This window comes from Ranitomeya variabilis, chromosome 1, assembly GCF_051348905.1.
Source record: "Ranitomeya variabilis isolate aRanVar5 chromosome 1, aRanVar5.hap1, whole genome shotgun sequence".
NCBI classification, from domain to species: Eukaryota; Metazoa; Chordata; class Amphibia; order Anura; family Dendrobatidae; genus Ranitomeya; species Ranitomeya variabilis.
The window spans coordinates 748,818,790-748,940,685 of NC_135232.1; the positions used below are offsets into that span (position 1 = coordinate 748,818,790).

Below are 121,896 nucleotides of genomic sequence, written 5' to 3' on the forward strand. Positions count from 1 at the left end.
GGAGCGAGATCGCTGTATTTGACACGCAGCAGCGATCAGAATCCCGCTGTGAAATTGCTGGTCGCTGCTAGAAGGTCTGCACATTATTTGGTCGCTAGGTCGCCGTGTATCGCCGTGTTTGACGGCAAAAGCAACCATACCAGCGATATTTTACACTGGTAACCAGGGTAAACATCGGGTTACTAAGCGCAGGGCCGCGCTTAGTAACCCGATGTTTACCCTGGTTACCAGCGTAAAATGTAAAAAAAAACAAACAGTACATACTCACATGCTTCCCCCGGCGTCCGCTTCCCACACTGACTGAGCGCCGCAAATTGAAAGTGAAACCACAGCACAGCGGTGACGTCACCGCTGTGCCCTGCTACTGCCGGCGCTCAGTCATTACAGGAAGCGGACGCCGGGGGACGCATGTAAGTATGTACTTACATTTTACGCTGGTAACCAGGGTAAACACCGGATTACTAAGCGCGGCCCTGCGCTTAGCAACCCGATGTTTACCCTGGTTACCCGGGGACCTCGGCATCGTTGGTCGCTGGAGAGCGGTCTGTGTGACAGCTCTCCAGCGACCACACAGCGACGCTGCAGCGATCGGCATTGCTGTCGCTATCGCTGCAGCGTCGCTTAGTGTGACGGTACCCTTAGAGTCAAATAGCACTCCATCCCTCCTGAGCTTCGCAGTGTGCCTAAGCAGTACTGTACAGACATATGGAGTATTGCCATGTTCAGCAGAAACTGTGTGACACATTTAAGTGCCATTTTTACAGATTTCCCAGTGTGAAAATGTAAAATCTGGGGTTCAAACAAGATTTTGGCAGTAATAATGTGATTTTATTCTTCATTGCACAATGGTATAAGGTTCTGACACACCTGTGCTGTCAATATGATCACTGCACCTTTAGATGAGTTTATAGTTGTAGTTTCTAAAATGGAATCACTTATGTTGGAATTCTGCTTTCCTGGCACCTCAAGGGGTTTGCCAATGTGACATGGCACCCACAAACCATGAGGGTATGTGCACACATTGCAGATTTGCCTGTGGAATTTTCTGCACAGATTCTGCATCTCTTGGCAGAAAACACAGGTAAAAATCCACGAGGATTTGATGCATTTTTGATGTGAATTTTCATATGTTTTTTTCATGTGGATTTGTATGCGTTTTTGAAAGCTAAATAAAGATCTATTATTGAACAAAAAAAAAAAGAATTGTGATGTCATTTCTTGTCCAACCTCTTCATTTACATTCTCCTTTGAAGAATAATGTTTACACACATACAGTGGGGCAAAAAAGTATTTAGTCAGTCAGCAATAGTGCAAGTTCCACCACTTAAAAAGATGAGAGGCGTCTGTAATTTACATCATAGGTAGACCTCAACTATGGGAGACAAACTGAGACAAAAAAATCCAGAAAATCACATTGTCTGTTTTTTTATCATTTTATTTGCATATTATGGTGGAAAATAAGTATTTGGTCAGAAACAAAATTTCATCTCAATACTTTGTAATAAATCCTTTGTTGGCAATGACAGAGGTCAAACGTTTTCTGTAAGTCTTCACAAGGTTGCCACACACTGTTGTTGGTATGTTGGCCCATTCCTCCATGCAGATCTCCTCTAGAGCAGTGATGTTTTTGGCTTTTCGCTTGGCAACATGGACTTTCAACTCCCTCCAAAGGTTTTCTATAGGGTTGAGATCTGGAGACTGGCTAGGCCACTCCAGGACCTTGAAATGCTTCTTACGAAGCCACTCCTTCGTTGCCCTGGCGGTGTGCTTTGGATCATTGTCATGTTGAAAGACCCAGCCACGTTTCATCTTCAATGCCCTTGCTGATGGAAGGAGGTTTGCACTCAAAATCTCACGATACATGGCCCCATTCATTCTTTCATGTACCCGGATCAGTCGTCCTGGCCCCTTTGCAGAGAAACAGCCCCAAAGCATGATGTTTCCACCACCATGCTTTACAGTAGGTATGGTGTTTGATGGATGCAACTCAGTATTCTTTTTCATCCAAACACGACAAGTTGTGTTTCTACCAAACAGTTCCAGTTTGGTTTCATCAGACCATAGGACATTCTCCCAAAACTCCTCTGGATCATCCAAATGCTCTCTAGCAAACTTCAGACGGGCCCGGACATGTACTGGCTTAAGCAGTGGGACACATCTGGCACTGCAGGATCTGAGTCCATGGTGGCGTAGTGTGTTACTTATGGTAGGCCTTGTTACATTGGTCCCAGCTCTCTGCAGTTCATTCACTAGGTCCCCCCGCGTGGTTCTGGGATTTTTGCTCACCGTTCTTGTGATCATTCTGACCCCACGGGGTGGGATTTTGCGTGGAGCCCCAGATCGAGGGAGATTATCAGTGGTCTTGAATGTCTTCCATTTTCTAATTATTGCTCCCACTGTTGATTTCTTCACTCCAAGCTGGTTGGCTATTGCAGATTCAGTCTTCCCAGCCTGGTGCAGGGCTACAATTTTATTTCTGGTGTCCTTTGACAGCTCTTTGGTCTTCACCATAGTGGAGTTTGGAGTCAGACTGTTTGAGGGTGTGCACAGGTGTCTTTTTATACTGATAACAAGTTTAAACAGGTGCCATTACTACAGGTAATGAGTGGAGGAAAGAGGAGACTCTTAAAGAAGAAGTTACAGGTCTGTGAGAGCCAGAAATCTTGATTGTTTGTTTCTGACCAAATACTTATTTTCCACCATAATATGCAAATAAAATGATAAAAAAACAGACAATGTGATTTTCTGGATTTTTTTTTCTCAGTTTGTCTCCCATAGTTGAGGTCTACCTATGATGTAAATTACAGACGCCTCTCATCTTTTTAAGTGGTGGAACTTGCACTATTGCTGACTGACTAAATACTTTTTTGCCCCACTGTATATATATATATATATATATATATATGTGTGTGTGTGTGTGTGTGTGTGTGAATGATATATATATATATATATATATATATATATATATATATATATATATATATATATACCAACAATATTATTATTATTATAGCGTCATTTATTCCATGGCACTGTACATGTGAGGAGGGGTGTACATAATAGAAACAGGTACAATAATCTTGAACATCCAAGCAGCCACAATTGGTACAGGTGGAGAGAGGACCCTGTCCGCGAGGGCTCACAATCTACAAGGGATGGGTGAGGATACAGTAGGTGAGGATAGAGCTGGTCGTGCAGTGTCTTGGTCGATCGGTGGTTACTGCAGGTTGTAGGCTTGCTGGAAGAGGTAGGTCTTCAGGTTCTCTTTGAAGATTTCAATGGTAGGTGAGAGTCTGATATGTTGTGGTAGAGAGTTCCAGAGTAGGGGTGATGTGCGAGAGAAATCTTGTATGCGATTGTGGGAAGAGAAGATAAGAGGGGAGTAGAGAAGGAGATCTTGTGAGGATCGGAGGTTGCGTGCAGGAAAGTATCGGGAGACGAGGTCATAGATGTATGGAGGAGACAGGTTGTGGATGGCTTTGTATGTCATGGTTTGGCTTTTGTACTGGAGTCTCTGGGTAATGGGGAGCCAGGGAAGGGATTGACAGAGGGGAGAGGCCGAGGAATAGCGGGGGGACAGGTGGATTAGTCAGGCAGCTGAGTTAAGAATGGATTGGAGGGGTGAGAGAGTGTTAGAGGGCAGGCCACAGAGCAGGAGGTTACAGTAGTCGACGCGGGAGATAATGAGGGCATGGACTATGGTTTTTGCAGGTACTTGGTTTAGGAATGTACGGATCCGTGAAATATTTTTGAGTTGAAGGCGGCAGGAAGTGGAAAGGGCTTGGATATGCGGTTTGAAGGAGAGATCAGTGTCAAGGATTACCCCGAGACGGCAAGCTTGTGGGACTGGGGAGAGTGGACAGCCGTTTACTGTAATGGATAGGTTCGTTGGGGGGGTCGCGTGAGATGGGGGAAAGACAATGAATTCTGTTTTGTCCATGTTAAGTTTTAGAAATCTAGCAGAGAAGAAAGATGAAATAGCGGATAGACATTGAGGGATTCTGGTTAGTAGGGTGGTGATACCTGGTCCAGAGATGTAGATCTGTGTGTCGTCAGCATAGAGATAATACTGAAAACCGTGAGATTCTATGAGCTGTCCCAGGCCAAAAGTGTAAATGGAGAAGAGCAGGGGCCCTAGAACTGAACCTTGCGGGACTCTGACAGATAGGGGGCGAGGTGAGGAGGTGGTGTGTGAATGGGAGACGCTGAATGTTCGGTCAGTTAGGTATGACGAGATCCAGGATAGGGCCAAGTCTGTGATGCCAAGGGATGAGAGGGTCTGTAGTAATAGGGAATGGTCCACTGTGTCAAAGGCAGAGGACAGGTCCAGAAGGAGGAGGATAGAGTAGTGTCGCTTGCTCTTGGCGGTTAATAGGTCATTGGTGACCTTAGTTAGGGCAGTTTCAGTGGAGTGGTGTGACCGGAAGTCTGATTGTAAGCGGTCGAAAAGGGAGCAGGAAGATAGATGGGAGGACAGTTCAAGATGGAAGTGTTGTTCCTGTAGTTTTGAGGCATAGGGGAGAAGTGATATAGGGCGATAGCTAGATACAGAGGATGGGTCAAGAGAGGGCTTTTTCAGGATAGGTGTGATTGAGGCATGTTTAAAGCTTGAGGGGAAAACACCAGTTGTTAGTGATAGGTTGAAGAGATGGGTTAGAGTTGGGATGAAGACTGTGGCGAGGTTTGGGAAGAAGTGGGATGGGATCGGGTCAAGTGCACAGGTGGTAAGATGCGATCTTGAGAGTAGAGTGGAGAGTCGAACTTCTGTAATGGTGGAGAAGTTGGTTTATATGTGTATATATCTATTCTATCCTATTGTAACCTGTCAGTGTGATTTTACTGTACACCGCACTGAAATGCCGGCTTTTCTATAGAACACCGGTGCATATTTCTCACAAGTCACACTGATTGTCCTTGTGGTGTGCGAGTTTTTCTAGCACCCATAGACTTGCATTGGCGTATTTCGGGCGTAATACGGTGACAATCGCAGCATGCTGTGATTTCGTGCGCACGTATAATATGGCAGAGAAAACAATGGATGATAGGAGCTGCCCCATAGATTAACATTGATCCGAGTGCTATGTGATTTTTTTTATCGCATAGCACTCGTCCGTATTACGCTCTAGTGTGACTCCGGCTTTAACCTCTTACTGGCTTTCTGTTCTACTGACCTGAGCTTGACCTCTGCATAGAAATACATTACCCTGTCATGCTCAGACTAGGAGAGGTGGTGGGTCAGTCTGTACAGTGTGATGCAATCTTCGCACGAGTTATACAGCAGTCTGTCTGTCTCTGCTCTTAGAGTCAAATAGCACTCCATCCCTCCTGAGCTTCGCAGTGTGCCTAAGCAGTACTGTACAGACATATGGAGTATTGCCATGTTCAGCAGAAACTGTGTGACACATTTAAGTGCCATTTTTACAGATTTCCCAGTGTGAAAATGTAAAATCTGGGGTTCAAACAAGATTTTGGCAGTAATAATGTGATTTTATTCTTCATTGCACAATGGTATAAGGTTCTGACACACCTGTGCTGTCAATATGATCACTGCACCTTTAGATGAGTTTATAGTTGTAGTTTCTAAAATGGAATCACTTATGTTGGAATTCTGCTTTCCTGGCACCTCAAGGGGTTTGCCAATGTGACATGGCACCCACAAACCATGAGGGTATGTGCACACATTGCAGATTTGCCTGTGGAATTTTCTGCACAGATTCTGCATCTCTTGGCAGAAAACACAGGTAAAAATCCACGAGGATTTGATGCATTTTTGATGTGAATTTTCATATGTTTTTTTCATGTGGATTTGTATGCGTTTTTGAAAGCTAAATAAAGATCTATTATTGAACAAAAAAAAAAAGAATTGTGATGTCATTTCTTGTCCAACCTCTTCATTTACATTCTCCTTTGAAGAATAATGTTTACACACATACAGTGGGGCAAAAAAGTATTTAGTCAGTCAGCAATAGTGCAAGTTCCACCACTTAAAAAGATGAGAGGCGTCTGTAATTTACATCATAGGTAGACCTCAACTATGGGAGACAAACTGAGACAAAAAAATCCAGAAAATCACATTCTCTGTTTTTTTATCATTTTATTTGCATATTATGGTGGAAAATAAGTATTTGGTCAGAAACAAAATTTCATCTCAATACTTTGTAATAAATCCTTTGTTGGCAATGACAGAGGTCAAACGTTTTCTGTAAGTCTTCACAAGGTTGCCACACACTGTTGTTGGTATGTTGGCCCATTCCTCCATGCAGATCTCCTCTAGAGCAGTGATGTTTTTGGCTTTTCGCTTGGCAACATGGACTTTCAACTCCCTCCAAAGGTTTTCTATAGGGTTGAGATCTGGAGACTGGCTAGGCCACTCCAGGACCTTGAAATGCTTCTTACGAAGCCACTCCTTCGTTGCCCTGGCGGTGTGCTTTGGATCATTGTCATGTTGAAAGACCCAGCCACGTTTCATCTTCAATGCCCTTGCTGATGGAAGGAGGTTTGCACTCAAAATCTCACGATACATGGCCCCATTCATTCTTTCATGTACCCGGATCAGTCGTCCTGGCCCCTTTGCAGAGAAACAGCCCCAAAGCATGATGTTTCCACCACCATGCTTTACAGTAGGTATGGTGTTTGATGGATGCAACTCAGTATTCTTTTTCATCCAAACACGACAAGTTGTGTTTCTACCAAACAGTTCCAGTTTGGTTTCATCAGACCATAGGACATTCTCCCAAAACTCCTCTGGATCATCCAAATGCTCTCTAGCAAACTTCAGACGGGCCCGGACATGTACTGGCTTAAGCAGTGGGACACATCTGGCACTGCAGGATCTGAGTCCATGGTGGCGTAGTGTGTTACTTATGGTAGGCCTTGTTACATTGGTCCCAGCTCTCTGCAGTTCATTCACTAGGTCCCCCCGCGTGGTTCTGGGATTTTTGCTCACCGTTCTTGTGATCATTCTGACCCCACGGGGTGGGATTTTGCGTGGAGCCCCAGATCGAGGGAGATTATCAGTGGTCTTGAATGTCTTCCATTTTCTAATTATTGCTCCCACTGTTGATTTCTTCACTCCAAGCTGGTTGGCTATTGCAGATTCAGTCTTCCCAGCCTGGTGCAGGGCTACAATTTTGTTTCTGGTGTCCTTTGACAGCTCTTTGGTCTTCACCATAGTGGAGTTTGGAGTCAGACTGTTTGAGGGTGTGCACAGGTGTCTTTTTATACTGATAACAAGTTTAAACAGGTGCCATTACTACAGGTAATGAGTGGAGGAAAGAGGAGACTCTTAAAGAAGAAGTTACAGGTCTGTGAGAGCCAGAAATCTTGATTGTTTGTTTCTGACCAAATACTTATTTTCCACCATAATATGCAAATAAAATGATAAAAAAACAGACAATGTGATTTTCTGGATTTTTTTTTCTCAGTTTGTCTCCCATAGTTGAGGTCTACCTATGATGTAAATTACAGACGCCTCTCATCTTTTTAAGTGGTGGAACTTGCACTATTGCTGACTGACTAAATACTTTTTTGCCCCACTGTAGATAGGTAGATAGATAGATAGATAGATAGATAGATAGATAGGTAGATAGATAATAGATAGATCTATAGATAGATATATCCATAGATTTATAGATCTATCTATCCATCCATCCATCTATCGATATACATCTATCCATCTATCTATAGATATATCTATCTATAGATCTATCTATTGTGAGATAGCGCTTACTGCTTATGTTGGCGGACACTCTCTTAGCAACGGGATTCAGTCACACAGGCACGTTTTACTCACAAAAGCAGTCCATGTAGTTTATTATGCAGTCATAAACCGGGTTATGCACAGTTCATTATATACTTCATAGAACTCAATAGGCACCAACAGATGACATTAAGTTGCAGTCTCTAAACATACTGGACCTTACTCCGTCCAGTTACCATGGGTGGCCGCATAGTTCATTAACTGACCTCCTGTCAGTGCACACAGTTCCCCATACTCTGGGTTACCTTCCTGGAGCTCCTCCTCCACATGCTGACTCCTCGTGAGTCCTTGTTCCCAGGGAAGCTGCCAAACTGGAATCACCGTCTAGAACGATGCCTTGCTCACCAGGCCACCTGACAGTCTCAGACCCACAGAAGGATGGTAGCTTCCCCAACGCAGTGCCTTCACCGACTCTGCACATTCAGCCTTTCCATGCACTCTTCAGGACGTCCGTCCCCACTTAGGACCATCCAACACACAGGCCACTGCGTGTGCTGTTCAGGACGTCCGTCCCACCTGGGACCGTCCCACACACAGGCCTCTCAGTGCGCTATTCAGGGATCCGATCCTACTCCCAGGATCTCCCAACACACTCAGCCTTCAGATCCACGGCCTCTCAGTACACTATTCAGGGATCCTGTCCACACACAGTACCTCCCAACACACAAGCCGTCCAGGATCTACACACTCTCCATCACGGAGACCATGTGACCACACCATGGTCACATTATGTACCTGTAACCACTCCCATAAGTGGGAGGTGTGTGTGGTTAGCCGACCTGCCCAGCTCTCAAACTAACCCTGTAAGCTTCCCTTTACAACTATACAAATACTTGTGGGACTACAGGTCCCAGAACAACATTACTGGCTTACAGCACAGACTCGCTCTGCGACACACACTGGCCATTTACAATCCTGCCGATCACTGTTTCACCATCATAATCACAGATACGCCTCCATGCGCATCCTGAGGATCACCTACAGTGCCCCCTAGCTGTAACAGGGGTCACTGCATCACACTATCTATAGATAGATAGATAATACCAAGCCCAATGTTTAGTAATAGACATAATAAAATGGTACATAAAGAGTTAGGCCGGGGTCACACTTGTCAGAAACTCACACAAGTCTCTCGCATCAATACTCGAGACTGCCGCTGGCACTCGGGACTGGAGCGTGCGGCTGCATGTATTTCTATGTAGCTGCACGCTCCGGTCCCGAATGCCGACGGCAGTGCCGGGTATTAATGCAAGAGACTTGTGCGAGTTTCTCACAAGTGTGACCCCTGCCTTAAATGCAATAACTGTCTAATTTATAAAAAAAAAAATTAAAAAATGGCTTGTGCTCCCATGCAATTTTCTGCACCAGAGAGGGAAAGTCAGAGACTAGAGGCCAATGTTTATAGCCTGGGAAGGGGTTAATACCCATGGATCTTCCCAGGATATGAATATCAGCCCACAGCTGTATATTTAGCCTTTACTGGCTATTAAAATAGGGGGAACGCCCCAAAATAGGACGCGGGGTCCCCCTATAATTAATAGCCAGAAAAGGCTATGCAGACAGCTGCGGGCTGATATAGATAGCCTAGGAAGGGACCATTGATATTGCCCCCCATCTCCTGGCTACAAACACCAGCACATAACCACCCCAGAAATGGCACACCTGTAAGATGCGCCAATTCCGGCACTTAGCCTCTCTCTTCCCACTGCCCTGTAGCAGTGGCATATGGGGTAACAAGGGGTTAATGTCACCTTTGAATTGTAAGATGACATCAAGCCGGCTTAGGGCTGTCCCACACGTCCAGATAATTCCGGTACCGGAATAAATCGGTACCGGAGTTATCCGTGTCCGTGTGCCTGGGAACTCACGGAGGCCATACCTGCGGCACACGTGTGCCGCCCGTATGGCGAGTGGGTACCACACGGAGCGTGTGGTACCCACTCTGCATGGTGCTGAAGCTGCGATTCATATCCTCTCTGCAGTAACGTTTGCTGCAGAGAAAATATGAAGAATAGTGTTAAAAATAAAGATTTAGGTGTCCGCCGCCCCCCCACCCCCTGTGCGCCCCCCCGCTGGTCAGAAAATACTTACCCGGGTCCCCCGTCGGCTGTCGCTCCTTCTTGGTCTTGCCGCGGCTTCTCCTGCATGCGGTCACGTGGGCCCGATCATTTACACTCATGAATATGTGGCTCCACCTCCCATAGGGGCGGAGCCGACTATTCATGATTGTAATTGATCGGCCCCACGTGACCGCATACAGTAGGAGGCGCGGCCAGACCAGGAAGGAGCGACAGCCGACGGGGGACCCGGATAAGTATTTTCTGACCAGCGGGGGGGCGCACAGGGGGTGGGGGGGCGGCGGACACCTAAATCTTTATTTTTAACACTATTATTCATATTTTCTCTATAGCAAACGCTGCTACAGGGAAGATATGAATGGCGGCTTCAGCACCATGTGGGGGGGACAGCGCTTACTGTAGCGCTGTCTCCGGCACGCCACACGGACCCCAGACGGAGAATGTCCGTGTGAGGTCCGTGTTTTACGCGGACCCATTGACTCTATTGGGTCCGTGTAAAACGTGCGCTCCCACGAACACTGACATGTCTCCGTGTTTGGCACACGGAGACACGGTCCGCACACGGTCCGCAAAAAATCAATGACATCTGAACAGATGCATTGATTTTTATGGGTCTACGTGTGTCAGTGTCTCCGGTACGTGAGGAAACTGTCACCTCACGTACCGGAGCCACTGACGTGTGAAACCGGCCTTAGTAATGAAGAGGCGTTAATAAGACACCTATCCATTACTAATCCTATAGTTGTTAATGGGTTAAATAAACACACACATGCAGAATAAAGTATTTTAATGAAATAAAACACCACACAGTTTTGCCTTCTTTATTGTTCTGCCAATCCATGCAACACCCTCTATCTCCTGGAAAAAAATAAAAAATAATAAACCAACACAAATACTCCCTGGTCTGATGCAGTCCATTTAATAACGAGTGTCCCACGATGATCTCCCCTATACAGCCCAATAGGCCTCCAGTGATGCACTGACAGGAGACAATGGCTCCTACAGTGTTATCACTGAGGGTTCAATGGCCTCTCACATTACAGCACTGCTGCGTGAGAATTTTCCCACGCAGCGGTGCCGCAAGTGACAGTATGAAGTATTGAAGCCCCTGGAGAGCGGTCGCATCTGCCGATGTGACAGCTCTCCACGGTAGATCGTCGTGGGACACTCATTATTAAATGGATTACATCGGATCAGGGAGTATACTGTCGGTTTGTTTTTTTTTATTTTTTTTACAGGCGATTGAGGGCTTCGGGGATTAGCTGTATGGTTAGTATGTACTGTATGTTGTATGTATTGTATGTACTGTGTGTACTGTATGTCTATATGTATGTACTGTATATGTGTATGTGTAATGTATATGTTTTTTTACACTTCAACATAGTAGCCGGATGATGGGACTACTACTGTCTCATCATCCGGCTAGCTGTCACTGTAGCAGGCATAGCTGGATGGGACTAGTAGTCCCATCGGACGATGCCTGCCTACACACACACACAAACACACACAGCCTGCACACACACACAGCCCCACAAACACCCGCAGACCCACACACAGCCCGGCACACACACACACAGCCCCGCAGACACACACAGGCACCCGCACAGACACACACATCTTCTCCACACAGTCTCCGCCCACACACACAGTATCCGCCCACACACATAGTCTCCGCCCACATACTCTTCCCCCTCCCGATCTGCAGCGTTTCTTGCAGGCACGTCCGCAGCAAAACCGCAGATCTTTTGTAAACCTGCGGTTTTGCTGCGGATTGGCCTGACACAATGGAGACACTGCAGATCCTCAAAAATAATTGACATGTTGCGGAAAATAAAACGCTGCAAATCCGTGCGTTTTTTTCCATAGCATGTGCACAAACATTCTCAATTTCCCATTGACTAATATTGCTTGTGTACTCCACTGCAGATTTGATGCAATTCTGCTCATCCAAAAACGCTGCGGATCCGCATCTAAATCCACAACGTGTGCACGTAGACTAACAGCAAAATCTGCACTACAATATGGAGCTCCTTCCATTCTATGCTTTGTACTTTTACTACTTTGTAAAAGTAGTTTTTGACCACACATGAAGTATTGGCATACACAGGAAAAATTGTGCAACAAATTGTACCATATGTTTTCTCCTGTTTACCCTTGTGAAAATGAAAAATTTTGGGCTAAAGCAACATTTTTTGTGGCAAATATGTAATTTTTTTTACTTTCAACGTTATAGAATTCTGTGAAGCACCTGTGGATTCAAGGCGCTCAACACATCTCTAGATAAATACCTTAAGGAGTTTAGTTTCCAAAATGTGGTCACTTATTGGGGGGTTTCTAATGTTAAGGCACATGAGGGCCTCTACAAATGTGGCATGATGTCCGCTAATGATTACAGCTAATTTTGTGCTCCAAATAGTAGTTTTCCACCACATATGTGCTATCGGTGTACTCAGGAAAAATAGCACTGCAAATTTTGGAGTCCATTTTCTCCTGTTACCCTCGTGAAAATGAAAAAATTGGGGCTAAAGCAATATTTTTCTGTGAAAATGTTTAATTCTGGTGTATCACCTGCACTTTGAGGGGTGCAGTTTTTAATTTGGTGTCACTTTGGGGTATTTTCTGTCACATAGGACCCTCAAAGTGATGTGGTCCCTAAGAAAAAATGGTTTTGTAAATTTTGTTGGAACAATTAGAAATTGATGATAAAATTTTAACCCTTATAACTTCCTAATAAAAAATATGTTAAAAAAATGATCAAGATGTAAAGTAGACATGTGGTAAATGTTACCTACTTTGTTTGACTTTTTGACATCTGATATAATAATCCGTTCATGTGCACTGAGCCTATTTGACCAGTGACGGATTATTATGTCATCTCGATCGCCCACCCACACAGGTGGTGAGTGGGCGATCGCCGCCGAGTGGCAGCTGATTCTGACAGCTGACACCCGGCACTAAGTGGCAGGAATGGTCACGCACCGCTCGCAGCACTTTAACCCCCTGAATGCATCGATTGAACACAATCGTAGCATTCCGGGAGCTGGCAGAGGGATGACAGCCCCTCTGCCTTTGGATTGGAAACCCTACGGCGTGATGCGAGATCCCGTTCGTTGCCATGGTGACCCACATCTGGGTCACCAGAGCTAGGAAAGTTGCTTGATCTTGCGCAGTGCATGACCAACAACTTTTTCTGTCAGTGATGAAAGTTTGCATAGAAAGCGATCAACCTCCAAAAATAGTTTCAAAATGGGACAAAGTAAAAAAGTAAAAAAAAATGTTTTTAACTCCTTTCTGGCATCGGACGTAATATTCCATCCATGTACCCTGGGCCTATTTGACCAGGGACAGAATATTACGTCATTTTTTTAATGCGATGATTGCATTAAAAGTCCGGGGCCATCTTACCTCTGTGTAGATGGCTAGACAAGTAAAGAAAATTGGCGCGCACTCAGGGTAAATAAGGGAGCGAGGTGCAGGTGTAGTGGGCTATGGAAGCCCCACGTACATAGAAAATATAGTACACCGCACACGCTGTGTATATATTGCAAAGGTGAAAATTTATTTACAAAATGACTATGTGATATGAAAGTGACCAGAGGCAGTTATGACGTTTCGGCCCTACCAGAGCCTTAATCATATAGTCGCTTAGTTATGCAAAAGAGAGAGGATTTGAGATCCTTGAGGATGAAGGCATACACTTGAATGCCTAGATGCTGTGGGTATAGAGTTGCAGAGGTAGGTAGGTAGGTAGAGGTAGGTGTGTAGCGTGACCGGTGGCGTTGTGGCTTAAATGCGCGCATTTAAGCCACAACGCCGCCGGTCACGCTACACACTGGCAGCAGGGCGCGGGAGCGCCGCTCATTAATCTGACATCTAAGACCTCACAGCAGGGCTACCTCTGCAACTCTATGCCCACAGCATCTAGGCATTCAAGTGTATGCCTTCATCCTCAAGGATCTCAAATCCTCTCTCTTTTGCATAACTAAGCGACTATATGATTAAGGCTCTGGTAGGGCCGAAACGTCATAACTGCCTCTGGTTGCTTTCATATCACATAGTCATTTTGTAAATAAATTTTCACCTTTGCAATATATACACAGAGTGTGCGGTGTACTATATTTTCTATCTGTGTAGATGGCGTCGTCATCCTGGGGGTTGTCGCCACTCTCACGCAACCACGATCGCTGTGATTGGCCGTTCAATACTGAACAGTCAATCAAAGCATTTCTCAGTTTTTCAGGCAATCAGATTGCCTAAAACCAGTAGCGTAGCTACCAGGGGGGCAGAGGGGCCATCGCCCCGGGTCCCGCGCTCTGAGGGGGTCCACCTGGAGCTACGCCACTGTAACTATCGGTGTGCACACAGCAGCGCAGGAACCAGGAAAAAGAGAGGTGAGTATTATGGAGGCTGCCTTATACTACAGAATCTGCCTATGGGTGTCTGCCTTATACTACAGAGTCTGTCTATGGGGGGTCTGCTTTATACTACAGAGTCTGCCTATGGGTTCTGCCTTATACTACAGAGTCTGCCTATGTGCCTATGGGGGGCTGCCTTATACTACAGAGTCCGCTTATGGGGGGGCTGCCTTATTACAGAGTCTGCTTATGGGGGGCTGCCTTATACTACAGAGTCTGCCTATGGGGGGGCTGCCTTATTACAGAGTCTGCCTATGGAGGGGTCTGCCATATACTACAGAGTCTGCCTATGGGGGTCTGCCTTATACTACAGAGTCTGCCTAAGGGGGGTCTGCCTTATACTACAGAGTCTGCCTATGGGGGCTGCCTTATGCTATAGATTCTGCCTATGGGGTGAATTATACAATATAGAGTAGGCCTATGGGGAGTGCATTTTACTATATGAAGGCCTATGGGGAGTGCATAATACTCTATTGAGGACTATCTGGTGCATTATACTATTATACTATATGGAGGCTATCTAGGGGGCCATCATACAGTGTGGAGCTTACAGTGAGGGGGTCATCATACAGTGTTGAAGCCATCAAACAGTTTGGGGGCTACTAAGTGGTCAGTATACTATGTGGGTGGTACTATACAGTGAGGGGGCATTATACTGTGTATAGGGGAGCTGTACAGTGGGGAGACTCGGGACATTATTAAATGTAAAGTGGGCACTTATTGTTATAGGGGAACATTATTACTTTCTAGGGGGGCAAAATATGGGCACTGTTTTCTAGGGCACTTGCACCTGGCATTACTATATTATAGAGGGGTGCTTTAGAATGTAGAAGGCACAGAGAACCACACAGTAGGTGCAGTAATAGGGACACATACGGCAGCGGCGGCTCAGTACTGATGTATCAGCAGGATGAGGAGTTTGTGCAGGTTGGGAATAGATGGTGATGGGACTGGAATATGAGAAGTGAAATATGTCTTTGTTGTATTCTCTGCAGCCGAGTCTTGGCTGGAAGAAGTTGTCTATGCATCACCGAGTTGTAATCAAGGCTACCTGGTTAGGGGCCTACTCAGAAGCTACTCCCCCCCCCCCTGAACCAAAATCCTAGCTACTCCTCTACCTAATACATTGATGTCCCAGCCTATGAACATAGGCTGCTACCTGGCAATGCCAGGCATGGCCTGGACCCACTCTGATTGGCGCGTTCAACGAATACATTGATTGCCCCAATCACAGGGCACAGCCACGGTGTGACCGTCTTGTGATCTGCCTGTGACCTGCATAGGATTGGAGCTGTAAGAGCACCAATCCTAGGCTTGTGCCTGGTAACACCAGCGTCACAAGGGCCAGCTCTGATTGGTGCGATCAATGTCATCATCAATCGCACCATTGACAGGGCACAGCAGCGGTGTGACCACTCTGTGACCTGTCTGTGACCACGCTGCATTTCCTCACAGCTTTAAGATCTGCTAGTATAGTGACAGGTGTATAAAGCGAGGGTATGATAGGGCAAGGAAGACTCCCCGTAATGACCTTCTATATCCACAAAAAAAATGAGGAACATGGGTGGAGATGAGAAAATTCTCTTATATCCACCTATAATCATGAGTGGGTCAACATGAGACGTATTTTTACAAAACATTGGACTATTCTCGGTGTCGGGCCCTCCCTGGGCCCTTCGATTGGTAGCCTCCCATCTATGACCTCCAGAAGGTCAAAAAATCTTAATGACCTTTTGGTTAAGAGTCATTATATCCCTAAGATTCCTAATCCGTTTGGCACAAGGGGTCCTCTTCTTGGTTCCATTCCCTGTGGCCATTGACTTGCCTGCGCAAATGTCCTGCGCTGCACGACCTTCCACTCTTCGGACGGTACCCAACAATTTAATATCAGACAGCGTATATCATGTGGCAGTGCCAATGTGATTTATTACACTACATGCGTGTGCTCCATGATATACGTTGGTCTAACTTCTAGAGAATTACGTGTGCGGGTATGCGAGCATGTGCAGGACATTTGGGCAGCCAAGACAGTGGCCGATCCCTCTGACCTCAAAACTATCCCCCGCCATTTTAAGGCATACCATGACTGTGATGCTAAAACACTTATGGATAGGGGTATTAATATCATTCGTATGGGCATCAGAGGGGGTAATTATAAGAGACTTCTCGCTCAAAGAGAACTAAATGGATTGTAACTTGGACACTATGGCCCCAAGGGCTTAAATGAGTCCATAAGCTTTGCCTAATTTCTCTAAAAATTGACCATCTTTTCCTTTACTTTTTATTGTTGATCCATTTCTTCCCCTGTACCAATCTTAAATGCCCCCAATTCGGATGGTCTGTTTTATTTTCATCTGTTGTTTTTACTCTTACTCATTATTTTATTGTGTTCTTGATTTATCATCTAGAGCCATTTGTGATCTATGGAGTTGACAAGTTCCTTTTTGCCTCATCTTTTCATCTACTATCATCGCCGGTGACCTTCTCTTCTGCAGCACTGTTTGTACAACATGCCAGTATACAAAAATAATATGACTTTTGGATGTATTGTTACACATTGTATTACAGTGGGGGAAAAAATTATTTAGTCAGCCACCAATTGTGCAAGTTCTCCCACTTAAAAAGATGAGAGAGGCCTGTAATTGACATCATAGGTAGACCACAACTATGAGATCAAAATGAGAAAACAAATCCAGAAATCACCTTGTCTGATTTGGCAAGATTTATTTAGCAAATTATGGTGGAAAATAAGTATTTGGTCATTAACAAAAGTTCATCTCAATGTTTTATTATATATCCTTTGTTGGAAATAACAGAGGTCAAACGTTTTCTGTAAGTCTTCACAAGGTTGGCACACACTGTTGGTGGTATGTTGGCCCATTCCTCCATGCAGATCTCCTCTAGAGCAGTGATGTTTTGGGCCTCTCGCAACACAGACTTTCAACTCCCTCCAAAGGTTTTATATGGGGTTGAGATCTGGAGACTGTTTAGGCCACTCCAGGACCTTCATATGCTTCTTACGAAGCCACTCCTTCATTGCCCTGGCAGTGTGCTTGGGATCATTATCAAGCTGAAAGACCCTTCCACGTTTCATCTTCAATGCCCTTGCTGATGGAAGGAGGTTTGCAGTCAAAATCTCACAATACATGGCCCCATTCATTCTTTCATGTACACGGATCAGTCTACCTGGTCCCTTTGCAGAGAAACAGCCCCAAAGCATGATGTTGCCACCCCCATGCTTCATAGTAAGTATGGTGTTCTTTGGATACAACTCAGCATTCTGTCTCCTCCAAACACGACAAGTTTTGTTTCTACCAAATAGTTCTATTTTGGTTTCATCAGACCATATGACATTCTCTCAATACTCTTCTGGATAATCTAAATGCTCTCTAGCAAACTTCAGATGGGCCAAGACATATGCTGGCTTAAGCAGGGGGACACGTCTGGCACTGCAGGATCTGAGTCCCTGGCAGCGTAGTGTGTTACTCATGGTAGCCTTTGTTACAGTGCTCCCAGCTCTATACAGGTCATTCACTAGGTCCCCGTGTGGTTCTTGGATTTTTGCTCACCATTCTTGTGATCATTTTGACCCCACGGGATGAGGTCTTGTGTGGAGCCCCAGGTCGAGGGAGATTATCAGTGGTCTTGTATGTCTTCCATTTTCTTATTATTGCTCTCACAGTTGATTTCATCACACCAAGCTGCTTGCCTATTGCAGTTTCAGTATTCCCAGACTGGTGCAGGGCTACAATTTTGGTTCCAGTGTCCTTCGACAGCTCTTTGGTCTTCACCATAGTGGAGCTTGGAGTGTGACTGAGGTTATAGGCACGTGTCTTTTATACTGATAACAAGTTCAAACAGGTGCCATTACTACAGGTAATGAGTGAAGGACAGAGGAGCCTCAGTGACAGGTCTGTGAGAGCCAGAAATCTTGCATGTTTTAGGGGACCAAATACTTATTTTCTACCATAATTTGCAAAATAAATCTTGCCAAATCAGACAAGGTGATTTTCTGGATTTGTTTTGTCATTTTGACTCTCATAGTTGTGGTCTACCTGTGATGTCAATTACAGGTCTCTCTCATCTTTTTAAGTGGGACAACTTGCACAATTGGTGGCTGACTAAATACTTTTTTCCTCACTGTATGCCTCATAGAATTTTATCCCATTGAGCGGTGAAGAAAGAACAATTGCATTTTTATCATTAAAATGTTGTTTCAGCCCCAAGTTCTTCATTTTTATAAGGGCTAGGAAAAAATGGACTGCATAGTCTGTTGTGCAATTTATCCTGAGTGCGACGATACCCTACATGTAATCGGGAATGTCATATTATAATGCAGATTTTGCTGTTGTGGTTTGCGGGTGCAATATCACATTGGCAAAGTCTCTTGCAACAAAATGTGTCCCACAATTTCTGCTGAATGTGGTAATACCCCATATGTGGCTATTCAGTACTGCTTAGCCATGTGGAGAGACTTGGGAGGGAAGGAGCGCTATTTGACTCCTAGAGAACACATTTTTCAAAGAATAGTTTGCAAACTCCATATACAGATCCCCTTTGTGCTAGAAGAGCAGAATGCCCCCTCAAGTGACCCCATTTGGAAATTATACCTCTTTTGGGAATTGATCTACAGGTGTAGTGATGATTTTGACTCCATTTTTGTTTTCCAGAAACAAGCAGATTCTGCTGAGAGAAAATTGCAAACTGCCATTGTAGTGACCAGTGCATTGTAGTGTCCAGTACATTATAGGGCATATACACTGTATATATTATCGGATCGATATAATATTTTTTCATTTTGTTTGTTGTGATTTTTTGTACTTAGTCCTTCTATGAGACTTCAACTTTCAATAATCTAATCACTGATATAATGCATTGCATTGCTCAAGCACACTGCAAAACATTATATCTTTCAGTGCTACATTGGCAGAAGCCTCTTAAACCATGCTTCTGGCACGTCTAACAGGCCGCCATTCTAATAGGTCGTCATTCGACCTCTGGTTGAAACACAAGAACCAATAAACCTTGACAGGTCCAAAACAACTAAACAAACACGAAAATACCCACCTTCTATATTAAAGAACTTTATTAAAAAGGTGGGCTTTGAAACCAAGCAGGGAGGACCACGTAAGGGGTAAAGAGTAGGGGTGCGGGTTGCCATTACTACCATAAGCAGCTCACGATTACGTTGCGGGGGTGCCGATTGGGCTGGAGTGGGAGCCCCCTCCTTATGTTAGCCATCTAAATGCTGTCATATCTATTGATTTAGAGGCATCTATTACTTAACATGAGCTCCTGATGGCAATCATGCAGTCACAGCTCCTGTGCACTCACAATTGCCAGGATGTACTGGTATGAGAAGAGGTAAATCTGGTCTTAAGTTCTACTCTGGGCAGTTTAGACAAAAAGTCATGTTTGACCATCAGGACCATGGACAGGGATTTTAAACAGCTGTTCAAATTTTGAAGAGGATAGGTTCACAGGAGCATATAAAAAATCGTTCAGACTTCATCTGGAAAATGTGCTGCTCGTGTGCAGTCCTTATGCAATCCATTTTTGCAGCAGTTATTAATCATTTTCAGGACCATTTACAGTATGTTATCTTACAGAATAACAATGTATGGCCAGGGTCCCAATGGCGAATCACAGCCAATGCGAGAGCATCAGATGCGAACTGCTAATGACACTCGGCTCCAGCTCTGCTCCGAGCATGATCTGAGTGTCCGTGTTCTGTGCGCTGATTCTTTCTCTTGAGAGAATGGCAGCACAGGTGCGGAGGAGACAGAGAAAGTGCGGGCTCCGGCGCTGAGCACATGACAGCTGATCTGATCACTTGACGTGCCACTAACAGCCTTGGGTGGAATTGCAATCCACTGGCTCTGGTAACATGTTAACTGCTGCTGTCAATCTATGACAGCGGCATTTACCCCATGCGCAAAATCGGATGCATGTCATTAGCTCCGCCCATTGGCACCCCTGTCACATGATCGCGGGGTGCCAATGTGTTAGCATGACAACCAGGCATCTGCATGAGACCCCTGTGGTTGTCATTGCTGATCTGCTATGAGCACCACCCGTGGTCGACGCTCTTACCAGATGAGCATTTTTGCTACACATAGCAGGGAAGCCCTGCTGTGTGTAGCACAGGTGATCAAACGTAGCAAGAACGAAAAAAAAAATTCAAAACCCAGAATTACGTTTTTTTGGTTGCCACAACTTTGCAAATTCTGCAAATGCAATAACGGGCGATCAAACATTGCATCTACCCCAAAATGGTATTCATAAAAAAGTCACCAGCGTGCAAAAAATAAGCCAGTTACCTGGCCCCAGATCACAAAAAATGGAGACGCTATGGGTGTCAGAAAATGGTGCCCTTTTTGTACAAAAAACAAACAAATAAAAAAAAAACTTTGGATTTTTTTTTCACTACCTAAATAAAAAAGCACCTAGACATGTTTGGTGTGTATGAACTCGTAATGACCTGGAGAATTATAATAGCAGTTTTATCATTTATTGAACATGGTAAAAAAAAAAACCTTAAAAAAAATTGTGGAATTGTACTTTTTTTGCAATTTCACCACACTTGTAATTTTTTTCCCCATTTTCGAGTACATTATATAGTAAACTCAGTTGTGTCATTCAAAAGTATAACTTGTCCTGCAAAAAAAACAAGCCCTCACATGGCCATATTGACAGAAAAATACAAAGTTATGGCTCTTTGAATTAGGGGAGCAAAAAGCAAAGGCAAAAATGGAAAAACGCAAGGTGGTAAAGGGGTTAATTGAAAGAAAGGGCTTTCAGTTGTGCAATGTTTGTATTTGCAAGCGATCTGTCTTCCTATGTACCGGACTGGTAAAATAAGGTTCGTTTTCTTTTATAAAATAAATAGCTGTAGATGACCACAGTGAAGTTCACTCAGTTTTATATAATGACGCTAGAAATGTCTCTAATGCTAGAGGCAGTAAAAGGGTCAATGGGCATGGAGACAACCCTGCAGATGTGACTACCACGGCTCTGTACAATAACAAGTCACACACATGTGCAGCAGTCAGAGCAGTGTGTACCCCTCCTCTCTCCCAGAGTCCTTTGCGCTGCACACATGACGTCAGCGCAGCTCTGACATTGCACAGTGCTGCTGTCTGTGTGTCTCAGGCTAAGCATCTGCTCCTGGAGCCTGAAGAACCCTGCAGGATGGGGGCCCCAGAACACTGGAGCTGTGACCTGAGCCTTCTGCTGTCCCTCATAGTCATAGTGTCTGCTGTCAATGCAGGGGACCCTTTAGACATCCAGCTAGGAGACATCACCTCCTGCAGCCAGCAATGTCAGCTCGCCTTCAAGCTGAAGAGCACCTCTGAAGTAAGCGCCATAATGTATCATGTCTGTCCATGTATCATCCATTTAATTATTCTCATATCTATTTATCTGTCCGTCCAACATATATATGTATATTTGTGCTGATGACGTAGGAGCCCAAAAGTAAATACATCTAGAAATCTATTTTTCTGATTATGCTCCCACTCCGGCATCACTCTGAAAGCCAACAGCTTACATCCGTCTTTTTCCACAATGCATCCTCCACCCATGCAGTGGGACTTAACCGCTTACATGCCATTTATATATAAGATGGTGGGCACAGACAAGTGACGGTTTGCCCTAGGCAGGTGGTTAGTACTGACAGCTTACGCCTAGCTTGCTACAATGTACGTTGCTTCTTGTCATTTCAGTCATTCTCCATGTTCTCCTGTTCCCAGATGGTGCTGAATTATGTATCCCTACTGTGAATGTAGTGAATGTCACGGCTGCTCTGAAACATTACTAACGCTCCCACTGAGGCTATAAAGTGGTGGGACGGATACATATCTGAAAAGCGTATTTATAACAATGATTATACGGCAAAATTAAGACAAAATGCTTGGAGATGGTCATGGATGAAGGGCCACATAATGATTAGATTTTCCTGTAGTTTACTAGAAATAATTATGAAAATAAAATGATTTCACAATAAACACTATCCTACATAGAAAACATGCACCGAATGCAAGCACAGCTGGAAATGTATTTATGTGGCTGCATTGCTCTAAGCTATTGGCTTGCGTATATCCTGGGCCATAACAATGTAATGTCTTTCAGCAGCCATTTCTAGGTGAATTATTTTCTTTCGTATGCATCAGGGTGAATGACAAAGATGAAAGTCTTACTGGTAGCAATTTCGCCATATGTTTCAGGTTTGTCACAGAACAGTGAGTATACTAATATACAGTACAGTATATGGCTAGTGATCTGCAATGCTTCCTCATATACAGTACTGTGCAAAGTTTTATGCAGGTGTGGAAAAAAAATTCTGTAAAGCAAGAATCGTTCCAAAAATAAGAGTTAGTTGATTTTCATCAGTTAAAGTGTAATGTGTATGAACAAAAGATAAATCTAAATCAAAACCATATTTGGTGTGACGACTTGTTGCCTTCAAATCAGCATAATTGTACATAGTTTTTGAAGGAACTCGACAAACGTAGTTCCAAACATCTTGGAGAGCTAACCACAAATCTTCGGTAGATGTAAACTTGTGTCTCTTCATGTAATCCCACATAAAGTCAATGATGTTGAGATTAGGAAATATCATCACTTCCCGGACTTGTTTTTTTTTTAAATAGTTGTTAGTAGACATTGACTTTTTGTTTGGGGTGGTTGTCCTGCTGCAGAATACATTTGGAGTCAATCAGATGCCTCCCTCATGGTATGGCATGATGGATATGAATCTGCCTCTATTTCTCATCATTAAGGACTCCATTAATCCTGGTTAAATCCCCAACTCCATTTTCTGGAATTCAGCTTCAAAATTCCACTGTTGCCTGCAGACATTCATTATTGCACCGTTCTTCAGCCCTTCCGCAAACTTTATGTTAATAACAAATATTTCACATCTTGACTCATCAGTCCAGAGCACCTGGTGAAAATTTTGTAAAGTTGCTATGTTTTTGTGCATTGTTGTGTCACTTAACTTTGTTTCCATGTGGGAGCTATGGCTTTTGGCTGCAATTCTTCCATGTGAGACCAATCCTGGCCAGACTTCTTTGAATAGTAGATGGGTGTAGCTGGGTGCCACTAGTTGCTGCTAGTTTTGAGCTGGAGGCACTGCTGGACACTGTTCAGTTTCAAAGAGAAATAAGCATGATGCCTTTCATAGGCTGCCCAAAATTTCCTTTGCGTCAGATTGTCTCCACATTTATTCTGCACCTTGATAAGTAGCCCAAACATGCTGCCAATGTCATTAAGAACTATTTTCAGTGTAAAGAACAACAGGGAGTCGTGAAAGTGATGATATGACCCCCCCCCCCAGAGCCTTGATCTCACCAGTCTGTCAGGGAGTACATGAAGAGACTTTAGGTCTTGTGTAAGCCAATATTCACAGAACTGTGATTAGTTTTCCAAATGTTTGGAACAACCCCCTACTGAGTTCCTGCAAAAATTATGTGCTAGTATACAGTACTTAGAAAATGTGATACTATTTTGAAGGCAAAGGTGGTCAGACAAAATAGCATTTTGATTTAGACTTTACTTGAGGTGTGTATGTGGAGCCTCCACTCCATTACTTTTCTATGTGGACTGTTGGAGCGGGTTACTCATCAGTCTCACAGTCAACAAATGGAGAGGAGTATATATTGCACACCTCTACTTCATTCAGGATGGCGCTCTGGTTCTAAAACTCTAATCTAGGGATCGATTGTAACCCCAGCAGTTCAACTCTAAGTAGAAAATGACTTGATTTTTTGGAAACAATCCTTTACAGCAAACCTGTCAGCAAGACTTCTGCTAAGTAAACTACAGTCAAGAGTGCCCGTGGCAGGACGTGCTCCCGTTAGGAGCTGGCTGGACCCCTAGAGGGAACAGAGAGACTCGCCCACGACTACCACCCTGTGCAACCTTGTTACATATGGTTGAAGCACCTGGCCTGACAGGTCAACACCTCCCATATATTTATTATAGTCTGTGATGCAGACTGTTTTTTCCTTGTTCCTGTTGGCGCCCCTGTCTTTGACCGTCACAGTGGAGTCTGCATGCGGTGTGGTCAGCATGTACACGTCCTTCCTGTCATTCCACTTCACTGCAAGAAGGTGGTCGCTCGCAAGTGAGAATAGCCCCCCTTCTCCAAACGTCTAGACACCAGCTGTGAAGGAAACCCCACTCATTTTTTCCTGACTGTCTCACAGACCCCCATATGTGCAGCATGGAGTGATTGGTATAGGGGGATACTGGTATAATAATTGTCGGTGTACACCGTGACCTTGTACATCTGATGAAAAAAGGGTGTCATTAGCTCCCAGACAATTTTACTTTGGATGTCGTATTTGGCTTGCTTGGGAGGGATGAATTGGCGGAATGACAGACGTCCCTTGTAACTCATCAAGGACTCGTCGACTGCCACATTTTGCTCTGGGGTATACGAATTTAGAAATGAATGTTGTAGGAGGTAAATTAGGGGTCTCAGTTTGTTTAGGTGATCGTAGTTGGGGTCAGTTCTTGAAGGGGCTTGGAAATGATCACTAAAATGGAGAAATCTTAATAGGGCTTCATAACGGGCTTGAGATATGACAGCTGCAAATACAGGGGTACTGTGGACAGATTTTGTTGCTCAGTAGGAGTGGAGTGTGTTTTGTTTTGTTTTTTTTACTAAACTTACAGTATGTTGAGGGTAATGCCCCAAATTTTATTTATTTCAGGGACATTTGTGGGCATCTAGGAATGGTAATCAAAGACAGTAGGTTTTTGAGAAATGTAATCTAGGGTATATAAATTTGTTTGGTGGGCAATCAATTATAGGACTTCTGGGGTAACAAAAATTTGGAAAAAATCTATGGGGGTAAAATTGGTGACATTTAATTTTATTCCAGGGGCTGCTAAAAAAGGAGAAATTCGAGGGGAAAATGATCTGTCATGATACCTGCCTCTGAAGCTTCAACAGTGACGACCGACTCCGCTTCAGTGGCAGATTCAGTTTCGCTGCAAAGCAGGCTCTACGCTTGTTCCACTCTGAATGTTCTGCGGGCCATTGCTTTATTTTTCACATGCCTGCCTAGCAAAATAACTAAACCTAATCTAACAATATTAGCCCTAAAACTAATCTAACACTAGTATTTTTCTTTTTTTCACTATTGAAAAAAGTAAGCATAACCCTAACCCTAATAAGTTCAACCCTAACTGAAAAGAATGGAAAAAAAAATTATTAAAAAAAAAAATCTGACAAAGGGCATGTGACACAATGAGGTGGTAATCAATTTGGTTTAGAGGATTTACAGACACGGAGGTAGGAATTTGATTTTTGCGACTTTTTCTTCACGGACAGGGCGGCACTCGTATGTAGTGTATCTCTCTTCTCTCCCAGAACAAGTACAAGAAGAGAAGAGAGGCACAGCCCAAGCGCTGCCATATTTACTAATATTGGAGGTTTCTGATCACTGTGATGGGGTCTGTCATAGTAATCAAAAGTCATCCGCCAATAAGAAAAATCCCAGCAGTTCCTGAGAGCAGAGAGGCAGATCTTGATGGGCACACTGCGCGTACGTCCACCGTTTTCTTTCTGCAGGAGGAGGTGGACCGGGGGATTACAGACCTGGTACCTATGGTACCATGGGGATGTCGAGGACCCCATTTTTCTCTTCTCTGCTATGTTAGATTATATCAACAGAGTGTATAGGTTTTACTCACTTGGGTGCGACAGGAGAAAAACAGGAAGCTTGTTCCCTTAAAAGTTCATGAGGGTTTATTGCTTCATAAACCCCAGAAGCCAAACAGAAAGCAAACAGCCTTTAGATCAGGCAAACAAAATACAAATGTACATAACAGGGCTCTGCTCTGCCAGGCCTGTGGGCACACAGGCTGAGTTAGCGTCTAGTACTCAGGCTCGCTCTGGAGCCAAACACACAGGAGGCCTTCTCCCTCCCAACATACAGCCCATGTGCCAAACAACAGCTTCCATTATATAGGCTGTTAACCACACCCAGAGGTGAGGTATGTGGGTAGCTAGACCCGCACATCTCTCACGGCTACCCGTAACCCGGTCCCAGGTGCAACAAACAAGCCTCTTAGTGCATTCATGCACTAGAGAAATTACTCCGGGTTACATCTCTGCAACACATACCTCCCATCGACTATGCGACCATTAGCCACACTACAAGAGAGAGAAATGCATTTAAAATCTGCCTTTTTTATGTGGTTGCCTCTCAATAACGGCGATTACATAACAGGGGACAGTAAAAACTGGCACTGATCATATTCTCCAGCGTCTCAGCTACCCCAAGTAGCTGAGACCGCGTAGATTTTCAGAGAATGGGGGCAGTATACCCTTATTTTTTAGCTCCCTTAAAAAGCAGCTCTGAGAAATTAGTACCCTTAACTTAAAGGCTTATTTGCGGTCGTTAGGGGGCTAAAATGTGTCTAAGGCACAAACAGCATCTTGATATGCCACACCTGTGAGGTGGATGGATTATCTCGGCTAAGGAGAAGTGCTCACTAAGACTGGTTTCACATTTGCGGATAGAGGTGCTGCGGAGGGCTGCATGTATCCGCCCACCGCCGCACCTACTCCGGTCAGCTCCGCCTACGTCGGCATGCGGACCCTATCTTTACCATTAGGTACGCAGGCCATGCTGATGTATGCGGATGCCTCTGCATGCATCGTTTTGAGGGTGCGGCGACCGCACCAAAATGCAACTCGTTGCCTTCGGCGCAGGTCGCCGCACCGTCAAAACGACACATGCGGAGGCATCCGCATACATCGGCATGGCCTGCGTACCTAATGGTAAAGATAGGGTCCACATGCCGATGTAGGTGGAGCTGACCGGAGTATTTGCGGCGGGCAGAGCTTCACGTAGGATATACGCTGCCCTCCACAGCACCTCCTTCCGCAAATGTGAAACCAGCCTTACACAGATTTAGACAAAATTGTGAACATTGAAAAAGTCTTAGATATTTTTAGTTCAACTCATGAAAAATGGGAGCAAAAACTAGTGTTGCATTTATATTTTTGTTCAGTGTAATTTTAACGAATACTTGCCATTACTTGCCATCACTTGAAATTATTTTTAAAAAGTATCAATTGGAAGTAGAACCTGGTCCAACCACTCTACAGTAGTGTTGAGCGATACCGTCCGATACTTGAAAGTATCGGTATCGGAAAGTATCGGCCGATACCGGCAAAGTATCGGATCCAATCCGATACCGATACCCGATACCAATACAAGTCAATGGGACTCAAGTATCGGACGGTATCCCTGATGGTTCCCAGGGTCTGAAGGAGAGGAAACTAAATAAAGAATTAAAATAAAAAATATTGCTATACTCACCTCTCCGACGCAGCCTGGACCTCACTGAGGGAACCGGCAGCGTTGTTTGCTTAAAATGCGCGCGTGTCCTGCCTCCCGTGACGTCCCGGCTTGTGATTGGTCGCGTCGCCCATGTGACCGCGACGCGACCAATCACAAGCCAGAACGTAATTTTAAAATCCTGAAGGACCTAAAATTACGTCACGGCTTGCTGTGATTGGTCGCGTCGCGGCCACATGGGCGACGCGACCAATCACAAGCCGGGACGTCACGGGAGGCAGGACACGCGCGCATTTTAAAATGCGCGCGTGTCCAGCCTCCCGTGACGTCACGGCTTGTGATTGGTCGCGTCGCCCATGTGACCGCGACGCAACCAATCACAAGCCAGAACGTAATTTTAAAATCCTGAAGGACCTAAAATTACGTCACGGCTTGCTGTGATTGGTCGCGTCGCGGCCACATGGGCGGCACGCGACCAATCACAAGCCGGGACTTCACGTAAGGAAGTAAACGCGCAAATTTTAAGCAAACAACGCTGCCGGTTCCCTCGCTGAGGTCCAGGCTGCGTCGGAGAGGTGAGTTTAGCAATATTTTTTATTTTAATTCTCTCTTTTACACATTATTACATTAATGTTGTTTCGATACCGATACCCGATACCACAAAAGTATCGGATCTCGGTATCGGAATTCCGATACCCGCAAGTATCGGCCGATACCCGATACTTGCGGTATCGGAATGCTCAACACTACTCTACAGTTAATTTTTCCATTAATGGAAATATTTTTCTGCAAACATCTAAACTCTGGAGGTGTAATTCTTTTTTGCTCCAACATTTGCTATACAAAGGGAAAATAAAATAAAAAAATTCAAATTATTTTATTGGGATCTTTGTGTCTTATGAGCAATTGCAAACCAAGCATGGTATACCGAGATCCAATTTTTTCGATATCTACAACTAGGTCAGCCGTTCAATCGTATATGAGACAGACAGGTGCAGGTCGAGCTATATCCTCCTTACCCTTGATAGGAATTCTTAAATCGCAGGGTCCCCAAGGCCTTATCTCCTCCTACATCTACTGTTAATTCTATTAAGGGGAAGTGGGGGGGACTTCTTTCTAATATGCAGGAGGAGGAATGGGAAGACATTCTTGAATCTCCAATTAAAGTATCCCCATCAGTTAATAACAGGATGACCCAGCTGTATAGAATAGACCAATCATATTTACCCTGATATGGCTTTTTAAAATGGGTCGGTTCCAAACATCAGAGTGTGTGCGATGTCATTCACCGGATGCAGACTTTATCCACATGATATGGAGATGTCCTATTATTCTTCATTACTGGAAGGAGGTGACATCACTACTAGCATCCTTGCTATCAATTCAGTTTGTATATTTGGAGTATAGGAGGAGGACACTTGGGATCATTTTATTGACATTTTCTTGCGTGAGACGCTCTTTATGGCACAGAAGGTATTGGCATTGCGGTGGATGGGGAGCTCATGTCCTTCTATAAGAACTTGGATTGACTTGGTTAATACGATTATCCCATTTGAACGCACGCTATATCAGAATAGAGGGTGTCCAGGGAAATTTGAATAAATATGGGGTAGATGGAACTCTTCCCATCTTACTCTGTAGATATGTCATGGTGGGTCTTCTTTTTTTTGGTGATGGTTGGGGATATCGCATGGGGGGACAGGCACGAGGTACTGCGGCAACTTAGTAGCTAGAGTAGGTACAGTTCTAATTCAAGAGTACAACTGATCCAACGTTTATAACAGTCACCAGATAACGCTGGTTATAGGCGACAATTGTACTCTATTATATGTTTAATAATGCATAGTTTATATGTACTACATACTATGTGCAATAACCTTGGATGCAAATATGAATGTAACACAGTTTATTTTATTGTCAATAAACGAATTTAAAAAAAAATTATTTTATTGAAAATAAATATCCTAAAATATCTCCATTATAGAACACCCATAAGGCTGCAATTAGAAGAAATCTCATTTAATTTATTTTTCAAAATAAAAAAGGCAAAATATACAAGAAATATTCCAGAAAATAAACAATACCCAAATAACACAACAAAAAAACACCATCATATGAAACGCATAATAAACTTCTCAAACCAGACCAGATCTAAAATTAGTAGATGATTTTGACAAAATAATTAAATCATTCAAAGTTAATTTTTACAATTCTAATAACAAAATAAAAATAAAATAACAAAACCTTTGTAAGCAAAGTTAAAGCATCACTCCAGTGTTTTTTTTTTTTTTTATTTCACTTCTGGAGTGCTGTTTAAAATCCAAATCCCCTGCCTCTTGTCTGATACCCACCTTCTGTCGTTTTCATCTGTGTTCATCACCATTTGCATCCATCTCCTGTAGTTTGTGACCTGGCCAGTGTTTCATGGAATGAGCCGGAGGTCACTAATCAATGTAAGTCTATGAGAGCCTCGTTCTTCCCTCATTCTAGCTGTCATAGACTTGCATCGAGAGCTTGTGACGTAGCGAATTCCGGCCACTCAGAAGCTGCGCTCACAACTGTCTCTGAAAAATGGTGAGTATATGATGGGGAGCAGACAACTAATGCTTAAGCACTACTCCAGTGATGAAAAAAAACACCACTGGAGTGGTGCTTTCAGAAAACAACGTTAAAAAACTAGAATAAACCAAATAAAAAATCAAATAAAAACAGCCATGGCTCACTTAACACCCACTCCAATGACACATCAGAGTTCTTTGTCATTACTCCAACTTATACAACTTAAGCCAAGATCCAGGAACAATACACCTACTAAACAAATTATTTTCTTTTCAAAGTTCAACTTCCCACTTTGACTAAAAATCAACTAGAAAAACGAAATTCCCTGTTTTCTGTGGACAAATATAGGTCCACTATACAAAATCTCAAAAAAGGTAAAGCCCCGGGTCCGGACGGCCTGTCAATAAAATATTTTATCACAATTAAACCTAAATTGCTTAAAGCAATACTTACAGTTCTAACTAAAAAAAACAGTTTATCCTTTTATTGTGACCAGCTAGCTATAGCCCCATCTTGGTGCTCAAAACAGATTTAAACATTTACCCTAAAATAAAACTATTAGAGATACTCCTTGATATCGTACATTCTGACCAAGTATAATATGTAAAATACCTATATAGAAAAGAAATGCCAAAAATATATGAATAAAATTAGACAGCTAAGAATACCAAATACAATATACTACCCAAGAGAAAGTATTCATAGAGAATTTTTTTTAAATATTATTAATAATTATAAAAACATGATTCCACAGAAAAAAAATTTCAATAATAAAATATACACATACAGCAAGCAATTGGTGACGCAAAAAGAATTTATTATAAAAATTGGTAACAAACTAAAATTTGTTTAAAAAATATATAAGAATAAATGTGTAGCAGGGGACAAGGAATAACAGACCGCGTGGTAAAAAATTAAACATATATGTATATCTATGTAAATAAATGCACCAATAAAACCTAGAACTATATCATATGGGACATCAAGAAGTATATATAAAATATAAATATATAAGTGATAAATACCCAGTGGTAAAACATACACAAGAATAAAAATGTGCACAACGAAAGAATAATTTAATCAGTCCAGAAATGGTGTGAATTTATAAGTCAAAATTAATGCCCAGACAATATAGTGATAGTGGGGCATCCAAGAAGTGTATGGTGGATTAATATAAAAGTGATAACTATGTGATAAAATAATTTATAATAGAATAAAAATGTGCACAGCAATTAATCAATCAAAAAAAGCTTGTAATTCATAAACACAAATTAATGCCCATACAGAATAATCATGGTGTGCATATTTTAACCACAAAAACACTAAATGAGACCATATCAAAAAATGATACAAATAATATACAAGGGTAGTGGCTGGTGTATCATTAAATGACCATGTGATCAGCCAGCATGAATACAAAGGGCTCCGTTAATGCAAGTGTACTGTATATAAATAATACCAACCAGTCTGAAATTCCACTGTCCCCCGGACACACCACTCCAACACACGTTTCGCTGAAACTTCATCCCCAAATAACATAGGGTGTTTTATATATACCGATCAGCGAGGCTAAGGCAATTCCAGCCCGGGGACTGTGTGCTAGTACTTATCTCTACGGTGGAGAGCAAATATATATATATATAGACTATAAGACGCACCAGACCATAAGATGCACCCCAAATTTTTAGAAGGAAAAGAGGGAAAAAAAATGTGTCAAATGGGGGTCCGTCTTACAGTCCGAATTCAGCTTACCAGGGAAGAGATTGGCACAGGTGGAAGAGTGGTCACAGTGGTCGTTCAGTGGTCCAAGCTGGTGCGGTGGCCTCCAGGAAATTCTATCCCCAGCTGGTGAGGTGGCGGCGGCTCTCTGCTGGGGCAGGGGTGCTGGTGGCTCTGTGCTGGGGCAGGGGCTCTGTGCTGGGGCAGGGGCTCTGTGCTGGGGCAGGGGCTGTGCTCTGGTGCAGGGGCTGTGCTCCGCTGCAGGGGCTGTGCTCTGGTGCAGTGGCAGCAGCTCTCTGTGTTCCATGGGGGGTCCGCATTCATTTCGTGAAAACCCAGAGGCCCCCGCACATCCATTGCTGCCATGTTGCGTTGGCCTTCGGTGACATGGCCAGCGGGAACATGGCCTCCGGGCCGGGGCGGCGCATGCTCAGATTCAAATCTTGGCAATGAGATCTCGTCCCGAGATCTTGGGACGAGATCTGAATCTGAGCAAGCGCCACCCCCAGTGGCCATCTTCCCAGAGGCCATGTTTCCGGAGGCCACCGCAGCATGGCAGCAACGGATGTGAAGGGGCCTCCAGGCTTTGACGAATTCCCGGCGGAGCCCCCCACGGAGCACGGAGATCCACTGCCCCTTCAACTCTCCTTTTCATATGAACTCCTCTCCCTCCATTAGCCATGCTGCAAAAACTAGCTCTGACAAGGACTTGTAACAGAGCCCAGATTATAAAAGGGAAAGGAGTGGCTAACCGAGCTCAGCTGTGAGCACAGGGATTTCCAACATGTCCGATTAACCCCTGTTCTGCCAGAAGGAATATACACATTTAAAATGAAGGAGCAGAGTAGGAGCAATCAGATGCTGCAGTATTCTGGCTCCACACTGTCGCAGTAACCCTGCAACAGCAGCACAGTGAAAGACAAAATGCATATGATAGGTGCGAGCCTGTAGTTTACGGCCTAGCAACCTAATATCAATGCAAAAAAATGCAGGCAGCACACTGTACAATACTGATACATTGCCGATTTTTCAAGTTTTCCTACCTACAGTACGTAGAATGGAGCGGTCTGTCATTTTTATCATAGGTACACTTCAACTGTGAGAGACAGAATCTAAGAATATAAATATAAAATGATTTTTAAATAATTAATATGCATTTTATTGCATGAAATAAGTATTGATCACCTACCAATCAGAAAGAGTTCTGGCTCTCACAGACCTGTTAGTTTTTCTTTAAAAAGCCCTCCTACTCTGCACTCATTACCTATATTAATTGCAACTGTCTGAACACATTACGTGTATAAAAGACACCTGTCCGCACACTCCATCACACTCCAACCTCTACACCATGGCCAAGACCAGAGAGCTCTCTAAGGACACCAGTGACAATATTGTAGACCTACACAAAGCTGGGATGGGCTACAAGACAATAGGCAGGCAGCTTAATGAGAAGGCAGCAACTGTTGGCACAATCATTAGAAAATGGAAGAAACACAAGATGACTGTCAGCATTCCTCGGTCTGGGGCTCCATGAAAGATCTTGCATCGTAGGGTAAGGATGATTTGGAGAAAGGCCAGGAATCAGTCCAGAACTACATGAGGAACCTTGGACTACTGTCTCAAACATTGTTTGAGTAACACATTACGCCGTCATGGATTAAAATCCTGGAGGGCACGCAAGGTCCCCCTGCAAGAATTTGGCCAACAACTTCCTTCCCTCAGTAAGAGCAATGATGAGGGTTGTTTCTGGGTCTTCCAGCATGACAGTGACCCGAAAAGCACAGTCAGGGCAACTAAGGAGTGGCTCAGTAAGAAGCATTTCAAGGTCCTAGAGTGGCCTAGCCAGTCTCAAGACCTGAACCCAATAGAAAATCTTTGGAGGGAGCTGAAACACAATGTTGCTCAGCGACAGCCCCGAAACCTGAAAGATCTGGAGAAGATCTGTATGGAGGAGTGGGCCAAAATCTCTGCTGCAGTGTGTGCAAACTTGGTCAAGAACTACAGGACATGTCTGAGCTCCGTAATTGCGTACAAAATTGCAATAAGATGCATATTAATTATGTAAAAATCATAGGTGAAGTGTGCCTACTACTGTATATACATTCTTTGTAGGTGGGAAAACTTGCAAAATTGGCAGTGTATCAAATACTTATTTTCCCCACTGTAGGTGTGTTCCTTTAGAGTGACATCACAGGATGATCAATCATCAAAGTGCAATTTACAAATTTAAAAAATAGCAGCAATATACAGTAAATCAGAAGTGAGTACATGTGAAAAAATATATCCAGAGAAAAAAGAGGGGAGTAAACGCACATAGGGACATACAGGTCCTTCTCAAAAAATTAGCATATAGTGTTAAATTTCATTATTTACCATAATGTAATGATTACAATTAAACTTTCATATATTATAGATTCATTATCCACCAACTGAAATTTGTCAGGTCTTTTATTGTTTTAATACTGATGATTTTGGCATACAACTCCTGATAACCCAAAAAACCTGTCTCAATAAATTAGCATATTTCACCCGACCAATCAAATAAAAGTGTTTTTTAATACCAAACAAAAAAACCATCAAATAATAATGTTCAGTTATGCACTCAATACTTGGTCGGGAATCCTTTGGCAGAAATGACTGCTTCAATGCGGCGTGGCATGGAGGCAATCAGCCTGTGACACTGCTGAGATGTTATGGAGGCCCAGGATGCTTCAATAGCGGCCTTAAGCTCATCCAGAGTGTTGGGTCTTGCGTCTCTCAACTTTCTCTTCACAATATCCCACAGATTCTCTATGGGGTTCAGGTCAGGAGAGTTGGCAGGCCAATTGAGCACAGTAATACCATGGTCAGTAAACCATTTACCAGTGGTTTTGGCACTGTGAGCAGGTGCCAGGTCGTGCTGAAAAATGAAATCTTCATCTCCATAAAGCATTTCAGCCGAGGGAAGCATGAAGTGCTCCAAAATCTCCTGATAGCTAGCTGCATTGACCCTGCCCTTGATGAAACACAGTGGACCAACACCAGCAGCTGACATGGCACCCCACACCATCACTGACTGTGGGTACTTGACACTGGACTTCAGGCATTTTGGCATTTCCTTCTCCCCAGTCTTCCTCCAGACTCTGGCACCTTGATTTCCGAATGACATGCAAAATTTGCTTTCATCAGAAAAAAGTACTTGGGACCACTTAGCAACAGTCCAGTGCTGCTTCTCTGTAGCCCAGGTCAGGCGCTTCTGCCGCTGTTTATGGTTCAAAAGTGGCTTTACCTGGGGAATGCGGCACCTGTAGCCCATTTCCTGCACACGCCTGTGCACGGTGGCTCTGGATGTTTCCACACCAGACTCAGTCCACTGCTTCCTCAGGTTCCCCAAGGTCTGGAATCGGTCCTTCTCCACAATCTTCCTCAGGGTCCGGTCACCTCTTCTCGTTGTACAGCGTTTTCTGCCACATTGTTTCCTTCCAACAGACTTACCATTGAGGTGCCTTGATACAGCACTCTGGGAACAGCCTATTTGTTGAGAAATTTCTTTCTGGGTCTTACCCTCTTGCTTGAGGGTGTCAATGATGGCCTTCTTGACATCTGTCAGGTCGCTAGTCTTACCCATGATGGGGGTTTTGAGTAATGAACCAGGCAGGGAGTTTTTAAAAGCCTCAGGTATCTTTTGCATGTGTTTAGAGTTAATTAGTTGATTCAGAAGATTAGGGTAATAGGTCATTTAGAGAACCTTTTCTTGATATGCTAATTTATTGAGACAGGTTTTTTGGGTTATCAGGAGTTGTATGCCAAAATCATCAGTATTAAAACAATAAAAGACCTGACAAATTTCAGTTGGTGGATAATGAATCTATAATATATGAAAGTTTAATTGTAATCATTACATTATGGTAAATAATGAAATTTAACACTATATGCTAATTTTTTGAGAAGGACCTGTATTGATGGATACAGATGAGAAGGGAGTTATGGAGTTGCTCACCTGAAATGGGTGTGATTGTCACACACATGACTATAGACCTTTCACTCCGCAGTGTTCCTATGTCAGGGGTGATGTGGAGACATATGACGTCTCTATCACCACTGTGGATGTGGGGTGAGGTAGGTATTGGTGCTGCTGTCCACAGATGAGAGGACAGGGACGGCTGCTCTGTCAGCGCCAATGTTGGAATAACTGGCCGAGGTCAGTGCTGGGCAGATACTGACAGCCAATGAGTGTGCAGTGGGCGGGGCTGGACACTGGAGCGGGGCTAGCTCTGGCTGTGAGCTTAGCCCAGTAAGCTGCCCGGTCAGGGAGAGCGGCAGGTAAACAAGCTTGGTGTAGGCAATGAAGTGAGATTCAGGAGGAACGAAAGGTAGAAACCAAAGCAAAATGTATAGCGGTGTTGTGTATTGCAATACAGCACAGATTGGCTTAAAACATGTTGGATTTCAGGGTCAGACAACTACTTTTAGGGTAAGTTCACACTAGGTATTTTGTCAGCATTTTTTTTCTGCAGCAAAACCTGATCTGTTGGCTAGAAAGAAGCTGCAGACAAAAAGCATGTTTTCCTTGGTTTTTGCTTGGGTTTTGGCATGCTAGATTTGTCTCTTGTGTATGCTGATAATGTTTAGTGTTGGAAAAAAATGTCATATTCTATAGAATCAGGTTTTGGCAGAAAAAAACGCAGAAAACCTGATACCCGCGTTTATGGTGTGCAGAGCACAAAATACTGATGACAAAAAAAAACAATGTGTGTGCATGAGATTTCTGAAACTGCATAGGCTTTGCTGGTACTGTAAAACACAGCTGAAAATGTGCATAAATAAAACACAGCAAAAACACCCAGTGTGAACTTCGCCTTAAGGTCTATGTGATCTCATTATAATGTTGTATTATACCAGACACATAGCACATACAAAGGAAAGAGAACTGAATCCACCCTGCTTTTCTTTCCCTACAGGATGATGTCCTCGGTGCCTGCTACAGAGGGTGCCGACTTTTTTCCATTTGCCACTTTGTGGATGTCACTGCTGATATCAATACCACTACAGCTGAATGCGAGTCAGGTAACTGTGGAGCAAACAGAAGGATATATTTACATTTGTCAAATAATGGTGTTGAGTTACTGTCATAAAATGAGACCCAATGAAACACAAGTGTTTATATTTGGCAGTGAATGTAAGGAGTTATATTTCTACAACATTGTTATAGTGACCTATCATTAGGCCGTCATAATGCCATTGGTGCTGGGTCTGACTCCTTATGCCAATCAGCAAAATGAAGGGCTCTTCAGGCTCTTTTCCGTAAACCCAAACAGTGCCTCTTCTCACCTGCTTTGTCTTGAAGGAGAGTACAGAAAGTGATATATTGGTAAACGCTGAAGCCATTAATCAAGACAAAGGGGAAGGCAAGGGGCAGGGCTTATAGAAGAAAGCCTTGACACTGGTTATAACCGGGGACCAACCACTAAGCATTTGGAACTAAATCTGCATATCTATAAAATCTCTGTTATAATTAGACTTGCTCCTTATCCCAATGTGTATCACACTCCTAAGAGGTCCTGTGGTTAGTTTACTAGTGAGAAGGGCACTGCTAGATCACATTTAACCCCTTAAAGTCCAATGACAGACACAGTCCGTCATTGGACGTCTCCCCTGTTTGGTGCGGGCTCTGGCGATGAGCCCGCACCTTTTCCGGCCCCTGACAGCTGATCTGATCAGCTGACATGTGCCCAAAACAACAGCCGTGGGTGGAATCACTGACAGGCAGGAAGCGTGTCTTTATCTCCTCTCATCGGTGCCCGTGTCACTTGACCACGGGTCGCTGATGGGCTAGCATGGCAACCCGGGGTCAACAGGAGACCCCTGTGGTTGTCACTGCTGGATCGCTATGAGGAGCGCCGCCTGGTGGTCGGCGCTCATAGCAAGTGAGCGTATTTGCTACATAGAGCAGGACTGCAGCCCTGCTCTATGTAGCAGAGCCAATCGGACGAGTGCAGCTTTAAGTCTCCCATGGAGACTATTGAAGTAAGTAAAAAGTAAAAAAAATGTTTTTAAAAATATTAAAAATATACAAAATAAAAAAGTTCAAATCACCCTCCTTTCGCCCCATTCAAAATAAAACAATACAAAAAAATCAAATATACACATATTTGGTATTGCTGCGTTCAGAATAGCCTGACATCAATATATAAAAAGAATTAATCCAATCGGTAAATGGCGTATAGAGAGAAAAGAATCGAAACGCCAGAATTACATTTTTTGGTCACTGCAACATTGCAATAAAATGCAATAACGGGTGATCAAAAGAACGTATCTGCACCAAAATGGTATAATTAAAAATGGCATTAGCCCTCACCCAGCCCCAGATCCCGAAAAATGGAGACGCTATGGGTATCAGAAAATGGCAACTTTTTTTTTTTTTTCACCACTTTAACCTAGACATGTTTGGTGTCTATGAACTCGTAATGACCTGGAGAATTATATTGGTAGGTCAGTTTTTATTGCACTTGGAATTTTTTTTCCAGTACATGATATATTAAAACCAATGATGTCGGTCAAAAGTACAACTCGTCCCGCAAAAAAAAAGCCCTCACATGGCCATATTGACCAAAAAAATAAAAAAGGTATGGCTCTGGGAAGAAGGGGGAGCAAAAAATGAAAATACAAAACCAAAAATACCCCTGGTCGCTAAGGGGTTAAAGTAGTTGGAGCATAACATAAACCGTTTGTTGTTTGCATACTTATTAGTAAGGGCCAGTAAAGCAGTATAATTACTATAAGCTATGTAAATTTCATACAATAGTATTGAAAATCTATTGGATTGTATACAAAAGAGCAATACCAGCATATTTCTATATTTACTTTTCTTTTGTTATAGCATGTGCTGAAGCATATTCCAAAACAGATGAACAATATGGTTGTACAACGGGCTGCAGAAAACAGCTCATTGAAGGTGAAAGCCAGAAGGAAAAGGTAACAGAAGTAATGGATGCATAAACAATTCAATTTCCATCCAATACAGTATATGATGTAAGCTTTTATGTGTTTCAAATGTTTTCATTAAAAAAAATTGGAGAAAAAGCAGAGATTCAAATTTTTATTAACAGTGAGGGAACTCTCAACTCTGCATTCTGCTTTGCTTTTCCTGAATCTCAGCTACGGTTATGTGGCAACTCCATCGATAAAAGCCTAAAAACAAAAACTCTTAACACTCCTAAATTATTGGGCACAAAGGATTTAAGGGCTTTTAAGATGCAGTTCAATTGTCAATTTTTAAAAGGACCATAATGCCATTTATAGTAATATTGTTCTCTCATGTGGAGAACACGTGCCCCTTCAGTGGCGACAGAGCACTCTATATCTGTGGTCCTGAATGTCACTATTTCACCATATACCATAAACTGTCCACTATTGCTCATAGTTATTATTATTTATTTATATAGCACCATTGATTCCACGGTGCTGTACATGAGAAGGGGTTACATACAAATTACAGATATCACTTACAGTAATCAAACTAACAATTACAGACTGATACAGAGGGGCGAGGACCCTGCCCTTGCGGGCTTACATTCTATAGGATGGTGGGGAAGGAGACAGTAGGTTGAGGGTTGAGTGTTGGTGAGGTGGTAACTTCAGTAGTGATGAGAAGGCAGTGGGTTCAGTGCAGGCTGTAGGCTTTCCTGAAGAGGTGGGTTTTCAGGTTCCGTCTGAAGGATCCGAATGTGGTTGATAGTCGGACGTGTTGGGGCAAAGAATTCCAGAGGATGGGGGATATTCGGGAGAAGTCTTGGAGGTGGTTGGATGAGGAGGGAATAAGTGTGGAGGAGAAAAGGAGGTCTTGTGAGGACCGGAGATTACGTGAAGGAAGATATGCTATATATATATATATATATATATATATATATGTCATGGATGGCTTTGTAGATTAGTATTAGTAATTTGAACTGGATACGCTGAGGGAATGGGAGCCAGTCAAGAGATTTGCAGAGGGGAGAAGCGGAGGAGTAGCGAGGAGAGAGATGAATTAGTCGGGCAGCAGAGTTAAGGATGGACTAGTTGTAAGGCTACCTAGACCTTTAAGAAATGGGCTAATAACATGTGTCCCCTAGTGGCTGCTAGCCCACTGAACAGAACCAAAATTAGAAAGATATATCTGATTTAGGCCAAAAGGGTTTTTTAGTTTGCTGTAACCTTTTTTTCTACACTGTGTGCAGTGATGTAACTAGAGTCTGATGTCTGATGGGCCCCTGTTGCAAAATTTGGACCTGAGCCCCCACCTGCATGTTGTGCAGATGTATGGGCCCTTGTAGCATATCTGAATCCTATAATGCCATGCATGGTCACCCTGCATGTATTAATGGCTGTTTCCTGTAATACTTTCCCCCATTCTGACTTTTCTTGTAATGATATACATACCTTATGCATCAGCACACTACAACAAATGAATACATGTGCAGGCAATATTTGTTATTTTTTTGTGTGTGGCCCCTTCCCAGCTCAGCACCCTTATCCACTCATTTTTCTCATATAAAGTTTTAATTGCGATTTATGCTTGTTTCCTTTTCACTCCCCATTCACATGATTCTGAGAGGTAAGACATTTAATGACTATGGACTATCCATATTAAAAGTTCACCTTGACGTGGTTGGGTGGCTTTTGTGCTCTTTGATGATAAAACAGTAACTAAGTACCTCTATGTTTTTAACGATTTTCAGCAATATTGGAGTTCATGTTTTCATTAGTCGCATTGTGCTAATGCATTGTGTATGTATATGTTAGTATATCTGTGCATTAATTTAATACTAAAAGTGTTCCCTTCCAGTAGTAATGCCCCCCATCCTGCGCCCCATGCTATAACAATGTCCTCCATCATGGACCCCTTCCTGGGATAATGTCCACCATCCTGGGCCCCTTCCTGGTATAATGCCCCCTATTTTAGTGTCACACTGTTACGGTGTTTAGTAAGGGAGAGAGGCCTCAAATCGTCCCTGGAACTGGGACCCTAACTATCCCTGCCCTGGGGTTATTTTTGAAGGTAGAAAGGTCTGGGTCTTCACCCTTACTATGCTCCTGTTAAACCCTAATCTGTGCCCTCCCCCACCCCATGAGGCATGGGGCAGAAATGTAAGCTATTAAAGACACAAATACAAAACAGGGATAACAAAAGACCACTATCACACAAAAGCACTCTCCAAAATAGGAATGATGATAGGGACAGGGAGAAATAAACTGAATAAGAATAAGGACAAGGAGATATACACTCACATACTACAGCAAACTACAGATCACTACAACTACTACTCCAACTTTGCACTTAGCACAGGAATAAGATTCTTTCACGAGCGAGGAAGAAATCCCAGAGCTAGTATATCTAGGGAGTAGAGGTGATTAGCAGCTGCAACAGCTGTGTGCACAAAAGCAAAATATTCCCAGCCAGCATGGAAAGAGTTCTTTTTTTACTTTCTTTTAATCTGTAAATTTTTATTAAAATGTTATATTTTAACAATTGGCCAAAAATCCAAACAAACAATAATATTCAGTAACATCATATAGAAAGTGATACAAAAAGGAATAAAGAAGTCAAATAACAAGTTTCAGAGGAAGCCAATCATCATCAGAAGTGATAATGGAGGTGAATTTACAGGACACCAAATAGAAAACTACTTAAGACAGAATAGAATAGAGCATCAAAAGACTGTTCTATACACACCTGAACAGAACGGGGTAGCAGAAAGAAAAAACAGAATGCTGACTGAAATGATAAGATGTATGCTAACAGACTCCAAACTACCACAGAAATACTAGGGTGAAGTAGCAATGGTAGCTTCTTATCTGCAAAACAGACTTTTTCAAGACAACTGAAAAAACAAACAAACATATGAACTGTGGCATGGTAAGAAACCAAGTGTGAATCATTTAAGAGTTTTTGGTTGCAAAGTTTTTGTGCTTATTCCAGAAGAAAATGCTTCAAACTTCAAAACAGAACCCTTGAAGGAATATTTATCGGATATAGTGACAATTGCAAAGGATACAGAATCCTCGATCCCAAGACAGACAGAATCACAGTAACAGTGTAACATTCATTGAAGATCTAAATGATGACATAATGACATCACTGGAAATGAAAACTGAGAGAAAGGACAGTGATATAACTGCAGGAACATGTGATGAGAAAGAAGTGGAAATCGATGAAAATCAAAAAACTGAAAGCCAAGAGATACAGCTCCATACAGACACAGAACCAAGACGCTCAATAAGAGAAAACAGGGGAAGAACAACTTAATGTCTTTCATACAAGGCAAGTACAAATAAAATGTATGAACCTACATCTTGGGAGGACATATCTCAACTTTCAGAAGAAGAGGCCAACAAATGGATAAAGGCTGCAGAAACAGAAATAAAATCCATGCATGATTCAAAGACATGGACAGTGACAGAACTACCAAAAGAAAAAAAGGCTATAGGATGTAAATGGGTTTTTAAAATAAGCTACCAAGCAGGCGGCACAGCTGATCGATACTGAGCAAGACTCATAGCTAAAGGCTATTCTCAGAAATATGGAGAAGACTATGATGTGACATTTGCTCCAGTTGTCAAACACACCACAATCAGAACTTTGCAGTTGCAGCAACAAAATAAATGCAGTTGAAATATCTGAATGTAAAGGTAGCCATTTCTGAATGGAGACTTAACAGAAGACATTTACATGGAACAACCCCCAGGATTCAAGGATAAATTGAAACCAAACATGATTTGTAAGCTACAGAAAAGTATATGTGTTTTAAAACAAGCCGCTAAAGCATGGAATGATAAAATCACAGAAGTACTCATAAATGAACATTTTCAAAGAAGCAAAGCGGATCCTTGTCTATATACAAAGAGACTGACAGACAGATGGATCTACGTGCTGATATATGTGGACGATATTTTAGATTGTTTTGAAAAAGAAAGGGATGAAGTGGAGATAGTTAAAATTTTGGATCAACACTTCGAGATTAAAGATCTGGGAAATGTGAAACAGTACCTAGGAATACAGATAGAAAGAGAAGAAGACGGGAGATTTCTTCTTAATCAAAATCACATGATTAAAGACATAATCGAAAAATTTGGATTGAAAGATGCAAAACCAGTAAAGTCTCCAATGGAAACCAACTATCTGAAGGAAATAAATAGTGAACAGAATCTGTTACCGAATAGTGAACAATACAGAAGGGCAATGGAAAAATTATTATACCTTGCGACTGTTACAAGGCCAGACATAACAGTAGCAGTGAGAATTTTGAGCAGGAAGGTATCAAAGCCAAACAAAATGGATTGGAATGCAGTGAAGAGAGTAATCCGTTATTTGAAAGGGACTAGCAGTGTTAGGCCTGTTTCACACGTCAGTGGCTCCGGTACGTGTGGTGACAGTTTTCTCACGTACCGGAGACACTGACACATGTACAGTAGTCACATTAAAATCAATGTGTCTCTTCAGATGTCAGTGATTTTTCGCGGACCGTGTGTCCGTGTGCAAAACACGGAGACATGTCAGTGTTCGCGGGAGCGCACGGATCACACGGACCCATTAAAGTCAATGGGTCCATGTAAACACGTACCGCACACGGATGCTGTCTGTATGCCATCCGTGTGCCATCCGTGTGCGTTTTTCCTGTCGTAGGGTTAAAATTGTAAAAATTGTTGCAATACACGGACACACGGACAGCACACGTACAGCACACGGACCTTAAAAACGTACTTATGGACATCACACGGATCCCACACGGATAGTCTACGTGAGCACACGGACACGGATAACTCCGGTACCGATTTTTCCGGTACCGGAATTATCTGGACATGTGAGACTGGCCTTAAACTGAAACTACCTGCAAGTGAGAAATGCATTTTAGCCAGATATGTTGATGCAGACTGGACTGGAGATCCAATTGACAGGAAATCTACCGGTGGCTATCTTTTCTTGCTCTCAGGTGGACCAATTAGTTGGACTAATAAGAAACAATCTATAGTAACACGGTCGTCGACAGAAGCAGAATATGTCGCTGTAAAACATGCCAGTCAAGAAGTTCTAGGATTAAGACAACTGCTAACAGACTTAGGACACCAACAATTGGGACCAACAAAGATGTATGAAGACAATCAAGGATGTCTAGTTCTTGCTCAGATGGAAAGAGTTAATCCAAGAACTAAACACATTGATGTGAAGTTTCACTTCTTGAGAGATCACCAGGAACAAGGAATCCTAAATTTAGAGTACTGCCCAACTGAAGATATGACAGCAGATATTTTCACGGAGGCATTGAATGCTGAAAGACATCAGAGACTGATGAAGAAATTAGGCTTAACTAATAAGTCGTTACTGTTGAAAAAGGGTGTTGGCAGATATGCAACAGATACAGACTTATTTGTGTGCAGGAGGAGTGTACACTTTTCTGACCGTAGATGGCGATGTTGTTACTGTTATATGCTTAGTTGAATGTAATGCTTATACTTGTTGTACTTTTGTTTCACTTTCCCTCTGGTAAAATGTCCTTTAGACTTCCTGTTATGCTGTATTAATAAGCTGATGCATGTACCTCATGTTCTGTGTAGATAAAAGTAGAAATGCCCCATGTAATCTACTCTCACAAGTTTCTTCTGCGACCAAACTATGCAACAGTTTTATATCCCATTGTTTCCTCATTTCTTTTATAGGTAGGTTTGGATTTCTCTTTCCCTTAGTAATGTAGACCTTCATTTAAAAACTGCATTTTGTGTTTACTTGTGTTATCTTTGTCTAATATTTAAATTTGTCTGGTGATCTGAAATATTTAAGTGTGACAAACATGCAAACGAATAGAAAAGCAAGAAGGGGGCAAACACTTTTTCACACAACTGTACATCTAAAAAAATATTTTTCTTCCATAACTACAGGACAGAGTTTTAACATCAACAATTTCATAAACTATAAACTGTAGCATGGCCGATGCTATTTAATTATTAAAATGTACAGCATATCATATACAAAATGCAAATTGCACTATAGGACCTTTGAAACATTGCATCAGGAGACGCATTCACCTAGGCACAATTGAGATCTGCAAACACTAACATTCATGGGCATAGAAAAAAATCTATAAACTAATTAGGGGAGGTAATTTTAAAAGGAAAATTTTGAACAGAGTCATTTTGGATATTTAAGTTAAACACAAGAACTCTGTTAGGTCTTAATGTTAGACAAGATCTGATCTTTATTATATGTAAAATTTCAAGTATTATACAAGTATGAATTAGTAGAAATAACTGTAGTATAATTACTAAAATAATTTTCCACTAAAATTATGAACCTGCAGTTAGTAAACAGACATCTGCAACTATCTGCCGCATATTGTGATTACTTACCGGTAAATTGTAGTAAAAATTACAGTAGTATAAACTGGTTACTACAGTAGGTTTTCATTGTGGATTTGGATTCTTTTTTTTTTACACTTTTTGAAAAAACAAACAAACAGCCGTATGCTGATCAATGATGTCAACGACTGATCAGGGGCTTCAGAATACACGCAAGGAGGTGGTACAAAGGGAGAAAGGAGGAAATGGACAGGAAACAAAAAATCTTGGTCAGCGTACAGCGACAGAAGGATGTGTTCGCAAAAGTGGTGCCAAATGACAAAAAATGCCAAAAATCAAACAATCAAGTACTGATCAGCACTCTTTGGCAGAAGGGGGGTTAGTGAAGGGATTTGGAGAGGGGTAAAGGGGAGGAGTGAGGGATTGGAGTGGATTAGAAAAAAAGCGGGACAGGAACAGAATAGGAACGTCTTCATTCTTCAAGTCTTCAATAGCAGCAGTCTAAAATAGTCTGGGGTACAATTTAATTTGCCGAAACATTGCTGCAGAAGTGATGGCACTGTCTAAAATAGTCTGGGGTACAATTTCATTTGTCGGAACATTGAAATTTTTGTGATTGGCTTTCAGAAACAACAGGCACCATCATGTGATTACTGTGTCTTCGGACACAGTGCCCGCATGATCAGCATGACTTAACTGTTCATCATTGGTTGGGAACTCCTTCTCAACCATGACGTATAGGTACCGGTATGTCAAATGTTGTGAAGGAGTTAAAGGCATTTTTTATGGAATTTTCTGTGTAGACACACTTTTACATGTTTATGCTATTATTCCTTTGGGGACAGACAAACTGTCTTATTCCACCTGGTCCACATATAAAAAGTTATTTTGTTCTTTGAACAATCTCTTGGTTATTGGCTAGGCATGGGTGCTGTCAGGCTATCTCCATCTCGATTCACCATCATACTGTGTCAATTATATTTTGATGTCTTGTCTAGTTCCTTAATGTTTTCATTCATCCCTAAAATGTAGATGCTGGATCTCAGACTTCCCACTTCCTTTTCTATGCTTGACCTGATCTCTGGCTTCTGCAACGACATTGTGAGTTCAGCTCAGAGCTTCATTTCATCTACCTGGACTTTCTACCTGCAGTCGGATGATGGAAAAGTAGTGGTGTTTCAGGTGAGTTGTAACTTCTACTTCAAATACTAACTACTTTTTGTGTTTCTACATAATTTTACATGTCACTTAAGGGGTTTTCCAATTACCCAATTTATCATTTATTTACAGGTAGGTTTTGGGTCTGAGCGCTAGGAACCCCTTTGATCATGAAAATGGAGGACCCCAGTTCCTTGTATGAATAGAGTGGTAATGAGCATGCTGGGCTGATAGAAATAACTGAGCATAATTCTCGAGATCAGTACGTGTCCCAGCAGTCAGACCAGCCAATTGCACTCATTAATCTATTTTGTGGTTTATAGGATTATGCAATTATGTAAAAAAACACTTAAAGAGCCTCCTTTCATTGCATTTTTTTAAACATATAATTCAACGAAAAGGGAAAAAGGAAATGTCCATAGAGAATGACAGCAATTTTCAGCATGATCTGGTGAAACTGAAGTGTCTTACTTAACTATCTTGAGAACTCATCACTCCTGTCCATTCCTGTCATTACAGCATCAGGAGAGAAGGAGAATTGCAGTATGGAAGCAGCTGTAGAAGTGAAGATCATCATGAGGCAACGTTTGTCACATATAACACTCTGGATCTACTGCAAGTATCAGGGAGTAAGGAGATTGAAGGTGTATCCCAATATCTGTGGTGGGTCTAGAGCGCTGTATATGACTATCGCTTCTCCCAGAATATGGGTCCCCCAAACCATTCCCCATCCCTCCGAGCCTAAAGGCCACAGCGAGGGTCAGGGACAAATATCCTCTTCTAGCCGGAGCCAAAGGAGACCTGATTTAACTCCCAGCATCTGCCTGAGTTGCCACCCAAGCAAGAAACTTGCAGTCTTCGACTGTTCTCCCACCCTCAGAAAAGGGGAACCAAGGTGATCCCCTCCCCGAAGAGGAGAGCCAGTTGTCTAGGGGGAACGTAACCTGATGGCCACAAACTATCCCCTGCCCTAGCTCTGCCAAGAGAGGAACCCTTGAAGTAACGGCATTGTGACAAAATCCTATTGACTAGTGGACATGTGTGTAAAGGGTGACACACAGTGAAAATAAATCTAAAAATAAATATTGACGGTTACTCAAAGTAATACTGACCGGACCTTCGACTGGGAATTTAAATAATTCCACATCCTAAAGCCAAAAGGCTCGGGAAAGGGTATGTGCTAGAAGAATGAAGTGAAGTGCAAGTACTACTTGCTGAAATTCATGTGGGGTTCCAAATCCCAGTGAATTAAGACACCCCAGCGTCACCACTCCTCGGGCACTTTATACTTCGGGCTTTCAATCTTCCCTGGCCAAATGACCTCAATCCTAGGGAGCCATGCTTTCCACCAGATGACTATATGAGCCACCTGGTATACTAACAAGCATACCAAACCAAGTGTGCATTGTATCAATGTACTAGCTGCCTTTTCAAAAGATAAGGGGATCTTAGCCAAATGGCTGACATACGTTTCTTCCATAATGATCTTCCTTGCACCAGGCTCTCACATACTGCAGCTCTCCTGGCACTGTAATGACAACAGGAGTGTGGTGTTCTCAGTGTGACTTATTGAGTCTAACACATCAACTCTAACGAAATCATGCTAAAATGTCAACAGAAAAAAAAAGCCTTAGGCCATGTGCACACGTTCAGGATTTTTCACGTTTTTTTCACGTTTTTTCGCTATAAAAACGTGATAAAAACGCGAAAAAAATGCTAACCTATGCCTCCTATTATTTACAGTGTATTCCGCATTTTTTGTGCAAATGTTGCGATTTTTTCCGCGAAAAAAATCGCATCGCGGAAAAAAAGGCAACATGTTCATTAAAAATGCGGAATTGCGGGGATTCCGCACACCTAGGAGTCCATTGATCTGCTTACTTCCCGCACGGGGCTGTGCACACCATGCGGGAAGTAAGCAGATTATGTGCGGTTGGTACCCAGGGTGGAGGAGAGGAGACTCTCCTCCACGGACTGCGCACCATATAAGTGGTCAAAAAAAAAGAATTAAAATAAAAAATAGTGATATACTCACCTTCGATGTCATCCCGCCTCTCAGGTGCATGCTGCCGCCTCGGTTCCTGTAGCTGGTGTGCGGTGAAGGACCTGCGATGACGTCACGGTCCTGTGATTGGTCGAGACCGGTCATGTGACCGCTCACGTGACCGCGACGTCATGGAAGGTCCTGCTCGCACACACCATCTATACGGAACGGACGCCGCTGAGGTCTGCAGGTGAGTATAAGCATTTTTTTTATTTTTTTTATTATTTTTAAACATTCTATCTTTTACTATAGATGCTGCATAAGCAGCATCTATAGTAAAAAGTTGGTCACACTTGTCAAACAGTATGTTTGACAAGTGTGACCAACCTGTCAGTCAGTTTTCCAAGCGATGCTACAGATCGCTTGGAAAACTTTAGCATTCTGCAAGCTAATTACGCTTGCAGAATGCTAAAAAAACCGCGAAAAAAACGGAAAAAAAAACGCAAAAAAAAAATTGCGGATTTCTTGCAGAAAATTTCCAGTTTTCTTCAGGAAATTTCTGCAAGAAATCCGGACGTGTACACATACCCTTAACCCCTTTACCTCTCAAGCCTGTTTTCACCTTCATGACCAGGCTAAATTTTACAATTCTGACCAGTGTCACTTTGAGATATGACATATAGTGTACTTCATGATAGTAGTAACATTTCTTCGATAAGACTTGCGTTTATTTGTGAAAAAAAAATGGAAATTTGGTGACGATTTTGAAAATGCACAGTTCATAAATAAGATTTCCCACATGTCTACTTTACATCACCACAATTTTGGAAACATGATTTTGTTAGGAAGTTAGGAGGGTTAAAAGTTGACCAGTGATTTCTCATTTTTCTGACAAAATTTTCAATACCATTTTTTAGGGACTACATCACATTTGAAGTGACTTTACGGGGCGTATATGACAGAAAATACCCAAAAGTGACATCATTCTAAAAACTGCATTTCTCAAGGTGCTCAAAACCACATTCAAGAAGTTTATTAGTCCTTCAGCTGCTTTACAGGAATTAATGGAATGTGGAAGGAAAAAATAAACTGTTAACTTTTTGTCACAAAAATTATACTTTACACCAAATTTTTTCTTATTTTTACAAGGGTAACAGGAAAAAGTGGGCCCCAAAATTTATTGTGCAATTTCTCCTGAGCATGGAGCTACCCCGCATGTGCGGGAAAACCACTGTTTGAGTGCATTGCAGCGCTCGGAAGGGAAGGAGCTCCACTAGACTATTTTAAAGGGCCACTGTCACCCCCCCCCAGCCGTTATAAACTAAAAGAGCCACCTTGTGCAGCAGTAATGCTGCAGTCTAACAAGGTGGCTCTTTTAGTTTTTGATTCATTTATTACCTCAATAAAGCGTTTTAAAAATTGGCCACAAATACCAGATATTGTACCGGGAGGCGGTCCGAATCGTCCTCTATCAATCTCCCAACTGCCGTCACTCTTCTCTTCAGGGGCGATGGTCACCGCCCCCTGAGCGCTGTTGCTTCTTAAATCCGGCGCCTGCGCTGTGCGTGCCTGCCTGGGGCAGGCGCAGTCTTCATTGTCAGTCACAGCTCAGACGCAGGGTGCCTGACTGCGCCTGTGCGGGCAGTGCGGCCACCCTGTTCCTGAATCCCCGCCCCGCACTGTGTTATTCATTATGCACAGTGCGGGGCTGGGGTTCCTGGGCATGCGCACTGCGCTTATCAGACGCTCCCCCGGTCCCCCGCCTTCCAGCGTTGTTCTTTGTGGCTGTTCAAAACGTCGGCAATGAAACCTGTATATTCCGGCAATGCTGGAAGGCGGGGGACCGGGGGAGCGTCTGACAAGCGCAGTGCGCATGCCCAGGAACCCCAGCCCCGCACTGTGCATAATGAATAACACAGTGCAGGCCCCAGGCAGGCACGTACAGCGCAGGCGCCGGATTTAAGAAGCAACAGCGCGAAGGGGGCGGCGACCATCGCCCCTGAAGAGAAGAGTGACGGCAGTTGGGAGATTGATAGAGGACGATTCGGACCGCCGCCCGGTACAATATCTGGTATTTGTGGCCAATTTTTAAAACGCTTTATTGAGGTAATAAATGAATCAAAAACTAAAAGAGCCACCTTGTTAGACTGCAGCATTACTGCTGCACAAGGTGGCTCTTTTAGTTTATAACGGCTGGGGGGGGGGGGTGACAGTGGCCCTTTAATGTAAAGTTTGCTGGAATAATTAGCGGACACCATGGCACGTTTTGGAGAGCCCCTGATGTGCCTATACAGTAGAAACCACCTACAAGTGACACCATTTTGCAAATTACACCCCTCAGGGAATTTATCTAGATGTGTGGTGAGCACCTTGAACCCCAGGTACTAAACAAAGGTTTATAATATTGAGCCATGAAAATAAAAAATCTAATTGTTCCCACAAAAATGTTTTAGCCCCAAATTTTGCTTGTTCATAAGGATAACAGGAGAAAATTGCACTGTACAATTTGTAGCAAATAAAGAATAATAGAGAAAACACTATTGCCCTCACACTGCGGTTCCACTCTGCAGCTCCGCTCTGCTCTTTCTCAGCTCTCCCTATGCAGCTCCACTCCTTGTGGTTCTACCCTGCTCCGCTCCTTGCGGTTCTTCCCTGCTCTGCTCCTTGTGGTTCTGCCCTGCTCCTTGTGGTTCTGCCCTGCTCCGCTCCTTGCGGTTCTGCTCTGCTCTTGTTTTGCACCTCCTGCATCTTAGTCCTTACAGTCTGAACAGGTCTCTACCTGTTCTCATACGCCACTCTTATCTGTCTTCCGGTCCTCCCTGAATCAATCCCTGTTCCCCAGTCTGAACAGGTCCCTACCTGTTCCCATATTCCACTCGCACCTGTCCGTGTTCCTGTCCTTCCCAAGTCAGTCCCTGCTCCACCAGTGTGTACCGGTTTCTACCTGTTCCCATATACCACTCACGCCTGCCTGAGTCTCAGTCGTGCCCGCCTGCCCATCAGTGTCTCAGTCGTGCCCGCCTGCCGGTCAGTGTTCTGTCTCCCAGTGGGATTAGAAGCCACAGCCAGACTCCACCCTGGAGTGGTACCTGGCAGCTACCTGCTGCACAAGCCTGACGTCACCATCAGAGGCTCCAGTGAACACTAAGGAAGCTGCTTAGTCACGCCCCTTCCAGGGAAGTCTGGTTTGTTGCACAGTGGGGCCACACCACCATGCTCACGCCAATCAGTCAGGGCGCGAGCGTTACATATTGAATATGAGGCAGGTAACCTACCCTGCAGTTGCACCGTTCAGATGTGTTGCCGTGCAGCCTCTGAAGATGGGTGACTGGTCTGTGTAGTCCAATGTTGTAATGGGGCATCTGGTGCGGTGCAGATCGAGGGATGCACATGTAGAGAAAGGGGTGCTCCTGCCGGTAGTGTCCCTGGATATTCGGCAGGAACAAAATGGCCGACGGTGCTGGAGACGGCTTGTGACATCACAGGGGTACCAAGTGTCGGGAAGACCAAAAAGCCAACCAGCGTGTTTCGGGGAATACACGGTTCCCCTTTATCTGGGTATCTGCTAGATAGCACAGAGCTGTTCTTTATAGGCTAGTACCCCCCCCCCCCTTTCTCCAAGCAGATGTGGAAAGTTCTCCCCCGATCTACCAATGTTGGACTTTGTACCTACTGCATGCTGTTATTGGTATAATAGGAACTAATGGAATTTGTTACACAATTCATAAGCCTATAACCGAAAACACTAATTGTATTATTTTGTTTTAGTAAAAACAAGAAATATATCAAAACACAGTAACCAAATATATTTTTTATACTAATATATATATTTTATATCAGTGTTTTCTGTCATCCCATCTTTTATTATTCCTTACCCACCTCACTCCCCTTCCCCTTGTTCCCCCTGCGGACTCCATATACAAAACCTCAAGGGCTAGAAAAGCAGAATCCCCCTCAAGTGACCACATTTTGGAAATTACACCCCTTTGGGAATTTATGTACAGGTGTAGAGACGATTTTGAATCCATGGTGTTTTCCAGAAACAATCAGCAGGAAATGTTGCTGAGTGAAAATTGCAAACTACTGTTGTAGTGAACAGTGGGCTGTAGTGACCAGTACGTTGTTCCCAGCTCATATTTCTGGAGACATGCACCCTCAAATTAGGCGAGCTCTCATGGCTACAGAAATGTCAAACAAGTTGACGCAAACTGCGGTTTAGGCACACTGTGGTGCTCAGAAGGGAGGAGGCATTTGGGTGTGGGAGCGCAGAATTTGCTGGATTTCTTTTGGGGGGTGAGGAGCCTTTGTGCTACCAGTAATGTGGCAGCCCCTATATTTCCACGAACAGATGAAGGATCTGAGTGTGGACTTACTTTTTTGTGGATTGATTTGAAGCTTTTGTTGGGAACATTTTACATAACATTTGGGATCACATTTTTCCGGCACTCTACGCTAAGCACTTATATAAGGGTTTCCATATAAATGAGTGATATGTTCAGCTGAGAACCCCTAGGGAGCCACTCTGGATTCCGTCTGTCCTCTGTTCAGCGCTGTCCTTTTCAGCAGCGCTGTCCTTTTCAGAAGTGCACAAAACTGTGGGAGGTAGAATGATCAAATCAACAGCAGGTGAGGAATTGGTTTTATTTATTTTTTACGCCGTTTCTCATGCGGTATAAGTGATTAGGCGACTTTATTCTTCGGGTCGGTGTGATTACAGCGGTACCAGATTTATATTGTTTTCTTTATTTGCAGCTGTCACACACTTAAAGAACGCTTTTTTTTGTTGCAAAAAATAGGTTTTTGTATCACCATATTTTGAAAGCTATAATTTTTCCATATTTCGACCGACAGAGTCATATAGAGTTTGTTTTTTGTGGGACAAGTTGACGTTTTTATTGGTACCATTTTCAGCCACATGACATTTTTTGATAGCTTTCTATTCCAATTTTTTGGGAGGCAGAATGAACAAACTCCAGCAACTCAGAAATTGTTTTTTTTTATGTTGTTCCATGTTTGGTAAAATTGATAAGGCACCCTTATTCTTTGAGTCAGAAAGTCTACGTTCACATTAGCGTTCGGCGCCGCAGCGTCGGGCGCCGCAGCGTCACCGCATGCGTCATGCACCCCTATATTTAACATGGGGGCGCATGGACATGTGTTGTGCTGCGTTTTGCGACGCATGCGTTTTTTTGGCCACAAGGGTTGGGCGCAGGAAACGCAGCAAGTTGCATTTTTTTTGCGTCCAACTTTCGGCCAAAAAGGACGCATGCGTCGCAAAACGCAGCGTTTTAGCGTGCGTTTTGTTGCGGTTTTGTTTGCGTTGTGCGTTGCGTCGCTGATGCTGCGGCGCACAACGCAAATGTGAACGTAGCCTAATATTACAGCGATACCACATTTATATTGTTTTTCTATGTTTTGGCGCTTTTGCACAATAAAAACTATTTTATAGAAAAAATCATAATTTTTGCATCGCTTTATTCTTAGAACTATAACTTTTTAATTTTTCTGCTGATTGAGGTTTATGACGGCTTGTTTTTTGCGGGTCAAGATGACTTGTTTAGTGGTACCATTTTTATTTACTTTCGTCTTTTTGGTTGTGTTTTATTCCATTTTTTGTTAGGCGGTATGATGACAGAGCATTGTTTTTTTGCCTCGTTCTTTCTTTCTTTTTTATGGTGTTCACTAAAGGGGTTAACTAGTGGGAATGTTTTATAGGTCAGGTCGTTCCGGATGCGGCAATACCAAATATGTGTATTTTTTTTTGCCTATTTTTTTCATAAAAATATTTATTTATGAGTACAATATATATATTATATATATATACATACACAGTTATATGAAAAAGTTTGGGCACCCCTATTAATCTTAAGCTTAATGTTTTATAAAAATTGTTTTTTTTTGCAACAGCTATTTCAGTTTCATATATCTAATAACTGTTGGACACAGTAATGTTGCTGCCTTAAAATGAGGTTTATTGTACTAACAGAAAATGTGCAATCTGCATTCAAACAAAATTTGACAGGTGCATAAGTATGGGCACCCTTATCAATTTCTTGTTTTAAATACTCCTACCTACTTTTTACTGACTTACTAAAGCACTTTTTTTGGTTTTGTAACCTCATTGAGCTTTGAACTTCATAGCCAGGTGTATGCAATCATGAGAAAAGCTACTTAAAGTGGCCACTTGCAAGTTGTTCTCCTGTTTGAATCTCCTCTGAAGAGTGGCATCATGGGCTCCTCAAAACAACTGTCAAATGATCTGAAAACAAAGATTATTCAACATAGTTGTTCAGGGGAAGGATACAAAAGGCTGTCTCAGAGATTTAACCTGTCAATTTCCACTGTCAGGAACATAATAAGGAAATGGAAGAACACAGGTACAGTTCTTGTTAAGGCCAGAAGTGGCAGGCCAAGAAAAATATCAGAAAGGCAGAGAAGAAGAATGGTGAGATCAGTCAAGGACAATCCTCAGACCACCTCCAGAGAGCTGCAGCATCAACTTGCTGCAGATGGTGTTACTGTGCATCGGTCAACTATACAACGCACTTTGCACAAGGAGAAGCTGTATGGGAGAGTGATGTGAAAGAAGCCGTTTCTGCAAGCACGCCACAAACAGAGTCGGCTGAGGTATGCAAAAGCACATTTGGAGAAGCCAATTTCTTTTTGGAAGAAGGTCCTGTGGACTGATGAAACCAAGATTGAGTTGTTTGGTCATACAAAAAGGCGTTATGCATGGCGGCAAAAAAACACAGCATTCCAAGAAAAACACTTGCTACCCACAGTAAAATTTGGTGGAGGTTCCATCATGCTTTGGGGCTGTGTGGCCAATGCCGGCACCGGGAATCTTGTTAAAGTTGAGGGACGCATGGATTCCTCTCAGTATCAGCAGATTCTTGACAATAATGTTCATGAATCAGTGACAAAGTTGAAGTTACGCAGGGGATGGATCTTTCAGCAAGACAATCATCCAAAACACCGCTCCAAATCTACTCAGGCATTCATGCAGAGGAACAATTACACTGTTCTGGAATGGCCATCCCAGTCCCCAGACCTGAATATCATTGAACATCTGTGGGATCATTTAAAGAGGGCTGTCCATGCTCGGTGACCATCAAACTTAACTGAACTGGAATTGTTTTGTAAAGAGGAATGGTCAAAAATACCTTCATCCAGGACCCAGGAACTCATTGAAAGCTACAGGAAGCGACTAGAGGCTGTTATTTTTGCAAAGGGAGGATCTACTAAATATTAATGTCACTTCTCTGGTGAGGTGCCCATACTTATGCACCTGTCAAATTTTGTTTGAATGCAGATTGCACATTTTCTGTTAGTACAATAAACTTCATTTCAAGGCAGAAACATTACTGTGTCCAACAGTTATTAGATATATGAAACTGAAATAGCTGTTGCAAAAAAACAATTTTTAGAAAACATTAAGCTTAAGATTAATAGGGGTGCCCAAACTTTTTCATATAACTGTATATATATATATATATATATTATATATATATATATATATATATATATATATATATATATAATTTTGTGTTTAAAAAAATATTTAGAATTTTTTTCACTTTTTTACTTTGTCTCATATGGGACTTTCATTTTTTATTATCAAAAGCAGGGTGTGATTATAGATTAAAAATTAACTTTTAATATCTTATTTAAAATACTAATATCCTAAACAACCAAAAAATACAAATAGGACTTACAAAAAATCACATTCATAGGAATGTTAAAATGACCACCATATCCCAGAGATCCTTAGAATCAAATTGTTTACAAGTCCCTTAGGAAATAATTCTCCCAGCAAGAGAATCCTAGACATACCACATTGTCAATCACAAACCGCATGTCCCACATCACATATGTCGGTTATTGGGTAAATCGCAGTGATAGTGATTGTTATATAAAAAAATGGAACGATCTCACCTCTTGACTTCCTTCCACATGCGAGGTTAGAGTCACTCAGTATTGGTGCTGTATCCGGGAAGGAGGCGCATTCCAGCCCCACAAAACCCCACCATCATACGCTACCAGTACTTGTATTAGCCCCAATAAATTGAATACAATGTGTGACACCATTCTAAAACTGCACATCTCAAGGTGCTCAAAACCACATTCAAAAAGTTTATTAACCCTTCAGGTGTTTCACAGGAATTTTTGGAATTTTTTTTTTTAAATTAACATTTAACTTTTTTTCACAAAAAATTTACTTCAGCTCCAATTTGTTTTATTTTACCAAGGGTAACAGGAGAAAATGGACACCAAAAGTTGTTGTCCAATTTGTCCTGAGTACGCTGATACCCCATATGTGGGGGTAAACCACTGTTTGGGCGCATGGCAGAGCTTGGAAGGGAAGGAGCGCCATTAGACTTTTCAATGCAAAATTGACTGGAATTGAGATAGGACACCATGTCACGTTTGGAGAGCCCCTGATGTGCCTAAACATTGAAACCCCCCACAAGTGACACCATTTTGGAAAGAAGACCCCCTAAGGAACGGATCTAGATGTGTTGTGAGAACTTTGAACCTCCAAGTGTTTCACTACAGTTTATAACGCAGAGCTGTGAAAATAAAAATTATTTTTTTCCCACACAAATTATTTTTTAGCCCCCAGTTTTCTATTTTCCCCCAAGGGTAACAGGAGAAATTGGGCCCCAAAAGTTGTTGTCCAATTTGTCCTGAGTACGATGATACCCCATATGTGGGGGGCAACCACCGTTTGGGCGCATGGCAGAGCTTGGAAGGGAAGGAGTTTGGAATGCAAACTTAGATGGATTGGTCTGCAGACGTCACGTTGCAATTGCAGATCACATCGCGTTGCTTTGAGGGTCTCAGGGAAGCACACAGGGAGCCCCCTCCCTGCGCGATGCTTCCTTATGCCGTCGGAACACTGCGATCATGTTTGATCGCAGTGTTCCGGGGTTAATGTACCAGGAGCGGTCCATGACCACTCCTGGCACATAGTGCCGGATGTCAGCTGCGATAGTTAGCCGACACCTGGCCGCGCTCCCCCCGTGAGCGCGGCTGATCACGTTAGATGTACTATCCCGTCGGTGGTCATACGGGCCCATACCACCTCGACAGGATAGTACGTCTAATGTCAGAAAGGGGATAAACTGTCAGCGTTGTACTGACAAACTTCTTAGATCATGCACTGAGCATGATCTAGAAAGTATGCTAGCTCTAGTGACCCGCATGTTATCATGACAACATTGGGTCACCATAGCAACTATTGGGACCCCATGATGACGTTGTGGGTGGTGCTGATCCAAGGGCAGAGGAGGCTTCTTCCCTCAGCCTGCTGTGTAAATACTGTGATTTTGATTTAGTTACTGGATGCTGGCTGCCTCCAGGCTGATCTTGCACTCCTCCCATTGACTTTGCAGGTGGCCGTAATCAGCTCTACCTGCCCATAAATTGTAGGCTTAGCCCGAGAGTGACATTTTTTGTCCATAGTTGTAGGCTGGTGGCCCAAAAGTGGCATGTACAGTAGAGTAGGACCCATCAGAGGGAGATCACCTTGCCATGGTTGATGGGCATACATGAATTGGCCAATTTATGCTCTAAAAACCTTCATTTTCATCTATTACTGTAAGTTTTATGAAAAATGTTTTTGTTTTTTTTTTTACATTTGTGAAAAAATATTTTTGAGAAGTATAATCTATATTTAATTTTTGTCTGTGTTTTCACATGGCCTAGATTCATGCACATGTGCTGCTGTGTTCTTTTTTGTATGTATGTATATATATATATATATATATATATATATATATATATATATATATATATATATATATATAATTTTGTGATTTAAAAAAATATATATTTTTGCAATTTTTTTCACTTATTTACTTTGTCTCACTATGGGACTTTCATTTTTTGCAGTCTGATCGCTTGTAAAGCATATTAATGTGGGAGCATTCCTATAAACTGATCGCATTAGACGTACTATCCCTTCGGTGGTCATACGGGCCCATACTACCTCGACGGGATAGTACGTCTAATGTCAGAAAGGGGATAAACTGTCAGCGTTGCACTGACAAACTTCTTAGATCATGCACTGAGCAGATCTAGAAAGTCTGCTAGCTCTAGTGACCCGCATGTTATCATGACAACATCGGGTCACCATAGCAACAATTTTGCCCCCATGATGACGTTGTGAGTGGTGCTAATCCAAGGGCAGAGGAGGCTTCTTCCCTCAGCCTGCTGTGTAAATACTGTGCTGGGAGTGGTGCAGCACCTGACCGTAAAGGGGTACTTCAGCCCCTTTTTAGTGAGCTATAAAGTTTAAAATAAAAGTACATTACTGATAAGTCCTCTTCTTTTTTTTTTTTTTAACCATTCAAATTTTTATTGAATAAAGGATATATAATAACACCAGAATAAGAAACGGGTAAAGGGGGAATCAAGGAACAGAAAGCACCATTGATAGTTTACAAAAGGTCAATATACACAATATTTCCAAGTTACAAGAAAATATAACATTACAAAGAGGGTTCAACATAATGCTTCCCATTTAATTGGTAGGAGTAGGAAGAAGCGAGGCTGGGATTGAAACAAGAGAGGATGAGATCCAAGGGTCCCACCAAGTGAGGATCTTGTTTTTTTAGAGAGACAGTCAGCTGTGATCAACTCGTAGCTAAGATGCAGGTTAACCCTTGCAACTAATTCGTCTTTAAGAGGAACTGTAGGGGATTTCCAATATTTAGAAATACAGTGCCTTGCAGCGACAAGGACATTAGAGATTACGGGTTGAAGAGGTCGGGGGAAATTCAAGAGTGATATACCCAGGACGGCGAGGGGGCCTGTTAAAACAAGAGGGAGCTGAGTAATCTCTATTAATATGGATTCAACTTGACACCAAAATGCCCTGAGACACGGGCATTCCCACCATACATGGGCTAGTGAACCAATGAGGTTGCAACCTTTCCAGCACAGGGAGGAGGAAGAGAGGTGGAACTTGGCCAATTTGGCTGGAGTAAAGTACAAGTCCTCTTCTTAATATTAACTATTAACTTTTATTTTATTTTATATTTCAGTCACAGCCAGAAGTGGAATACCCAGTGCTTGAGCTTCAAGCTCCAAGATCTGAGGTCACTGATAAGACTTGGCTTTCTTCACGATTTCACTCCCTAAAGCCACACACAGGTACAGGATATTACATTCCAGTAATATTTCACATTGATGTTTAAAAGCTATGTCTTCCTTTGCAAATATAGCGTATATACTCGAGTATAAGTTGACCCGAGTATAAGCTGAGGCACCTAATTTTGCCAGGAAAAACTGGGTAAGCTTATTGACTCAAGTATAAGCTGTGTATGCATTGTCCCCTCATCCCCATCCTTGTATGCATGGCTCCCCCTCCCTGTCCTTGTATAAATGGCTCGCCCATCCTAGTATGCATGGCTCCTTATCCCCTATCCTTGTATACATGGCTCCCCATCCCTATCCATGTATACATGGTTCCTATAAAAAAAATAACAAAAACCCACATCCTACTTATCTTCCTGCGTGCCCTCGCTTCATCTCTTTCTGACACCAGCATCTCTTCCTGCCGAGCGATGACGTGGCACCGCTCATTAAGGTAATGAATATTCACTCCATGCCTATGGGAGTGAGGAGAGAGGCGTGAATATTCATTACCTTAATGAGCAGGGCCACGTGATCTCTCGGCCGGAAGAGCTTCTGGTGCCGGAACGAACGAGATGTAGCGATGGCTCGTAGGATGTGTGCTGGAATCAGGTGGCTGTGGCTGTAACTGTGCGCGCTATAAGATAAATGAATATTCACTGCCAGCACAGTGAATATTCATTTCTCTTTAGCAGCGGGCACTGGCTTTAGCCGCCGGCTCCTGCCTCTGTGACCCACTGCTCCGCAGCTACCTGTCATGATTCCCAATGGCAAGGAAACATCAGAACACAAAAATAACGGACGAGCTCTGGGTGATGGAATCTCGAGCTGACCGTGAGCTAAATCTACCACACAACTAATAGTAGCCAGGGAGCATACCTACGACTTCCTAAATGCCACGCGCCAGCCGGAGGACTAACTACGCCTGGTAGAGGAAGGAACAGACCTGGCTTACCTCTAGGGAAATACCCCAAAAGATGATAGCAGCCCCCCACATGTAATAACGGTGAGTTAAGAGGAAAAGACATACACAGTATGAAAGTAGATTTAGCAAAGAGAGGTCCACTTACTAGATAGCAGAAGGATACAAAAGAGGACTTCACGGTCAACTAAAAACCCTTTAAAAAAACCATCCTGAAATTACTTTAAGACTCCTGTGTCAACTCATGACACAGGAGTGGCAATTTCAGCCCGCAAGAGCTTCCAGCTACAGAGAATAACAAAAACTGCAAACTGGACAAAAGATACAAAACAAAAGGACAAAGTCCACTTAGCTGATCAGCAGACTAGTAGCAGGAACATGCAACCGAAGGCTCTGGTTACAATGATGACCGGCAAGGAAATGACTGGAGAGCAAGGCTAAATAGGAAACTCCCAAACACTGATGGGAGCAGGTGAACTGAGACAGCAAAGCACACACAAGTCACCAGTACCACCAGCAACCACCAGGGGAGCCCAAAAAGCGGATTCACAACAGTACCCCCCCCTTAAGGAGGGGGCACCGAACCCTCACGAGAACCGCCAGGGCGATCTGGATGAGCCCTATGAAAGGCACGAACCAAATCCGAGGCATGAACATCAGAGGCAGTTACCCAAGAATTATCTTCCTGACCATAGCCCTTCCATTTAACCAGATATTGAAGTCTCCGTCTGGAAATACGGGAATCCAAGATCTTCTCTACAACGTACTCCAATTCACCCTCCACCAGCACAGGAGCAGGAGGTTCAGTAGAAGGAACCACCGGTACCTCATATCTCCGCAACAATGACCGATGGAATACATTATGGATAGCGAAAGATGCCGGGAGGTCCAAACGAAAGGACACAGGGTTAAGTATCTCCAAAACCCTATAAGGACCGATAAACCGAGGCTTAAATTTAGGAGAAGAAACCCTCATAGGGACAAAACGGGAAGACAACCACACCAAGTCCCCAACACGAAGGTGAGGACCAACACGACGACGGCGGTTAGCAAACTGCTGAGTCCTCTCCTGGGACAGTTCCAAATTATCCACCACTTGTCCCCAAATCCGATGCAACCGATCCACCACCGCATCCACTCCAGGACAATCCGAAGATTCAACCTGACCAGATGAAAAACGCGGATGAAACCCTGAATTGCAAAAGAAAGGAGAAACCAAAGTGGCAGAACTAGCCCGATTATTAAGAGCAAACTCTGCCAACGGCAGAAAGGCAACCCAATCATCCTGATCCGCAGACACAAAACACCTCAAATAAGTCTCCAAAGTTTGATTAGCTCGCTCCGTCTGGCCATTGGTCTGAGGATGGAATGCAGACGAAAAAGACAAATCAATGCCCAACCTGGCACAGACTGCCCACCAAAATCTAGACACGAACTGGGTACCCCTGTCAGAAACGATGTTTTCCGGAATACCATGCAAGCGAACCACATTTTGAAAAAACAGAGGGACCAACTCAGATGAGGAAGGCAACTTAGGCAATGGCACCAAATGAACCATTTTAGAAAAACGGTCACACACCACCCAGATGACAGACATCTTCTGAGAAACAGGGAGATCCGAGATAAAGTCCATAGAGATGTGCGTCCAAGGCCTCTTCGGAATAGGCAAGGGCAACAACAACCCACTAGCCCTAGAACAACAAGGCTTGGCCCGAGCACACACATCGCAAGACTGCACAAAAACACGCTCATCTCGAGACAGGGAAGGCCACCAGAAGGATCTAGCCACCAAATCTCTGGTGCCAAAAATTCCCGGATGACCTGCCAGAGTAGAAGAATGAACTTCCGAGATGACTCTACTGGTCCAATCGTCAGGAACAAACAGTCTACCAGACGGACAACGATCAGGTCTATCCGCCTGAAATTCTTGCAAAGCACGTCGCAGATCTGGGGAGACAGCAGACAAAACTACCCCATCCTTAAGGACACCAGCAGGTTCAGAATTCCCAGGAGAGTCAGGCTCAAAACTCCTAGAAAGAGCATCTGCCTTCACATTCCTAGAACCCGGTAAGTACGAGACCACAAAATTAAACCGAGAAAAGAACAACGACCAACGTGCCTGTCTAGGATTCAGGCGCCTGGCAGACTCTAAATAAATCAGATTCTTGTGATCAGTCAAAACCACCACCTGGTGTCTGGCACCCTCAAGCCAATGACGCCACTCCTCAAATGCCCACTTCATGGCCAAAAGCTCCCGATTACCAACATCATAGTTTCGCTCGGCGGCCGAAAATTTTCGAGAAAAGAACGCGCAAGGTCTCATCACCGAGCAGTCGGAACTTTTCTGCGACAAGACCGCCCCCGCTCCGATCTCGGAAGCATCGACCTCAACCTGAAAGGGAAGAGAAACATCAGGCTGGCGCAACACAGGGGCAGACAAAAAGCGGCGCTTAAGCTCCCGAAAGGCCTCCACAGCAGCAGGGGACCAATTGGCAACATCAGCACCCTTCTTAGTCAAATCCGTCAGAGGTTTAGCAACGCCAGAAAAAACAGCTATAAATCGACGATAAAAATTAGCAAAGCCCAAGAATTTCTGAAGACTCTTCAGAGAAGTAGGCTGCGTCCAGTCATAAATAGCCCGAACCTTGACAGGGTCCATCTCAATAGAAGAAGGGGAAAAAATGTACCCCAAAAAGGAAATTTTTTGAACCCCAAAAAATGATAGCAGCCCCCCACATGTAATAACGGTGAGTTAAGAGGAAAAGACATACACAGTATGAAAGTAGATTTAGCAAAGAGAGATCCACTTACTAGATAGCAGAAGGATACAAAAGAGGACTTCACGGTCAACTAAAAACCCTTTCAAAAAACCATCCTGAAATTACTTTAAGACTCCTGTGTCAACTCATGACACAGGAGTGGCAATTTCAGCCCGCAAGAGCTTCCAGCTACAGAGAATAACAAAAACTGCAAACTGGACAAAAGATACAAAACAAAAGGACAAAGTCCACTTAGCTGATCAGCAGACTAGTAGCAGGAACATGCAACCGAAGGCTCTGGTTACAATGATGACCGGCAAGGAAATGACTGGAGAGCAAGGCTAAATAGGAAACTCCCAAACACTGATGGGAGCAGGTGAACTGAGACAGCAAAGCACACACAAGTCACCAGTACCACCAGCAACCACCAGGGGAGCCCAAAAAGCGGATTCACAACAGTACTCATCCCCCTGCTTAATTCGCACCAAATTATACGCCCCACGAAGATCAATCTTAGAGAACCACTTAGCCCCCCTTATGCGAGCAAACAAATCAGTCAGCAAAGGCAACGGATACTGATATTTGACTGTAATTTTATTCAGGAGTCGATAATCAATACAAGGCCTCAGAGAGCCATCCTTTTTAGAGACAAAGAAAAAACCAGCTCCTAAAGGTGATGAAGAAGGACGAATATGTCCCTTTTCCAGGGACTCCTTAATATACTCGCGCATAGCAGCATGTTCAGGTACAGATAGGTTAAACAAACGACCCTTTGGAAATTTACTGCCAGGAATCAGATCTATGGCGCAATCACAATCCCTGTGGGGAGGGAGTGAACCAATTTTAGGCTCTTCAAAAATATCACGATAATCAGACAAAAATGCCGGAATCTCAGAGGGAGTAGATGACGAAATGGACACCAAAGGTATGTCCCCATGAACCCCCCGACATCCCCAGCTTAACACAGACATAGCTTTCCAGTCAAGGACTGGGTTATGAGATTGTAACCATGGTAATCCAAGCACCAAAACATCATGTAAATTGTACAACACAAGGAAGCGAATCACCTCCTGATGGTCTGGAGTCATACGCATAGTCACTTGCGTCCAGAACTGTGGTTTATTACAAGCCAAAGGTGTAGAATCAATACCCTTCAAAGGTATAGGGACTTCCAGAGGCTCTAAATCAAACCCACAGCGCCTGGCAATGGACCAGTCCATAAGACTCAGATCGGCGCCAGAGTCCACATAGACATCCTCGGTAATAACTGATAATGAACAAATCAAGGTTACAGACAAAATAAATTTGGACTGCAAAGTGCCAATTGAAATAGACTTGTCAACCTTCCTAGTACGCTTAGAGCATGCTGATATAACATGAGCAGAATCACCACAATAGAAGCATAACCCATTTTTACGCCTATAATTCTGCCGCTCGCTTCTGGACATAATTCTGTCACATTGCATTTTCTCTGGCGTCTCATCAGAAGATACCGCCAAATGGTGCACGGGTTTGCGCTCCCGCAAACGCCGATCAATCTGAATAGCCATTGTCATGGACTCATTCAGACCTGTAGGCGCAGGGAACCCGACCATAACATCTTTAACGGCATCAGAAAGGCCCTCTCTGAAATTTGCCGCTAGGGCGCACTCATTCCACTGAGTAAGCACAGACCATTTACGAAATTTTTGGCAGTATATCTCAGCTTCATCTTGCCCTTGAGATAGGGCTATCAAAGCTTTTTCAGCTTGAATCTCCAAATTAGGTTCCTCATAAAGCAACCCTAAAGCCAGGAAAAACGCATCCACATTGAGCAACGCAGGATCCCCTGGTGCCAATGAAAATGCCCAATTTTGAGGGTCACCTCGCAGCAAAGAGATTATAATCTTAACCTGCTGGACAGGATCTCCTGAGGAGTGAGGTCTGAGAGAAAGGAATAATTTACAATTATATTTGAAATTCAGAAACCGAGATCTATCACCGGAAAACACCTCTGGTGTAGGGATTTTAGGTTCAGAAATAGGAGCATGTATAACAAAATCTTGTAAATTTTGAACCTTCGTAGCAAGATTATTTAAACCTGCAGCCAAACTCTGAGGATCCATCTTTAAACATGTGAGCTCAGAGCCATTCAAGGATTATAAGGAGAGAAAGGCAAAGGCTGTAATTAGAGCTGAAATACAACTGATCCAACTATGGAGCAAGCATAGGGGGAAAAAAAAAAATAAAAATCTACAGACTTCTTTTTTCTCTCCTTTCTTCTGCCAATAACTTTAACACAGGCCGGTCATACTGTCATGATTCCCAATGGCAAGGAAACATCAGAACACAAAAATAACGGACGAGCTCTGGGTGATGGAATCTCGAGCTGACCGTGAGCTAAATCTACCACACAACTAATAGTAGCCAGGGAGCATACCTATGACTTCCTAAATGCCACGCGCCAGCCGGAGGACTAACTACGCCTGGTAGAGGAAGGAACAGACCTGGCTTACCTCTAGGGAAATACCCCAAAAGATGATAGCAGCCCCCCACATGTAATAACGGTGAGTTAAGAGGAAAAGACATACACAGTATGAAAGTAGATTTAGCAAAGAGAGGTCCACTTACTAGATAGCAGAAGGATACAAAAGAGGACTTCACGGTCAACTAAAAACCCTTTCAAAAAACCATCCTGAAATTACTTTAAGACTCCTGTGTCAACTCATGACACAGGAGTGGCAATTTCAGCCCGCAAGAGCTTCCAGCTACAGAGAATAACAAAAACTGCAAACTGGACAAAAGATACAAAACAAAAGGACAAAGTCCACTTAGCTGATCAGCAGACTAGTAGCAGGAACATGCAACCGAAGGCTCTGGTTACAATGATGACCGGCAAGGAAATGACTGGAGAGCAAGGCTAAATAGGAAACTCCCAAACACTGATGGGAGCAGGTGAACTGAGACAGCAAAGCACACACAAGTCACCAGTACCACCAGCAACCACCAGGGGAGCCCAAAAAGCGGATTCACAACAGCTACCCCGCCATCTTTCTGGGACAATAACTCGTGTATAAGCCGAGGGGGGAGTTTTCAGCACAAGAAAATGTGCTGAGAAACACAGCTTATACACAAGTTTATATACAGTACATTATGTGCAATCCCCATGGTAACAGAACTCAAACAAATACTCCCTTCTACACTCCTCAATATTGAAATTGCACCACCAAGAAGAAAATGTCTGGGAGTTCCGGAAATCACAGAATCAATAGACATGTACCACCCCAATTCCAAAAACGTGGGACCTTGTGTGAAATGTAAAGAAAACAAGAATGCAATGATTTAGAAATCTCTTACAGGCATATTTTATTCTCAACATAGAACATAGAACACAAATCAGAAGTTGAAAGACATTTTTCCATTTCATTTGAAAAAAATTATTCATTTAGAAATTGAAGCAGCAGCAGCATGTTTCCAAAAATTGGAAGAGTATTCCCTTCTTTTTAAAACGGTCTGTAAACGTCTGACATGAGGAGACCAATTGCTGAAGTTTTGGGTAAGGGCTCAAACTCATTTGCACGAGACTCGGATGAGTCTTGCACGGCAATACCCGGCGCTGCTGCCGGCACTCAGATCGGAGAGTGCGGCCACATGGGACTACATGCAGCCGCACGCTCCGCTCCTCTGTGACAGGTGCAGTGTCGGGTATTGCTGTGCTAGTCTCATCCGAGTCTCACGCAAGTGAGTATGAGCCCTAAGGAATGTTGTTCCATTCTTGTCTGATGTAGGATTTTGGCTGCTCAACAGTCCTCTGTTTTCTTTGCCAATTTTTTTTTATACTGATGAAAGGTCCTTCCTTCTGCAAAGCCATGCTGCTGTGATGGATACACTATGTGGTTACGCAGTCTTCCCGAAATATGCATGACTTTTCCTGAAAGGTAGCATATCTTGTTCTCAAGTCCAAAAATACTGCAGACAATGGTAGCACATTTAGGCTATGCGGGCTGCTCATAGTAGCACAAGCAACATGCGGCTTGGCGTTAAATTAAAAAACATTTCCTGGGAAACTTTGTAGAAATGATCGTACTACTGGGTCTTTGACTGTTCCATTCTATACTGCAAATTAAATTGAACACCAGATAACAAGCTTATGATATAAAACAGTATCTATACAATCCATCAGAAGGCTTTTGCATAGCATTTGGCTACAAGACAGACGTCAAGCTATAGGTGTTCCATTGACCTCATGCCAACCCTCCAAAAGGCTACAATAGTGCAGAGGAAAGCAGCATTAAAGGCTGAATCATTATGTGGGATGACAATAAGGTATTGTAGCCAGACTGCTGTGGACTTACCGCATATACTCGAGTATAAGCCGACCCGAGTATAAGCCGAGGCCCCTAATTTTGCCACTGAAAACTCGGTAAGCTTATTGACTCGAGTATAAGCCGGGTATGTATTGTCAGGCATTATTGCATTATTGGTGATGGAAATACGAGATGATTAAAATGAAAGCACTAACCGCAAATTTCTGGACTTCTGTTACCACATCAATAAACATAGCAACAAAGATAACAATAAACATAAAAACCCGATTTATCATTCACTGTTATTTGTCAGGGATTTTTTTGTTGATGTTTTTGCTTCAAATTGTTCAAAATGGTGCGCATGGTCCCAGAATTTTACACAGAATCAATAATGCTATTTATTTTTGTCTTTAACATTTTATGCACATATGCACATTTTTAACACAAAGAGTTGCATGTTCCACTGACATGTTGCAAAATTTGCGCTAAAAATTGAGTCCTACTTAAAATCACTCCAGGGGGGTACTGAAGAACACTTGCTCAAAAATGTTTGTGTCCCAAGTCAATGTTTTTATTGACATCACTTTGGGAAACATAGTAGGTTTTGATCGCGTTATTACAAATTTTTTGTGTTTTCTCAGCAACCAAAAAACTGCAATTGTGGCATTTCTCTTACTCCCATGACGGCACCACGGAGAGAGAGGGATCCGCCCTCAGGGACAGGAAACCCACAGGTTAAAAAGGCAGGACCTCTCCTCCACCTCAGTTCGGTTTCCTGTCCCTGACGGGGAATCCACAGTTACTTGACGTCGCGGGATACCGGGGACCATCTGGCCGAATTCAGGCAGAGGGGGGCCCTGCCGCGGTTGTAGGTGGAGGTTCTCCCTGAAGGCACAATCCGGGGTCGGCGGGCCTTGTATGAATGTGCAGGGAAGAGGCAGTGAAGAGGACACCAGTCTGCCTCTTTCCTTCAGCAGCAGCAGCAGCCGGTAATAGTTAGCGGCGGCTACCTGGTATGTTACCGCCGGCTTAGGGCCCTGGGAGGAGGTGGCGGTGGTCACCAGCAGGAAGCGCCAAACAGGAGACAGCAGCGGCGGCTGCTGCAAGGCTTCCGTCCCTCCTGGGAGCCGACAGGAGCACGTGCGCATGGGGATGGAGAAGAAGAGCGCTATGGGCGAAGCCGCTGATCAACAAATTTCACAATGTGTGAAAAAAAAAAAAGCTAGCAGAAGAAACGCCCGCAGCAGCGCCATCACCCGCAGCGGAGACCGCAACAGCAGGGCGAACCTGTGCAACGCCACAACTCGGGATCCTTACGCAGCAGAGGCTCCAGCGGATCCGGGAGAAAATCAACGGTTCAAATGGAGGAGGCTTCCCCAAACACCAGAACCTGTATCTCTCCCACATTAGGAGGGTAAGTGACCTCCGTGAATGTATATATTCCAAATAGGGATTCATTGTGGAATGGCACATCGAAAATCAAACATAAAGTGTGCCCACTTTGCTCCACAAATTTACCCGCTACCTGGGTAAAGAAACTCTATGCGACATGCATAGAGAACACCATAAGTGAAGAAACCCCAAGATTCACTTCTGATCTTAAGTACTTAATTAAGTCTCAAGTGAAAGATGCGCTGAAAAGCGTAAAGAACCGTAAAAAGAAACGCAAGGCCAGACATAAATCCCCGGAGTCTAGCGTTAATTATAGTTCAGATAGCTCTACGTCCCCCTCATCATCCTCTGCATCCTCAGAGAGCGAGCAAAACTGTTTTCCTATAGAGGAAACGGATGTTCTAGTCAAAATGGTTACAACAACCATGGGACTGGCGGACACTCACTCTAAAAAACGGTACAAGACCTTATGTTTGGCGGACTAGAACAAAGGAAACGCAGGGCGTTTCCGTTAAACGAAAGAATTCAGGCCCTAATAAAAAAGGAGTGGTAAAGGCCAGATAAAAAAGTCCTGTTAACACATAAGAGAAAATACCCATTTGACCAAAATTAGATGTCGCAATTACGAAGGCCTCTAAAAAAAAAAAAAAAAAAAATGTTTGCATTGCCCTTTGAAGGTATAGGAACTCTCAAAGACCCTATGGATAAGAAGGCCGACATCTTCTTAAAAAGGCTCCTGGGAAGCAGCTAGGGGGGTTAAACCCCGGGATAGCTGCTACATGTACGGCCAGAGCATGACTAGATCACCTGGAGACCCAATTAAAAGATAAGACTTCAAGAGAATCTATATTAGACTCTGTCAGTAATGAGGGGAGCCGCGGCATGTATAGCGGACGCCTCCTTAAATTCAGTGAGACTGACAGCAAGATCAGCCTCATTCTCAAACGCAGCAAAAAGAGCGCTTTGACTGAAGTGCTGGCCAGGTGATCTACATACTAAGGCCAAGCTATGCTCCATACCATGTCAGGGCGAATTTTTATTCGGGCACCCTGGATGATAATCTTGAAAAAGCTGTGGACAAGAGAAGAAAAAAAAAAAAAAGCCTTCCCAGGTTTTCCCAATCAGTCTTATAGACGACCCTTTTGAGGTAGAGGATGGGAGGATAAGAAATTTAAAGGCAGAGGCTTCATGTTTAACAAACAGGATAATAAGAACCTGCCCCAATGAAGGTGCGCCTCAGGTAGGAGGGAGACTGACATACTTTCTCCAAGCCTGGGGGAGAAAAAAAAAAAAAAAAAAAATCAGTAAGCACGTGAACTTTAAACATAATCAAGACGGGTCTGAAGTTGAATTTCCATACAATGCCACATCATCAAATTGTCACAACACCACAGAGGAAATCAGAGATCAAACAGCTGGCCATTCAAAAGGAAGTCTACAGTCTCCTTTTAAAGAACGTCCTACAGGAGGTCCCACAGCAGGAGGAGACAACAGGTTTCTACTCCCCTCTTTTTCTACGGACAAAGCCAGATGGAACTTTCAGGACAATAAAAAACCTGAAGAACTTAAACAAATACCTTATGATAGACAGCTTCAAGATGGAAGCAATAAAATCATGTGTCAGAACCCTTCATCCATCTTGCTTTATGACTGTAATAGACCTAAAAGACGCATACTACCATGTGCCGATCCATCCGGATCACCGAAAATATCTCACAGTGGCGGTTAGTGATGCAAGGGGAACTGAGGCATTATCAATTCAAAGCTCTCCCCTTTGGTCTTGCCATAGCCCCGAGGGTGTTTACAAAATTAATGGCAGAAGTGATGGCTCACATAAGGAAACAAGATGGGTTAATTGTTCCTTATCTGGACGACCTCCTAGTGATGGGCAGATCCTCTCTCCATTGCAGTCAGCAGTTGGACAAAGTGACGACAGCCCTATCAAATCTGGGTTGGTTATTGAACCTAGAGATATCCAAAATTATCCCAACACAAGTACAGCAGTACTTAGGGATAATAATAGACTCAACAAAACGAGAGTCGTCTCACAGAGTTAAAAATTTCCAACATGACACAACTAGTGGAGCACTTAAGACATTCTCCAGTCATTTCTTTAAGGAAAGCAATGTCCATATTAGGATCGATGACAGCCTGCATTCCAGCGGTCCAGTGGGCTCAGCATCATTCCAGAGATCTCCAGTGGGAAATCACGCCTAGAAGGACATTTAGAAAAACGCTTGAAAATCTCCTCGCAAACAATGACTTCCCTAGCCTGGTGGATAGACTCGACCAATCTCGCCAGGGGGGTTCCATGGATATGGCCGGTCTCAGTAACCCTCACCACGGATGCAATTCCATGGGGTTGGGGAGCTCGCTTAAAAGATCAAATTGCCCAGGGCCCATGGTCAGAAGGGGAAAAGCTCTTCACTTCAAACATGAAAGAGCTTTTGGCCGTAAATACGCGCTAGACCATTTCTTAGTTTCCCTCCGTTCCCATCACGTAAGGGTACTGACAGACAACAGGATGGTAGTGGCGTATTTGAATCACCAGGGGGGTACGAGGTCCCAATCCCTGATGGAAGTGACGAAATCCATTCTGTTACAAGCAGAATCCAACCTATCCTCCCTAACAGCCCTTCATATCAAAGGGACAGAAAATCAGACAGCAGATTTCTTAGCAGAACACAGCTAAAGCAGGGGGAATAGGAATTAAACCAGCAAATATTCAACCACATAGTGGACCCTTGGGGGACCCCGGATATAGGTCTATTCGAGAACAGTCAAAACCGGAAAACAGAGACCTTCTGTCCAATAGATCCACGGGGGAATCCAGTGACCCTAGATGCCTTTCTAATTCCCTAGAATTTCCAAATAGCATACGCCTTTCCCCCGATAGCATTAATTCCATTAGTCCTGAGGAAAATCCAGGACGACAGAGCAAAGATGATCATGATTGCCCCGTTTTGGCCAAAAAGAACGCGGTTCCCATGGTTACGCCTAATGTCGGTAACAGACCCTTGGGTCCTCCCAGATATCCCGAATCTTCTGCGCCAGGGGCCAATAAACCATCCACAAGTAAAAAACTTGCATATGGCAGCATGGAATTTGAGAGGGAACTTTTGACCAGGAAAGGGTTTTCTCCAAATTTAGTCTGAACTCTGTTAACCAGTAGGAATCCAGTAACTACCAGAGCATATGGCAAAGTCTGGAAAAGATTCCTCTCTAATTCAGGTATCAGCTTATCGGGAGAGACCCCAGTTCAGGAAATACTAGAATTCCTCCAAAAAGGATTAGAGAAAGGCTTGGCAACGATCACCCTAAAAGTTCAAGTCGCAGCATTGGGCGCCCTTTATAACTGTGACTTGGAAGGGAACCACTGGATTAAAAGGTTTGTTAAAGCTTTAACTAGATATAGGCCAGTCGTACATCATACTATGCCTCCCTGGGATCTGAACCTAGTACCTTCTGCACTAACCAAAGCGCCTTTTGAACCCTTTTCACAGGCTTCCTTAAAAATAGTTTCCCTGAAAACCTCCCTACTGGTAGCACTAACCTCGGCTTGCAGGATCCGTGACTTACAGGCTCTATCAGCTTATCCGCCTCTAACCCAAATAAAAAAGGACCGCGTAGTCCTTAGAACTGATCCATCCTGCCTTCCTAAAGTGGCATCACGCTTCCATAGATCCCAGGAGATATCCTTACCATGCTTTTGTCCAAACCCCAAAAATAAAAAGGGAAAAAACCTTGCACACACTAGATGTGAAGAGATGTCTCACCCAATATATATCAGCCACGAGGGAGTGTAGGAAAGGGAGGTCTCTGTTTGTCTATTTTCAGGGGCCAAACAAAGGACACAAAGCATCAAAAGCCACGTTGGCAAGATGGATAAGGGACGCCATTGCCTGTCATACGCCTCATCCAAGGAAGCCATTCCAGAAGGAATTAAGGCTCATTCAACCAGATCGGTGGCGACCTCTTGGGCAGAGCGAGCTGGAGCATCACTTGACCAGATATGTAGAGCAGCCACTTGGTCCTCTTCCTCTACTTTCTTTAAGCACTACCAGCTTGACCTATCTTCCTCTTCAGACTTAACCTTCGGGAGAAGGGTTCTGGAGGCAGTAATCCCACCCTAAAACTCACATCCTATGAAATTCTCTCCGTGGTGCCGTCATGGGAGTAAGAGAATATCGTAGTTACTCACCGATAACGGTATTTCTCTGATCCCATGACGGCACCCGTATATTCCCTCCCTTTACATATGGGTGTGCACACTACTAGTTAGCCGTTAATGCTTAGCCACGCGGTGCGGAAAAGGAAAATTTTTTTTTTTTAATAATAATATAATGATGATAAACGATGACTTGAAAGACATTCTGTGTGTGTAAATAACTACTTAAGTTACAGCTGAAGTCCTGTCAAGGCTCTATAAAACAAACTGAGGTGGAGGAGAGGTCCTGCCTTTTTAACCTGTGGGTTTCCTGTCCCTGAGGGCGGATCCCTCTCTCTCCGTGGTGCCGTCATGGGATCAGAGAAATACCGTTATCGGTGAGTAACTACGATATTTGATTTCATTCTCTCGTTACACCATTTAAAGGGAACCTGTCATCAGTTTTTTCCAGAATCATAAAAACAGTAGTATATTGTCAAATATAATTCGCTATTGGTATGGAGGAAGCTAAATGTTTAATATTAATACCAATTAACACTTATTAAATATTAATAATACTAAGAGCAATTGCTGGAATTTGTGGTACCACGTGAACAAACATAAAGCTATAAAAATGCAAATTGCCCTTCCCGTGGTTGTGTGGGATTCCTTCAGGTTCTCAGATTTTCTCCAACACTACAAAGACATACCAATAGGGAATCTAAATTGTGAGCCCCATCGGGGACAGCGATGATAATGTCTGTAAAGTGCTGCAGAATATGTTAGCGCTATATAAGTGAGCAAAATAAATCAATATATTGCTAGAACAGAGGCTGATAAAACCAATCATATAGTGTAAAATGTAATGCACTATTGGTGATGGAAAAGCCTAAATGGTTAAAATGAAAATACTAAGCCCAAATGCTGGGACTCATGGTACCACATGAACAAATATGGCAACAAAGATCCCAGTCACTAGAATAGAGACTCCTAAAAACAATCATATAGTGTAAAATGTAATTCACTACTGATGATGGAAAAGACTAAATAGTTCAAATGAAAACGCTAAAAGCAAATGTTGGAACATGTGGTTACCACATCAGCAAACATAGCCAACATCAGACTCACAACCAAAATGCTAGACTCGCAAAACACTGGGGATGAGTTTTCATGAAATCACATTTACTTTGCTTAAAGGGGTAGTGCGGCACCTAAAATGGATTTTCTTACTATCCATCTTTTACATCCTAACCACTTTTCGTAATTAGCTTTATTACACAACACCTTACACTTTTCCCGATCAACAGTACCTAATCCTGTAATGTGTTTTTTTTACTGCACATCTGGTCATGTTGCTTTTGAGAGAAGTCTCAAACATGACGTCACAGGAGTCTGGGGCTGCAGTCATTTCCCTGGATTGTCTATCACCCCCTCTGGAACAGAATGTCATCAGGGGGCAGCACTGCAGTTACTCACTAGTTTATTGCATCACTGCCCCATCTGAAGACGTCCTGGATCCTGTATGATGGACATTGTGGGAAAGGGGAGTGTGTTGACGGCACTCTGCTCCTATCTCCGCTGCAACTGTAACGTCTGTGAAAGAAGATGTTGTCAGGGGTGGAGATAGAAACTGTGAATTACACTAATGCTGCCCCCTGATGACGATTTGTTTTAGGGCAGTGCAAGAAGCTAAGGGGCAGCGCTGCTGTTATTCATTGCTTCTATCTCTACCCCCTGGCTATGTCGTTTACAGTTAAAAGCTACAGCGGTGGCGGAGACAGAAGCAGAGTGCCGGCGCTGCACTCGCTGCTTTCACATCATCCATCACCCATGGCCCAGAACATCTTCAGAGGGGGCGACGATGCAAGAAACTAGTGACTAAGGGTACGTTCACATTTGCGTTGTGCACCGCAGCGTCGGCGCCGCAACGCACAACGCAAACCGAAACGCAGCAAAACGCATGCACAACGCTGCGTTTTGCGCCGCATGCGTCCTTTTTTTCATTGTTTTTTGATGCAGCAAAAATGCAACTTGCTGCGTCCTCTGCGCCCAGACGCGGGCGCTGCAGGGACGCATGCGGCGCAAATCGCAAGTGCGACGCATGTCCATGCGCCCCCATGTTAAATATAGGGGCGCATGACGCATGCGGCGACGCTGTGGCGCCCGACGCTGCTGCGCACACCGCAAATGTGAACGTAGGGTAACTCCAGTGCTACCCCTGTGACCTCATGTTCCAGGAGGGCGATGGACACTGCAGGGAGTGAGTGCAGCTGTAGCATCTTTTGACATCACAAGTACCAAAATGTCAGAGGAAGTACCGTAAAAAAAACATATTTAAGGATTACCTAGATAGAGAATAGTGTAGAGTATTATGTAATAAAGCAAATTACAAAAGTGGTTAGGGTATAAGTATAGATATTTCGAAAATACATTTTAGGTGCCGACCCACCCCTTTAAACTATTTGGCTGTGTTCACACAATTATTTCACACAATTTCTTGCTGATTTTCTGAAAATGTGGTAACATGCAAAGATTGTACCGCATTTTTGGAAAATCGCAGACTTTTTTTTTTACCAAGAACGCATTGTCAAAACATGGCCTTAAATACAGTAGATTTTCTACACAAAAAAGGGCAGCAGAAGAAATGCAGCATTTAGGCCAAGTTCACACCGTCAGTATTTGTTAAATATTTGACATCCCTATTTGTAAGCTAAAATCAGGAGTAGAACAGTCAGAGGAAAAGTATAATAGAAACATGTCACCACTTCTGCATTTATCACCCACTGACCGAATACTGAATGTGTGAACATGGCCTTACTCTGCAAAGAACATGGCCTCAGTATAAAATTCTGATTGTTACAGTATTTCATCTTCATATGTAGAATTGTCCTACAGATGTTGTCTTAATTTCTTTATAGGTGCACGTGGCAAAACCGAGAAGAGTTCAGTTAAGGAGTCCAAAATGAAGCATAAGTTGCCCCACATAGAGACAACTCAGTCAGAGCATGATTTTCTAGGCTGCATGTCTAAGTAAGTGCAGAAAAAACTTTTTTTGTTGATTAAAAAACTCATACTTGTGTACTTTTTCCAACTTTTTTCTGCTTTTCTTGTTTAATTTTCCCTTTCCTCCTTTTTCCTCCTTTATGAATCGCTATGTTATCTTTCTCTTTCTTTATCTCATATTTCTGAATACGGTAATTACCTGTCAAAACTAAACTAATTAGGTGCACATGGAATCTTTTTAGGAGTCTTTTCAAATGGGTCCGCACCAAAAACTACCTGAGCAATTGCTAAAAAAATGCTTGAACAACATCGTATTCCTTCCTATTCCTGGTCATATGGTAATTTTTAAAAAGATTTTCTTCTATTTCAGGTTTTAAAAAATGCTTGATTGGAGTATATAAACTGCTTATTCTGGTGGTAAATGCTCCAAATGAGGTTCTGTCCAATCAAAATATCATTAATCTTCAAAAGCACCTCTATATCATTAATAGACTGATCTGACACATTGTACATACTAACATAAAAGAAAAACAATAGACAAGTGTGGCCAAAAATGCATATACAGAATAGATATACACACATGTAGAGATGAGCGGTATTCGAGTCGAACTGTTCGCCAATTTCAAATTCGAGCCGTTTTGGGCGGTGTTCGAGTCGTTCGACGAACCCGAACAATTTGCTTAAAATTCGGCTGTTCGAGTCTCTGTTCGATAACAGTTCGTTCACCAAAAGCCCAGCTTGATTTGCACATTAAAACTGTTGATCATTGTTAATGGACTGTTTCAGTGTATAGTGGGCGGGGGATAGATCTGTGCTGAAATAACGCCGATCTCCATTTTTTTTTTCTTTCCCGCATTTACAGAGGGGAGGTGCAGTCTCTCAGCCTATCAGCAGTGCACACACACACAAGCAAGGGCATGTGTCATTGGCTGTGTATGTCACATGTCCTTGCCCTATAAGAACCAGCCATTTGCCCCGTTGCCAGCATTTCCTCACTGCTGCAGCTTAGTGTTAGATGGCACCGCTGCTGCTGTGGGCGCTATACAGACTAAGAGTGTTTTTTTGGAGCGAATTGTCAGAGAGATAGGTTTAGGGAGTCGGGAGGAGTCAGGACTAGTTGTAATATCAGCCCTTTTCAGGGTAGGTTACAGCAGTTCATAGCACTGTTTGCCAGGCAGGTCTCAGCCAGTGCTGTGCAAGTGTTTGTCACAGCATTTGGTGTAATCTAGCTCAGCCAATCCTTTTGGACTAGTAGCATTGTCTGATAGTCATCTGAGTAGCCCGCCTGTGAAGCTAGCTACACCGCCTGTGTATCTCAATTTTTACTGCATCTAATCCAGTTAATAGTTTTGGGCCTAGGAGCAGTGTCTGCACGTCAGCAGAGTAGCCCGCCTGTGAAGCTAGCTACACCGCCTGTGTATCTCAATTTTTACTGCATCTAATCCAGTTAATAGTGTTGGGGTTTTGGGCTTAGTAGCAGTGTCTGCACGTGTCAGCAGAGTAGCCCGCCTGTGAAGCTAGCTCACCACCTGTGTATCTCAATTTTTACTGCATCTAATCCAGTTAATAGTTTTGGGGTTTTGGGCCTAGGAGCAGTGTCTGCACGTCAGCAGAGTAGCTGTCATGTCAGACGCTGTTCAGACCAGGTCGTCCGACAGACAGCGGTAATTCCGTTTTTGACCACTATTTACTCATTGGCGTCTGCTAGATTTTGTCTAGCTGTTCAGGGGTTAATTTACCTGATCCTCGGATTGGAAGCTGGGCCATTTCCATGGCCTTTAAATAGTTCTCCTGATCATTGGGCGTCGCCGATTATAGCTTCTGTCTTGCGTTGTTATCTCGGTCTGGAGTGGAGAGCTGGTGGTTGGAGATTCGTTGCTGTTGGTGTATATTCCTTCGTCTTATTTACTCCTTCCTATATTTGTGTTTATTTTGCCCTGCACATTTATAGTGTATTCCTGAGTGTCTGCGGCGTGGTGTATATTTTCCTTTATCCTTGTCTGTGCTAACTGTGGGTATTTAAGTATTACCTCTTCACTGGGTGGTGGGTGGAGGTTTCAGCCTAGGGCTGAGCTCAGGAGTTAGGGTGAGGTTCGAGGCCTGAACATGCACACCATCAGTGTAAACTTCAGGTAGAGGGTCAGTCAGGATTTCCCTAGTCTTAGGGAAATTGCAGGGGCCCGGGTTATTAGCTCTCGCTCACCTAGTCTCGCCCTGACAGTAGCCCGCCTGTGAAGCTAGCTACACCGCCTGTGTATCTCAATTTTTACTGCATCTAATCCAGTTAATAGTTTTGAGGTTTTGGGCCTAGGAGCAGTGTCTGCACGTCAGCAGAGTAGCCCGCCTGTTAAACAAACTATACTGTTGTGAATTAGACTTTTTGGCTCCCTCTTGTGGTTACTAGTGATATGACTCTGGGATTGTCTTTCCTCAGTTTGGCACCCACCTGGGTCGTTAGTCCAGGGGAGTTGCTATATAAGCTTCCTGGATCCTTAGTCCAGTGCCTGGCATCGTTGTAATCAGATCCTTTCTGTTTGCTCCTGTCTGCTGGTCCGGGTTCGTGCAAAATTAAGCTAAGTCCTGCTTCTTTGTTTTTTGGTTATTTGCTTGCTCTCATTTTTGTCCAGCTTGTACTAAATGTGATTCCTGACCTTGCTGGAAGCTCTGGGGGGCTGGTGTTCTCCCCCCGGGCCGTTAGACGGTTCGGGGGTTCTTGAATATCCAGCGTGGATATTTTGATAGGGTTTTTGCTGACCATATAAGTCATCTTACTATATTCTGCTATTAGCTAGTGGGCCTCTCTTTGCTAAATACCTAGCTCATTCTTACGTTTGTCTTTTCCTCTTACCTCACCGTTATTATTTGTTGGGGGCTTGTATCCAACTTTTGGGGTCTTTTCTCTGGAGGCAAGAAAGGTCTTTCTTTTCCCTTCTAGGGTTAGTTAGTTCTCCGGCTGGCGCGAGACGTCTAGAACCAACGTAGGCACGTTCCCCGGCTGCTGCTATTTGTGGTGCTAGGATTAGTTATATGGTCAGCTCAGTTACCACTGCCCTATGAGCTGTTTTTTTGTGTTTGCAGACTTAGTAATTATTTCTGAGACCCTCTGCCATTGGGGTCATAACAGTATGCCAGGCCAACATTGAATGTTTAATGCATTGCTGAAGTGGGATTATAAGAAAGGAAATTCTGAGTTTTTTTTTTTTTTCCTCTCTTCCTCCCCTTTACCTCTGAGTGGCTTGTGCTTGCTGCAGACATGAATGTCCAGACCTTGATTACAAGTGTAGACCAGCTTGCTGCTCGTGTGCAGGGCATACAAGATTTTGTTACCAGTAGTCCAATGTCTGAACCTAAAATACCTATTCCTGAACTGTTTTCTGGAGACCGATTTAAGTTTAGGAATTTCAGGAATAATTGTAAATTGTTTCTATCTCTGAGACCCCGTTCATCTGGAGATTCAGCTCAGCAAGTTAAAATTGTTATCTCTTTTTTACGGGGCGACCCTCAGGATTGGGCTTTCTCGCTAGCGCCAGGAGATCCGGCATTGGCAAATATTGATGCGTTTTTTCTGGCGCTCGGATTGCTTTACGAGGAACCCAATCTTGAAGTTCAGGCAGAAAAAGCCTTGCTGGCTATTTCTCAGGGCCAGGATGAAGCGGAAGTGTATTGCCAAAAATTTCGGAAATGGTCCGTGCTTACTCAGTGGAATGAGTGTGCTCTGGCCGCAAATTTCAGAAATGGCCTTTCTGAAGCCATTAAGAATGTGATGGTGGGTTTCCCCATTCCTACAAGTCTGAATGATTCCATGGCGCTGGCTATTCAAATTGACCGGCGTTTGCGGGAGCGCAAAACCGCTAATCCTCTGGTGGTGTTGTCTGAACAAACACCTGATTTAATGCAATGTGATAGAATTCAGACTAGAAATGAGCGGAAAAATCATAGACGTCAGAATGGGTTGTGTTTTTACTGTGGTGATTCTACACATGTTATATCAGCATGCTCTAAACGCCTAACAAGGGTTGTTAGTCCTGTCGCCATTGGTAATTTGCAACCTAAATTTATTTTGTCTGTGACTTTAATTTGCTCATTGTCTTCTTACCCTGTTATGGCGTTTGTGGATTCAGGTGCTGCCCTGAGTCTTATGGATCTGTCATTTGCCAAGCGCTGTGGTTTTGTTCTTGAACCGTTGGTAAATCCTATTCCTCTTAGAGGTATTGATGCTACGCCATTGGCGGAAAATAAACCGCAGTTTTGGACGCAGGTAACCATGTGCATGACTCCTGAACATCGGGAGGTGATTCGTTTTCTTGTTCTGCATAAAATGCATGATTTGGTCGTTTTGGGTCTGCCATGGTTACAGACCCACAATCCAGTCTTGGATTGGAAGGCAATGTCTGTGTCAAGTTGGGGCTGTCAGGGAATTCATGCTGATTCCCCGCCGGTGTCTATTGCTTCCTCTACTCCTTCGGAAGTTCCTGAGTATTTGTCTGATTATCAGGATGTATTCAGCGAGTCCAGGTCCAGTGCTCTGCCTCCTCATAGGGACTGTGACTGCGCCATAAATTTGATTCCAGGTAGTAAATTTCCTAAGGGAAGACTATTTAATCTGTCTGTACCTGAGCATGCCGCAATGCGTTCGTATATCAAGGAGTCTCTGGAGAAGGGGCATATCCGTCCATCCTCTTCCCCTCTTGGTGCGGGATTCTTTTTTGTGGCCAAGAAGGACGGATCTTTGAGACCTTGTATTGACTATCGGCTTCTGAATAAAATCACTGTTAAATTTCAGTATCCTTTGCCTCTGTTGTCGGACTTGTTTGCCCGGATTAAAGGTGCCAAGTGGTTCACCAAGATAGATCTTCGTGGTGCGTACAACCTTGTGCGCATTAAGCAAGGAGATGAATGGAAGACAGCATTTAATACGCCCGAAGGTCATTTTGAGTACTTGGTGATGCCTTTTGGGCTCTCTAATGCTCCCTCAGTGTTTCAGTCCTTTATGCATGATATTTTCTGGAAGTATCTGGATAAATTTATGATTGTTTATCTGGATGATATTCTGGTTTTCTCTGAAGATTGGGACTCACATGTGGAGCAGGTCAGGATGGTGTTTCAGGTTTTGCGTGAGAATGCTTTGTTTGTTAAGGGCTCAAAGTGTCTCTTTGGAGTACAGAAGGTTCCCTTTTTGGGGTTTATTTTTTCCCCTTCTGCTGTGGAGATGGACCCAGTCAAGGTCCGAGCTATTCATGATTGGACTCAACCCACGTCAGTTAAGAGTCTTCAGAAGTTCTTGGGTTTTGCTAACTTCTACCGTCGTTTTATCGCTAATTTTTCTAGCGTTGTTAAACCTTTGACGGATATGACCAAGAAAGGTTCTGATGTTGCTAACTGGGCTCCTGCAGCCGTGGAGGCGTTCCAAGAGTTGAAGCGCCGGTTTACTTCGGCGCCTGTTTTGTGCCAGCCTGATGTCTCACTTCCCTTTCAGGTCGAAGTGGATGCTTCTGAGATTGGGGCAGGGGCCGTTTTGTCGCAGAGAGGCCCTGGTTGCTCGGTAATGAGACCATGTGCTTTCTTCTCTAGGAAGTTTTCGCCTGCTGAGCGGAATTATGATGTTGGCAATCGGGAGTTGCTGGCCATGAAGTGGGCATTTGAGGAGTGGCGTCATTGGCTCGAGGGTGCTAAGCATCGTGTGGTGGTCTTGACTGATCACAAAAATTTGATGTATCTCGAGTCTGCTAAACGCCTGAATCCTAGACAGGCCCGCTGGTCATTGTTTTTCTCCCGTTTTGACTTTGTGGTCTCGTATTTACCAGGTTCAAAGAATGTGAAGGCGGATGCTCTTTCAAGGAGCTTTGTGCCTGACTCTCCTGGAGTCGCAGAACCAGTTGGTATTCTTAAAGAGGGAGTTATCTTGTCGGCCATTTCTCCTGATTTGCGACGTGTGTTGCAGAGATTTCAGGCTGGTAGACCTGACTCTTGTCCACCTGACAGACTGTTTGTTCCTGATAAGTGGACCAGCAGAGTCATTTCCGAGGTTCATTCCTCGGTGTTGGCAGGGCATCCGGGAATTTTTGGCACCAGAGATCTGGTGGCTAGGTCCTTTTGGTGGCCTTCCTTGTCACGGGATGTGCGGTCATTTGTGCAGTCCTGTGGGACTTGTGCTCGAGCTAAGCCTTGCTGTTCTCGTGCCAGCGGGTTGCTCTTGCCCTTGCCTGTCCCGAAGAGGCCTTGGACACACATTTCCATGGATTTCATTTCAGATCTCCCGGTGTCTCAGGGCATGTCTGTCATCTGGGTGGTGTGTGATCGCTTTTCTAAAATGGTCCATTTGGTGCCTTTGCCTAAGCTGCCTTCCTCTTCCGATCTGGTTCCTGTGTTCTTTCAGAATGTGGTTCGTTTACATGGCATTCCTGAGAATATTGTGTCCGACAGAGGATCCCAGTTTGTTTCCAGGTTCTGGCGATCCTTTTGTGCTAAGATGGGCATTGATTTGTCGTTTTCGTCTGCCTTTCATCCTCAGACTAATGAACAAACGGAGCGAACTAATCAGACTCTGGAGGCTTATTTGAGGTGTTTTGTTTCGGCAGATCAGGATGATTGGGTGACCTTCTTGCCGTTGGCTGAGTTTGCCCTTAATAATCGGGCTAGTTCCGCTACTTTGGTTTCGCCATTTTTCTGCAACTCTGGTTTCCACCCTCGTTTTTCCTCGGGACATGTGGAGCCTTCTGACTGTCCTGGGGTAGATTCTGTGGTGGATAGGTTGCAGCAGATCTGGAATCATGTGGTGGACAACTTAAAGTTGTCACAGGAGAAGGCTCAGCGTTTTGCCAACCGCCGCCGCGGTGTGGGTCCCCGACTTTGTGTTCGGGATTTGGTATGGCTGTCTTCTCGATTTGTTCCGATGAAGGTCTCCTCTCCTAAATTTAAGCCTCGCTTCATCGGTCCTTACAAGATATTGGAAATCCTTAATCCTGTGTCCTTTCGCTTGGATCTTCCGGTGTCGTTTGCCATTCACAACGTGTTCCATAGGTCTTTGTTGCGGCGGTACGTTGTACCTGTGGTTCCTTCTGTTGAGCCTCCTGCTCCGGTGTTGGTTGAGGGCGAGTTGGAGTACGTGGTGGAGAAGATCTTGGATTCTCGTCTCTCCAGACGGAGGCTTCAGTATCTGGTCAAGTGGAAGGGCTATGGTCAGGAGGATAATTCCTGGGTGGTTGCCTCTGATGTGCATGCGGCCGATTTAGTTCGTGCCTTTCACGCTGCTCATCCTGATTGCCCTGGTGGTCTTTGTGAGGGTTCGGTGACCACTCCTTAAGGGGGTTGTACTGTTGTGAATTAGACTTTTTGGCTCCCTCTTGTGGTTACTAGTGATATGACTCTGGGATTGTCTTTCCTCAGTTTGGCACCCACCTGGGTCGTTAGTCCAGGGGAGTTGCTATATAAGCTTCCTGGATCCTTAGTCCAGTGCCTGGCATCGTTGTAATCAGATCCTTTCTGTTTGCTCCTGTCTGCTGGTCCGGGTTCGTGCAAAATTAAGCTAAGTCCTGCTTCTTTGTTTTTTGGTTATTTGCTTGCTCTCATTTTTGTCCAGCTTGTACTAAATGTGATTCCTGACCTTGCTGGAAGCTCTAGGGGGCTGGTGTTCTCCCCCCGGGCCGTTAGACGGTTCGGGGGTTCTTGAATATCCAGCGTGGATATTTTGATAGGGTTTTTGCTGACCATATAAGTCATCTTACTATATTCTGCTATTAGCTAGTGGGCCTCTCTTTGCTAAATACCTAGCTCATTCTTACGTTTGTCTTTTCCTCTTACCTCACCGTTATTATTTGTTGGGGGCTTGTATCCAACTTTTGGGGTCTTTTCGCTGGAGGCAAGAAAGGTCTTTCTTTTCCCTTCTAGGGTTAGTTAGTTCTCCGGCTGGCTCGAGACGTCTAGAACCAACGTAGGCACGTTCCCCGGCTGCTGCTATTTGTGGTGCTAGGATTAGTTATATGGTCAGCTCAGTTACCACTGCCCTATGAGCTGTTTTTTTGTGTTTGCAGACTTAGTAATTATTTCTGAGACCCTCTGCCATTGGGGTCATAACACTATACCACCTGTATATCCCAATTTTTACAGCATCTAATTCAGTTAATAGTTTTGGGGTTTTGGGCCTAGGAGCGGTGTCTGCACGTCAGCAGAGTAGCCCGCCTGTGAAGCTAGCTACACCGCCTGTGTATCTCAATTTTTACTGCATCTAATCCAGTTAATAGTTTTGGGGTTTTGGGCCTAGGAGCAGTATCTGCACGTCAGCAGAGTAGCCCGCCTGTTAAACAAACTATACCGCCTGTGTATCTCAATTTTTACTGCATCTAATCCAGTTAATAATTTTGAGGTTTTGGGCTTAGTAGCAGTGTCTGCATGTCAGCAGAGTAGTCCGCCTGTGAAGCTAGCTACACCGCCTGTGTCTCTCAATTTTTACTGTATCTAACCCAGTAAATCCTTTTTGGCCTAGTGCCACAGTTTGGCCATTCAGCTCTGCTCGGTTTTCATCCTTCGTTTTTTGTGCCAACAACTACAGATACAGAGTTGCCAATTAGTTAAGCACCAAAATGAATGGCAAAAGGCCTGCTGCTGGTGGAAAGGGGAATAGGCGTGTTGGAAAGTGGAAAAAAGGTTGTGTCCGTGGCGTAGGTGGTAAAGCAACAGTAACATCTGCAGAAGAAAGACCATCTTCCAGCCAAAGTAAGATGTCTACTTCTTTTCGTGGACAATCTGATATGATCCCTTTCTTACGACCATCACTACGAGCATCGCCAAAAATTCCAGATGAGGCACAAAAACAGCAGGTGCTTGAACGGATATCAAGTGCTCGTTCAAGTGGGCTCTCCTCCATGTCAACTTCAACATCACAACTACTCCAGTCCTCAGAGTTGTCACCCCAATCGCACTTGCTTCCTCACAGCTCCCAAGTCTCCAGCTGCCCGTCTGAGCATGGGGTAACACACATGGTTGAGTCTGTAGAGCTGTTTACGCATACTATAGCCTGGGAATCAGAGGTCTGCTCCACAGCTTCTGTGAATCCAGATGAGGAAATGATCTGCACTGATGCCCAGAATCTTTGTGAGTCGGATCCAGGCCCATATGAAGAAGGTTCTGAGCATAATGTAGACCCTCGTTCCCAAACTGTAACTTCTGTTGGTGGAGACAATGAGGAAGATGATGTGACTGAGATACCTGATTGGAATGAAAACTTGACTTTTCGATCGGGGCAGGAAGAGGTTGGCTCTGAGGACGACGGGTGTGAGAACACACAGGATGATGATGACGAGGTTGTAGACCCCACTTACTGTCAACCCCCTGTCCGCCAGTCCATGAGGTCAGCAGAGGAGGTGGAGGAGGATGCTAGTGACGAGTCTGACGACGAGGTAACGGTGCGCCTTCCTGGACAGAGACGGAGTACTGGAAGCACGTCAACAACTGCATCCTCAACCTCAACTGTGCCTCAGACCAGAACTCGTGGTGGCTCTTCAGGTCGCACGGGCTCTAAGCCTTGCATAGCCTGGGCATTTTTTGACATCGCAAAGGATGACCCAACTCATGTTGTCTGTAAGATTTGTCAACAAAATCTTAATAGAGGCCAAAAAATCACTAGCTTGAGTACTTCATGCATGAACCGTCACATGGATATGAGGCATAAGTTGCAGTGGGAATGTCATGTCGGACGCTGTTCACACTAGGGCGTCCGACAGACAGCGGTAATTCCACATATGTCCACTATACGCTCAGTGGCATCGGCTAGACTTTATCCAGCTTGCTCGGGGTTAATCTAGCTGGTAATTTGGTTGGAGGCTGGGTCCGCCCACGGCCTTTAAATAGTCGTGCTGGACTTTGGGCGTCGCCGATTATAGCTTGTGCTTTGTGTCTAGCAATTCCGGTCTGGAGTGGTGGTCTTGTTGTAGGAATATCGTATCTGGTGGAGTATTATCCTTTGTCATATTCCTCCTTCCTATATTTGTATTTGTTTTGCCCAGTGCACATTATAGTGTATTCCTGTGTGTTTGCGGCGTGGTGTGTTTTTTAGTTTTCCCTGTCTGTGCTTTCTGTGGGGATTGGTGTGTGGTCTCTTCACTGGGTGGCGGGTGGTGGTTTCAGCTTAGGGCTGAAACAGGAGACAGGGTCAGGCCTGGCGGCCCAGACATGCACACCTTTAGTGTAACTTCTTGGAAAGGGACAGACAGGGTTTCCCTAGCCTGAGGGATATCGCAGGGGCCCGGGTAACAAGCCTTAGTCTACCCAGTACTCCCGTGACAGGGAAGCTCACTGTGCTACAATGCGGCTTAGTGGCCCGGGTCAACCACCGTCTGCCCCATCAAGTGCATCCGCGTCCTCTTCATCCTCTGTGACTGTGGGGACAGCAGTCGCACTTGGTTTTGGATGCAGACCTTCCACCTCTTTACCCACAACAGCCAGTGTAATTGGCAGGTCGTCAGGACATTTGCAAGTGGAAACACCTGCTGGTGTTGAGCGCTCTCCGACATCGACACCGCATTTTGATCAAGTCAACAGAACATCTCCGCCTGCACCTTCCTCACAGAACAGCAGTTTGCCGGGGACACCCTACTCAACTCCATCTAAGCACGGCAGCCAGCCCTCAGATGTGGACAAGTAAAAGACCATTTCCTCCTAGCCATGACAAAGCCAAGAAGTTGAATTTCTCCATCTGCAAGCTGTTGGCTACAGAAATGCTGCCTTTCCGCCTGGTGGACACAGAGGATTTTCGAGACGTTATGTCCGTCGCAGTGCCCCAGTACCAGATGCCCAGTCGCCACTACTTCTCAAAGAAAGCTGTGCCTGCGCTACACCAGCATGTCGCACACAACATCACCGCTTCCTTGAGAAACTCTGTGTGCATTTCACCACAGACACTTGGACGAGTAGACATGGACAGGGGTGTTACATGTCGGTGACTGGGCACTGGGTAACTACGGCGACATCAGAAGGGGCTGCTGTCCAAGTCTTGCCATCCCCATGAGTTGCTCGTCGATCCTCTGCATCTAGAAGTTCCTCCACTGCTTCTGCCTCCTCAACCTCCTCTCGGTCCTCCACCTGCACCCAAAGCCTGTCTGGTAATGCCACCCGCGGTGTAACTGCGCAGAATGAATCCTGCACACCTCCTCACTATGCTGTCACCAGGGCTCAACGGCATCAGGCAGTGTTTACATTGAAATGTCAGGGAAATGTGAGTCACACAGATGAGGAGTTGTGGTCAGCTCTGGAGACCGAGTTCCATCAATGGTTGTCTCCACTCAACCTGCAGCCAGGGAAGGCTGTGTGCGACAATGCTGCAAACCTGGGTGCGGCCCTTCGCCGGGGCAATGTCACACACGTGCCTTGTATGGCTCACGTTTTGAACCTGGTTGTCCAGCAATTTTTATCCCACTATCCCGGACTAGATGGGCTTCTGCAGAGGGCACGGTCGCTGTGTGCTCACTTCCGCCGTTTGCATCCTGCAGCTCGACGACTTGCATCTCTACAGAAGTCGTTGGGCCTGCCAGTTCACCTGCTGAAATGCGATGTGCCCACACGGTGAAATTCAACTCTGCACATGTTGCAGCAACTGTGGCAGCACCGACGAGCCTTGGTGCAATACGTTATGATGTATAGCCTGGGCCAACGAGATCAAGAGGTGGGGCAAATCACGCTGCAGGAGTGGTCTCAGATAAAGGACCTATGCACCCTTCTGCACAGTTTTGAAATAGCAACGAAGATGTTTAGTGCTGACGATGCCATTATCAGCATGACCATTACGGTGATTTACATGCTGGAGCACACCGGCTTACACAGTGTCCGGAGTCAGGTGGTGGAACAAGAGGAGGAGGAGGAGGAGGAACAGGAGGAGTCGTATGCGGAAGGGATCATATCTCCAAGGTCAAGAAGGTTGGCAGCACCAAGGCGGATGGCATTGGAGGCTGGGGGAGAGGGATTACCGAGGGCGCATGGTAGCAGCCAAACTGTTGAGGAAGGTGCAGGAGGCGAGGAAGATGTGGAGGACGAACTGTCGCTGGGCATGGAAGACTCATCAGATGAGGGAGACCTTGATCATATTTCTGTTGTGCGAGGTTGGGGGGAGAGGGCAGACGAAGGAAGCATGATTCTCACCACCACGAAGACAACAAGAACTTGGTCCTCCTGGATGCGCAAGACACATGAGTGCCTTCTTGCTGCACTACCTGCAACATGACCCTCGGATTCTCAGAATCCGAAGTAATGCCGACTACTGGGTTGCCACACTCTTAGATCCCCGGTACAAAAGCAAATTTGGCAAAATAATTCCTGCCATAGAAAGGGATTCACGCATGCAGGAGTATCAGCAGAGACTGTTACAGAATCTAACATTTGCTTTTCCACAAAACACCAGTGGTGCACGTAGTCAATCTCTGAGTTCTAACTTGCCAACCGTGGGACTATCGAGTCATCACTCTAACCGTAACAGTAACATCGTATCTGGTGGTAACAGCAATTTTTTCCAATCGTTTCAAGATTTTTTTTAGACCATCCTTTGCAAGGCCACAGGAGACAAGAAGTCTGACGCACAGCCAACACCTAGAGAGGATGGTACAAGAGTATCTCCAAGTTAAAGGGACACTGTCACCCCCTCCAGCCGTTATAAACTAAAAGAGCCACCTTGTGCAGCAGTAAAGCTGCATTCTACCAAGGTGGCTCTTTTAGTTTTTGTTGCTGTTATTCCCAAAATAAAGCGTTTTATAACTTCTCCAAAATACCTTTCTTCTGGGGCGCTGGTCGCCGCCCCCTCAGTGCTGTTTTCCTCGGAAATCCGGCGCCTGCGCTGTGCTCTTCTGCCTTGGGCAGGTGCATTGAGCATTGGCCGTCTGACCTCTCCTGCTGGGTTGCAGACTGCGCCTGTGCGGCCACCCAGCTACTGAATCCCCGCCCCGCAGTGTGTTATGCATTATGCACAGTGCGGGGCTGGAAGGCGGGGGACCTGGGGGAGCGTCTGACAAGCGCAGTGCGCATGTCCAGGAATCCCAGCCCCACACTGTGCATAATGCATAACACACTGCGGGGGGATTCAGTAGCTGGGTGGCCGCACTGCCCGCACAGGCGCAGTCTGCAACCCAGCAGGTGAGGTCAGACGGCCAATGCTCAATGCGCCTGCCCAAGGCAGAAGAGCACAGCGCAGGTGTCGGATTTCTGAGGAAAACAGCGCTGAGGGGGCGGCGACCTGCGCCCCAGAAGATATGACTGACGGCAGTTTGGCGCTTCAAAGAGGGGGGTTCAGACCTGCCTCCAGGTCTAAAGAAAGGTATTTTGGAGAAGTTATAAAACGCTTTATTTTGGGAATAACAGCAACAAAAACTAAAAGAGCCACCTTGGTAGAATGCAGCTTTACTGCTTCACAAGGTGGCTCTTTTAGTTTATAACGGCTGGAGGGGGTGACAGTGTCCCTTTAACATCGATGCCATGACTGTGGAACTGGACCCTTGCTCATTTTGGGCTTCCAATCTTGAAAAATGGCCTGAGCTCGCCACTCACACCTTGGAGATCTTGTCGTGCCCTGCAGCCAGCGTTCTCTCTGAACGTGTGTTCAGCGCTGCTGGTGGTGTGCTGACAGATAAGCGCACGCGGCTGTCCAGTGACAATGTAGACAGACTAACGTTCATCAAGATGAACAAATTCTGGATCCGCAAGGACTTTTCTACCCCTGTGTCATCTTGGGGAGACTAAAAGTTTGATGATTTTTGAAAATCACCTCTCCAACCGTTTTAAAAAACTCTGGCGAAATTGATGCCACTTAAGTGGTGTCTGTGGCAGAATTTTTTGAAAAAATGGAGACTCTTTTATTTAGTCCCCTTGCTGAGTTTTACATTACGTTGCAATCGTCAATTCCAGGTGGGTGGGGTCTTCTGCAGAGTTGTTTACTCATACTATGGCCTGGGATTCAGAGGTATGCTCCAAAGCTTCAGTGTCTGCTAGTCAGCAGAGTAGCCCAGCCACCCACCGCCTGTTTACCTAAGTACTATTTTGTAATGGCATCTGGCCCAGGAAATCCTGTTGGGCCTAGTAGAATTTGGTGCTACTCAGCAGCGTACTTCACCCATGAAGCAAGCTACACTGCCTGTTTACCTAGCTACTATTTTGTAACGGCATCTAGTCCGGGAAATCCTTTTGGGCCTAGTAGAATTTGGTGCTACTCAGCAGCGTACCCCACCCATGAAGCAAGCTACACTGCCTGTTTACCTAAGTACTATTTTTAACGGCATCTGGCCCAGGAAATCCTTTTGGGCCTAGTAGAATTTGGTGCTACTCAGCAGCGCAATTCACCCATGAAGCAAGCTACACCGCCTGTTTACCTAACTACTATTTTGGGCCTAGTAGAATTTAGTGCTACTCAGCAGCGTACCCCACCCATGAAGCAAGCTACACCGCCTGTTTACCTAAGTACTATTTTTTAACGGCATCTGGCCCAGGAAATCCTTTTGGGCCTAGTAGAATTTGGTGCTACTCAGCAGCGTACCCCACCCATGAAGCAAGCTACACCACCTGTTTACCTAAGTACTATTTTTAATGGCATCTGGCCCAGGAAATCCTTTTGGGCCTAGTAGAATTTGGTGCTACTCAGCAGCATAATTCACCCATGAAGCAAGCTACACCGCCTGTTTACCTAACTACTATTTTGTAACGGCATCTGGCCCTGGTAATCCTTTTGGGCCTAGTAGAATTTAGTGCTACTCAGCAGCGTACCCCACCCATGAAGCAAGCTACACCGCCTGTTTACCTAAGTACTATTTTTAACGGCATCTGGCCTAGTAGAATTTGGTGCTACTCAGCAGCGTACTTCACCCATGAAGCAAGCTACACCGCCTGTTTACCTAACTACTATTTTGTAACGGCATCTAGCTCGGGAAATCCTTTTGGGCCTAGTAGAATTTGGTGCTATTCAGCAGCTTACCCCACCCATGAAGCAAGCTACACCGCCTGTTTACCTAAGTACTATTTTTAACGGCATCTGGCCCAGGAAATCCTTTTGGGCCTAGTAGAATTTGGTGCTACTCAGCAGCGTACCCCACCCATGAAGCAAGCTACACCGCCTGTTTACCTAAGTACTATTTTTAATGGCATCTGGCCCAGGAAATCCTTTTGGGCCTAGTAGAATTTGGTGCTACTCAGCAGCATAATTCACCCATGAAGCAAGCTACACCACCTGTTTACCTAACTACTATTTTGTAACGGCATCTGGCCCTGGTAATCCTTTTGGGCCTAGTAGAATTTAGTGCTACTCAGCAGCGTACCCCACCCATGAAGCAAGCTACACCGCCTGTTTACCTAAGTACTATTTTTAATGGCATCTGGCCCAGGAAATCCTTTTGGGCCTAGTAGAATTTGATGCTACTCAGCAGCGCAATTCACCCATGAAGCAAGCTACACCGCCTATTTACCTAACTACTATTTTGGGCCTAGTAGAATTTAGTGCTACTCAGCAGCGTACCCCACCCATGAAGCAAACTACACCGCCTGTTTACCTAAGTACTATTTTTTAACGGCATCTGGCCCAGGAAATCCTTTTGGGCCTAGTAGAATTTGGTGCTACTCAGCAGCGTACCCCACCCATGAAGCAAGCTACACCGCCTGTTTACCTAAGTACTATTTTTAATGGCATCTGGCCCAGGAAATCCTTTTGGGCCTAGTAGAATTTGGTGCTACTCAGCAGCATAATTCACTCATGAAGCAAGCTACACCGCCTGTTTACCTAACTACTATTTTGTAACGGCATCTGGCCCTGGTAATCTTTTTGGGCCTTTTAGAATTTAGTGCTACTCAGCAGCGTACCCCACCCATGAAGCAAGCTACACCGCCTGTTTACCTAAGTACTATTTTTAACGGCATCTGGCCCAGGAAATCCTTTTGTGCCTAGTAGAATTTGGTGCTACTCAGCAGCGTACATCACCCATGAAGCAAGCTACACCGCCTGTTTACCTAACTACTATTTTGTAATGGCATCTAGCCCGGGAAATCCTTTTGGGCCTAGTAGAATTTGGTGCTACTCAGCAGCGTACCCCACCCATGAAGCAAGCTACACCGCCTGTTTACCTAAGTACTATTTTTAATGGCATCTGGCCCAGGAAATCCTTTTGGGCCTAGTAGAATTTGGTGCTACTCAGCAGCATAATTCACCCATGAAGCAAGCTACACCGCCTGTTTACCTAACTACTATTTTGTAACGGCATCTGGCCCTGGTAATCCTTTTGGGCCTAGTAGAATTTAGTGCTACTCAGCAGCGTACCCCACCCATGAAGCAAGCTACACCGCCTGTTTACCTAAGTACTATTTTTAATGGCATCTGGCCCAGGAAATCCTTTTGGGCCTAGTAGAATTTGGTGCTACTCAGCAGCGTACCCCTCCCATGAAGCAAGCTACACCGCCTGTTTACCTAAGTACTATTTTTAACGGCATCTGGCCCAGGAAATCCTTTTGGGCCTAGTAGCAATTTCTGCTACTCAGCAGAGTACCCCACCAATGTAGCAAGCTACACCGCCTTCTTTCTTTCTCAATCTAACCCCTCGGCTCTGGGGTGTCCACTCTCCCTCCAGCTCTCTCCTTCTCACAGGTGGACTACCGTGTGTTTTCACACTGTGGCGAATCTTTTGGGCCCAGGCATAAGAAGTCATCGAGGTAATGGATAATTCGAGGAAGCAACTAAACGCCTCAAATAGTGAGCAGGATATGGAGCACCCCATGGGAAAACAGCGATCTATGTAGTATGCTCCTTCACAGAAGCAGCCCAATGGGAGGACACTATTCGGAGGCACAGGTAGTAACCGGAACGCCTCCTCAATGTCTGTTTTGGCCATTAGGGTGCCCCTTACCAACTTCTTGAACCGCCTGATTGCCTCGTCAAAGGAGGTACAGTACATAGTACTGTACTTGGTTCCACGTCGATGTTGTCGTTTACTGACCTGCCCCTTGGATATGACAAATGGTGGATTAGTCTGAATGTATTGGGTTCATTGTTTGGCACAACTCCCAAGGGGGTACCACTACGTCTTCTAAGGAAAGTGTTCTGAATGGACCCGCCGCCATTCTACCTAAAGATATTTCTTTTTTAATTTTTTTTGTCAAGATGTCTGGGTGTTGGTAGAGTGAGTTTAGATTTTTACTCCAGCCTTTCTTGATTTTAGAAGGGCATGACATGCCTATATCTGTGTCTCCTGCTCCTTTTACTCCTCCACCTCTTTTCTTTTCGCATGACTATATGTAGTTGTGACTTTTCCATGTGTTTGTTGTGTCTTTTGAGCAGTTTGTCAGCTTTTGGACACCTTTTAAGGTGTTTTCTATGTGTTTTCCATGTGTTTGTATGTGTTTGTGTTTGCCTGCCATTGGTTTCAATGGGGTTCGACGGTGTTCGTCGAACATCTCCCTGTTCGACGAACCGAACCCGAACACTAGGGAGGTGGCTCATCACTACACACGTGGTCAAAATTGTTGGTACCGCTCGTTTAATGACAGAAAAACCCACAATGGTCACAGAAATAACTTGAATCTGACAAAAGTAATAATAAATAAAAAATCTATGAAAATGAACAAATGAAAGTCAGACATTGCTTTTCAACCATGCTTCCACAAAATTTAAAAAAAACTAAAACTCATGAAATAGGCCTGGACAGAAATGATGGTACCCCTGAAAATAATGTGACAAAAGAGGTGTGTCCACTAACTAGCATCACAGGTATCGACAATCTTGGAATCAATGAGTGGGCCTTTATATAAGGATACAGATACTCACCGTGCTGTTTGGTGACATGGTGTGTATGACACTCAACATGGACCAGAGGAAGCGAAGGAAAGAGTTGTCTCAGGAGATTAGAAAGAAAATTATAGACAAACATGTTAAAGGTAAAAGTTATATGACCATCTCCAAGCAGCTTGATGTTCCTGTGACTACAGTTGCACATATTATTCAGAAATATAAGATCCATGGGACTGTAGCCATCATCCCTGGACGTGGCCGCAGGAGGAAAATTGATGACAAATCAAAGAGACGGATAATACGAATGGTAATAAAAGAGCCCAGGAAAATTTCTAAACAGATTAAAGGTGAACTTCAAGCTCAAGGAACATCAGTGTCAGATCGCACCATCCATCATTGTATGAGCCAAAGTGGACTTCATGGGAGACGACCTAGGAGGACACCATTGTTGAAAAAAATCATAAAAAAGCCAGACTGGAATTTGCCAAACTACATGTTGGCAAGCCATTTGCTTCTGGGAGAATATCATATGGACAGATGAGACAAAAATGGAACTTTTTGGCAAGGCACATCAGCTCTTTGTTCACTGACAGAAAAATGAAGCATATCAAGAAAATAACACTGTCCCTACTGTGAAACATGGAGGAGGCTCTGTTATGTCCTGGGGTTGTTTTGCTGCATCTGGCACAGAGTGTGTAGAATCTGTGCAGGGTACAATTAAATCTCAAGACTATCAAGGGATTCTAGAGAGAAATGTGCTGCCCAGTGTCAGAAAGCTTGGTCTCAGTCACAGGTCATGAGTCTTGCAACAGGATAATGACCCAAAACGCACAGCTAAAAACACCTAAGAATGGGTAAGAGGAAAACATTGGACTATTCTGAAGTGGCCTTCTATAAGCCCTGAACTAAATCCTATTGAGGATCTTTGGAAAGAGCTGAAACATGCAGTCTGGAAAAGGCAACCTTTAAACACGAGACAACTGGAGCAGTTTGTTCTTGAGGAGTGGGCCAAAATACTTGTCAAGAGGTGCAGAAGTCTCATTGACAGTTACAGGAATCTTTTGATTGCAGTGATTGCCTCAAAAGGTTGTGCAACAAAATATTAAGTTAAGGGTACCATCATTTCTGTCCAGGCCTATTTCATGAGTTTTAGTTTTTTTTAAATTCTGTGGAAGCATGGTTGAAAAGCAATGTCTGACTTCCATTTGTTCATTTTCATAGATTTTTTTTATTTATTGTTACTTTTGTCAGATTCAAGTTATTTCTGTGACCATTGTGGGATTTTCTGCCATTAAACAAGGGGTACCAACAATTTTGACCGTGTGTAGTGTGTATGTACAATATATATCTATATCAGCAGGGAACAGCAGTAAGAAGACAGATTTCAGACCAATTAATACATACTATTTTACTATCCCTTAATTGTACAGTAATTCATAGTTATGTGTACATATAATGCTATGAATCACCTATGCCTAAAATCATATATAGATAAAATATATTAGATAAAAAAATATCTACAGAATAGCAGCAGAGGTGCAGCTAGGGGTTCAACTCAGTGAAGAAAACACCTCTGCGTGGTCACTAACCTAAGTAACCATGCTTACAACTATTGTGACACACACCGATAATAGTGGGTATAGGGGAACCTCAGCAGGTGACCATACTGTTACTGAGAAAAAAATCACTATACAAAGACCTACACTGGTATTACCGCAGTATAGTGACCATACAGTAGTAGATACCAGTCCTATGGAACATATAAGAGATTACAGTACAGTTGTAGATAATGACTAAACAGCTGACGTCCTTTCTGATGGAATCGTTCACTTTTCCCATCTTTAAGATCTTGCCCAGACCAACAGGACAACATCTCCAGCCACGACTCGTCTGCAGAGATTACACCAAAAACACATTTGACTTCTCATATTTCGAGCACTATGCCCATCTACTCTCAATCTGAACATACTTCCCATTCTGCTGATGTCAATGCTGAGCCTGCCGCTACGGTAATAAATCCCTGTTACTGCACTTGCTGTGTGGCATGTCAACAATACTCCTTTTAGTGCCCCAGAGTAATAATGTCTACCACTGTGCCCCTTACATAGTAAAATGCCCATTTGTGCCATGTAGCTTGTAAAATTGTCCCATAGAAAATACTGATGCCTTCTGTGAGCTCCTTAGAACGTAATAGTGCTCACATTTTTTACCTTCCAGAAAGTAAAAATCCTGTGTTCCCATTTGACAGTTATAACACCCTGAGTGCACCTATAATAATGTTTCTTAAAAGGAAGTTGTCACCAGGTTTTTGACACATAGTCTGAGAGCAGCGTAATGTAGTGGCAGAGACCCTGATTCCACTGATGTATCACTTAAAGTTCAGTGTAGTTTTAATAAAATCACAGTTTTATTAGCAGAGCATCATCATTAGAAGACTAGTAAACCTGCTGCTAGGGGTAGTCAAGCATATTCATAAACTTTGAATAATCACACAGTGGGACGTCTGAAGACTGTTCTGCCACACTGAATGCACTTCAACACGCCAATCATCAAGATCCACTGCTGGCAGCTCTTTTTGCCATTGCCAACCAATGATCTCTCAGATGTGACCAAATGGAGACTTGGACAAGTCTGGCAATGTTGCAGGCTATAGTAGCACATTTAGGCCTTGAAGGCTGCTCACAGTAGTACAAGCAACATGCGGGTTGGCGTTGGTGTGTTGAGAAAAGGATTCTAGTACACTTTCACCTTCTCTCTAGAAAGCTTCTTCATGGCTTTGCCCACATGGTCTCTTGACCAGTCTCTGGCTATCATTGCATCAAAGACAAAATCAGGACTCATTGCCGACGCTACACACCCATCTCAGTTGGGCCAGTCTCCGTACCCTGTGGTCACTGTCAATTGCTGTCATCGGATTTTACAAGTGGCATGGCGGGTCTTTCTGACATCATCTTCCTAGACCTTTTAAGCCCTATTTATACACACCCCTGTATCTGAAAGTTAAACCAGAACTGTGACCAACAGACATGTATTTGTACTCTGTATCCAAGTCTTCTATTCCTGTTATTTCCTCAGACATCTGTGAACGCTGCACAATACCAACTGATTAAGTCATCCATTGTCGAAAGCTTCTTAAATTGGTATTAGGGTATGTTGTTGATACCTGCATCTGCTGCCATTTAAACTATTAACTTCTGCCAACATCTTTAACAATTATTTAAATGTATATTTCCCTCTCCAAGATCCTATCACAATATGTAGTAGGTGTAATAATAATAATAATATTAGAAAATACCTCCAATTAGAAATGTAGTATAGTTCTTCTGAAATGCTATGTCGCTTCCCTCATGTGCAGTCATTGCAGTAGCTTAGGTATCCATGGTTACAACTACCATATTTTTCGGACTATAAGGCTTCTTTTACTCTTACCGTGTTTTTTTTGCGGGCTGTATTGCCGCTATTTTAATGGAACTCAAAAAACTTGCTGATCGCTGTTTTTCGGGTTTCCAATACTATGGCAAAAGTATTAGAAAAAAAACAGCGTTCCGCAAAAACGGAAGTCACGGTGCACCACAAAAACAAGCTTCCGTTGTTTTTGCGGCCCCATTGATTTTCAATGGGGGTCGTGTCCGTGGAATTATTGCGGGCATTTTTTGCGGCCCATAGAAATCTATTGGGGCCGCAAAAACGGGACGCAAAACCACGGTAAGTGTAAAAGAAGCCTAAGACGCACGGACCATAAGATGTACCCAGGTTTTAGAGGAGTAAAATAGAGGAAAAAAACAGGACAAAATTGTGGTCAATTCTATACTAATATCTCCCATCCTGGTATGTATGTCCCTACTCCAAGTATACATGGGCCCCCTCATTACCATCCTGGCGTACATGGTCACCTTATCCCCACCCTGGCATACATGGTCCCCTGATCCCCCTTCTGATATACATGGTCCCTACATCCCCATTCTGATATACATGGTGCCTTCATCTCCATCCTGGTATGCATGGCCCCCTAATCCTTATCCTGGTATGCATGGCCCCCTCATCCCTATAATGGTATGCATGGCCCCCATCTCCATCCTGGTATGCATGGCCCCCTCATCCCCATCCTGATATGCATGACCCCATCATCCCCATCCTGGTATTCATGGCCCCCTCATCCCTTTCCTGGTATGCATGGCCTCTCATCCCCATCCTGGTATGCATGGCCACCATCCTCATCCTAGTATGCATGGCCCCATCAGAAAAACATTAAAAAAAAACATTCTACTTACCTTACCTGCGCTCCATCGCAGCGTCCTATTCTTATGCTAGCAGCTGATTTATGCTTGTAAGCAGCGCATGGCACTGACATTCATGTGCTGCTTACAAGCCAAGCACAGCTGATATGTGGGTGTGGGGAGCAGTGAATATTTCTTTTTAACAGCGGGTACAGGGGTTAACCACAGCAGCCGGCTCCTACCTCCTGTGACCTGCTGCCCCGCCGCTGCCACTCCACCACCTCCCCATCCAAACGCAAAAAAAAGTGCATTTTATAATCCGAAAATACGGTAACTGTCACTATATGAGTGGTCGTAGCCATGGATACTTAAGCTACCGCAATGCCTGCACATGAGGTTAGTGACATAGATTATTAAGAAAACTGTACTACATTTCTAATTGAAGGTATTTGCTAATTTTAAACATATTGCAATAGGATCTTGGAGATGGGAATACCCCTTTAAGTCTTTTTGCTGCAATTTTACACAGTAGCAACAATGAAGCTGTCACGACTCTCCGATGCCATGGGTTCAAAAAGGCCACCTCAAACTTGGCACAAGCCATTCTCTCTGGTAGATTCCAGAGGAACCCTGATCACCCTTTAACACCTATACAGAGATCTGGACTTACGGGATATACAGTGGATCGCTTCCACAGAAGAGCTGCTGTCTGGAGAAGCAAATCAGAGGCCAGAAGGGTCGGCAAGCAGGGTCAAGCCAAGAGGTCATGTCAGGGGCAAAATCGTAAAGCAAATGGGTAGTCAAAAGTTAAGATGAGGTCAAACAACAGGAATAATCAGAACAAGAAACAGGAGCACAGCACAGCAGTATACACCAGGACAGCTATGCTATTGACTGGCAGCGGAGTCAGAGCTTCAGGGGTTTAAATAGCCGACTGCCTTGCCCACGGCTTTCAGGAAGGATTGATGAAAACCCAGTCCAAAATTAACCCCAAAGGTCCTTTATAAACAGCAACAAAAGTCCTAGGGAAAAAGTAGGACTGTCATTCGTCACAAGCAACAAACTCATGCTGCTGTCCAGCTACCAAAGTGGAAACAGAGGAGGCACGAATCGGCACCAGTGTTACAGAGGCTCTGCCAGCTAGTAAAACCATGAAACCATGCAGATTGGTTAGAAATGATTACCTTTGGCCAAAATATCCCTTCACCTTACTGAAGGACTTTGTTGATATTGTAGTGAATGGGATCACTCTCGCATAAACTGTTCCAAACTGAAGACCAAAAAGGGAAACGTCATATTTTATGTGAAGAAGGAAGGATCGCCTTGGGATTAACTCTATTCTCCTCTAAATATAAATTGCTAATCCTGTGAGTATTTCCTTTAGTTCCTCTGTGCGCTCGGTAGAAGCATGCATATATTGCTAAAAAAAAAACTTTTCCCTGGCTAAAATTCTGAAAATTCTTTTAGTTTCTTTGCAGACGCTTTCGAAGCTTGTGTTGGCTCCGTAATTCCTGGTGGTCATATCCAATTCTGGATGAAGACGGTGATTCGCCAAATTGGAGCACTATATGTTGAGGAGGCTTTTTTATTTTTGTCACTTTCTGATGCATCTGTGTCTTAAATGCTCCAGTCATTAACTGGCCATCCGTCAAGTGGGAATTATCTTGTTTTCGTAACTACCTCAAAGCTCCACCTGTATCACCTTCTTTGAAACTTTTTTTTGCATCCATAGTCTCCCTCTTAACTGCCTCCTATTAGGACTTCACTGATTTCTTCTTTAAGAAAGGGCTGAGATTTTACCTTTTCATTGGCTGTATGACTGCACCATTCCCCTTTTCTAGGTACGGAACCACACAGAGGAAGAGTTTACTCACTTTCTCTGTCAAAGGCTGAGGCAAGGTCTGCCTACATTAAAAAGAACTTTGAAAGAAAATTAATCCAAAAACTTCATCCTCTGCCAGAGAAGGCCTTTTCTTCATTAACAAAATGCATCTCTGAAACTATGCACGGACTATAGGAATTTGATTTTTTTTTACCAATGAACGACTGCTATCCATTGTCCCTAATATCTGAATTATTTGACAGTCTTAAAGGTGCTACCATCTGCAATAAATTAGACCTGCATTGAGTTTATAAATGAATACGTATTAAAGAAGGTGAAGAATAGAAAACCGCATTCAATACCCATGATGATCACTATAAATAACTATTAAAAAATAAAAACACAAAAACCTATAACTATAAATATCTAGTTAGGCCTTTCATATTATACAACACTCTGGTTGTGTTCCAGCACTTTCTGAATGAGATCTTCTGTGATGTCCTGTATCACTATGTGCTTCTCTATCTGGATGATTTGCTAATATTCTTAGGAGACTTACATGCTCATCATCTTTACTTCTGCTCCATTCTGAAGAGGCTTCATCAAAACTACCTTCATTCCAATGTCTCTTGAGCATCATGAACTGCCTATCTTCAGATAGATCATTTCATTTGGAACTCCCCAAAAATTCTGTGACTTTATAAATTACTTCCACCAGTTCATTAAAAACTACTCTCAAGTGGTTGCTCCTGTGAAAGCCCCAAATCAGAAGGATGCTAAATAAAGACACAGCCAGAATAAAATAATTTAATTGAAAAAATGACACAGACTCATTTAATAATCTCAATTAAACCATACTTACGACCTCGCCTAATTTCACCGAAGCTCTCGATCTCCTGTAATAAAAGTAAAATAAAAAAACAACAATATACCATATCTGTAGGTAGTTCTGTCCCACACTGTGTCTGGGGGAGAAACAGTTTTCTACCTGGACAGTGCCATGATGCAACCATCCAGGCTGAAAACCACTGGTGAATGCGCTGCTGCGAGTGCAGCATCATTGACCAGCGGTGACATCATCGAGGCCGGGCCCAGAGCTCCATCTGCACCTGCGCCGCATCCGCGGCCATTTTCCTGGAGACATCGCGCAGAGGCAGGCGTGGATGGAGATCTCGGCTTTCTTCCATCTGCGCCTGCTCGGTAGGGATGGAGCGCTTTTTGCCTCCAGGAGTGCAGATTTTCCTAGAATAGTTTGCGGACCCCATATGCAGAGCTTCTAACTGCTAGAAAAACAGAATTCTCCCTCAAGTTACCCCATTTTGGAAATTATATCCCTTAGGGAATTTATCTACAGGTGTAGTGACTATTTTGACTCCATGGGTGTTTTCCAGAAACAAGAGGCATTGAATGTTGCTGAGTGAAAATTGCAAACTGCCATTGAAGTCCCAAGTATGTTGTAGTCTCCATTACATTGTAGTGCCCAGTTCACTTTTGTGACCAACTCATGCTTCTGGAGAAATGCACCTGTAAATTAGGTGGTCTCTCATAGCTATAGAAATGCCAAACATGCTGTGTCGTCATATTTCTCCCCCATCTTAATTAGCCAGACGAGATAGGATTCCGATCATTCTTCTCCTGGTCCTCGACTTGACCTGTATAACTCATGCAATTGATGAGAACCGACTCGTATACATTGTGTCCACACATGGCATCCTCCACATCCCGTGGCTACTGGGAACTGATGAAGGTTAGTGGTGTGACACCACCTCCCCTGCAATTCTTCAGTTCGATCATACGGATCTGCCCATACCAATAGAATAACTCCTCCAGCTCCAGATCCCAATGCGACCAACAACTCCTGGGTTAGGGCTGCTTGGGACTGGGGCCACAGGATCCTTGATTTGGCAGGCAGTTCAATTCCTTCTTTTGGTCAAACTCATCATCCTCCACAATGTTCCGGGTATCCCAAAGGACCAATTCCTGCATGAAATCCAACCGAGTGTCTGTAGCCCTGTATTCAATCCATCGAAGCTAGCACAACTCCTGCAGTTGCCGTTTCCTGTTGAGGTTGTATATTGATTCAGGTCCTCTTCTCAAGGTCGGTCCAGTGGAGTTGGACATAGTGGCGTCCGAATCCTGCTATGTATGCTTCACTTATGATCTGTTTGGGACTGTCTATCTGCCTCCCTGGTTGTGGAGCCCTTGGACGGTATCTACAAACACCAGTCCCCTGAAGCTCCCCCTGATCCACCAGGCTGAGTAGCATCCCACTGCCTACACCAAGTGTGGAGACACGAGGGTCAGTGGTGCTCTCATCTGCTGGCCCGGCTGTCTTTAGAAAGACCGCATGGACCAGGGCTCATCCCACTGAACACCTGTACTCCTTCCCCATGGATATCATACTACTCAGACAACACAGTGTGAGATTAAAAGTGTGGCATTACTTTATTGAACCACCAACAGACAATATCACATACAACGGTCCCAGCAAATACACAAGAGGTGCAATTTACAGAGTCTCACCCTTCCACTGGCTTGCCAGAAGTTGAGAAGCTGTGACTTCGGGGTTTCCAGGGCCACCTACCCCCACCAATGGCACTCAGCTTTTGGCGGGCACCCACAGAGAGGAGGTAACAACAAGTTTATGAAGTTGACAGCTCATTGAGGTATGTGGCCTAGTGACCTGATTGTCCCAACCTGGCTTCTACAAACGGCTCCATGGGACCAGGTGACCTAATTGTCCCAAGCTGGCTTCTCTGAATGTCTCCATGGGTCCAAGTGACCTCATTGTCCCAACTTAGCTTCTTTCAACATCTCCAAGGGGCCAGGTGATCTGATTGTTCCAACCTGGCTTCTCCGAACATCTCCATGGGCCAGGTGACCTGATTGTCCCAACCTGGATTTTCCAAACAGCTTTGAGGGTTCAGTGATGGTCAATGGAACATGGCTAGGGCCGTGGCCCCTTAAGCTGGCATCCTATAGAATCTCTCAAATGTGTATTCCTCTGGTTGGAACCATGGTCTCCTGGCTGCTATTCTGTGGGGTCTCTCTGCAGAAGGATAAAGGTCCTTTTTATAACCACATCTGTCTTTCAGGCCATCATCCACATGTCAGTTGGATGGTGGGATGAGATCAAGTCTCATTGTTTGAGTATTCATCAATCTGCATAGTTTCTTCTTCAATGTTTGCAGGTCAACAAGCTACATGGACTTATATAATGGGTAATCAACATATTAGCAAACATCGATTGTTCAATGACCCTGCATCCCTGTCCTCCAAGGATAGCAACACAATAATCAATTCAAGAGTCAACTTTCAGGCTCATATGGACAATAGTCTATGTCTCTTGACCCACCAAAGAAAAATATGTCTGGCACAATTAAGAATAAATACTGTGTCGTCATATCTACTATCAGATCTGGGGTCATGTGAAAAGTGTAGTCCACCATATGAGAGAGCAGCAGCGATGCTGGTGTCTGACTGCTGGATGCAGGTTTCAGGGAGAGCAAGAAGATTAAGAGGATTAGAAAGTCATTGATGTAGGGGAGTTTGTTGCACGCTGTCCATGAGTTTCAGAGAGCATAATTAAAAGAGACTGTAGAAGGCAAGCTCTGAATGTTAATATGATTAGCATGGTTTCTATATACAGCAAGAAGAGAGTTATAAATACTAGCGGAAGGAGGGCCAGGGTTAGGGAAGATGTCACCAGTGACTCGGAGAATGAGAAAAAAAAGAGAAAGAAGGTGGATCAATGATTTATGGGATTGTTTTGTGCGCTGTATGTTGATAGTGGATGGTTTGGAGTGATTGAGAAATGTCAGTGAGCCTGAGGTTTGTACATAGGAGAAGGGAGAAGAGAAGGCCTTACACGGAGAGAGTGCGCTGAAAGTGTAAAAGCACAGATGCAGCAAAGAGATATGGTAAATAAATAATCTAGTACAACTGTAAAGAATTATGTTTAGTTGAGTATCCAGCATCGCTTACTTGTCTCCTGCCCTGTCGAACTGCCATGTTAAAATGCAATGCACTATGAAAATATTTCACTTTGAAGGATATTGTACACATGCCCCCTGGCATACGTGCTACCCCTAAGCCAGATTTGAACATATAGGAAGTATTTGATAGGATCTAGCACCAGTTAACCTCATTAAATAATCAAGCAATTAACAAGATACCAGAGCAGGCAATACTATGTAAGATAAAGAAACACGCATGCTGGACATAAAGTAAAACTTTGAACATACTTAACAAAATGAAAAAAACTCCTCAAACCCCTACCCCCCAAATAAGATGTCTCCACTAGAAAACGTTTGTTTTTTTTGACCGACGAAAAAAACACTCCGTGTGCACATACTTCAAGGGCATTTTCTGACAAGGGTATGAAAAATTGTCCGTTTTGCAACCAGAAAAAGATTAATATTTCTCATCTGCCTGGTGTTCCGTATGCCAATTTTTCATGTCCATATGTAATTCATATATCTGTTTTTAACATCATTATTATCCATTTTATACATGGACAACTGAAACAATAATAAAGGACCAGTTTCCTATTAATCATTGCAAATTATCTATTAAAAAAAAGATTCTAGACAGGTTATGTCGGTATGGCATTCATTTTGTTTTAGACATCAAATGAGCTTAATGGTCTCTAGACAAAACTTTCTTCTGTGATTATCTTTGCAGGCGCTCAGGATTACCACGTTGGATTCTGGCGGCATGCTTGTTCCTGTCTATCATGGTGATGCTCTGGCTTAGCTGTGCTAGCTTGGTAACTGCTCCAGATCAACATATAAAGGCTCAGGTAGTGTAGTCTTGAACTTAACTGCCTATGAAATAACATGTTCAATTAAATCAGAATACAGTTAAACAGTATGGTACAAACTTTGAAATAAAGTATTAAAGGGGTTGACTCATCACAAGACTTTTATTACAGTTGATAGATATAGTTATTATAGGACTTTACAATCATTTAAAGCATCTGTTTTTATTTGAAATTTTGCTCTACATGCCCAAATGTCACATCAACAGCCTCCTGCCCTGTTCCATTTTGTTTGGTGCACTTTTCGCTTGCCACCAAAAGACTGTATGGCAGAATTGTTCCACTACTTAGTCCCTATTGCTGCAGTCTACACAGATTGTCATACTAACATTATTATTACTTGTCTACAGTAAAGTCTCAAAACTTTTTGTATAACCAGAAACTTCCAGAAAGTGCATTTTGAGTGCATAAAGAGTTAGGGAACCTATTAGATGACTTTCCCTAAACTGCCACCACTACGTCTGTTGCTGTAGTCTCTAAAGGTGTACTTAGTAATCCAAGTACCGGTAGTTGTTTTCAGTGGCATTCCTAATACCAGTGCACTTGTGTATGTACGAGAAATAGAACACAATGGTCCACGTGCAAACTTTTAGTCAGGCTTGCAATAAAGTTCCTTGCCCGTGAGAACATCAATCAAGCCATTTGGGGCAACAATAAAGCTTACATATCTTAACTTGACCCAGCAGTGTCTACTCTACCTTGACACTAAAAATCTAATTAGAATATGGCACACATGGGTATGAAACCTCTTGTACCTGAACGTCTAAGGAAAACCTTTCATAACCGTGGGAACAGAATCTAGTGGTGTCAATTTCGGGAGTCAAAAGTCACTTGACAGATTTCCTTTAACTGAGATGAGGAAAAAGCATAAAAGGTCACTTGCACACTTTGAGTATTTGGTGATTTTTTTACCTCAGTATTTGTAAGCCAAAACCAGTAGTGGATGAAAACTACAGAAGTGGTGACGTGTTTATATTATACTTTTCCTCTGATTTTTCCAATCCTTGTTTTGGCTTACACATACTCAGGTAAACTACTGACCAAATACTCAATGTGTGCACGTGGCCTAATATTTCAGAAAAGCTTTGAGCTCACATGCTCTGCAGCACAGAAACAGATAACAGGACAGGGCAGAGCACAGTGCACATGCACAACCATGAAATTATTTATTATTATTATAGCACCATTTATTCCATGGCACTTTACATGTGAGAAGGGGTATACTGTACATAATAAAAAACAAACCAACCACACAGTGAGAAAAACTCACCAAAGAAAATAATTATTTACTATTAACGGAATTTAAAGACCTACTCAAAAAGTGAATATACAGAATCCGAAATATCAGAAACTTAAAATAATTTTATTGATTACAATATTAAAAGCAAGGAGAAACTGACAGCAAATAACATGAAAAATACCATAGTACAAAAAGATATTGAATACATAATTGGAGGCACAGATCCCATAACATATACAGTATATACATGAATACCATCCCCAAATAATCCTCATAAAGTGCAGATTTATAAGCAGACTATAAAGACTGAATAAAGTGCATAAGTAATGTACAAGGGAGGATATAAATACCAATCTAACAGTAATCCGGATCACACCCGAGTCTTTGTCAACAAACTCTCGCTCGGAGTGCTCTTGGAGCGCCCCCAGACGCAGGGCCGCGGTGTACTCGGTACCGGGCCTCTCTGTCTCGGTCCTGGGGTTGTCACGGTGGCCAGACCCGGTCCGTGACCCTGCTAAGGGACGTCCAATGAAAGGTGCGTGGTGCAAGGTACAAGGAATAACGAGAACACAGGGTTGCAGTCTCTTTACCTCTATACTGAAGGCTTCGGGATCCGCAATCCAGAGCACTGCTAATAGGGCTGGCTGAGACCGGCCGGTCCGAAGGCACATCCAGAGTTCCCTTTGCAGGTGGAAATTAGTGCCTACCTTCTAGCGCCTGTGTGTTATAGTACCTCCATGCTGAGCACCACGGGATAGTCCTCACAACTGTTGTGTCTGTTTCTGATGTTCTTTCTCTCTCCGTCCCCCAGATGATTTGGCTAGGACGCACCCGTATGACGGGGTAGGCCTGGAGTTATTTTATAGGGACCCTAGAGACGCCCCTCTCCCACAATTGCCTTCGTTGTCTGCTTAGGTGATTTAGGTGAGACAGCCAACCTAGAGTTAACTGTCCTGCCGCTGTTTGAAGTAATGCTTAGAGCCCAATACTTCCTCGGCGTTCCGGCCACCGGCTATGCGCCTCAGTAGGATGTTGCCACGGTCTTAGGGCACGACTCCTACTGGTTCTATTTTCCTTTGTGCTGTGATCTCGTTTCTCACTTCTCCACAATAAACCTTGCTTCGTGTCCTTCCTTAGGATGCCACCGCAACGGGTGCAGGCGCGGCTCCGTAACGATCTGTCCTTTTCGCTAGGCCACTGTCAGGATCCCACCCCTGACAGAGACCCCCCCGAATCTTCCCAGGAACTCCCTCTCTCACAGGTTGTTGCCTGGGCAAAACCCAGTCAGCTTCTCTCTAACTTCCTATCCAACCCCCAGTTTTACCAGAGTGTGAGGAGTGGCCTAATACATAAAACCCTTTTCTCCCCCTGGTGGCCAGAGTGTGAAGTGTAATGTGTGACTGTACCTGGTCAGGTGAACTCCTTTAGTGCAATCAGACGTAACATCACTCCCCTTAGTGGCAGAGCGACATTACTGCAACGACCAGGACTCTGGGGCGCTGCACTCTGACCTGCACACTCGGTGACGCTCCCTGGGACCCTACTGCCCCCAACCCTTATCGCTGCCGCGCGGCCTATCGCTGCTCGCTGCACGGCGCAGGTCCTCACTCACTCAGCCTTCCAGCGGAAAGCCCCTCTCTGTTCCCACGCAAACCTTCTTATACTATCCTGACTCACCACGCCCCCTCTCTGCAGGTCATGGGTCTCCTCCATCCTCAATTTCCTTCTCCCCTGCAACTGGAGGCGCAGCATCGGCAGTTCCGGACCCGGTGCTTCAGCACCACTTGCAGTCTGGTTCTCTCTTCTACACCCCTGCTCTCCTTTAGCTCACCATTATACGGGCGAGCTCTTTGTGCCCCTTTATGTTCTTTGGAGGAGGGCCAGATGCCAACAGTTTTTGCCCCCATTTCTACCTCTCTTGCACTACATTCTGCCAAATAAAATCATTTTGCGCATATTGCAAGGGCGGGACACCAGCAGGGACACACTGAGTACTTTGAGGTACCTCTTGAATTTTCTTGTCAGGAGTACTCGGAACTTCAGGTACCTCCTGCAGAATTTTGACATCTGACTCTCCTCCATAGCATTCAATGTCCTCCTCCACTAAGTCATCTGACTGTGCACTAGTTGTGAGCCCTACCTCTGCCGCTTCACTGGGTCTGCTGTCATCTTCAACATCCTTGGTGCACACTGGCTCCACCCAATTCACTTCCATGCTCCTGACTAACACAGACATCCCGCTGCAGGCAAATGATGCCTTCTCCCTCACTTCTCAGCGTCCAGCGCCATGGCTCTGTCTTGCTCTGGGTGAGGCTCCCCTCTGCTCACCTTTCCATTCCTTCCAGGTCTCTGTCCGTCCTCTATGGTCACTCTGCAACAGGCGGACCTTCTCCCTCCACTCTGTTCCCTGGGGGCGGGCTTTTCTGTCCAAGGACCATCTCCTCCAGGTGCAGTGTTCTTTCCACTGGGCATGACCGTTGGGGGAGTAGGCAAATCTTCGTTGTTGGCTGCATCATGTAGGGCAACTCCTTGACATGTGTCCCATTTTTCCACAAGTCCAACACTCACTCCTGAGCCTGTCTGGTGGGCGCTTCGTTCTGTATTGCTGTCCGCCAGGAAAGGCATACCCCCTCTGCAATCGTTCTTCATCCCAGGATATAGGATTAGATTCTGAGGTTGCTGCTGGAGTTTTTCTTACGCTCTGTATTTCTCCTCTAATTTCTCTTATCTCCTGCCATAAGTTATGCCGGGGTATGGGACTGGATTCCAAGGTAGCAGCAAGGGCTTCTTTAATGCTCCATATTACTGCCCTAATTTCTCACATATCCTGTCTTTATTCGCGGGCCCACTCTGGCTCTGCTGTGGGTGGGGTAGGTACTTCATTGCTCTGGACCATCCCTGCTAGGGCCACCACCCCTGTTCCTGCTCTCTTACGTGTGCCTCTGCTCCCACCTCTAAGAAGGTCATACATGGGCTAGCACGCAAGCATTCTTGCAATGCCTGCTTAAGCGGTGCGTCCCTAAGACCTGACAAATTGATCCCTCAAAATTCTATCAGGAGGCCCCACTCCGTTCCCACAACTTCCCTTTTAGTAATGTGAGTGTGCACCTCCTGCAACGCATTGATATATTGCGCCAGTGTCTCCCCTTCTCTCTGAATGCGACCAAATAACCGCATGCGCAACTCGTCAACATCAGTGGGATCCCCGTGCATCTCTTCCAAAATCTGTACCACCTTCTCCAACGTATCTCGCTCATGTGGAGGGCAAAACATTAAAGAATACCGGGCCTTCCTGTCTAGTGTCATTAATGCTATTTCTGCCTGCAGCCCAGGGGCTATGGGGTACATCCACAGCATGCTTTTGACCCTTTCAGTCCAATCCCACAACATCATGTTGTTTCCCGTGAACTTTGGGAGGTTACTAAGCATTGTCCCCAACGGCAAACTGGACCTGGGGGTACCCATAGTGGACTGGTCTGCAGCGTCTGTGTCCAAGGACTGCATCCTGCCAACTACGCCAAATGTAAAGCAGGTAAAAGGATGCATGGTGGAACTGCCACAGATCTAACAAAAGGAATCAGGGCTGTTTAGGTACTTACCAATGAGAAATACCAGAGCCAGACATGATCTAAAATACAGGAAATAAGAATGCAAATAAAAAATAAATTCTGCTAACCCCATTGTATAGAGACTTTTGGAAGATGTTTCACTATATAGAACGAGACACATCCTCTCACCACACTGCCTCACGTATAACTGAATAGCCTAGACAAATAACATGATGCCAAGGTCATCCTCCACCCCTTACCACTCGAGGGCGGTTTGCTCTTGGCCAATAGGAGAGCAGTAGTGCTACCTTCGATCCAGCCTAGAGTAATCGCATAAGCTGTAGTAAAAAAAAATCTGATGTGATAGAAGTAAACTATCCACAGTTTTTAAATTAGCATGCATATTTTAGTCTAAATCAGCAGGAAAATTGAATAAAACAATAATTATTTTCAAAATTGTTCCCCTGTGATATCATACAGCAGGTAAACTGGAATTTAGGTTACTTTGAAATGTGCTATTGGCAGTTAATGAGGAATGCATGTCGCCTAATATGGCCCTTCATAAAGGCTACTAAATTTGTTAGGAGGTACATATTTGACTTCAACAATGTCATGCCCCTCAGGACAATTTTTTTTAATTTATATTTTTTTACTCAGTTTTTTAGTCTCCATAGGGTGATCAGTGTTTAATCACTTGTTCTATATACTGCAATGCTTCATTATTGCAGTACATAGTGAAATACAAGATCTTCTACCATGCCCAGTCCGTGGTTGGGCTTCACAACAGTATTAGGCTATGTGCATACGTAGGAAAAAGAGGTGCAGAATTTTCTGCACAAAATTCGCATCTCCTGGCAGAATCCTCAGCCGCGGATTTTGTGCGGTTTTTAATGCGGAATTGCTGCGGATTTTTAACATGGAGGGGTGCAGAAACGCTGCAGATCCGCACAAAAGAAGTGACATGCACTTCTTTGAAATCCGCAGCAATTCCGCCCTGATTTTTCCGCACCGTCTGCACATCTTTTTTTCCCATTAACTAACATTGTACTGTACATCACAGTGCGGCTCTGCAGAGTTTCTGCGCGGTAAAATCCGCTGCGGATCCGCAGCAAATCCGCACCGTGTGCACATACCCTTAAGATGGTTGCACTGGGGACCTTCAACAATCTCCTAGTGAACTATGCATTAGAGAGGTCGATGGGAGTCCAACCCTACATGCCCATTCCACATAAATGCTGCTGTCAGAGACAGTCACAGACGTTTCAGTGTCATTTAAAAGCAGTGATCAGAGCTGGCTCAGGGTATTTTTTTCTTAAGGTGCTTTTACATTGCTCTTATCTTCACATTGGTGGGTCACGTCGGGGCTTGTGTCCGAACCGCTTTGCAAAACAAGATTCAAACATATGTGCCATCGGGGTCATAGACTATAATGGTGTCGGTAGGGCGAACATGCACTCTTTCGTGCATAATTTTGGGGCGTATACGCCTACTGAAGGTGAACACCCAGATGCTCTCTACTACGTCTGGGTGTCCGCCTCCAGTAGGCGTATATGCCGTCACGATCGCTCTTCCGGCACCATTCTAGTCTATGGCACTGTCGGTGCACATGTCCAAATCCCATTTTGCGAGGGATTCAGATGCAATCCTTGATGGGATCAAATGTGAAGATAAGCTCAATGTGAAAGCACCATTAAAGGCAGGTGCTGGCAGTATAACAAAATCAACACCTGACATATGTGGAACAGGCTCAACTGCTGTTCCCATTTCATACAATGTATGCTCCATGATTTAGTAGTATGAGTAGAGTGGGTTGAGATAAAATTTTACAGATGATAAAAGAATGGACCATTTTTGGAAGCAGCTGTTTGCTTGGCTATTGTTTATACATATGAGGTATATACGAAAGAAGCCATGGCTGATTGACAAGGGGTGTTCCAAGTCTCTCTTTTTGAGGAGTAACTGTTTTACTGTTTGCAAACTGAAGAAAAAAATTACTTGACTTCTTTTAGCAATGAAAAAAATATTGATTATTCTTTTTTTTATGGCATTTGGTTTATTATTTATTTCTAAAGTGAATAAGCAATGGGGAACATCTGGTCCCAGATTAATAAACTAATGAAAAAGCAGTGGGAAGCTCCAATCCCAGACAGCAAATAACTGATTTTAGCCAGATCCTGACAATTGCAGCATTTGAGTATAGACAGAACATGATGGATGGCCAGGAGATGCACTAGCAGTGGTCAGCACTAGTGGCAGCAGAACAGTATAGAACATAATGGACAGGCATGCAGATGGTACGGCATTAGCCATAGTGGAATGAAAATTCTAACTGATCAATGCCTGATTCCTTTTGACATGTGTAAGATTGAAGGACAATCTTGTTTGCTTAGTTGTGACAAAACTACTTCTTTTGCTGAATACCCTCTGAGAGTACATTGGAGACTGGCCAAGACAGTTCACCCATGGAAAACTGGGCTAGTTTTGGCCACTGTTCCAATCCGCTGATCCAGGAGCCCATGGTGACTGGGCTCAGGGCATCTGCTGGAGAAGGAGGAGTCTTGACTTTATGGCGCACAGAGAGGAATATAAAAGATAGATGGTAGCCAGTTCACCACATTAGCCCATAGTTTCCCAGAGCTCGGATCAGCACCACTTCTGGGGCAGGAAAACAAGTGAACCAATAAGGATAGATCCAGATACAAGGATAAAATTCTTGAAGCTTTATTCAATCATATTAAAATTTCAAAAGACATCCTATAAAGTCCAAATACGAAACACCAATGCATTTCTGGAGCGTATAGCACCCTTTATCAAACAGAGAGGAATATCTTGGTCAGACATGCAGTAGGCAAGTGTCTGCTAAGCTAAAGTTTTATTGAGCAGTGAACACAGCTTATTCTGGTAATACCCCAATTTTGTCTCTCTTTTAGAAGACAAAAAAAAGCATGTCAATATTCATCCCTTTGATTAAAATGACTATCATCTGGCCAGTTATGTATTCTTATTTCATTCTTGTTGTTTATCTGAGTATTCAGTTTTGTTTCTTAAAATCCAGCATATAGTTCCAGAGAATATGAGCCATTTTATTTAGTGCAAATTTTTGTGCAAGCAATTTTGCCAAAAAGACACTTCCCTATCCCCCATATTTCTCTTGCAAAACTGGCAACTGTGGACCTATTGACTAGTCCTCTCTAGCCCACATTCACTCATTCAGTATTTAATCAATAATTTTCATCAGTATTTGTAAGTCAAAACCAGGAGTGGGTGATAAATACAGAAGTAGTGACAGGTTTTTATTATACTTCTCCTTTGATTGTTCCACTCCTGGTTTTGGCTTACAAATATTCATGTAAAATACTGACCAAATACTGATGGTGTGAATGTGGCATAAATGCTGAAGATATGCCACTCAGCTTACAAACTACAGCATGCAGCTTGCCATAGTCACCAGCACATCCAATTGCTGGTTCACTTTGGCCCCCCAATACTAGTTAGTCAGCATATCTAGCGCCACCATAATTGTCATCAATTTCAGACCGACTCTCTGACTCATCCACTGCCTGTGGCTGAGATAACACACTGTCTCCCTCCATATCCACCTGCTTCTCCTCCTCCTCTTCCACATCCTGTCCGAAACAGCCCAACGGCAGAGATGAACACATAAAAGTTGTTAATTTTCCTCCATCACTTGTTGCATCTTCAGTACGTTATACGGTAAAATTCTGTCATTCACAACTACAACTTGTTTTGCACGAAACAAGCCCTCATATGGCTATGCTGTCAGAAATATAAACAAGTTTTGGCTTTTGGAAGAAGTGGAGGAAAAAAATGAAATTGCAACATTCGAAAAAATGTGTCCATCATTAAGGAATTAAAAAACCATAAAAAGTCCAACAGTGCAGTGCGTTATTAAACGGGCTGTTAGTTACTAGTGGTGACTATCTGTTTACCAAAGGCCGTATATGTTGGGGTGACTGACATTACTAAGACTTTGCATTAAAGAGCTTGAAAAGAATTGGGGTCCTCAGAGTGTGATACACATACAGCTCTGGCAAAAATTAAGAGACCACCCAGTCATGGGCAGCCCAATCTCCAGACCTGAACCCCATTGAAAACCTCTGGAATGTAATTAAGAGGATGATGGATAGTCACAAGCCATCAAACAAAGAAGAACTGCTTACATTTTTGCTCCAGAAGCAGTGTGAAAGACTGATGGAAAGCATGCCAAGACACATGAAAGCTGTGATTAAAAATCATGGTTATTCCACAAAATATTGATTTCTGACCTCTTCCTGAGTTAACACATTAGTATTGTTATTTCTAAATGATGATGAACTTGTTTTCTTTGTATTATTTGAGGTCTGAAAGCACTGGGGTTTTTTTTAAATTTTTTAACCATTTCCACTTTTCAGGAAAAAAATACAACATTTATTGCTTGGAAATTCAGAGACATGCTGTCAGAAGTTTATAGACTAAAAGAACAATTTACATTTTACTCAAAAATATACCTAGAAAGAGAAAAATCAGACAAACTGAACATTTTGCAGTGGTCTCTTAATTTTTGCCAGAACTGTATTTATAGGGCAATTGTAGACTATGCAGTACTTTCAATTTGCAGCAAATCAATTCTCCAAAAATAAGGTATTTGGGAAATATTTGGCTGAACTGGTGTTTTCCGAGGTTATATTCCGTCTTTTTAATTGATTTTTACAATCTTGTCAACTAATAAAAGAACGTTGTTTTATCTTTATTTTTTTGGATTCTCTTCTTATCAGGTGGAAGGACTCACCACCTGATTGTTATTTGATGATCTTTTGAAGTGCCTAATCCTTAGGGTATGTGCACACGTCCGGATTTCTTGCAGAAATTTCCTGAAGAAAACCGGAAATTTTCTGCAAGAAATCCGCATTTTTTTTTTTGCGTTTTTTTCCCGTTTTTTTCGCGTTTTTTTTTTAGCATTCTGCAAGCGTAATTAGCTTGCAGAATGCTAAAGTTTTCCAAGCGATCTGTAGCATCGCTTGGAAAACTGACTGACAGGTTGGTCACACTTGTCAAACATACTGTTTGACAAGTGTGACCAACTTTTTACTATAGATGCTGCTTATGCAGCATCTATAGTAAAAGATAGAATGTTTAAAAATAATAAAAAAAATAAAAAAATGCTTATACTCACCCACAGATAGCTGATCTCCTCACCGGCGTCCGTTCCGTATAGATGGTGTGCGCGCGCAGGACCTTCCATGACGTCGCGGTCATGTGAGCGGTCACATGACCGGTCTCGACCAATCACAAGACGGCGACGTCATCGGTAGGTCCTTCACCGCACACCAGCTACAGGAACCGAAGCGACAGCGTGCAGTGGAGAGGCGGGAAGACATCGAAGGTGAGTATAGGACGATTTTTTATTTTAATTCTTTTTTTTTGACCAATTATATGGTGCCCAGTCCGTGGAGGAGAGTCTCCTCTCCTCCACCCTGGGTACCAACCGCATATAATCTGCTTACTTCCCGCATGGTGTGCACAGCCCCGTGCGGGAAGTAAGCAGATTAATGGACTCCCAGGTGTGCGGAATCCCCTGCAATTCCACATTTTAATGAACATGTTGCTTTTTTTTCCGAGATGCGATTTTTTCACGGAAAAAAAGGCTACATTTGCACAAAAAATGCGGAATACACTGAAAATAATGGGAGGCATATGTAAGCGTTTTTTTCACGTTTTTATCACGTTTTTATAGCGAAAAAACGCGAAAAATACTGAACGTGTGCACATGGCCTTAACATAGTTTTTTGGACCTATGATTTTGATTGTCAAGGGAAACAACCTACTTTTGCTCAGTAAATATGTATTGTGATGAAATAAACTCATTTTTTCTTTTTTTCTAATAGCCGCTGAGCATAAATGGAGACAAGGAGTATCTGGAAGACATGGAAAAGCCAGACCCCTTTTCACTGAATCCTGTTGTGTCTGTTACTATCTGCCCTACTGAAGAGCTTGAGGAAGCTGGACCCCTGCCAGTAAAAGTGGACCTAGATAAAACAATGATCTAAACCAGTCATTTATATACCTTAGTGCTTGAGGGGATTATATATCACAATGCATTAAGGGGGATAAATGTCTCGTTATACTGGTTTCCCGAACTGTATTCTTTTTTGCTTCCTTTTGTTGCAAAGCATCTAGGACGGTTGATCTACATATATAGAACCCACTACAAATTGCCTAAATCTTGTGGTGTATACAATGGAGAGCGAAAAGTTGTATACTTGGTTTGGTAACAGGTCTATTTCTTTATCAGTATAAGAGCTTTTCATGGATCTCATTTGCCATCAATCTTATGGCTGGATGCACCTACGGAGTATAGGACAGATCACAGAGGTGTGCCGACTGTAAGATTTCTAATTCATTTATTAAAGAACCCTAGGATATTCTAAAAAACAGATGTCAGTTACTGCTAAGAGACATCCTCAGGTTGTCTCACAGACACATTCATATTTAACAATATTTAGCAACCTTTATTAAACTGTGTATTGGCCTGTGTCTCGGCACCTTTATGGAGACAGTATAGGACAGTGATGGGCAACCTTTTGAGCTCGGTGTGTCAAAATTCGCCAAAAAACCGAGCATAACTTGGGTGGTGTGTCACCTTGATAAAAAAACATAATTTTGCGACATGTATAGTTTAAATAACAAATATGTATAATTAGAATTAACTTACCTGCTTAGTGACTTCTTTGTTCATCTGTCAGTTGGTTTCTTTTGTTGGTCTTGCTATTATTTAACTTGTGTGGGGTGCCGTGAACTAAGATAAGTGAGGGGGAGGGGGAATTCTTCCAGTGATGGCGAACCTGTGGCACTCCAGCTGTTGCAAAACTACAATTCCCATCATGTCTTCACAGCCAAAGCCTTTGCTTTGAATGGCCAGCCATGATGGGAATTGTAGTTTTGCAACAGCTGGACTGCCACAGGTTCGCCATCACTGATGCCTCCCTCTCACTTATCTCAGTAATGGCCAATGACACCCCACAGTTCACTGGATGATGGTTGCTGTAGTAGTCACAGGGCCTCCAGACAGCAATCACAGGGCCTCAGTCCAGACAGCAATCACAGGGCCTGAGTCCAGACAGCAATCACAGGGCCTGAGTCCAGACAGCAATCACAGGGCCTGAGTCCAGACAGCTATCACAGGGCCTGAGTCCAGACAGCAATCACAGGGCCTGGGTCCAGACAGCAATCACAGGGCCTGAGTCCAGACAGCTATCACAGGGCCTGAGTCCAGACAGCAATCACAGGGCCTGAGTCCAGACAGCAATCACAGGGCCTGAGTCCAGACAGCAATCACAGGGCCTGAGTCCAGACAGCTATCACAGGGCCTGAGTCCAGACAGCAATCACAGGGCCTGAGTCCAGACAGCTATCACAGGGCCTGAGTCCAGACAGCTATCACAGGGCCTGAGTCCAGACAGCAATCACAGGGCCTGAGTCCAGACAGCAATCACAGGGCCTGAGTCCAGACAGCTATCACAGGGCCTGAGTCCAGACAGCTATCACAGGGCCCGAGTCCAGACAGCTATCACAGGGCCCGAGTCCAGACAGCTATCACAGGGCCTGAGTCCAGACAGCTATCACAGGGCCTGAGTCCAGACAGCTATCACAGGGCCTGAGTCCAGACAGCTATCACAGGGCCTGAGTCCAGACAGCAATCACAGGGCCTGAGTCCAGACAGCTATCACAGGGCCTGAGTCCAGACAGCTATCACAGGGCCTCCAGACAGCTATCTCCTCAGGCCTCAGAAGTGCAGCCTGGGACTTCTGGTCGGTGCAGCCTGGGACTTCTGGTCGGCGCAGCAGGGAGCAGCGCAATGTCGCCCAAACAACACAGATCCGACGCAGAGGCCTGGGACTTCCGGGAGCTGCGCCTGGCCTCCCGGAAGTCCCAGGCCTAGACGCTCTGCACCGGAGCTCTGTTGTTTGGACCCACAGACCTCCTGCATGGCATCCGATCCGATAAAAAATCGGATCGGATGCCATTGTTTACTTTAGCATTCCGATACCGCAAGTATCGGGTATCGGCCGATATTTGCTGTATCGGAATTCCGATACCGAGATCCGATACTTTTGTGGTATCGGGTATCGGTATCGAAACAACATTAATGTGTGTAAAATAAAGAATTAAAATAAAAAATATTGCTATACTCACCTCTCCGACGCAGCCTGGACGTCCGCGAGGGAACCGGCAGCGTTGTTTGCTTAAAAATCGTGGTTTTCCTTCCTTACTTGAAGTCCCGGCTTGTGATTGGTTGCGTGCCGCCCATGTGACCGAGACGCGACCAATCACAGCAAGCCGTGACGTAATTTTAGGTCCTTCAGGATTTTAAAATTACGTTCCGGCGTTGTGATTGGTTGCGTGCGGTCACATGGGCGACGCAACCAATCACAACGTCGGAACGTAATTTTAAAATCCTGAAGGACCTAAAATTACGTCACGGCTTGCTGTGATTGGTCGCGTCTCGGTCACATGGGCGGCACGCAACCAATCACAAGCCGGGACTTCAAGTAAGGAAGGAAAACCGCGATTTTTAAGCAAACAACGCTGCCGGTTCCCTCGCGGACGTCCAGGCTGCGTCGGACAGGTGAGTATAGCAATATTTTTTATTTTAATTCTTTATTTTACATATTAATATGGTTCCCAGGGCCTGAAGGAGAGTTTCCTCTCCTTCAGACCCTGGGAAAGAAGCAATTTCTATGGGGCCGCGGCCGGCGTGTCACTGAAAATGACTACGCGTGTCAGCACTGACACGCGTGTCATAGGTTCGCCATCACTGGTATAGGAGCTGCATGAATCTAGAAATCATTAAGTATATGTATGTTTTTGGGGAGTTTCTAATGATGGCAAAGCTAAAGTGGAATGCAGCTTTTATGAAGAAAAGGTATTTTAGAAACAGGCCCATTGCTACAGCATCTACTTTTAAAAATGATTGGGCTGCTAAATTCTATATGTAAGAAAGGCTCAGGTTTCTATGTGTCTTTTTATTATGGAAAATGTCCATTAATTGTCACATCACTTGTTAGACTGCAGTAAGAACTTCACTACATTTCAATGTTCTGTTTTCTTCTTGCAAGAAAGGCCCCAGGTGTACAGCTATACCATTTGTCGATGCGCTAACTATTGTGGCCTCGGGCAAAGAGAACATATCACTTAAGTACCATTTAATAACTGATCATTTAAAAAGAAGAACATCGCACAGGCTTTGTTTGTAATCTAGAGGATCGAGGTGTCCTCCACGTTCATTGGTGCTCTTTCATAAGCTCCTTTTCTCTTAATGGGGCAGGAAAAAAAGGTTGTAAACAAAAAGACATCCTATTCAACTTTCCAATCAAATTGTTAAAACTTTGAAATTGATGGTATTCTTCGGCCTACCAAACATGACTGATTCCGTTTCCAATCATTCCTGATAATTTTCCTATAGAAATCTAGCAATTGGGCACTGTAGCATCATGCATGATGCAATATTCGCAATAATGCAATATGTATGTAAGATATAAGAGTTAGATTGACACAGTGGTAAATAATGTGTTAACAAATCTAATATTCAGTCTTGACCTTGAATTCTTTTACAATTGTTCGTGTATTGCAAACCTTTTGTTTTATTAATTTATACCTTAAAAAAGGAAATGGGAGGGTCACTATTGCTCTGCAGCATTGGAAGACATCTGAATGGCATCAGCTTATTAATCCTAGGCTCATACGTTCCTTATGTATTATTGGAATTCTGCTCATTAATTAGAATCAAAGTGGAGAGCAGACATGCTCAAGTTATAATGACCATTAGGCAGCAAAACCAGAAAATGGCTGTGAGGTGGTGCCTAGGTTGTGTCAGGACTCTGAACATTTTTTACCTTTTGTGCATTACTGCCCTTTTTCAAGATGGCGTCTTTGGTCTCATGTGCACTGTGTCTCCTGCTATAAAACTCCACCCCAGCCTTCAGTCTGTGCTAGAGTATTCTGCCTTGCATCCAGCTCCTGACCTCTGGTGACTCCCTGGCTATATACCTGCTCCTGTGAACCTGTGTGGTGATCCTGCTACTCTGCTCTGAGTTCCTGCTGCATACACAAGTTTCCAGTAATCCTCCTTCATCTGCTGTTCTTGTTTACTTCCATCTACATTTGCTGGTCATGTAAGCTGTTGCTGCTTTGCAATAACCTGAGACTATTAACCAGGCCTCCCTGGTTGAGCTAAGATATGATTTGAACTGCCTAATAAGCTTATCTATCTGTGCCTGGACTAAGACAAGGATTTATTCGTGTCAAGTATCCTCAAGAATAACTGTGCTTCATAGACTTTCTGCTTGATTGCATTTTCCTCTGAAGTTTCCTATAGACTGCTAAGCTGCGTTTATTATTTGCACCAAGTGTTGTGGATTTGAGTTTCTCTCTGCACCTGTTTGAATCACCGTGTGTTAATATAGACTTTACCACTTATAAAACTGTGTCCTGTAGTTGTCTTGTTCCACGCAAAGAGTCTCCTGAGTTATCCCCTATAATTATTACAGGTTGCTTTAAAGGAGTTGTTCCCTTCCAGTGAATATTGGTCTTCAGCTACAGGTCATTATAAAGAAACAAACTATGTCCGAGTCCATTGGGGAGTATAACTGCTGCTCCCAATGTCTGGAATTGGTTATGGCCCTAATGTCCCATTGACAGCATGGCAGCCAATCAGTGAGCTGAGCGGTTCTGGGCAGAGTATTTTATTTACATGGAAACACCCCAACCAGAACTGCTGATCTCACTGATTGGCTCCTATGGTGTCGACATGACATCAAGGCCACAGCAAATGCCAGACACCAGGAGCGGCAGTGAGATCTACTAATGGACCTGGTGAAGGTGAGTACAAAGATTTGGTTTCTTTGTAATAATTTTCAGTCAGTTAACATTTACTGAAAGGGAAGAACACCTTTTAAGCAATTCTTTGTCTTGTACTCCAGTGAGTATGTCTGCTATCTAACAAGTGACAAAAAATCTTCAGGACTTTCAAGTAAATGACTTTAATAGATCCAGTAATGACCTGATGAGAGCTTATGATGTATGTTACCAAATGGCCACCATTATACATTGTATTTGCCTGTGTGACCTAATCCTCACTATTTCACTAAGCACTACATCAGTAACTGGGAAACACTCAGCATCATAAGGCATGGCCAGAAGATACTTCCAGAATCTCGGCAGGCTTCTTAGTAGCATGTTAATGATATTTGTGATTGTATCGAACTTGTCAACCTTTTCTTCTTCTTTTCTATTTATTCCGAATCATAATACTGTATTGTTTGCTAATGTGTTTTTACATAAGATTTCTTCATTTTTTTTTTTTCAATGCCAACATCAAGGTTGAAAGAGATAATTCTATCACTGGCATCTATCTCATATAGCCATAGATAATACCATATATACAGTAGGACAATTCTGAATTTACAACCATATTTATGTGTACATATTATCTTTGCATAATTATTATCGCTTAACTTTTTGGCTGCCACCATTATTTCCTTATCATATCAAATGGATTTCAAAGTGTATGAAGGAAAGTTTTTTTTTCCTTTTCACAATTATTTCCACAATTGCAAAAACACTTTTTAATAAAGTTGTCTTGGTGTTAGATCTTTGCTTACAGTCTAAATTTATTGCTGCTGTTAAAGTTTATGAATTAAAATTCCATGGATAAATCACTTTGGACCATCTGTCTACTTTTCATGTTTTTAATACCTGAATTGCAATTAGAAGTTACTAATTAACCCCTTCATGACCCAGCCTATTTTGGCCTTAATGACCTTGCCATTTTTTGCAATTCTGACCAGTGTCCCTTTATGAGGTAATAACTCAGGAACGCTTCAACGGATCCTTGCGGTTCTGAGATTGTTTTTTCGTGACATATTGGGCTTCATGTTAGTGGTAAATTTAGGTCGATAATTTCTGAGTTTATTTGTGAAAAAAACGGAAATTTGGCGAAAATTTTGAAAATTTTGCAATTTTCACATTTTGAATTTTTATTCTGTTAAACCAGAGAGTTATGTGACACAAAATAGTTAATAAATAACATTTCCCACATGTCTACTTTACATCAGCACAATTTTGGAAATACATTTTTTTTTTGCTAGGAAGTTATAAGGGTTAAAATTTGACCAGTGATTTCTCATTTTTACAACAAAATTTACAAAACCATTTTTTTTAGGGACCACCTCACATTTGAAGTCAGTTTGAGGGTTCTATATGGCTGAAAATACCCAAAAGTGACACCATTCTAAAAACTGCACCCCTCAAGGTGCTCAAAACCACATTCAAGAAGTTTATTAACCCTTCAGGTGTTTCACAGCAGCAGAAGCAACAAATAGGGGAAAAATTAACATTTAACTTTTTAGTCACAAAAATGATCTTTTCGCAACAATTTTTTTATTTTCCCAAGGGTAAAAGGAGAAACTGGACCACGAATGTTGTTGTCCAATTTGTCGTGAGTACGCTGATGCCTCATATGTGGGGGTAAACCACTGTTTGGGCGCACGGCAGGGCTCGGAAGGG

The 121,896-nt window shown here is 43.7% G+C and overlaps 1 protein-coding gene across 2 annotated transcripts; it reads left to right on the forward strand.

Moving 5' to 3' along the window:
• The first annotated feature begins 21,304 nt into the window (after positions 1-21,304).
• On the forward strand, positions 21,305-120,981 carry TMEM59L (transmembrane protein 59 like). 2 transcript variants are annotated; one of them, XR_013217009.1, is made up of 9 exons: positions 21,344-21,608; positions 36,790-36,895; positions 38,709-38,803; positions 46,193-46,342; positions 59,351-59,459; positions 75,866-75,977; positions 104,410-104,527; positions 115,219-115,899; positions 118,157-120,981. XR_013217009.1 is itself a non-coding variant. In XM_077270295.1 (8 exons), the coding sequence occupies exons 1-8, from the start codon at positions 21,444-21,446 to the stop codon at positions 115,378-115,380; spliced, it is 1,017 nt and encodes a 338-aa protein (XP_077126410.1). In that variant the 5' UTR covers positions 21,305-21,443; the 3' UTR covers positions 115,381-116,037. The 2 variants fall into 2 exon arrangements, 1 of the variants encoding a protein (XP_077126410.1); XM_077270295.1 differs by lacking the exon at positions 118,157-120,981 and having other exon boundaries at positions 21,305-21,608; positions 115,219-116,037.
• The last annotated feature ends 915 nt before the right edge of the window (positions 120,982-121,896 follow it).

Bases quoted from the DNA above. Each gene is read 5' to 3' on its own strand.
- TMEM59L (XM_077270295.1), top strand. From the start codon at position 21,444: ATGGGGGCCCCAGAACACTGGAGCTGTGACCTGAGCCTTCTGCTGTCC. The intron at 38,804-46,192 runs GTAACAGAAGTA...CCTAAAATGTAG, and splicing joins GTGAAAGCCAGAAGGAAAAG to ATGCTGGATCTCAGACTTCC. The intron at 59,460-75,865 runs GTACAGGATATT...ATTTCTTTATAG, and splicing joins CTCCCTAAAGCCACACACAG to GTGCACGTGGCAAAACCGAG.